Source organism: Aythya ferina (genome assembly GCF_964211825.1).
Source record: "Aythya ferina genome assembly, chromosome: 7".
Lineage (NCBI taxonomy): Eukaryota > Metazoa > Chordata > Aves > Anseriformes > Anatidae > Aythya > Aythya ferina.
In genome coordinates this window covers 24198691-24330277 of record NC_140302.1, presented here as the reverse complement: position 1 = coordinate 24330277, position 131587 = coordinate 24198691, and the positions used below count along the sequence as shown (strand labels likewise).

At 55.9% G+C, this 131587-nt stretch overlaps 10 protein-coding genes and 2 long non-coding RNA genes across 27 annotated transcripts; 10 read left to right on the top strand and 2 right to left on the bottom strand.

Moving 5' to 3' along the window:
* Nucleotides 1-10198: 10198 nt before the first annotated feature.
* Nucleotides 10199-40298, top strand: SLF2 (SMC5-SMC6 complex localization factor 2). Of its 2 annotated transcripts, none has more exons than XM_084525574.1 (20): nucleotides 10199-10404; nucleotides 15672-15715; nucleotides 16222-16925; nucleotides 17926-17983; nucleotides 18971-20118; nucleotides 22456-22538; nucleotides 23467-23577; nucleotides 23843-24010; nucleotides 25583-25685; nucleotides 27021-27096; nucleotides 28867-29008; nucleotides 29426-29534; nucleotides 30667-30843; nucleotides 31443-31540; nucleotides 32261-32348; nucleotides 32827-32946; nucleotides 33422-33499; nucleotides 35680-35766; nucleotides 37210-37278; nucleotides 38413-40298. In XM_084525574.1, exons 1-20 carry the CDS (start codon nucleotides 10355-10357, stop codon nucleotides 38446-38448), a joined length of 3549 nt encoding a protein of 1182 aa, XP_084381700.1. In that variant the 5' UTR covers nucleotides 10199-10354; the 3' UTR covers nucleotides 38449-40298. The 2 variants fall into 2 exon arrangements, with proteins under 2 accessions (XP_084381700.1, XP_084381699.1); XM_084525573.1 differs by lacking the exon at nucleotides 10199-10404 and adding an exon at nucleotides 12041-12200.
* A 2049-nt stretch (nucleotides 40299-42347) lies between these two features.
* On the top strand, nucleotides 42348-45544 carry LOC311439644. The gene is made up of 3 exons (XR_014694878.1): nucleotides 42348-42777; nucleotides 43021-43178; nucleotides 45322-45544. It is a non-coding gene; the product is annotated as an uncharacterized lncRNA (long non-coding RNA).
* Nucleotides 45545-48937: 3393 nt separating this feature from the next.
* SEMA4G (semaphorin 4G) lies at nucleotides 48938-60813 on the top strand. Of its 8 annotated transcripts, none has more exons than XR_014694873.1 (17): nucleotides 53105-53516; nucleotides 54917-55121; nucleotides 55297-55445; nucleotides 55573-55635; nucleotides 55720-55818; nucleotides 56446-56539; nucleotides 56654-56767; nucleotides 56919-57085; nucleotides 57221-57390; nucleotides 57466-57610; nucleotides 57709-57931; nucleotides 58010-58125; nucleotides 58212-58363; nucleotides 58449-58510; nucleotides 58609-59958; nucleotides 60061-60142; nucleotides 60226-60813. XR_014694873.1 is itself a non-coding variant. In XM_084525568.1 (15 exons), the coding sequence occupies exons 2-15, from the start codon at nucleotides 55001-55003 to the stop codon at nucleotides 59490-59492; spliced, it is 2559 nt and encodes an 852-aa protein (XP_084381694.1). In that variant the 5' UTR covers nucleotides 48938-49141; nucleotides 54917-55000; the 3' UTR covers nucleotides 59493-60813. The 8 variants fall into 8 exon arrangements, 3 of the variants coding, with proteins under 3 accessions (XP_084381694.1, XP_084381695.1, XP_084381693.1); XR_014694875.1 differs by having other exon boundaries at nucleotides 60043-60142; XR_014694874.1 differs by having other exon boundaries at nucleotides 60061-60813.
* Nucleotides 49765-53326, top strand: LOC311439643 (uncharacterized protein). The gene is made up of 2 exons (XM_084525572.1): nucleotides 49765-52050; nucleotides 52170-53326. The coding sequence occupies exons 1-2, from the start codon at nucleotides 51837-51839 to the stop codon at nucleotides 52946-52948; spliced, it is 993 nt and encodes a 330-aa protein (XP_084381698.1). The 5' UTR covers nucleotides 49765-51836; the 3' UTR covers nucleotides 52949-53326.
* Nucleotides 59743-62264, bottom strand: MRPL43 (mitochondrial ribosomal protein L43). Its single transcript, XM_084525571.1, has 3 exons — nucleotides 62132-62264; nucleotides 61912-62018; nucleotides 59743-61090 (listed from the first exon to the last, which is right to left on the bottom strand). Exons 1-3 carry the CDS (start codon nucleotides 62260-62262, stop codon nucleotides 60873-60875), a joined length of 456 nt encoding a protein of 151 aa, XP_084381697.1. The 5' UTR covers nucleotides 62263-62264; the 3' UTR covers nucleotides 59743-60872.
* Nucleotides 62261-65617, top strand: TWNK (twinkle mtDNA helicase; the record flags this gene model as incomplete). Its single annotated transcript, XM_084525570.1, has 5 exons — nucleotides 62261-63632; nucleotides 63861-64101; nucleotides 64309-64416; nucleotides 64558-64699; nucleotides 64820-65617. The coding sequence occupies 5 exons, from the start codon at nucleotides 62261-62263 to the stop codon at nucleotides 65078-65080; spliced, it is 2124 nt and encodes a 707-aa protein (XP_084381696.1). The 3' UTR covers nucleotides 65081-65617.
* Nucleotides 65618-66098: 481 nt separating this feature from the next.
* Nucleotides 66099-71461, top strand: LZTS2 (leucine zipper tumor suppressor 2). Of its 2 annotated transcripts, XM_084525907.1 has the most exons (6): nucleotides 66099-66117; nucleotides 66542-66592; nucleotides 67549-68025; nucleotides 68408-68977; nucleotides 69396-69665; nucleotides 69774-71461. In XM_084525907.1, exons 3-6 carry the CDS (start codon nucleotides 67588-67590, stop codon nucleotides 70443-70445), a joined length of 1950 nt encoding a protein of 649 aa, XP_084382033.1. In that variant the 5' UTR covers nucleotides 66099-66117; nucleotides 66542-66592; nucleotides 67549-67587; the 3' UTR covers nucleotides 70446-71461. The 2 variants fall into 2 exon arrangements, with proteins under 2 accessions (XP_084382033.1, XP_084382034.1); XM_084525908.1 differs by lacking the exons at nucleotides 66099-66117; nucleotides 66542-66592 and adding an exon at nucleotides 66852-66926.
* Nucleotides 70952-77871, bottom strand: PDZD7 (PDZ domain containing 7). The gene is made up of 17 exons (XM_084525906.1): nucleotides 77842-77871; nucleotides 76946-77319; nucleotides 76717-76857; nucleotides 76344-76518; nucleotides 75894-76070; nucleotides 75609-75756; nucleotides 75342-75402; nucleotides 74462-74890; nucleotides 74165-74368; nucleotides 73976-74017; nucleotides 73583-73740; nucleotides 73398-73489; nucleotides 73211-73302; nucleotides 73056-73127; nucleotides 72340-72807; nucleotides 71963-72063; nucleotides 70952-71837 (listed from the first exon to the last, which is right to left on the bottom strand). Exons 2-17 carry the CDS (start codon nucleotides 77130-77132, stop codon nucleotides 71688-71690), a joined length of 2697 nt encoding a protein of 898 aa, XP_084382032.1. The 5' UTR covers nucleotides 77133-77319; nucleotides 77842-77871; the 3' UTR covers nucleotides 70952-71687.
* An 854-nt stretch (nucleotides 77872-78725) lies between these two features.
* SFXN3 (sideroflexin 3) lies at nucleotides 78726-82120 on the top strand. Its single transcript, XM_084525700.1, has 11 exons — nucleotides 78726-78861; nucleotides 79059-79225; nucleotides 79308-79478; nucleotides 79589-79687; nucleotides 79771-79846; nucleotides 80032-80117; nucleotides 80260-80387; nucleotides 80468-80517; nucleotides 80633-80682; nucleotides 81001-81048; nucleotides 81188-82120. The coding sequence occupies exons 2-11, from the start codon at nucleotides 79062-79064 to the stop codon at nucleotides 81282-81284; spliced, it is 969 nt and encodes a 322-aa protein (XP_084381826.1). The 5' UTR covers nucleotides 78726-78861; nucleotides 79059-79061; the 3' UTR covers nucleotides 81285-82120.
* Nucleotides 82121-85231: 3111 nt separating this feature from the next.
* Nucleotides 85232-90903, top strand: KAZALD1 (Kazal type serine peptidase inhibitor domain 1). Of its 6 annotated transcripts, XR_014694871.1 has the most exons (7): nucleotides 85232-85273; nucleotides 85737-85893; nucleotides 87571-88171; nucleotides 88957-89117; nucleotides 89802-89949; nucleotides 90078-90602; nucleotides 90730-90903. XR_014694871.1 is itself a non-coding variant. In XM_084525565.1 (6 exons), the coding sequence occupies exons 3-6, from the start codon at nucleotides 87670-87672 to the stop codon at nucleotides 90161-90163; spliced, it is 897 nt and encodes a 298-aa protein (XP_084381691.1). In that variant the 5' UTR covers nucleotides 85232-85273; nucleotides 85737-85893; nucleotides 87571-87669; the 3' UTR covers nucleotides 90164-90903. The 6 variants fall into 6 exon arrangements, 4 of the variants coding, with proteins under 4 accessions (XP_084381691.1, XP_084381690.1, XP_084381689.1 ...); XM_084525565.1 differs by having other exon boundaries at nucleotides 90078-90903; XR_014694872.1 differs by lacking the exon at nucleotides 85232-85273 and having other exon boundaries at nucleotides 85732-85893.
* Nucleotides 90904-103322: 12419 nt separating this feature from the next.
* LOC311440031 lies at nucleotides 103323-106533 on the top strand. The gene is made up of 3 exons (XR_014695172.1): nucleotides 103323-103444; nucleotides 103537-103642; nucleotides 106177-106533. It is a non-coding gene; the product is annotated as an uncharacterized lncRNA (long non-coding RNA).
* A 6381-nt stretch (nucleotides 106534-112914) lies between these two features.
* TLX1 (T cell leukemia homeobox 1) lies at nucleotides 112915-120139 on the top strand. Of its 2 annotated transcripts, none has more exons than XM_084526328.1 (3): nucleotides 112915-113452; nucleotides 115062-115263; nucleotides 118685-120139. In XM_084526328.1, the coding sequence occupies exons 1-3, from the start codon at nucleotides 112984-112986 to the stop codon at nucleotides 118905-118907; spliced, it is 894 nt and encodes a 297-aa protein (XP_084382454.1). In that variant the 5' UTR covers nucleotides 112915-112983; the 3' UTR covers nucleotides 118908-120139. The 2 variants fall into 2 exon arrangements, with proteins under 2 accessions (XP_084382454.1, XP_084382453.1); XM_084526327.1 differs by having other exon boundaries at nucleotides 115026-115263.
* The last annotated feature ends 11448 nt before the right edge of the window (nucleotides 120140-131587 follow it).

Below are 131587 nucleotides of genomic sequence, written 5' to 3'. Positions count from 1 at the left end.
TGCGGGGACTGCATCATGCAGGTGCTGCGAGGTGCAGGGCTGCAAATCCCCAGGCTGGGAATCGGCGCGGCGTCGCTCCCGGAAATCCAGCCGGGGTCCACCCACTGTTTGGAGAGGAAAGCGAGCTGAATCACCCGCGTGGGGAAGGAAAACGCTGCGAGCGTGGGCCTCCAGAGCTCCCCGGGCAGGTCTGCTGCAGGAGGGGGCACGGGGGGAGCAGCCCATGGGGTGGCAACCCTTGGGATGGGCTGTGGTCTGCTGGGGTCTTCTGATGTCCCTCAGCCCCGTGGGATGTCTCAGGTACCCCGTGGGGCAACAAGCAGCAAGTGAGGAGAAATTTATGTGTTAAAGAAAGATGTGCAACCCTCCAGCCACATCAGACTCTCATTTCAGAGGTCTCCTTACAGCCAACCCTGTGTTCTGTGCCCAGGGGCTGCAGTAGGGACAGGCATTAGCAGCCCAAGGGCATTAGGGATGGGGTCTGGGCTCTTTAGGATCTGGCAGTGATGGGAAGGGCACGTTGCAGGCACCCGCTGCCAGCTGATAAAGGACACTGCAGGCAGCCCCCCTGCACCACCCTGCTGCTTCCCTCCCCGTGCCGTGCCCTGGGCCCTTCAGAAACCTTCAGAAACCCTCCAGGAGCAGCAGGGTAGGACAGAAGGGAGGACACGGGGGCCGTGGAGCAGTGGTGGCTCTGTGGGGACACGAGAAGCGTGGCTGGGAGCAGGCACTAGAGGGCTGCATGCTCCTGCTGTTGCTGTCAGACTCCAGCCACGCAGCTGGGGATGCTGATGGGTCTGCCAGGGGCTGGGTTACCTGGAGAGAGCTGAGAACTTTGCAGAATTAGCATTTACCCTCTGTGTGACCAATATATATATTTTTTTCTTATCACTTTAATTATGTTTTGCCCAAGCTCTGCTGCTGCCTGAGCAAATTTGCACAGCAGAAAGAGGCAAACTGGGGCTGTGCCCTGTTCCCTGAGCCCTCGGGAGCTGCAGTGGCACAGCACTTGCCCCAGGAAGGCTGCCTCCTGCTGAGAAATGGGCATCCCTTTCACTGTAGGACCAGCTGTGATTCTCCTTCCACCCCTCACAGGGCTTTTAAGCCTGAGCACGCTGAGACACATCTCCAGATCCCATATATGAGCCCGTATTAGCAAGCTTGAGCTTGATTCATCCTGAGCGTGTTTTCGGGGCAGCCCAGTGCCCCACCAGGCGCTGTCCCAGGCCGTGGAAGTTTGGCATTTCCATTTTCCTTCCCGTACCTCGAGGTGTGTGAGGTGTTTGCTTTCAGCAGGTTCGCTCTGAGTCATCTCCCTGCCCTGCCCTGCTGACAGCAGGGGATGGAAACGCTCCCCTCGGAGCCTGCCCCTGCCCTCAGCGCTGGGACAAGCACCTGGTGTGCACTGGGTGTGGGGAAAACTGCGTGAACTCGTTAGGATAAGAGAGCCCGTGCAGATATTGCTTGGCGTGCTGATAAAGCAAAGGCAAGGGAAGGAAAAGGCAGCTTTGGAGGCTGTGCTCCCGCAGCAGGAGGGGCCCTTCAGCTTTACTGCTCCGTCAGCACCGGCTCGTGGAGGAGTTCAAAAGGAACCCGAAATCTGATTTGCTTTATATCATATCAGGCGGGATAATCATATTTATTTCCCTCGGAAAACCGAAGCTTTCAATTTCAGCCCAGATTAAGAAGTTGTCCTCTGATCTACATTGCAGGAGACTGTAATTGGGAACAGGAGGTCAGGAGCTTCCCAGGCTGCTTCTTGTACGCCGAACCCTCAGGATTAGCATCACGGCGTCTCGTTGCATGGAAATAAATCCTAAGAGCTGCTACCTTTGCAAAGACACTCTGCAGTTGAACTGCTTTCTCTTAGCAGTGTTAAACTCCCCTCCCTTTTCTGGCGAGGAAACCCGATCAATACCTGGTTGTGTTGGGTCACTGCAGGTAAATTTGGGACAAGAAAATGAAAATCAATTTGTGCCTTTTGAAAGCTTCCTCTTTGGGATCCCTGCTCCTGCCTTTGAGCACATCTACAAATGGCTGTTGGCCTGCACCAGCAAGGCGAGGATCTTCCTGTGGTAAAAGGATTTTGCAGAGGCACTTTGCGAGACCGTGGTGGTCCCAAAGGGTGAACGTTGATGCATTGGCAAGGTGTCACTGAGCAGGAAAGGAGAGGCAAAGTTATTCCTTTTCTGCCCAAAATGACCTGGTATTGATGGGCGTGATGGTCTAAGTGGGACCCCCAGAAGTGGGAAGTGCTGAGGGGGCCTCATCTGGTCCGTGGGTCGTGTCAGGCTGCAGAAAAACTGCAGAAAGCTGCTGCAGTGCAGGATAACAGCGTGTAGGGCCCCCGTGTGGGGCTGGCAGCCAGCTGTCCGAGCTCTGTGCTGTGCAGCGTGCACGCAGATGCAAAATAAACCCCTATTTCTCGTCCTGGAGTTCACTTCCACAGGCAGAGACCCTTGGATTGCACGGGCTGACCTCCCAGCTCTCACAGGCCGTGCATTTTCTTCATGTTTCTCTTGAAATTAACCATGATTTATGCTCGAGAACATATTTTCAACAAGACAGATCCGAAGACATCAGAAAATGAGCAACATTTTTCCAGATAGTTTGTTTTATCAGTTAACCACTGGCACTGCTTTTTTCCCCTTGTTTTTTTTTTTTTTTTTTTTTTTTTTTTTTTGTTTGTTTGTTTGTTTGTTTGTTTTTGTTTTTTTTTTTGTTTGTTTGTTTCTTATTTGTCTGGCTGAAATCCTAAACATTAGTTCCTGTTATGGATATCAGGAGGAATTAAAATGCCCTCTGGTATAGTACAAGTTTTCTTTTCAGAATGTGGGGTACAGTAATTAATTATTTCAGATTTTTTTTTTTTTTTCTCCTGAAAAAGTTGGGATTTGGTGCTTTTTGCTGCTGGGAAAAAAAGCCATTCCTGCAGATTTCAGCCCTGTTCCAGCAGCATTTTTTGCCTTCCCTCTCCAGCTCATGTTCCTGCAGCCCTGTAGCGCGGCAGGTCAGGGACCTGACCCTTTGTTTTTTGCAGCCTCTGGGTTACTTCCAGCTTGCAGTCTGCTTGCTGTAGGGCTGTGTGGTTTGGTGCAGATCCTAGCACGGCTAGGACTGGGTGGGATGTCACAGCAGTGCCACCTGTGCCATCACGCTGCCACCGAAGCCTCAGGCCAAGAGAAAAGCAAAAGGCCACTGCTTGCCCAGTGCCTAGCACAGCCAGCCTTGCCTACAGTGCTAACTGGCACAGAATGTTACTGAAACTGAAGCAATCAAGCTTTGAGTGTCTGAGAGCAAGCAGTACCTTGAGTGGCAAGAAAATGGCTTTGTTTCCTTGCCTCTCAAGGGCCACAGCTGCTCACCGAGGACAGAAGTATGGGCAGAAGTGCCAGCACGCACTGCGAGTGTGCGCCCTGTTCTGTCCTGGGGCTGGCTGCAGGGAGAGGGAGCACAGACAGATAAATATTGCTGCTGGCACCAGCCCACCTGAAGGTGAGGTGAACTTAGACTCAGCCGAATTAAAGCACGCGTGAGCCGGAGCTATTGGCAGGGAAACGCAGGGAGATCTTTGGTTCTGCACTCGCCCTCGCTTCAGTTCAAGCAGCCTGGGTTAGCAAAGTGTCAGCAGCGAGCTGTGTGAGCCCACTTCGATGGAATTGGGTGAGGGTGCAGCTGGTGCTGGGCCAGGAGAGGCGAGGCAGCGGCAGAGGGCAGTGACCTGTCTGCTAGGGCTGCGCTGGAAGGGGTGCGGGTGGCACCATGGAGCTGATTGCAGCCTTATCTTTATGAGCTGCTCCTCGCTGTGAGAAGGAATTAAAGAGAAGTCGTTTGGCCCAGCTGAGCCGAGTGTGAGAATAATATGAAAGAACCATTTCTTACCCTTTGTGGGCCATTTAATGGGGCTGAATGCCATGCGTTGTATGACTCAATCCCAATATTTTCTGTTTTAACACGGGAAATGCTTTCCAGGTGAGTTCACGCAGTGTCATTCCTCACATAATAAAAAAACTTATTCAAAGCTGTTATGTGAAAATAAAACTTTTGAGTAAAATCCTCTATGACTTAATTCTCTTGTTACAGAAGAGCTACGTTAATAATTAAACAAGATAATTGTAAACCGGGGCTATCACCCGATGCCTCGCTGAGTTCCAAACAGTTTCATGACCGAAGACGCTCTGATAACCAAACTCAACTAGGCTGCTGGGAATACCAACCTTGTACCTAGAGTCGGAGCTTCTAAGGATTAAAATGTCAACGCAGGGTTATAGAGGGTCACACACGCCCTTCCCAAGGTTTATTTTGTGTTACAGCAGCTCGCCTCAGCTCAGGGTTTGCTGTGTGGATCAGAACAGGCTGTTTGTGTAATAGCAGAGACAACAGCTCGTCAAGTGGCAGATAAGCTACCAAGGAAAAGCAGCTGTGGGTGCCCCAGGAGAGCTGTCTGGTGCTGCTGTGAAGCTGGAAAGAGGCAGGTTTGGTTGGAAGTAGGAGGCTGTAGTGGAGGGGGCATTCTCAGAGACAAAAACACAAAATAGAGCATGGGGGGGACCCCAATTATCTCTCCGAATTGAGCTGGGAATACTGGAAGTGGGAATTTTTTAGTAAAAAAGCAAGTGAGAATTATCCAAGAGGTGTTTTACCTGCCTGAGGCAGTGCACCTGAAGGTCCTTGTGGAGAAGTGGCTTGAGGCATGGGCACTGACAGCTCTCCCAAGCACAGGTCAGAGGGCTGGGAGACACGCTTGCAGCCAGCTGTAGTGCTGTGCTGCATTTAGCTGCCTGATTGCCAAGAGGTCTTCATATTTACACACATTGGCCTTCATTTTTACATGTAACTTCCACTGAATGAGACTCCAGCTAGCAGGTGTACCTCAAACCACTTTCAAAGTTCAGAAATCAACACAATGTAACCCTACAGAAAACAACTTTGCAAGGTGTATTTGCCTTTTTGAGATGTGTCTGTGTACCTTCAGGGGCAGCCTGCAAGACTGAAACAGATTTTGAAGCAATTTTTGCCTGAACTGCACCAGTTCCTGGCCACCTGTACCCATGCTGTGCCCGCTTGTGCTCAGGTAAGCTATTACAGGCTTGTTACCAGAAGGAAAAGATTTATTAGTACAAGTTTTACAGGAGCCTGTCCGATGTCCAAGGGCATTCAATGTTTTCACAATGAGCTTATATAATGAAATGAGGGGCGTGCTTACTGCATTTGCAGGGAATGTTTGTGAAATTGTTGTGAGCTTGAGAGGGACGATAAGCACTGGAGAACATACTTAGCATTACAAGTTATCTTGACAAATAGGAGAAACAGTCTTGGGAAAAACTGCAATCCTTCGTACAGCTCCTTCTGGTAAGTTGAAGCCATCAGCTGCGTGACGGTGAGAAGGAGATCGATCTCTCACCACCAGCTCTGCAAGAAATAGTCTGCAGGTTGCAGTAAACCACAGGTGTAGTGAGGGAGAAAAGTCCTAGATGTATGAGCAGGAATTTATCCTCTGGGTATGCTTCTGCTCCATGCAGTGCCAGTCGTGCCACAGGGGGAATGCTGCTTTTTTGTGCTTTTTTCTTCAGGAAAGCTGGGAACCCCTTGGAGGGAGTTCAGAGGAGTGCTTGGTAGTAATACCAGACTTTTCTTAGGTAGAAAGTGTTCCAGGCAACCCTGTGTGCTGCCCAGTTTTGTGCATTTCTGGCAGGGATTTGGCTTTAGATCCGAGGAAAGCCCGTGACTCATCACAGCTTTCTGTGATACGGGCCAGCAGAGAGGGGAAACTTGGAGTGCTGGACTGGGGGAGTGCAGGGAGACATAACACAAGGAAGGTGAGTGTGCTGCACTTGCTGCCCTGTGCCTGTAAGAAATTCGTATAACAATATAACCTTAATCTTTAGGAAGGGTATGATGAGATGTTGGCTGTCAAATCCTTGCTGCTGCTGCTTTTGGGTTCCTCTTGAGCAGCCTAAGCCTGGCTTTTGATCAGATTTGAACCAGTTTTTGGACAGGTCTAATATTTCCTGCAGTGATTTTTTTTTTTTTTTTTTAATCCTACTAAGAATCTTGCTGCTTTCTCCATCAGTCTCAGACAAGCTTGCCCATTTTTTTTGTCTCACTTTCAGTATCCTCGGGGCCACAGCTGTCTGTCCCCCCGGGACAGCAAGAAGAGCACAGGCACATACAGGATGACACAACCTTGTTACTGTCCTGCTGTTATCAGAGCAAAGCTCTATCGATGATTTGTTCATGCTGTGGCCTTATCAGAGCACAGGCTTCACGCTGTAAACACCTCCCCTATCGAGGTTTCACCTTGTTTCAGTTATGTTCTTGGCTGCTCTTCTAGCCCTTGCTCCATTAATGGTTTCTGCTGGTATTCCCCTGCATAACACCTCCAGCGTTTTTTGCTCTGCATTGCTATCTGAACACCAGCCTTCCTGGAACAGGCAGATGGATGAGGTGTATCGTGATCCATAGCTTTTTGTACGTGTGAGGGGACTCAGGGCCTCTGTGGGAGGAAGCAGCCCCTTCACAGACTGTTCCACAAACCTTGTTGACACGTTGGTATCAGTGACAAAGCTGAGAGTCTCCAGATTAATACAAAAGCAAGCCGTAAGTACAAGCAGAATTTTGGCTTTGCCTGCTTACTGAATCATTCTACCAGAACAAGCATGTTTGTTTTCTGAAAGCCAGCTGGTATTCCAGGTGTATTTCTGTATATCAGCCTGCCGTTTCTCAATTCAGACATGGGGAGCTCATGAAAATAGCAGTGAGGCGGGCTGAGGGGTTTTACTGTCTGGTTGCACGTCTTGTTTCTGAAATGTCATTCATTTTAACTAGACATCAAATGCCCTGTCTCAACTTCTGATGAAGGCTGTGATTCTTATTCTCCTTTCCGAGCAAGCACTTTCTAATTATTATTATTATTATTATTATTTATTTTTTTTCAGAGGATGAGCAGCCCCAACTTCATCAGATCTCTCATGGCAAAAGACAAATAACACTAGAAGCTGATGCAGGGCTCTTCCTCAACCTTTACAAAACACTTCTAAGAGGTTAGGGGCAGCATAATGTGTGAGTCGAAGAAAGGAATGAGACCTGGCAACTCTGATTAACAAACTGAATCATCTGACTAATTTCTCTTGCATGTTATGCTGAAAGCACTGTGGAAAAAAAACCACTAAGCTGCTGAAGGAGACCCCCCTTCTCCTTGACTGCTAGCAGTGCATTGCCACTCATCACTATTTCTGGCATCATTTGAACTTTGTGTCAAGAATGATTAATTTTTTCACAGAAAACATCAGCAGCAGGTAGGATGTTTACCAAGAACATAGCACGGCTTTTCTTTGAGAACCTCCGTGGAAAGGTGTCTGCAAGGACAGGAACTGTCTTTGGCAAATGTTAACATGATAGATGTCTGCTGAAGAAGCTGCGGGTGAAATTGCTTTCCATTTTTACTTTAATTTGCTTAAGCTGTGAACCAGGCTATTTCTAGTGCTCATGACAAGGGAATTTAGTGTAGGTAGTTATATGGCTCTGGCCTATGAAGTGCAAGTCCTGACACTGATAACTGTCCTGGCAAAGGACGCTGGTAATTAGAATTTAGGGTATTGGAGAAGCAAAATAGGTGAAACTTTAACTTTTCCCTGGGTGAAATAGGCTGTAAAAGGCGAGTCAATACTTAACAATGTGAAGATAGTTTAATCAGTGGGGAATTTTCCTATTATTGCAGCTGAAACTGTGGTACCATAAATGTTCTCTCCAGATGTTCGCTATAATTAAAATGCAGTCTTCTGGCCAGAGAGCTCCATGTCAGGGTAAGCGTCTGTTTGGTAAAGCAGGTGTAAGCTGCTTCCTGGAATTAGATTCTGAGACTTTGTGGGAAGGGGAGAGATCCTCCAGAAAGATGGAAGAAAAGGAAACTGGGAATGCCAGTCTGAACACGAGGCGAATCTTCTAAACACTTCCTGCCTCTCTATCCATTCCTTGCCATATACACATTCAAATCTGTCACCTCTTTTTTGTTACTTCCCAGTTTTCCTCATGTGTGCCACGTGATATATAAATGGATGCTGAGATGGAGCTGAACATTGACCCAGAAGCCACTGGTAATTTGGTACGACCCACTATATCTGAGAGAACCCCTGTGGTCAGCTTTCCTCTGGATAAAAATGAGTGACTGCATGTGTGAACCATTAAAAAAAAATATAATTTACTGTCTGAGTAGTTACTTATTATTAATTTATTACAGCAGCTTAATAAAAGGTATGCTAACAGATATTGATCGATCTGCTTCTCCATAGGCTTGATTGTAAATTGCCTTTTCCCTGATACACAGCACTTAAACTCTAAGGGGGAAGGCTTCTGAAGATGCCTGCCTTTGCCATTACCCATCACTCTGTGTAATTGCTCAGGGAAGTCTTTTGCAGCCTCACTGCTCGTGTTCTTTGCTGCTGCCTGCCTCTGTTCTGGTACATAATGTTCTAGGAGAATTTCATGGTCCTCTGCTGCTTCAGGAAAACTTCTCACTCCGATTCCCTTGAGGTAGCACACGGTGATTATAAATGAGTTACCCTTTGCTGTGCCTTTGGTGAGGTCAGGTGTGCTAAAGCAAGGTAGGAATGAACAGACACGTTAATGGGACAGAAGGTCCCTGGAATGTCAGACAGCGTGATCAGGATAAATGTCACCTGTTCCCGTGGAGCTTTGAAACAGTAATGTTGTAAAGGAGGTGCAGACTCAAGGAGGCCATCCACGTGCAATGACACAAATCCTGACACAAGCTGCTCGAAGAGGAAGTTGGAGTTAATGGTTGAACACGTTATAGCCTCTTGTGAACCCGACACAGGAAGAACCTGCAATTGTTGGGAGGGCTGGTGGTTGTGTTGTCCAATAAAAGTTGTCCAATAAAAGGTTTGGGTTTGTTACCTGCTGTGCAATAAGCCAGCCCATGCACTACATCAAGATATTGTTTATTTCAGATCCGCTCAAGTCTGGGTACCAGGTGGTTTCCCACTAAGCTGCCACGCCTAAAGATTTTCAACACCCAACTTTATACAATCTCTTAGCAGCACATTTGCATGTTAGCACAACCTCCTAACTTCTAATTGGTTATATTTTAACATCCTGCTGACATGACAAGATTGCTTTGTGCATCCTCGGAGGGGATGGGTCTCTTGTTGGGCTGGGATCTCTCAACCTAGGGGCATGATTTTTAATATTATAATGAGGATAGTTTGTGGGTAGTTCATATTATAACACTTATCATTGGTTTTCAGCCAATTTTTTGGAACAATTTAATTATTAACAAACTCAAGGGCATGCGTGTTGCATTTTCCCTTACAAAATGGTCCTCTTGATGAAATAGTTTCTTAGTTATTCATCCTTCAAGGCCTGGGTCATCTGTGCCCTTGCCTTGAAGTACATATTTTACATCTTTTCACATGAAGCCAAGTTAACAAAACAAAATTAACCAGCTACTGGCATCTGCTGGAGTGCACATCTGAAGGAGGTCTCTCCTGCTCCTCCAGCAGGTGTTTCATCACAGAAAGCCACAGTGGATCTGCAAGGAGAAAGGAAAAATGTTCTTTTTCTACAAAATAACTATGAGGCATAAACTATCTCTGTGGCTTCTGAAATCAAAACGCAGGCTGAAACTCTTCAGGAAATGGAGAATTTTTACAGGATGGTTTCAGCTACTTCAGAAAGTAGCTGAACTTCAGAAATATTTGGTGTTCCTTGTGTTAAAGTGCTATAAGTTTGCAGTGATTGATGACTTTCTAGAAGGTTTGACACAGGAGAAATATACTGATATATTTAAATGAACATTAAACAATTATTAAGTTCAGCTATGCTTTCTGGAGTCTAAATGTAATTATTGTTCACGGACTAGAAATGCTGCTTTGATTATTTCCTCTTTTTTATCTCTTAGACAAAAGCAGATGTGCCCTTTTGGGTTCAGGGCTTTTAACTCTATTTAGAGAGTCTGCATCAAAATATTATAATAAAGATCACATGGGTGAGTGATACGTTTCAGATGTTGATGGCCCGGGGCCAGCTCACAGATGATCGTGGTTGTGTAGTCACTCCATGGGCAACCCATTTCCCTGCTGGGGACGCAGCATTCTGCGATACTTCCTGGTTTTGCTTAAGAAAAGGCATGAGTCATGCTGGAAGGCAATTAAAAAATAGATGAAACGAAACTGATAGCAAAGGCTGACTTACGCAATGCTCTGGTTCCAAATCTTGTAAAAGTTGGCCAACTTTTTCACATTTGTCGCTTTTCAAAGTTTCTGCTGATCTATGTTTGTGGGTATTCAAACTGCGTTATGGGAAGAACTAATAGAAATGAGCATCAGTAGAAGGAATGGACAGGAGGCAAATGAATTTCCAACTTATTTGGAGCAAGGCTATGAGGTAAGTTTCTAACTTTTGCTTAGTTTGGCAAAGGGAACTGGAAGTGGTGAGGTGCTCACAAGCTGTCAGGGAAGGTAAATTTAAAAAGTAGTTTATTATGATTACTTTCTTGTACCTATACTTCTGTGCATAAGAAGTGCTGTTGCCTATTTATTTGAAGTTAAGGCCTGCTGAAGGGCATGTATTATCTTAAACAGTGTGTATGTGTGTGCAAGTTTCCCACTGGGGGGATGTCGAACTGAAACCACTACAGCTGTTGCACCTTTATTCTTATTTCCCCTACTGTCTTCAGTGCCATCATATCCTGCCTTCCGCAGTTACTGCATTTCAGGTAGTTGCCCTAAACAAGTTAATATAAGAGATGTTATTATTTAATGCTGTTCCTTGTGTCTTTGTTTTGGGTGGCTGATGAGAAACAGCTTCACCTTGACATCACTAGTGCTGGAAGCGGTCTTTCTGTAGAAGCTGTTGAAACAGTGTCTCTGTTTCTTGTAAACTCATAAATACATTCCACGTCTGACTTTTTGGTTGTCTTTTGTGACTGTCTCCAGGTCATTAACAAATTGCAAGGTTAAAGTATTAAACTGAAAGCTAAAGAAAACGTTTAATTTGTGCTTCCTCATTGTGACATGAAAAAATATTTCTGGAATTCTTTGTCGGTAGCACTGGGCATGAAATTTTGCTTTGGCACTTCATTAGACAGTAATTCAAATATGTACAGTAGCATTTTCAAGAAACTATGTGACTGCAAACCCAATTGTTCTCCATTTGTTGTTAGAGCGTGTGCAGGGCAGGCAAAGCAAGGAGACAGCAGCGTTCATTATGCAATGGCAGGAAGCTTTTGTTTTACTCTTCTGAGGTTAGGTTGAAGACGTGATGGATGAGATGACTGAAAGCTCTTGGAAAACGGAGGGGCAATGAGTGATGGGGTGGGATGAAAGGAGCTGGAGCACTCAGCGCGCAGCAGACACTCAGGCACTTGAGATGCTCCCGCAGCTGTTTCCTATTTCCACTTGTTTTGACTTGGGCACCCCGTTTTGCTGCTGTGCCTTGTGTTTTGCAGACCTTCCTGAAGGGTGCAGAGACATTTCCCTTCAAGTGGAGCTAGCCAGAGGCTGTGGTCACCTCCACTGTGGGACAAAGCACTACAAATCCCGACCACTTTCACCTAAAACTACCCCAAACCAGCCTTCAGGGCACCGGGACAGGCACAGCCCTGTTTATTACCCGTTATTTCTGCAGAGCAAGGGCGGGAGCTAGGGGGTATCTGTGTGGTGCTTGCTTTAACCGTTACAGCTACTGCTGTGGGCACGTTTTGGAACTACAGCTAATTTTCACGGACTAATTACGAGGCTAATTTAATGGCTGCGTGCGGAGCTGAGCGTGGGCGGCCCCTCACAGCCGCCCCCCCCTCCTCCCCTCCTGGCCCTGAGGCGGGAACGCCTCGCGCCGGGTGCTGCGCGCCCTCCAATGAGCGAGCGGGGAGCCGTACATAGTCCCGCCCCGGAGGCAGAGAACCAATGAGAGCCGCGATCCCTTCACACACTCAGCCAATCAGCGACCGAGTTTACACCCTCTCCGTGAGGGCCGCCTGAGGCGCGGGGCCTGTGAGGGCGGCGGCGGCGGCGGCCCCGCGGCTGCACTGGGCCGGGCCGGGCCGGGCCGGGCCGGGCCCACCCCGCCATGACCCGGCCGCTGGGCCTGGCGCCGCCATCACCGAGCCCGCCCGCCGCCAACAGGGCCCGGCGCCATTTTAGGCTGGCGGCGGCGGGCAGGGAGGCGGCCCGGGACTGCAGGTAGGGCCGGGGGTGAGGGGGGGCAGCAGCGAGGCCTGGTGGGGCCGCAGGGGGAGGGGGGGCTGGGGGGGGGCTGCTGAGGGCTGAGGGCTGAGGCAGGGGGTGTTGGGGCAGGCTGTGGGTGTCAGGGCGCTGGGGCAGCCCCCTAGGGCAGTGGGTGTGGTGTTGTGCTCAGGGAGTGTTTGGGTGATGCTCAAGGTATGGGTTTTGGATGGGTTTGTGTGCAGGAATTGGGCTGGGTGGGTCTTGTGGGCTCCTTCCAAATTTTGGGGTGTTGTGTGAGGCGGTTTTGCTGTGAGGGGGAGTGAGCGCTTGAGCAGGTTGCTCCCTGGGGTCTTCCTCCTTTGGGGACGTCAGGTGTGAGCAGGGTGTTGGGCTCGGTGACCTCCTTTGCTCCCTCCCAGCCTCAGCCATGCTGCAGGCAGGTGGCCTGACACTGTGAGCAAAGACTTCTTGTTGTGTTCTCACTGGCATCTTCAGCTCATTGTTCAAAATACACGCGTGCTCCCACACGTACCTGTTCCTGTACCCATCCTACTTCTCACTGTGCGTTGGCAAGCCTGGCTATAGCGGTTTGGCTGTAAAGAAAGAACTTCAGTTGTCACTGGTACAGTTCTCCTGCCCGTTCTGCTTGTGAAATGTCCCTTTGGAGAGGTACCGTTAATGGCAACGTAGCTTGAGAATGCTACAGAATTCCAGAGAACGCGGTGGTGAGCAGGGAGAGTTCTGAGACATGATGAACCTGCCCATCTACTAGAAATCCTCATTCTGTCATAGACCTGGTAAGGTTTTTCCACAGGCTGCTGAATTAAATACATTTTGCTCCTTTCCTATAAGGCAAGTCATAATTTTCTTATGCCATTAGCAGCAGTTTATCGTGTTTCTACTGAGCCTCTTTTTTTGGCAGCCTTGACCTCTGGAGGAAGTAAAAGTTCTGTTGTTGTCTGTGCTGGTATTTGCCTGTGAAAGTGAAATTACTGCATGAGTTGTGGTTTTGCTGCTCATGAATATTTCAAAATGGTTTTGCTCTGAGGAAAAAAAAAAAAATTGCAGTCTGTTATATTTCAGTTGTCCTAACAAAGAAAGTAACTGAAAGAAAAACTGGGAGGTTTTGTGTGTAACTCTCCTGTTCGTTTTTTTTCATTGTGTCACCTCTAGTACTTCTCAAGATGCTTCATTAAAAAAAATTACTAGAGCTCCTATTAAAACGATAGCGGAAATCCTCCCGTTATGGTCCTGCTCGTGTAGGAAGTCACGTGCTCTTTTCATGTTTTATAGTATGAAAAGCAGGTTGGAAGGCCCGATGCTTTCTCATGATCCTCCCTGTGCAGCAGCACGTGCTCGCTTGCCCTCCCAGCCCTGTGGTGTTTTAAGTTCCCAGTGTGCTTCCTTGTCTGCGGTGCCGCAGAGGGGCACTTGAGGAAATTATTGTTCCGGTTTAGCTGGGCAGTTCCCATCCCTTGTGCTTTGAAAATGCCGAATGACAAATGCAAAGTAGAAAATGTTGAGAGCTGAACGCTTAAAAAAGGGTGGTCTAAGACAAATCACTCTACTCCAGTCAAACTTTTAATGCCTCCCTCCTTTTGTCTATTCAACCTTGCCTCTGTTTTCAGCGATGTTATACAAAGCTCAGTGTAACTGGTATAAATACGGTCATTGTTACGAAGTTCCTTTGTTTTCAGTGAGGGAAAGCTGAAAGGACGCAGCTGAGATAGGGACTGCAGCTGGGAAAAGGAGGGAGAGGATACAGGAGGGCTTGGGCTTGGTTTTGGGTTGTTTTCTGATGCGGGGAAGGAATCTGGGCTGTATCTGAAGGTTTCCTTTGAACAAGTGAGCAGCAGGTTCTTCTGGCTCCAACTTCAGAAACAGTTACCGAGCCTGTGGAAGCACAGAAGCGTAGGGATGCCTGGAAACGTGAGTCTGGAATAAATGTTTTCATCCTCTGTAGTCGCTGTTACACGGGCAGCAGGATGGCTTTGAGTGTTTAGGAAGGCACAGCAAGCTTATAAAACATAGAAGAACATCCTAAACAGACAGGTATTTTTCATGTTTTCTTGTACCAGTGCCTCTTGTTTGGAATTCAGAGAAACTTCCAAAGCAGACATACGTGTAGCCTTAAATCGTGACTAAGTTTCCATGCTATGTGGAAGAAGGAAGAGATAGCCAGTTTGTAGTTTTTGCGTGCAGGCCAGTATTTTAATACTCAAACTGCACGTTACTCAGATAAGCTGGTCACATTTAGAAGTGAACATTCTCTCATGGGAAATGCCTGCTTGCTTTCAAGTCCCACATATTTTTGCAAGGAAAAAATACCTCTGATACAAAGCTGTTACTTACCTTGTTGTGCATATGTGGAAATACGATGGCTGTAGGTGGCTGTTTCTGTTGGAAGCCAGAGGATGCCCTTAATGCGTGCTGGATGCGAGGAATTTGCAGCCCAGCCTGGCACCAGATGGGTGACAAAAGCACCAAGCATGGTGCCTTTTGGACAAGAAAGAAAGTTATGGAGCTCGTTTAATTTAACAACTTGCAGATAGGACTGTGCAGTTCTTGATTGCAATTAATAATGCATTGACGGGGTTTGCTGTTGAGCAGGCCATCCATCTAATGCTCTAACATCCTCTCCTCAGTCATCTGTAGCTTTATGCTGCTTGTAAAGTTGCTTTTCATGCCAGAGGCTGTCTCAGGCTGAAATTTGAGTACAATTTTTATGAAAATCCTGTAGCTTTATGCTGCTTCTTAGAATTTTTGTATGCAATGGAGTGAGAGCTTGATCTTAAATGGGTGATTTTGCTGTGTAAACTGTGCCATGTTATTTCATGGAAACTACTTCTGCTTGATTCTCGTAAGGCTGTTGAGGAAAAAGTCTCTCAGTTGATAATCCTGCTTTCTGTAGGCTTACTAGAAATCAGTAGCGTAGGTGGTTACAGACAGTTTACACTACACATGCATGTTGTCTGGTACATAAAAGGTTGTGGTTGTGTTAAGGGGTCTGAGACTGGATTCAGAAGCTATGGAGAGCTGATCGCTAGGTTGCGGGTACTGAAAGAGGAGAATCCTGTTCTGTCCACCTTCCTGCTCACCTGTCATTGTGTTGGCTCTGGCCTCTTCCTGAACAAATTTAATGCCTTGATCTAACAGAAGGTGATGTTTCTAGGGGATACCAAGTTGAATAGCTCTTAGTTTAAGCTGGTGGGTAGGTGAGACTTACAGGGTTGGTGAAAGAAGTGGTGTCTGAGAGGGCGCTGGCAAGTTGGCTTTGGTAGCCGAGCAGAATAAAGGCTTGAAGGCAACGATGGTGATGCTTGCTGTGATCTGTCAGAAAGCTAAACTCCAGATTGAAATAACAGCTGCTGGCTTTAAAAAAAGTAAAAGATCTATAAATAAATCACAGCGTTCTAATTTTATTGCTATTTACTGTGTGGGCATTTAGATATTGTTCTTAAAAAGTAATATTTGTTTTCTTTTCAGAAACCAGTCTATTAAAGAATTCTTCAAACCAGTTTTAAAACAAGGTAATTATAATATCTCCTATTTAAAAAAAAAAAAAAAAAAAAAAAGTGTGCAGAAGTATAGTCTACTCTTATTCCAAACTGGAGCAGTGATATAATGGCTATAGTTTACCATGCATGTCAAAATGAGCATGTTTCATTTTTTCTAACATAATTGAAAAACTAAATATTTAAATGAGTACGTCTAAATAGTGGTGTAATTATTGGTTAGTTATTCTCTCATGCTTCAGCTAAATTGTTTATAGCAACTGCAGCCATGGCATAAATCATGCAGCTCTTATTTGATATGAAATAAATTGCGTGGTGCTAGCAAATACTAAATGATTAAGTAAATTAATTTTGGATTGTGTGTGACCGAGGTAAAATACCAAGCGATATAATCAAAAAGATTTTTTTCTCCAATATTGTGGTTGTGGATGATTTGTATTAAGGTTGGATCAGGTGATCTTAGAGGTCTTTTCCAACCTAAATGATTCTATGATACGATGATGTTTTCTTTACTCTTTTAGACCTTGGCCATAAGGACAGAAGTGTGTTGTGCTCCTCAGACACGACATATCTAAAAGATGCAGGAAATGGACTGCCGGTTTTAAGTGCTGAACGTTTTGAGAAGAAAGTATCTTCTGCAAAGAAGGTTAAACGAAAAAAGATGCCAGACCAAACACCAAACACGAGTCCTGTGTTAGATGCCTTTCGGAGAGGAATTAAGGAGAAAAGAGGCAACGTGGACATGCTGGAGAACAACGGAGCGTGCAAGTCACTGGGTTCTGTATGCCCAAGAGTTGTGGTTCGAAAACTCCTTGTTAACTCAGGTTCTCCCAAATGTCTCTTGGCCAAAAACGATAAAGCTATCAAGACAGACCAGGGAAAAAATGAGAAGTATCTGGGTGTAACAAGAACACCATTGTCTTGTGGAAATAGTTGGGAACAGAAAACTGATTTTATGGATCTAGAAGAGACCAGTTCAGACTCTGACAAATGGATTTCGTTGCCACAAGCTGATGCTCAGAAAGCCTGTGCTCGAAATAACGACAACACGTCGTTGTGTCAAAACTCGGGGCTTCCCACGAACTTGCCATGCACATCACCCGACTCCACATTGAGGTTAGCACTGGAAACTCTGCACAGAGAAAGAAAGCGTAAGAAACGTAGAGTCAAACAATCTAAGGCGCCGCCTGTAATGCCCATCTCAGGAACAAGTGTGTCACATCAGGTGTGTTTAAAAACATTGTTAAGGCTTGACAGCAGTGACCATTGTGCATGCCTTCTTTGTCTGTTTTTTTTAATGTAGAGTGAAATTCTGAGTGCTGCCTCTTTGAGTTGTAACAAAATCCATGCTCTTTTGCTGTTCTTTAAAAGTCTGCTTGTGCTTGGGTAAGCTGTTTCATAACTATTTTTCAAGAAATGAGAAATTCGCTGGCTGAAGAGCAGGGGAGATGGGCTGGTTTAGATGCGAGCATGAAGATGCAATGCAATTTAAACGGTAATTATTTTGTAGAAAAAATGTCTTACTAAAAATGATCTTTCCTTTTTCACTACAGTGTAGTGTAGGGAACAGATGGGCAAATATCTACTAGTTAGAAGTTGCAGTGAGTAGCTGTTCAGATTTATGCACTTAAGCCACAGTACTTGGGTAGAGGTGGGAGTGATCCTGTTAAGTATGTGATATTTCATTACATGTTTAATTATTTTTTTCTTTTACCAACCAAGATAGCCCTTTAGAGGGTAGGTAATTACTTGAAAGGATGATCATTGTGTGCCTCCATAATATGTTATGAATTAATAATAATAAAAAAAATATTATTAAGCTTGTTTTCTTTTTCTCATTAGCACTCCTCCTGTATTTGCTTGTCAGTGCTTACTATCGCTTTGTTATTAAAGTTCCTAATGGATTGTTTTGGGGAAGGCTAGCTAGCCTGTTACCAAATAGCCCAGGGAGGCAAGTGGCTAATGGCACTCATTATTACTGAAAGCGGGGAGACTTAAAAAGAGAGGCCAATCTGAAGAAAAAGCCTAAAATTAGGGTTTGGGGGAAGAGTCCTTCTGTCAAGATCTTTGCAGCTGTGTTTTGTCTGGAAATGAAGTATATTATCATATTTCTGAGGGTGTGTGGAACTGAGGCTGTGCTGGACTTGATGCTTGGCTCAGGACATCAACAGCCTATTTTTAAAAGTATGCAATTAACTTTTTATCTTCTCTGTTTTTGTTTTTAGGAAAATGGACATCAGTTAAGAAAAATAACATGTTCTGGTTCAGGGGAGGCTGCCTCAGGTAGTGCTGATAATATTGAATTATAATTGAGCAATCAAGTCCATCACTTAATGTCTTTTTAAAGTGCTTTTTAAAGTTATGTTTATTTTACATGTATGTAATTAAAACACGTTCTTCAGCTTCTGATAGGTATTCTGACAGTTAAGTGCAAGGAATATGAAGGTGAAGGTTACTTCATAAAGAGGATTATTTTGGTAGTGTGATTCAGGTGACTAGGACAGTCCTTGTACAATTTCATAGGCTTGAACAGTAGTGACAGTGGTTAGAAGTGGTTTGTAACTAGATAAGGGAAGCAGATTTAAGATACTTTTCAGCAGTGTTGTGAGTTTGCTATAAGGAGTAAATCTACTTAAATTTCCCTGTCAAAAATTATTACTGCTATATAGTCAAGGTTATTTCTAATACGTGGCAAGCTTGACGAGTAATTTGGGACTTGGGATCAGTTAGTGAAAAACAGATTGTTAATCACTTAATTAAAAGTGATCTTTTTTGTCTTAATCCCTGTTTTTTTATTGTATATCTTGCATTTTGGAAAGTTTATCTTCACTGTGGTGGCTAACAACATTTGAATTTCAGATTAAATAACAGCAACAAAAAAACCCCACAACATTATTCTTATTGAACAGAACAGTAAAATTTAAGCAGTATTGTTGCTTTTTTGCCGTTTTTTAACCATATAATTTTCTCTATGGTAAATAGAACTACTGTAGTGTTCTGCTGTAGGTGCTGAGCTGCTTTTAAAATAAAAGGACTTAATTTCATTTTCAAGTTAATAAAGATGACAATCTAAGAGTACAGTGTAGAGTAAATCTCAACTGCAGTCTTCAGTGTTCAAGCAGAATTGAAATGTTTTTCCTGGTCAGTAATTTTGGACATAGCACAGTTTAAAAAAAAATGTAAGTTACTTGTTTTTAAAGGGTAGGCTGTTACAATTGTGACTTTGTTTTTTAAAATGGTTGTTTACTTTTTCTTAAACATTTTTCATAGATGACCCAGCCCAACCAAAGCAGTTTCAAACACGTGATATTCTCAGTGAATTTGGAGATGATACCTCATCCAAGAAAGCTGCTAGTACGTGGGAAAGCCAGTCTGTTCCATCAGCCTGCCTTCAATCTAAGCCGTCTTCTGGGCCATCCAAACAAGTAGGCTGTCCTGGGAAAAGAAAACACACTGTGATGAGTGTGGATGCAAACGGTTCTGAAGTAACAGGTTTGAGCGACCCTGCTTTCAGTTGGTCACCTCAAAAAAGCAAAAATAGAAAGTCTGCTTTTGTTAAAAACATTGGCTTAAAGTCTCTTTCTAGTGGTGTTCTGCAGCTAACGGAGGTTGCTGCTCTACCTGGACCTCATTCTGCTTATTCAGAGGAATACCCAGAGGGTGTCTCAAGGAATGAAAATGAGAAAAACAATTGCTCCTCTGTAGATTTGTCATCATATTCTGCACAGAGTCCTAATGAAAATAACCAAGTTCCTCTTGTGGATACCAAAGAGAATCAATTGCAGGTGGCCAACTCTCACTTTTTCTTGGAAAAGTCCCTTCCTTCTCAGGAGAAAAGTACTGTGTTGCCTTCCCTACACCACATAGCACAAAGAGAAGCTGTATTCACAAAAGCCGTGAAGCCTCAATGCCACACAGCTGGCTTATCTCGGGTGTTAGACGCTAAGATGGAGCAAGATGGGAAAAGACCAAAAAGACTCAATAGAGCTGATGATGTAGAACCCAGCAACGTTTTTTCAAAACCAGAAGAAAATAGTTCAGGAAATGCTTCTGATTTTTGTTTGGTGGAAGATTCAGGGAAACTTTCAGGCTCAGTGGAGACTGATGAAGGATTTCCCCGTTTGTTGCCTTTTCAAGAAGAGTCCGAGGACAGCAACCATGCGTCTTCACAACTCTCACAAGAGTTGAAAGTTGAAAGCACCTGTTCAGAGATGTTCAAGTTGAATGGAAAATCAAAAATCAGCCTTGATAGTGAAGATGAGAGTTTGGGATGTGCTCTAGATGATGATGATGAAGAACCATTCATGACACTGCAAGAAATTTTGTCTGCAACTCCCAGGCCACAGACAGAAGCCTCGGAAGGAGACTGTTCAGACAGTTTTTCTCAGGACACCGTGGCTCCGTTACTGAAACTTCATGTAAGTGGCTAAAACAAAGAACCATTGTATCAGGTTACGTTGCCCGTTTCGGTACGACTCGTTTCGGTACTACTCTTTTCCTTTAACTGAGTTTTCATGCATTAAGAATATTTGCCTGTGAAACTGGTGGCTGAGCTTACTTGAGGGTCGTATGCTGCTCGGTGGAATGTCATCAGTCAAAGGGTGCTTTTTATTCTTCTTGCCGTTGGCATGGCTGAAAGATGGTTCCTGCAGCTGGATTGCGTGAGCTGGATTGCCATCAGCGTTTTTTCAGGAGTTCTGGCTTTGCATTTTTCCCCTAAAGAAAAAGGGGAGAGGTTACACTTAGAAGATGTGTGGGGTCTAATGTTCTCATTTTTCTGATGGGGCAAGGTACTTATGAGTTGAAGTTAAGGAGAGGAAATTGATCTGTCCATTGAGAGATCTGTGCTAGACTGCAACAATATATCCTTGTCACAGTTTGTGATCTGTCAGGAATCTGTAAGTTCTTGGTCTGTGTGAGGTATTTTCCTTGAGGTTGAATTTCATGGAAATTGGAAGTACTTTTAGAAAGGATTTCAGAAAGCTGAATGACTTCTGCTCATAGGGGATGGATGAAGAAGTATTTAACTACCAGTTTACAGGATATTATGGTGATGAATTGATTTATTTTTAAAAGTTAACCTATTCAGTCAATTACAGCATGTCGAAAGTTGTTGGTTTTGCAGGTTTATTGTAAAAGAATAGTTTAGTTAAGAAAGTCCTATGCTAGGACTTAGCGTAGCGTTCCTTACAAAGCAGATACGGGTTGGAAATGGCTGTATTTAAGTGGATCTGGTGGGGATGGAGTTAATTTTTTGCAGAGCAGCCTGTGTTCTGGTGCTTTGTGCTTTGAATTTGTGGCTAAAACAGTGTTGATAAGACACTAAGTTTTGGCTACTGCTAAACAGTGCTTGCACAGCTGACTGAGGGGATATTTCCAGTGCTGCATCGTGTCATGTTCAGCAATAAACCAAAAGGTGGCGGGGAGCTTCTGGCAGGTAGCCACGAATCCACTGCTTGGAGATGAGCCGGGTATCAGTCTGCTTGGGGGAGGTGGTGAGCGAGTCCCATTTGCGTCAATTTTGTTTTCTTTCCTCTCTTTTCACTTACTAAACTGTCGTTATCCAGCTCCATGATTTTCTTGCTTTTGGTCTGTCTTTTTTCTCTCTGGTACCACTGGGAGGGAGGAATGAGCAGGCTGTGTGGTGCTGAGCTGCTGGCTGGGATCAGCCCACCAGTTTCCTGCAACAGCAAACAAACCTGTTGTTAGCAGAATGCCCGTATAAATACAGCTCCTTGTCCCCTTCTCCCATTTATAAATCTCTGAAACGGTTTATTTTGCTGACTGAATTTCTATTAAAAAGTATTTCCATAGGCAAGTGTTGAATAGCCAACACTGTTTTTATCTGCCTTTTTATTTTATCTGCCCTTAGCATTAATTATGCAAGCACGTTATAGATCAGGCTTTTGTGGTTACATACATATCCAGTCTTAACCAACAGGGCTGTGTAATTAATGGCTAAGAATGATAAACAGATGCAGTCTAGATCAAAGTTTTGTGGAACATGTATGACCACAGCGTTTGGCTTATCCTGTTTGTACTAATTCATGACCAACAGGCACAAAACAATTGAACTGTCCCAAAAATTCCATGAGCGTGGTTTTTGCATGTACTAGGGTTCTTATCCCTCTTTTGTAAGAGGGGGCATATGTAAAACTGGATGCAATTTTTAACACGCCCCGACCAAACAACTAAGGAATAAACAGATATAAAATAAGGTAAGAGGGCTTCAACCTACCCACAAAATTTTCCCACAAAGATATTCTGATTGTTACATTTGAAAGATATCTCTAGGCAAGGGTGAGAGTGACAGAGTTGTGCTGAATCATTTTAGGAGTTTGTCTCATGCACAAGAAAGGGGATTCCCAGCGTCTCGGTGGATAGTGATAAAGCTGTGAAGCACCAGGCTTCTCGTGCTAACGCTGTTCATGAAGGTTAGCTGGAGGTTGGCCCCAGGGAGAGAAGAAGACTTGCTTTGCTGTTCAGATCCATTGTGAAGCATAATTATTTCTAAATTAATCACAGAGAGAGATTTAGCAATTAATGGAAAACTATCGAGGAATTGAGAAACCCCGTTAGTTGTCCAGCTTTATAGGGTCTCCTTTGATTTTAATTTTTTAATTATTATTTTTTTACCTTCAGCTAAAATATCTTAAAATATGAAGAGAGTCATATTTTCACCATATTTGTTGCCTAATAGTGAATCAATTGATAGTTTGTGGTATTTCATAAATATCTTGTTACTTCATTCACAGCTTTCTAAGACTCCTGTTGTTAGCCAGGTGTCATATGTGAACAGCTTGGAACATCTCTTGAAGGAGAAAGAAGAATCTAAAAGGTTTGTTTCTTAAAGCTGCCTTAAAAATTTGGTACAAAGTTGTGGATGCTTAGATCTACCTTGTCTCCCCAGAGTGATGGGGTTTGGGTAGCAGCACGCTAAGCTTTGCCTGCTGGTACCACTAACATATGTCTGATAGAACCTACCAGCATGGCTTAACGCTGAAAGCTGAGTGACAGGCTCCTTGCAAGCAGTAATAAGTGGTTTGTGATTAATCTGTCTACCCCACAAGAGCTGGACTAAATTTACTAATGCTGTTGTTGCAGGTCACTGAGCCAGCTAACAGCTGCTAGTCAGGCATGAAATAAGAGTATTTCTGTAGACTGATTATGCTAGTTCCTTCAAAATCATTCGTAGCTCAGTTTTGGTTTCCAAAGTTGTGTAGACTGACAGTATCCAAGTAGTTACACAATTCAGAACTAATACATGCTCTTGGAAGAGATCTTTCAGGTAAAAAGGAATGTGGTATGTGTACTAATGGCAATCAGCAGTGAGTATATTCTTTTTTTTTGTGAAGAATCTGACCCTAGTTAACAGTGAACTGACTAGCAACATAGTGGCTGCTTCTATAACTGACACTATTTAACGAATAATATGCTAGTGTTAAGCTATAAAAAGTAAAAATCTAGGAGATACAAAGTTTTGTGCAGTTGCAAAAAAAAAAAAAATGTCAGCAGCTGGTTTGAGTGTCTTTGTCTCTCACAAACTACTGACTGAGTGCAGTTGGAAATTCATTAGGTGTTGGGAAACATGAACTTTGTATCTTGGACCAGCAATATGCTTGTTCTGTTACACAGATACAATGTCTTGCATGCTTTTGCCCTGCTTAGTGGGCTACTGGCCCCTGGGTTTGGGAGCTTGGTTCTTGTTTCCTTCTGTTGTAGATACTACGTGGTGATGATACGTTTTGCTATTACTGTTATTTCAGATTAGATGAACTAGAAAAATTGTTACAAGAAAACATACAAGAAAAGGAAACTGATTCTTCAGATAGAGAAGATGAGAATGTCACAGATGAAGACCTCTCAGAAGAACACAGGTCCAAAACCAATTAAACCCAGTTCTTCACTTTGTTTTCCTTGCCTTTTTTTCCTAATCTCTCTCTCATTCCATCAGTTGCTGCTAGTGTGTCTAGTGTGAAACGATTTATCTTTTAGGGTTGTGTGGATTTTCTTGGATGTTACTGTATTATAATCTAACTCTACCTTCATATGCAGTTGATGTGTTTGTCATCTGAAAATGACCATCTCAAACAGCACATGGCCTCTTCTTGAAATTCATAAAAGTATTTTTTAATTTTGTAGGGCGTTTATAAAGAGATTTTCATTAACAGCTCGTGCCATACCTGACTACCACCCCGGAGAAGACATATTTGATTTAACAGTCTCTGGGAAAATCTTCAATCAACATGACCTTGATTTGAGGAATTTTTATTTAATCCCTCAAAATCCTATAGAAAAACTCCTCCTTAGGTAAGAATATCCTCTTCGCTCTGTTGTGTTTACTTGTAGGATTTTCATAAGTGCTAGAAGTTTTTAAGATCAAATAGTATCTTTGCATACAAATGAACTCATTCTTACGAAGTAGGCAAGACTGACTCTGTAATTCTGCTTTCCAGATAAGCTTTATAGAACAGTAAATAGTTACTTGAACCTTCTTTCTTTACTCCTCAAACTTCTGAAAAAACATCTTAATTGAGGCATCAGGAGAAGGGGGGGAAAAAGTGTCCTGACCTCTTTCATATTTATGCTGCGTTGGGCTATCGCTGATAATCTGACAGATTTGTGGAAGATGAGTGCAGAACTGAAATATTATGGTGAACAAAAGCTTAAATATCCCAGATAGATGGTCACAAAGGTCCTCTTTCTAATGTTATGTTATGTCTGCTGAAAACCTTCTGTGTTGAATGACCCTGGGACTTAAGATTCCACATAATCGGGATTGCAGGAAGTTACAGTTTACGGCATCTGTTAGATTCAGTCGGCGAGCTAAGTCTTTATATACGCACACACAACTGTTATGTAACTGATGGAGATTTGTGGTCCATTTTATGAGGCTGTCAGACTACAGATAGGTGGACGATTTCTTTTCTAATCCACAAGTGCAAATCCTAAAAGTAATTCCGCTGATTTCAGTTGGTATTTTACTCTGAACTTGAATCAGTGAAACTGAGGGAGCTGTAAACATTTGTATATGCTGTTGTGGCTGTAAGGAGAAACCATCCTCCTCCTTGTCTCCTGAGGAAGTTGGGTTTGTGATAAGGAGGCCTGAAGCCAGAGGAGTTTATTAATATGTGAAGGTCACAGGGATGTAAGCTCTAAGAAATATCTTGTAAATCAGTGACTGGAAGAATGAGAATTAAATGAATTGTCCCTTGCAAAATGCAGTTATGATTTAATTGCTTTGGTGTTCTGAAACCATCCAGCTGGCACGTATTGGCTGCCCAGCTGACACATGGATGTCTTCCTAGCTGCTTTGTTGGTCAGGCGGGTAGATGGATGGGATATGGAGAAGTGAGGAGGCAGGCCTCACAACAGAACTACTTGCTCTAGTAGATACTGGGAACAGAGGAGCCTAAACAGGGGTACATGGTAAATTGGGTATCTAATTCAGCTGCTTATGGCACACACTACTTGCTAAGGAAGATTTCAACTAAAAGAACTTACTACTAAATCATACAGAGTTCTGCACCTCACAAATTTGCCTAGCAAGATGAGACCATTTGATTTTATTTGCTTCATTTTGCCTCTAGATTATTTGAAAGATTCTTCAAAAAATGAGATTTCAAGAAATTTGAAATGTTTTTTCTCTTTTCCTGTAAAAGAATTTGTAAAGGTCATTGTCAGTAAAAATAAATAAATAAATAAAAATTTGGTCTCTCATTCGCTAATCTGACAGAGCCCATCTGTGTAGACAGGAATAATGATTCATAATACAATAGTGTAAATCCATGTTTGTTTGAAGCCATTTTAATTGTGAAACTGTTGATTCAACCAATAATGGATTTTTCTCCTTTTTTCTCCCACTCCATCTTTGTCTTACAGTTCCGATGTAACACAGCAGCTTTTTCTAGCTCTTCATGGTTTTCTAAGTTCTGCTTACAGCTGTAGCTTGTGTCCTGCACCAATTCTGAAGTGGCTTTTCCAGGTAAGACCACACTGTTCTGCAGTTACACTGTGTCAGGTAGAACATTCTTCCTGGAAGCCAGCTGTTGCGGAAGTAATCAACACAAGTTTGTGAATCTGTTGCATTTTTTGAGCAATTTTTTGATCAAAAAACCTTCCTTTTTGGGTTCTGGTTTGTTCTCCAGACTACCTTGACTGTCACTAGGGATAAAAGGCTTTTTCCATGCTTTTCTCCACACTTAGAGTGGCTGTAAAGCTTCCTGTCCATCTTTATATGTGGTATTTCATCTGAAAAGGGCTCAGCGCATGCTAGGTGAGAGGATATTCTGGGATGTTCATAATGTGGGCCACATCAGAAGCAAATATTTATCTATTTCCTTCCCCACGCACAAAAAAAGTACACGCTGTAGTATGTACCTTTATAAATCTAAATATGTGCATTATCAGAATTTTTATTCTGAAAAAGTCGATGTGCATTATGGCTCAGGAAAAAAAAAGTGGAGATGCTGTCAAAGGAAATGTTGTGGCTGTCTTCTTTCTAGATGCCTGTGCCAGTACCCAAGTCCCCAGGGAATGTGCATTGTTCTGTTACTCACAAAATGCCCATTTGCTATCTTCACTCCCTTATTACTTAACGCTTTTAACTGTGCCTGAAATGAAGTATAAAGCTGGACTGCCTGCAAAATTGCAGCCTGGATCTGTTGACTCCCTTTCTGCTTTTGCCAAAAGGAAAATGTTTTTGTTTTCCATCTCTTTCTCTCCCGCTAGGAAAGTACTGCCTTCCTCTCTTACATGAGCTCTGGCGTTCTTCTGATAAGGTGGAAGGGTGAGCCAGTTCAGTTTGCCCACAGAGCACAAAAACATCCAGCACTTGGGGGAGAAGAAGAGGAGGTTTTGCTGGCCTGGTGAAATGTTAGGGAGCATGATGTGTATTTCATCATATTCTTGTAGTTAATAATTGATTGTTTTGGTGTAGTCTTGCCCGTGTTCTACTTACCTGCAACTGAAAAAGGTTGAGTTCAACTCTCAGTTGCCCTCACTTCTGATTAAGGAGTTCAGTTTGATCACAGATACAAACGGGTTCCAAAAGGACAGCTAATAAGTCATTCCCCTAATCCTCACTACTTTCTTAAGAACAGACTTTCAACATGGGGTGCAGTTTTTCTGATACTGTGAGTAATTACTTAAAGCATTCACAGAATGTGTGTACTGATTGAAATCATGTCTGTTCTGTGATATATTATGCATTAGAGAGTTTATTTTTTTTTAATTTTAATGAAGAGTTTATTTTTTCAAAGAAAAATGTTATTTGGCAACTTGATGTTTGACTCATGGCTTTTTTTTTTTCCCTCCACAGATGATGTCTGTTCATCCTGGCTATTGTGTTTCCTTGCAGATTTTAAACAGTTTGATGGAAATAACGGTAAAAAATGGTGAGTATTTGAGGGATGGAAGACTGACCATCTAAACAAAGGTATTTCCCTTCCGTGAAGTATAGGACGGTGTTGGAAAGGAAGGAAAAAGCACAGAATCTTGTGATTCTGGCATGAATTTAAGTTCTTCTAGCCTTTGTGCATTATGTAAGTAACAGGAGTTGGTCTTCACTGAGTTTGTGCAAGCTGTTCCACAGGGAGTGGTCCTGGCATATATTTGCAAATGTGTGCATCCAGTACAGAACCTTTTAAACACGCTTCTGTTCTTTCACAAATAGAACTGATCTAAGGAGGAGCCCAGTCTACTCAAGTTTACTCTCCTTCCCATCTTTCTCTTCGGAAGATGCAGACATTCATTTCATAAACTAAGAACTACAAGGTGGTTTTCACATAGTCATACTCAGTACGTAGCACTGCGTGTGGTTTACTTTCCAAATAAATGGTGAAAGTGAGAGGAGCTGTACACTTACATGTAAACATTTACAAGGGTCTGGTTCAGCCTACACTGTTGCTTGTTTCCTGTGCATTTTGCCTTCCTTTATCTGTACTCTGAACTTCTTCAGTACCAGCTGCTTTGTATGTTCTCAGTGTCTTCATTCAGATCCATCAGTCACTCTTTAAATTAACAGTTAACATCATTAAAGTAATAAAGATCATTTGACATTCTCGGGCAGTTCTATTGAAATTGTTCAACATATTTTGAGTCTTGTTTGAAACAGGACTGTGAGCTGATATGAGAGGAAATATAGCCTCCTTTATTTTTTGCTTTGTTGACATTAAGCTTGTTTCAGAATGAACAATTCAAGCTGATCAGTGAGCATTCAAAGAATTAAGACTAGGAGAGATCTTAGCCCATCTCTGACTTATGCAGGATCCTTAAGCAGGATCAAATAGGCTACAGTTGCTCCTGAAAAGTTTGTCTAACTACAAAATTGCAAACTGTGGAGTCTCCAAACTGTTCTGAGATGTTCTGTTCTGGTGCTTAACTAAGGACGCTTTATTTAAAAAAAAAAAAAAAAAGGGGAAAAAAAGAAACATCAATAAAACAAAACACCAAAAGAAAATGAGGAACACTTGAATTGAACATTGAGATCTGAACTTGCAGTATCTTGAGTGATACTGTTTTATTATATTTGCCTTTCTTGTTCTTAAAGAATTAACCCTAAGAGACCCAATTCAAAATTCTAGTGACTTCTGTCATTGTTTGGAAAACACTGCATCGAGTTTGATGTCACCTTGCTAGTTAGTATCCTATACAGAATCCTGTGTACAGTTTGCAGCTGTTCAGATGTGAGTCGTGATACAGATCAGCTTTTTGCAATGAGCATTTTTGCTTACCTCAATCAGTGAATTCCTTGTATTTTGTACTTCTGTTCTGGAAACCTTCCCTGTCTTGAAAGTGGAGATAAGATTTTAGTCCCATTATAACACCCTCTTACCTCTACCTACACAGAACAGTAATTTATCTGTTCTCTTAAAAGTAAAATCTTGCCTTCTTGCTTATTCTACTGTATGTGGTGAGAGACAGCTGTGAGAGAAAATGGGTGGAATCTTAAAGTAATTTACCTGTTACATAGGCAAGATGTTTCTTAAGTGTAAAATACTGTGTAAGACTACCCCTCACGCTATGGTTCTGAAAATAACAGCAATTTTTCTGAGATGAGAGCTGGTAGAACTGATGCAAACAGCTGAATGTATTTGCTTCCCTGAAAAGGAACTAATGTTAAGAACTAAATTTAAACTAATCCATTCCGTATCTTTTACTCGTAGCTTCCATCAGCGATAAACAGTCTAAACCCTGGATACCTTCACTAGCTGATGTGTCAACTGTTTTTGTCAATATGGGTGTTACATTTGCATCTCTCTTTCCATTGGAGCATCTGCAGCCCAACTTTAATGAGCGTGATATTTTGTAAGTGTTTTCATTTTGACACCTATTGCTTAGATCCTGTGAAAGCAGGTCTTGTATTCAGAATGTAGAATCAGAAGGTTTTTCTTTATTTTCCCCTATTCCGTCTCCTTACATTCTAAACTTAGGTATTCATAGAGTAAATAAGCCAGAGTTCAAAACAGTTTCTGCCAGGTTCAGCAAATCAGAGTATTGTTCTTGGTCCTACAACTGTCTAAGGGGTATTAACATGAATTGTTGCCGAAACAGCTGGGCAGAATTGTAAGTAATTGGTTATAAGTTTAAGACGTGCTCTGTAGCTGGGGATAGTTCTGATTTGAAGGTGTTTAAACCATGCTGTTTTTTCCTTTGGTTTGATGCAAATAAGCCTTTGTGGGCTTTTAAACTGTTGATTGCTCAGATTAGCATCTCTTTCATTAGGAGTCAGATGCAAGGAACAGTGAGCAAACAGCAACCAAGAGAATCTCTCTCCTCTGCCAGTCCAGCCTTCACCAGTCTACCAGAAAACAATCTAATGAATGTAATCAAGGTGAGAAAACTCCAGTTCCTATGCAAGGGTTTTTGTTTAATTTTTTTTTGAGGGGGAAAAAAAGGAACCTTAATCTAGCCCTGGGCTTGTTTTTTGAGTAGGTGTTTTGCTGGGGTTTCAGCTCCACATTCAGCAGAGATTGCTGCAGGCTTGTTGCAAGCTTTGGTTTCCTTTCTCCCTGACTTCCACTGGCTTCTCTCAATTCCTGGTGCCTCCCTTTTCCAGTGTGGCTCTCTGTCAGGTTTCTTTGCTCCCTCATATAAAAGAAAAGTGTCAGGGTGTTCCAGTGGGACGGGGAGCTGGTATTGGCTGTTCTGTTTTATGCTGCCTCTGTGTTAGTGCAGCTCACAGAGGCACGTGGTCAGTCCCTGTGCAGCAGAAGGTGAATGAGGTGGGAGCTCACAGAGGGCAGGTGAAGCCGGGACTGCCTCTTTTGAGGAAGTGAGCTGTGAATCCGTGCTGTGTCCTGTGAAACCGTGGGCTGGTCACACTTCCCAGGCCTGTTCTGTGATTAAACATTTCATGAAAATCCTGCCTCTATAACTGGTTTACAAGTTCCTTGTGGAAGTATTTGAACCCTCCTGACAATGCTCTTTAGAGATTTGCAATGATCATGTAAATGATCATATACAGTCATGTAGTTCAAGAGGAAGCAAATGTAGCATCTCCTTTAGAGACAGACTTACGTGTCTTGATTCATTTCTTTCCTTCTAAATACACATCCCATACTGTAAGTAATCCATCTGATGATAATTGGGCAGGGAAAAATCTCTTGATTGTTTTCAGTGTTGCTTGTATAGCTAGAAAGTCTAACTAAACAGAAGACTGACAGAATGGGATTAATGGTGCAGTGTAGAAAGATCTTTCGTACTCTAATGTCCAGGGATTATTGTCATTGTTCAAAAGTATTTCTTTAAATGTTTATAAGATGAGCCTCCAGCAGGTGTTTTTTAATAACAATAAAAAATGCAGACAGTTACTAGGGGAGCTAGTATTGTTCTTGCAGTAAGAACAGGAAAACTTTGTTACTCAAAGTGCATTTTAAAGTGAGGGTGGAAAACTTAAGTTCTCGTCACGCTTTAATAGAAGCTAAACCAATTTCAGATTGTAATGCTTTTTATTTCTTTTAAAGTTTCTAGATTTCTGTACAACGGTAGTCGAAGGTGGATATACAGACCAAGAAATATTGCTGCTGCTTCTATTACTATTTAAAATAAGCTTGGAGAAACAGCTGAAGCAAGTTCCCTTGATAGATTTTCAGTGCCTTTTCATAAAGCTTCTGATAAGTATAAAAGACTGGGATACAAAGGTAACTTCATAATTCATTTTCTAGTGCTAGATTTATGAAACTGCAGCTTAATTTTCAAGGAATTTATTTTGAAGTTTTATTTTTTCCTTTACATAGCAGAAAACTACTGCTTGTAAATGTAATATGAACAGATTGGGAACTTTGTGTCCTTGAGATTTAGGAGGGGGCTGGGTGTACTGAGAGACTGTCTGCCTAAAAACATTATGCTTGCCTGTCCCCTTCTGCAAGGGGACTGTTGTATTGAACTAGCAGCGATTTTGTTAATTATAGATTGTTTAAAAGGGCTATTTGAAAGAATAAATGAAATGATTGCACCAAGCTGATGAAATGTCAGGAAAGGCAACCTGGTCTCAGCTACCCTACTGTAAAATAGTATTTAGGAGACATAGCCACAGCTGCAGTGCAGAAATATCTTCATGCACATCATCTTTTACTAGCTCAATTCCTTTTAATATCTATGCTGTGGATGTGTTTCTTGGTAGCAGATGTGTATTCCTGTGCAAATAAAACAAATGTCCAATGTCCCCATTGCTTAGTAAATCAGGTGATTTAAAAAACAAAACAAAACAAAAAAAAACCATGTTTTTATTCTTTTAAAGATGCCTGAGCTCTGTCTGGCAGTGAGTGAACTCTCCAGTCAGCACCATAATCTTCTGTGGCTGGTTCAGCTGGTCCCTAGCTGGATAATACGTGGACGGTAATGACGCTGTAACACTTAATTTATTACTATAAGCCCAGAGCCTGACAAATGCAATAGGTGTAACATTGCTTTTGTATTTTCTTTTGTTTTGTTTTTTTTTTTTTCTGGGGGGGAGGAGGGAGATACTTTAACAAACCACCACAAATAGTTAGGTTTTATCTTATGTTACAGATGTATGTGCATGTCATTGTGCACACATAGTTTCTTAATCACCTCTGTGGTGGGAAAGGGTTGTTCAACATTTTATTTGTAGTTTTCTGGGCTATACACTTTCTGGTACCCTATAGTAAATAAAGGCATAACTTCCAACATCCATCACCTACTCTAATCTTTGGCTGAATGATCAAAAATTAAATGTCCTTGGGGTGATTAATGTCTGATTTTATGTCAATCTGTCAAGAGTTCTGCATCTTTGAAATAAATTTAAAAATGTATCTGAGAGAGAGGAGAACGATTTTGGCCTTTGATTTCAGGCTTGGAGGCAAGCTTCTAGCAATGTTTGCTTGTCCACAAGAAAAGCTGTAATGAGACAAGGATACTTGCACCTTACTAGCCTCTTTACTGGTTTAATAGCACCTATCTTCAGTAAATCCAACTTAACAGCTGTGGGCAAGTCTTTGTCTAGGGAAGCCGTGCACAGCCTCACTATACATTGTTGAAACTGTGGATTTGAGACTTTCTCTAGGAAAGAAATAAAAAACAAACTTGTTTTTTCAGGGAAGTAAGAAGACGCCTTAGCCTGGTGATAATTGCAAAGCTTCTTAATCAGAAGCATTTAAGAATACCTGATGACAGCGACAAGCAGGTACTGCATGTTTTGTGTGTATAATTCTAAAAGTTTAGAAGACTTAGGTATTGTTTGTTTTTGTATTTTGGTCATTCTTTAACACAAAAATAGGCTTACAGTATTAAAAACAATCACTGTTTTTTATTTTAGTGTTAGAAGTATATTTGTACACGTGTGTAACCTGTAGCTTGTAAATGCAACATTGCTTAAGTGCCTAAACATTAATTTTGGTCATTGGAAAGAAGTTTATGCCTCTCTGCCTTCTTTTTATATTTATGTAGAATCACTGTGAAAACAAGGGGTTAATGAGGCAACGTACAAATGCTTTAGTTCGCAAATAGTCAAGAATTACCCAAAGCATGAAATAATCAATTCTAATTAAGAGCCCCATTTATGGAAGTTCTTGTGTTAATGGTCATGTGATATGGTTGTGGCACTGTTTCAAATTGTCCGTTGCCAGTGAACCAGTCCAATCTGTTAATGCATCTGTCTGTAGATGTCTCTTCTGCATCAGTATCTGGTGTACATGAAACCGTCTAATCTACTAGAGAAGATGAGAACTGATGAGCAGCAGAATGTCAGTGAAGACCACCTTCATATAGAACTAGAACAGGAGGTATATAGCTGATAGTATACCTTTTTGTTTGTCTTTTTATGTATCTTCTGCACTTTTGAAAACTAAACTTCTATTGTAAACAAGTTCTAGAAAAACTTGCACTCATCTGAGAATTCAATATTGGTTTGGTTATATGAGTCTACCATGAAATCTCTTAGCAAGTATTTTGATCTGGATGTAGATAATGGGAAAACAAAGTCAACTGCTGAGTTTAATTTTCAGTAATTGAAACCACAGAAAGCTTTGTGGGTCACTTGGGTAACTTAAAACAGCGTAGTACTGTTTTAAAATGATTCTAATATATGAATGTATTGTTTCATATTGTTTGTTTAGGCAAATGTGTAGACGTACCTATTCATTTATTTGGCTGTTGGAGGATGCCAGTGAAGTCATAATACTGAATCATTAAAGCAAAGATAATGCTGTAGCTAAAGATTGTGCTTTGACTGCTGAAGCTCTGTTGGTTTCTCTCCAGGTGTACTACCTAGTCTACATCCTCCTTCATCTAGTCAGCGAAGCTAGCTGCTTTGACACTGTAAATTCCAATCAGAGGGTAAGTAACTACAGTGGCTAGATCTTTAGATTTTAAATGGCTAACTATTATGCACTTCTGGTCTATTGTGGTAAGGTGATAGAAGATCACCAGAGGATAACAGCACTGGGAGAAACTTGTTCTGAGGCAAAGTAAATGCAGAAGAGCTCTTCCCTGCAGTTACTGCAGAGAAAGAAACCTCTCCTGCGTTTTTGCAGGTGGAATTATGTCAAAACACAATTCTGTTGATCAGCGGACGTCATCTTTCACAGAGTAACTGGAGATTAACTCAACACAGATCCTCAGAACTCTGGTGATCCTATGAGCAACTTAAGTAAAGCTGAAACTTTAATCTAGAAGAAAACCATTTTGAAAATATCCAGTAAAATATGCTCAAACACATTTTGTTTTTCTGTGCTGGAGCGTAGCCATCAGCAAGTGAGGGCTATGACTGTATCTATTCTGTTCTCACAGCACGAGGGAACTATGGCTATGGAGATGTGAACATCTGTTAAGTAATACCTTCTGTTTAGCCTCCTGGTAATCTTATTGAGATTCCTGTGAACGTTTGCTGTGAGTTGCTGGCTGCAAGATGTTTGTGTAAATCTTCTGTTCTATAAAACCACTCCTGGCTTTTAAGAAATGTGTTATGTGAAGCCTTGAAGAGGGAGGTAAAGCAGTAATGTTTGCTTCTGTTTCACAGAATCACAGAATGGTTTAGGCTGGAAGGGACCTCTGGAGGTTCAAACAGGGCCACTCAGGGCAGGTTTCCCAGCATCATGGCCAGACAGCTTTTTGGGTATCGATGAGGGGAACTCCACAGCCTCTCTGATCGACATGTTTGAGCACTCAGTCACCTTTGCAGTAAAGAAGTGTTTTCCTGCTGTTCAGATGAAACCTCTACATCTAGAATACTAACCAGTGTTCTCAGGCCCCTCTTCCTTCCAAGGCCTTATCCTGTGGGACTTTTCCAAGCGGATTCTTGAAGAGGCCAAAGTCTGTAACAGACCCCCACTACAATGTTGCCTTTAGGGGTCTTCTATTTAATTCTAACCCCATAAGCTGTTGGTGGGCTCCTCATCCATCCCCAGGCAGAGCTCCGTGCACTCAGGCTGCTTTCTCACATACAGGGCAACACACCCTCGTCATCTTCCCAGCCTATCCTTCCTAAAAAAGCCTGGGGCTTAGGAGTCTCGGTTGCCTACTCAATTGCAAAAAGATTATCACAGACTGCAAAGTGAAGGAAAAACGTCTTTGGTTAAAAAAAAAAAAAGAAAATAGTTATATTGCAGTGATCTCTTTGAGATGTGTCTTTTACAACTGCTTTCTGAAGATCTATGGGGAATTGGATTAAAAAACAAACCCACACACTGAATTTCTCTGAATTTCTTGAAGAAATATTCACTGACCTGGTAGCAGTCAAATGGAAAGAGGTGTGTGGCTGAGTGGCACTGTATGTAAATCTTGTGCAGGCTTGATTGGCTATAAAATCAGTATTATTTCAGTTCTAGTCATCTTCCAGTTGGATGGAGGTGAATTGCCATGGTCTTGAGACACCAGCAAATGTTTATAAGGAGAATTTCAGCATGCTCCACCTACAGAGTGGAGCTGTTTTGCAGCAGGTTAGTGGGGGATTAAGTACGAGAATTTTATCATGAGATTCACAGAATATCAAAGATCTTGGGAGCTGTTATTAGGAGATTATGAAGCTGCAAAAAAGACCATCAGAAGGTTAGAGATCAGTGCGTGTACACTGCATATGTTTTACCTGTTCAGCCAATTCCTGCAGACTGCAAAAGGAAATTACCTGAGTTATTACTGAAAAGGTTATTTTTAGCTGTTTAAGCTGCAGAACTTTTTTTCGTTGGTGAAAGACCTGAGTGGCACTGTTCTTACTACTTTGGGAACAGAAAGGACTTATAAATTAGCTAGTAGGAACTTTAAAATTTTTGATATATAGCTGTGCTCTGATTAACATTTTGGAACTTCTTTTTCTCTTGTCTCATGAGGTGCATATCAACAGCTGATACAGGATCTCCTGATATTGTTTTGTTTTTTTTTTTTTCCCCATTCCTTACTTTATATGCTTCAATCTCAAGTTTTCTCCAAAATATAATTGTTACACTGAAATAGTATTTGAAGCAACTTCTTAGTTTCAACATGGAGTATTAAAATAGCTGTTCATTTTTGTCTTTATTTAGCAACACTTACTGAAGCTCTGTGGTGCCTTAGATAAGCACATAAAATGTGATATTAGGGAAGATGCAAGGCTGTTCTATCGAACTAAGGTAAGACAAACTGGTTTTGTTGTTTTTTTGTTTGGTTTGAGTTCTGTGTTTTGTGTTTTTTGTTGTTGTTTTTTGTTTTTGTTTTGTTTTGTGCTGTTCCCTCATCCCTACCCTGACATTTCTAAGCTCTTTCCTCGTGGATTCCTTTTTCCTGGTTTCTCTGTCTGAATCACATCTGTGCTCATACATAAATACGTTTGTTTTAATGCACTGGAAACACTCCTTTTGCTAGCTACAGGACTAAGAACTCTTAAGATGCGAGCTTGTCATCTTTTAGCTAGTTATTTCAACTTTCAGACCCATGGAGTTGCTCCTTTTCTTTTTCATGGCAGTCCTTGTTAATTGACAGGAAGCAATCTTCTGCTTTTAAGCAGTCTTCTGCTTTTAAAAGCGGAGGCTACATGCAGTGTGGGACACAGTACAGAAAAACTAGCCTGACCATCTTGCACGTCTTTTATTTTCAAAATAATGACTTAGTTAAAATTAGTTGTTAAAAACATTGTGGGTTTAAGCCAACACTATATGTGATGTAGCATCAAGCCTGGATAATTGCCTTTCATTTGCTTTGTGGTACGTAGCTTGCTAATGTTAGGCCTAATTCTGGGACTTTCGTGGTCTGCCTCCTGTCATAGCAAGCCAAACGGGATCAGCTCAACTTTGAAAAGCCTTGGCTTTGCCAGCCTTAAACATTTGTGCCTGTGTATGTTCTTAACTCTCAAGAAGACTTCTTTTTTTTATTATTCAGCAAGATCAGTACAACATGGATCCTGCTATAAAGTTACAGAATCTTGGCTTGAATTTTTGAATATCAGACCCCTGTCTGTTTTGTTTCTATTGCACTTGCACTGGGAGATGAAAATCTTACTTGCTTTTTTTTTCCCTTTCACTACTTCTGCTGTTGTGATACTGCAGTAACTGCAGAAGGCACCACTGTGATGGTTTTACACAGTATATGAAGCAAATTTCAACTCTGAATACCTTGTATTTAACACCTGCTTGTGATTGGTTATGAAAAAAAAATATAAGGAATACAAATTCAGACAGTGCTGCATAGTTGGCTTTCATGATTGCCATGGCAGGCACTTTTTTCTCCTTAGAAGCAATCAGACTTGTGTAACAAAGCTAAGTTACCCAAAGGCTGAGATGGGTATTTGGAGGCCAGAGGCTTGCATGTTGATGCCAAACACTTAACATTTTAAATCGTCTTCCTGTAATGAGCTTTTGTGGAGTAGATAATTTTGGATTCAAAATCCCAGATTACAGGGATCTTGTTGGAGTTGAGGTGGTGATGTTCTGTATGCCTGTTGTGAAACTGTTTCCTCCCAGTAACCCTTGGGTGTTGGGTTTTTGTTTTGTGGGGTGGTGGTATTGTGATTTTTGGCTTTTTTTTTTTTTTTTTTTTTTTTTTTAAATATAAGTGGCTAAACTCATCTGTATTTGCAGGTAAAAGACTTGGTTGCTAGGATATATAGCAAATGGCAAGATATGATACAAACCACTCGGCTTTCTCAGGTATTGTAATGAAAACTTTTTATTTCTTTTCATATTGCAGGGTGCATTAAACTCATTCTTTACCATTTGAAAACAGCATATTGATTTTTAAAAGATTTTTTTTTCTCCTTAAATTGCTTGGCTGTTGAATACACTTAGGTGTATTAGGATAGTCTTTAGTTAAAACCCTTGTTTTGCTGGCCTTGGTAAAACCAAGACTCCATCTTTACCCTTAAAAATGCTGTTCTCATAAATGGCTTACGCAATAACCTGAAATGCTAATACTGAGTCAGGTCGCAGGGCTTGTCTCTGATTACAGTCATTAGTGGATGCTTTGGAAAGGCCTGAGTGGGGCAGGAATGCCGTGATGCACTTCCTGCTATTGTCTGGCACTCTGTCACTTGGAGGCTGCTTGAATCCAAGGCTCTATGCACATGTGTTTAACAGCTCTTGATTAACAGCCCCCCACCGCCCCCTGCCTCGAAAGTGTCTAATTTCATGCAATGATGAGGAAAACCCTCTCGTGCTCTGTGCATGTGTGCAGTAGCAAGAATTTTCACGATTAGTCCTTCATTAATACTTGCCTTGGCTGACCTTGGTGGAATAGGTGGATGACTTCTAATATCCAGAGCTCAGCTTTGTTCCTGTGTTTCTTAACGTGCTGAGGTCCTCTCTTGGAATATAAAGTTACCTTCAAAAATAAATACAAAAATTGTTCAGCTTTCCAGTAAACTACTGCATTTCTTACAGGAAGTTTACGTTACACATTTTTAAACTGAAATCAATACTAAGCTTATATGTGTAATCAAACATTTGTCTGTAAAGAATAATAATGACTCAAAGCAATTCATGAAAAAAACATCATTTGTAGTGTCTCGGGTTTCCTGTTACAGGGAGGGAAGGGAATTAGAGGGTAGACATGGTCACAGAGGTACTTAGCAGATGATGAAAGTTATTAAAGATGCTGCTCTTCCAGAGTTGTTTCTTTCAGAGGCAGTTGGGTTTGATTCACATGTGGGGAAACTGGAAAGTGTTTCCAAATTAAAATAAACAAATAAAGAAGAGAGCAGGCAACTGCTTAGCTTAAGGTCACCACGTTGGATTGTGAGTCCTTACAAATTTGAGTTGTTTTCTTTTTTTGTTTTTACTCTTTAGGGAAAACTGCATGACTTCTGGGAGCCAGATTCGTGAGAGCTTGTCTAGTTCAGGGAAATAACAGAAAAAAATGAAATCAAGGAAGATGCAGAATGAATGGAGCTTCAACTTGGTTGGAACACAAGGAATCAGTCCTCTGAATTACAACTTGGGCTTGATTCAGGCCAACATTAAAAACACAATGATTCAATATGATGATCATTGTTTTTACAAATACGGTACTTCAGAAAAAAATGAAGTGGGTAAACTGTAAAAGTAGCTATTTCTATAGCCCTGTCTGATTGTCCAGGCATATTTTATCATCTTGAAAACTGAGGGAAGTTTCTCATTTCCATTGCTAATCACAAGATGTTTTTGAAAACAGTATGCATCAGTTTTCTTGCCAGCACACACCTGTAAGCATTGCTTTAGGGTGTCTAGGAAAGAACTGTCCTGTGATGTGGAAAGTGAGTTGAGAAACAGTATTAGACCTCCCCTGTTGTGGGCAGGTGAGGAAGCTCAGTTTCACTATGAGCCAAATAACAGAGTCACCTGCATGTGTTAATCTGCAAAGCAAGAATTGGTAAGACCAGCTGGTTTCTCTAAATAACACAAATACAGCAGTCACGTGTGAACAAGTGACCATCTCCTTCGCTTGAGGGTGGAGGCAGCTGAAGAGGGGCTGTACCCAAACAACTTGTGGACACTTCTTTGCTCTGCGGTTGTCTTTTATCAAATAAGAGAATCAAATTTGTTCTTACAGTGATGCGTTCATTTTAACGTCCTCAGGCATCGATTTATGTACGCAGTGTATGTGACTGCACAGAAAGTGATTCTCTAAGACCATATTGTAAATGAAATCTTAATACTCAAGTAGTATTGTTGTTTTCCTCTTTAAGAAATATTCCTCTTTAAGAAACGAACTTATATTTGTTATCTGGCTTCAGTGCTTTATCTAAACAGAGAGAATAACTATTTCTGAAATGTCAAGTCAGTGGAAATTTGAGGAGATGAGCTTTTGGCCCATGCAAGTAGAAATAACTGTGAAAGCTGTATGAGGTCTGAATTCCTTTGTGCAAAGTCTTGCAGCGTACACAGCGTGTGTTCAGAGCTCCCCAAACTTTGTGAAATAATCAGCCCAAGAGGTAATCTCCTTTTGTGCTTTGTGTAAATGCCATCATTTAAATCTTACGCTGTTGTGTTTGGGGGGCGGGGGGATGTATGTGTATATGAACAGAAATTTAATGTATTGGGTAAAAGCACTGAGTGGGAGTCTCTTAACTGTAATTTTTAATAACTACGTGTACATTTTATAATACTGTTTCCTTTTCAATTTTTATAGATTACCCTGTCTTGTATGATAGACTTGCTATGACTTCACAAAAATGTAAAAAAAGGATCAAATTCAAACAAAAAAATTAAATTTAAGTATGTTACATGTTAAAGAACTGCTCTAGATTGGACTCAACTCAGAGGGAAGGTATTTTATTTGCAAATCATATTCAGTGTTTTGTCTTTCAAATGTTAGTGAGTTAGCCTGAGTCTGTGCAGCTGTACCCTTTACAGAATAATCAACTTACCTTAACAGCAAGAGTTAAGTGTATGACATTATTCAGGGGAGAAGAAAAATTCCCTTTTTAATCTCACCATGATTAAATTGGATGAGTCTACCTCAAAGGGTATCCTTGACAATGGAACTGTTTCAGGCTTAAAAAAAATGGTGTGGTGGTAAACAGGTATGGCAGTGCCACCCTTTGCTCTGCTCATCTTTCGTGGTGTGTCAGCCTTCCCTCTGGTAGCATTTGCTTACTAGGTTGAATATATTGTATGTGATTTTATTAACGTTTATATTTTTTTCTCACTAATGTTGTATAAAGTTTTAAAAAGTACAGAATATGTTTCCTGTATGTAACGTGTATATATTTTTCTTACCATGTAAAGTTGACTTTGCAGTCCTGTATATTTTGAAGAAGGAAAGGGTTGGGGTCTAGATTGGCACCTCTTTTGTATTGCAGTTCAGAACACATTGAAACTGCTGTGCTTCTTTTTTTCCCATACAAAGTAACCACTTTGATACATACTTCTATTTAATAGACCCATGGAAAATAAAACCAGACGTGGTTTTCTAATTAAATGTCTCTGCACAAAATGGGTATGCATCAACTGTGTTTCACAAAAAAATGGCTGCAGGTCCTATTTTGGTCTTGCTGCAGACGCTGTAGTTCAGAGGTTTGCAGCTGATGAGCTTACTATAAATGGAGAAAGTCCTGAAGTAGTTCTCAGCTCAGCCAGTTCTGTGTTTTCATGCTTAATGTCTGTGTATACAATCTGGCATTTCTCCTCTCTCCCCCCATCCCCCTTTTGTCTGGACTTGCTTCCATCTGTTTTGTAGCTGAGTAATAATCCCCCAGTTGCTGAAGTCTAGACGTTGGCTGAGTTGGAGCTCACCGGTGTCCCTACAGAGATGATCCCAAAGCATCGCTGCGGAGTCTTAAAAGGGACTGCCGAGCTGAGTACTGCTTCAGGACCAGCAGTGAAATAGCAAACCTGCTGCTGTTTTGTGTTTTGCTGACTCATTTACTGGCCCCCAGCCAGCAGCTACACGCATTGAAAAAGGCTGTTTGCACAGTAAATGTCTTAACTGCTTTGGTTGTCTTCAGATAAGCGTTTTTGCACTGAGGTTTATCTTGATATTACGTTGGTTGTATTAAGAACCATGTTATCTCATTTCACGGACAATTAGATGCACTTTATTGCAGTAATCACAGACAAAAAATTAAAGGCTGCCTATAAAATATACATTTGTGGCTTTTCTTTTTTATTTTTTTCCTTCTGACAAGCCTCTGCGTGGCTTAAAGTTTGCTTCTGAGTTGGAGAAACCGGCCAGCACGTTTCACGTTCTCACCGTTGTGTTGTGGAACTCGGTAATGGATGGGGATTTCACAAGTGATTAATGACTCGCAGGCAGGTCTGGCTGAAGGTCAGTAGCACGCGGCTGCTTCATTGATGCAGCGGCTGCAGGAATTCTCTGAAGTCCCCAAATCCGAGGACAGCTTTGGGAAAAGCAGCCGCCTGTGGAACAAGCGCGCTGCTCTTACTGGCAGAGCAGCTGGAGGGGCTGCTACCTGGTAGGATTACAGAGGTGGCGTTTTAATGTGGATTTTTTTATTTTTAATAATAAGGGATGGATGCTGTGGTGTTAGCTTCCTGAGCACAGCCAAGCTCTGTGCTTTGAGGGGCTGGCAGGGATGTACGCTGCCCTTGTTGAACACATTGGGGGTGAGGAGCTGCCCATAGAGGTCATGCTGATGGATTTAGCCCGCTCCTGGTGGTTTACATTATCTGCGTGCTCTTAATGACGTTCCTAATGACGTTCATGTTGTGATTTTTTCCCCCCCAGGCTGTGAAATATCTCGGTGTTTTGCCTTGTGGATGTTTTGCCAGCTTAACTGATGGGGGCCCCTCCTTATCTCGTGTTGAAAAGGCCTTTCAGTGCTGGGGAGCGGCGTGGGCTGCTGATGGGAAGGCTCCCAGAGAAAGTCGATTCCTCGAAGGGCTTGTCCTCACCGAGGCGCTTTTAGTTTTGTCTGCCTGCTGCTTTCAGCCAGCATTTCTTCATCCCGGCAGCAAGGAAGTTGAAAGGGAGCGCGTTATCGGGTATCGAAAGTAGCGCCGGGTGGTGAGAGAGGAAAAACATTCCCATCTTCCTGCCCTGATATTTCGGTCCGGGTGCTGAAAGCCAGGCCCCGTGCTTGCTGGGTGGAAGTGCTGCCTGCGGAGATGCGTTTCCACGTGGCTTTTAAGCAGCTTTTGGATGCCTTGTAGTTCTTTGTCTCCCCTCTCTCAGCCTGCTGAATAACATTTTGTCTCCTCCAGCAGCCCTGCCTCCCCCAGTTCCATGTGGGGCGGTAACGGGGAGGGAAATGGAACAACTGGAAGTGTTCCTTTGGCTGATATTGAGGTGTCTCAGGCTTTGCCACCAGCCCTGGAGATGTTGAAAGGCCACTGCCCTTCCCCAGGGTGGCAAGTGCTGGGAATTGGGGCTTGGCTCAAAGGCTCCAGGGCTTGGCTACCTGTCCCTGGCTCTCTTTTCTCAAAGCCTGCTTGGAGATGAAAGTCCTGGCTCTTGCAGCTCGGGCAGTAGCAGGAGGCCCATTTCTTCCGCAGGCTGCTGTTGGAATCAAAATTCGAGCTGCAAGCTGTCAGGCTCGGCGCTGGGGAGAGGAGGATGGCTAGGCAGGATGTTCTGTGCTTTATTCACCCTGCAGGCTTTCGTAGAGGCGATGGAAATCACGCAGGGCAGCTGCGGGCTCTTCAGACAGCACCAGTCAGGCTCGTAGACACTGATCTGCGTGCTGAAACCGAATCTGTGTCCCCTGGCTGCAGGTGAGACCACGTAGGAGCTGCGCTGCGTATCAGTTCCCTTCCACATTTATGGAGCACATTTATGGGGGAGCCTCCTCCCTCCCCCGTGTGCTAACCTATTTCTCCAGCATCTGTGCTCCAGCACCGTCACAGCGAAGTTCGCGCAGCGCGTTTTTCATTCCGGCTGACTTTCTCTTCTTATTAGCCCATTTTTATTTTTATTTTTTTTCCCCTTGCCCTCATTCTGTATTTTTCTTTTCCCAGCGCTACGCAGCTGCTGCTCGCCGAGGAGCTGTGTCAGCCTGGCAGGAGCAGCTGTGCTGGAGATGCCACCCGTGGTTCGGAGCCGGCGGTGAGCTCCTCGGGGATGCGGGGCCGTGCCCAGCGGGGCCGTGCCACAGGAGGACTGCGAGGAGCCCGCAGTGAGTACCTGGGGCGCGTCTCTGCTGGCTGTGGGATCTCGGAGAGTGGCCCCAGCCCTCGCTGGGGTGTATCAGCCTCTAGGCTTAGCCCTTCGGGAGGGAGCCTGCGTACGTGTGTGCTCCTAGGGTGGGGATAAAGCAAGGCGCCGTGCTCTGCGTCTGCTCAGCTCGGCCGTGGGTAATAGTGGTGCTGCTGGGAGGTGAGATGGGAGCTCTACAATCACACGGCCTAAAAAAAAGGGCAGAGAGAGGAGTTATTCAACGCCGCTCTGTAATTTGGCTTCAGACTCCGTAGTGCTTTTATTAGTGTGAAGGCTCAAAGTAAACCGAAGGAGACGGAGCTGGGGATCTTCCTGCCTCGGGATGCTGGGGATGCTGAAAGCCAAGATGTTCAAAAAGTGTTTTGTGGCAGAAAAACCCATCAGGGGCTACAAAAAAAGCAGCCATCCCTGGCTGAGAAAGCTTCAAGCTGTAGATCCCTGGAGGGAGCGGGACGGTGCCAGGAGGCATCCCCACGTGCCTGTCCTCTTCCTGCACCCCCAAGGCCCTGGGGCTCTGGTCCGATGTGCTGGGCCTTTGTTTTTTTTTTTACATTAGGGGTGAAGCGAGGGGTTTTGTGTCACCCCGTCTCAGGTCCCAAAGTGTCACGTTCCCGATTGTCTCTCTCCTGCTCCTGAGAGAAGTCGCTGTCAGAGCTGTCACACGCCAGCCCTCTGGAGGTCTTTGTGACCAGTTCTCACGTGGCTGAGGAAAACCCAGTGTCCTTTTTTTTTTTTTTTTGTTTGGGTCCTTAATGACATTGCAAGAAAGACTTGGAGAAACATCGTATGGTTCAGGATGTCCAGCAGGACGTGGTAAAGCCAAGCAGCCACCCACCAAAAGCCGCCTCCTCCCCTCCCACCCCATCCAGTAGCTGTTGGCAGCTAGTGGAGCAGGAAGAATAAGGGCAAGGCGCTGTCTTTGGGGCAGAACTCGGGGTTTTTCCCTCCGTGCTTGCTGTGTCGGATTTGCCTCTTGGGGGCAACCTCGCCCTGCTCCAGCCCGGAGCGTGGCTTTTGTGCTTGCAAAGACAAAAGGGAGCTCAGCGGGCCTGGGAGAGGAGGGCTCGCTGTCCCTCCCTGCCTTTGCGTTATCAGGCAACTTTTGGCAGTCGCTGCAGTTATTTGCTGAAAGGATTTAAGGAAGGCCGCCAAGGCTGGGCTGCTCGCTGCTTTCCAGAAACGAGCCGCTTGGCTCCTGAAGGGCCCTTCCAAATCCTTCCTGCCCCTCTGTGGCAGGAGAGGGACGGCTCCTCTGCGGCTCCCGGCTAGCGGGCAGCACGTAAATGCACACGTGTAGGATTTGCAGCCATCTCCCCGCTGTTCTTCTGCCCGGGATCCCTTGGGCAATCCCTAATCCTATCGGCGCTGCGGTGAGCACACTCACTGCTCCAGCCCCGTTGTAGGGCCGTGCTCCCCAGCAGATGTGTCATCTGTGCCCGGTCCCTAAATAACCATTTACCTTTATTTAAAGGGCGTTGAGGTGCGTGCTGGAAGAAAGGGAGCATTATTCACGCGTCGTGCTCTGGTTCCTAATGGGGCTTTTACGCCCCGATGGGACCTACAAAGCCGCTCGTTCCGCGCCCGCAGCGCCCCGATCTGCTTCTTACCCTGCGGGTCAGAAAGGACGGGAATAAACGGCGGTGACGGGCACCTCGCGTGGCAGTGTCCTTGCAGGGGAGGTGCTGGGGACATTGCGGGCAGGGCGGGCACATGAATCAGCTTCGGCTTGCGGTGCAAAATCGATGCTTTCCTGTTTCGTGCCTTCCTATTTCGTGCCTTCCCTGAAGAGAAGCCATGGCCAGGTAGGAGGGGGACCCCGCATGCTCCTCGCACAGCAGTGGGGATGGTGGCACCGGGGGCTGGAGCCCCACAGCCCCCCCCCAGCGTCCCGTTTGGGGCTGGTGGCAGCAGCCAGGGCTGCGGGGTGCCTGTGGGGACAGCGTCAGCCCTGCTGGGACAGCAGCGCTGGCTCCAGCCAGCCGGGGAGGGAACGTGGAGCTCATTAAGCCGGCCCTCCGGCGTGCGCCCTGCTGGCTTTGCCACCATCCTGCTTAACAGCTCCCTCCTCTTCTCCTCTCTGCCTTTTTGTTTTGTTTATAAAGGTAAATGAGCTGTGCGGATACGCAGGGACACGAATCAAAGGAATTCGGCTGACTCCCGCGCGCCCCGTTTGCCCCGTCACGTAACAGGAGATGCGCCCTGAGTGCTGCCCGCTCTGAAAACACCCCGGGACAAAAAACTCTTTGGGAGGCGTCTCAGTGCAACTTCCCAAAATCTGGTTACGTAAGGGGAAAAAAAAAAAAGTAACAATCCAGCTTTGGAATATATTAACTTGGTCAGACAGTCCTGGGCGGAGGTAGCAGTCAGAAACAAATCAATTAGCGAAGGCTGCGGAGAAATTTCGCTGGTTTTGAGCTGCAGAGCCAGGCTGGGGAGGTGCATGTTCCACCTCCAACATTTAACACCGGGCATTTGAAACATCACCCGTGTCTAAAGAGCCCACGAGGTGACGTGAGAGGAGCCTCGGGCCCATGCTGTGCTTTTGATGGGTTAACCCCCAACTTTAAAAATAAAAACGAAAGCAGGGGGAGGGGGAGGCTGCAGCGCTCCTCGGCTGGAAGCAAAAATCAGCACGGAATGAAAGCCGGGCTGCTTTTGGGACGCGTGCTGATGGCTGTGTTGTTAGGAGGGAGATGTTTCCATGGCAAAACCATCGCCCTCGGCACTGCTGCACGGCGCGGGGATGCGGCGGTGGCCCTGGGGAGCGTCCTGGTGCGCGCTCAGCATCTCCCCAACGCAGGGTGGGAGCTCGGGGCCGTGCCTGCTCAGCATTTATTTGCCAGCCCTCCCGACTTTAAAGGAAAACTACAAGCAAAGGCGAGACCGAAATAGCTCATTTTTGTCTCAGCAGAGAAATTCTTGCTTTGAGCATCGTTGTCACTCAGCCTAAATTGGTTTTAAATGCTTGTCGGGATGGGGCAGCGTTTTTCAGCCGCTCGTTCCCCGGCACCCCGCTGGGGCAGAGTCTGGCCGTGAAGGCCAAGGACTCAGACGTCACCGTGCTTCTTCCTGACGTCCCCTCGGCTTTATCATTGGATTTCTGAGAGAAAATCCAAAATCCTCTCTGTGCCTGGCCGGGCCATCCCTCCAGGGACACCGTTTGCCACGCGGGTCTCCCAGATCCCTCCTGCAGAGGCAGGCGTGGCGCTGCTCGGGGCTGTATTTTCAAACCCCAGCTGATAAATTTTGGAAGCTCCTCGCCTTCCCCTGCCCCCTCGCCCCTCTCAAAGTGTCAGAGACGAAGGGAAGCCCTGAGAGTGATGGACGAGCTCGGCTTCGGCTGCTGGTGGGTTATTTACTGTGCCACCTTTCCCTCGCAGTGCGGATGGGGTTAGCCGGGCTTGGAGGAGAGAAAAGTCCCGGCCCTACAAGAAACCCAGCCCTGAGCTGGCGCTGAGGCAGCAGGGGCCGTGCCGCTGCCTCCTGGCACGTCGCAGCTTTCTCAGACAAATCCCTCAGCAATTGTAATTTTCCTCGCTGGCTCCCAGCCCGCAGAAGGAAGAGGGGTTGGGAAAGTTTGCTCCAAGGGAAGAGGATCCTTGTGCCCTCTGCCCCCTGGGGCATTTACCCCAGGGCCCATACGGGGCATTTGGCAGGGATTACCCACGGTTTTCTGCAGAAAAGCCAGGCTGGGAAGTCCCGAGTGCTGCTGGAGGGATGGGGGCAAAGAGGGAGAGGAAACCCCAAAATCAAGGGGCCGGGAGGCAGCAGGCACGGGGCGTGCTGGCATGGTTGGAGCGCGGGGCTTTGCGGGTTTCATAAATCCCCGAGCGAGGAGGTTTTGTAACTCGTGGTGGCAGCCAGCCAAATCCCCGGGCTGGGGGTTGTGTCTTCTGCTCCCGCTCGGGGCGAGGGCGAGGTTTTGGGCCAAAGGAGGCGAATTTGGGGCTCCGTGCGTGCGATGGGGAGAGCCCAGCTGCAAGGCATCGGGGTGCCGGGGCTGTCTTAGAGGTACCGGTCACCTGGGGGGTGGGGATGTGGGTGGAATTTGGGGTTTGGTGGTGCTGGCTGGGCATCAGAGGGGTGAAGCGGGCTGTGGGCAGGCACGGTGGGAACCAGCCCGGTTTTGGGAACGAGAGCAAAGCCCAATTAACGAGCAGCCAGGCTGGGCAGGGCACCACGGCGGCTCCTCTGCTGCCCCACGGGGCCGGGCTGGCTTCGGCTCCCGGCTGCTGGGACCCCGCCGAGGCCCCCGGGAAGCCGTGAGAAGAAGGCAAAGGGCGCCAGCGGGGCCCTAAATTCCTTCGGAGGATCTCACGGGGGCAGCAGAGCGAGCGGAGGGCTCTGGAAATAGATCTCCTTCCAGCTGCTGATGAGTCGCGTTAATTAATTAAAGCCTCGCAAGCTCGGGCCTGTAACTACGCAGCGCGCCGGGCTCAGCTCGCGCCTTGCTCATGCACTAATTACCCCGCTGCGAGGCCGGGAGCTAGCGCAACCCCAAATTGGGCTTGTAGCCACGTGGGTGGGCAAGGAGCCCTGCTGCAGGACGAGACGGGACGGGATGGGATGAGACGGGACGGGCCAGACCTGCCTGCCCTCTCCCAGGACAGCAGGCACGCAGGCAGCCTCCCCTCTGTGCCTTTTTTTGGGGTGCCTTTTTTTTGGGGAAAGCCTCTAGTATTCACCCTGCTGAGATCCCTAAAAAGCAGGGCCCTGCTCGCTTCCCACGGGAGGTCGGGGAGAGCACAGCCCACGGATTTCTGTGGGGTGGGAGGCGAGGCGTGGAGCCGCTCGGGTTTTGCTCAGGGACGGGAGGAAATGGCAATTAGCTGCCCGAGCGTGCAGGCGGGGTGGGATGGAAGCCAACAACACAGGAGGAGGTGATTAGGGTCTCCCCTCTGCTCGTAGGGCCCCAGGAGTGCAGGCTGAGAGTTTGTGCTGGAAAAAAAAGGGCCATGGGGGCAGGCACCGTGCCCGCAGGAGGCCCCGGAGGTTTTATTTTGGCTCTGCCCCCCCCCAGATTTCCCACGTCCAGGTGGTGAGGAGCAGTTTCCATGCGGGCTGACCCTCATCCCGCAGCCATCCTCCAAAAATCGCTCTCCAGCACCTCCCACCTGGCACCCAGCCCGGCTGTGGGGCGCAGGGCTAAGGGACAGGGGGGACACACGGCCTCTTTACCCCCTTTCCTATGGGGTTGGCGTGGAGAGGAGCGGCCGCGCGGTGCCCGCTGGCAGCGTGCCGGCACCAGGTGCTGTACGGCTTGGCAAACACGGCCCAGCCACGGGAGGAGCTGCAGAAGCCACCCAGGACACCAAGGCTCCGTGTGGGGCCTCTTTGGGGTTACCCAGCCCCAAAAAGAGCTCCTGCTGGCTGACCACAGGCTGTAGGGGGACGCACGGTGGGACACGGGACACGGTGAGCGTGGCATGGCACAAGGTGGCACCGTGCCACGCACCCACACCACCAGGACACCCCAAGGGGCTCAGCACCCCTCCGGCGAACCCCCAATCCCCCAAAACCCCACCCCAAGCCCACGGTGGGGCCACCCCCATCCCCAAACCCCCCTCTCCGCCGCCCCTAAGGCCACGTCCCCCCGCTGGGCGCACGCTTTGGGAGACTTTGCCCCTCTCCGCGCCACGCCGGGCGCGCTGCCCAGATACGGCAACCTCGAGGAGGGGGGGGTGCCACGAAGCAGGGACGGTCCCGGGGCCTCTCAATTGGGGTTTTTAGAGGGGGGCAGAGCCCCGGTGTCGCTCCCAACCCCACACAAACCCGGCCCGGTACCGGCGGGGCTGCGCGCAGCCGGCAGAGGGCGGCGCGGGGCGGCTCGGCACGGCCCACGGCGGGGCTGCGCGCAGCGACCTGCGCCGGGCGGCTCGCCCCGAGCCGAAAGGAGCCGAGAGGAGCCGCGCCGAGCCGCAGGCGAGTGAAAAAGGGGCAAGGTCGGGTTGGCCCGCATGTGGGGAGCGTGTAGGGGTGAGGATTTTTTGGGGGGGTGGGGGCCCGGCCGGCAGCGGGAGGGCTGGGGGTTGCGCCCGTGGGTAGGGTGGTGAGGGAGGAGGAGGGGGCTGGGAGCTGTTTGGGGGAGGGAGGGGAGGGTTTGGGGGGATGTGGGGCGCCCCATAGAGGGGGTGGGGGTGGGGGGAGCCGGAGAAGAGCCATGGGGAGAGGGGAGAATTTGGGGGGGGTTGTGGTGCAGGTGGGGGTTCGGGGAGGCGAGGGCTGAAAGGGGGGAGGGATGCGTGGGGGTGGTGTAGGCGCTGGTGCCCGGCTTTGGGGACAGTTTGGGGGACAGTTTTGGGGGCTGGGGGACCTGGGTAGGGGCAACAAGGGGTGAGGTGACTGCAGCAGGCAGGGCTCCAGCTGGGGGGGGTTTGGTGCAGCCCCCCACGGCTGCAAGCTTGGGGTCACGGCTGTGCTGGGGGGAGCCCGGAGCTATCGGGGGCCCCAGCAGAGCCGTGCAACCTTGTGGGGGGCTGCGGGGGGCTGTGGGGGGCTGTGGGGTCGGGGCTGTGCAGGGCTGGGGGCAGGAGGGACCCGCCGTGCAGCCGGGATTGGGGTCTGGGCTCTGTCTGGCGGCACGCACACGGCCTTGACATCGCGGGGCTCGATTTGGGAAATGGGGGGGGGGACACACACACCGTGAGAGGGCTCTGGTGGTGCCAAGAAAAATCCTCCGGGGAGACAAAGAGGCTGCCCAAAATGGATGAGGAGCGCAGATTCCCCCCAGAGGCTGGGAAATTATTAATAACAGCGCTGCCGGGGTTTGTGCTACTTGTGCTGCCGCCGTGGGCTCCTGCTGCTTCTCCCCTCTCCGGCTGGGTAGGATCTGGCCGTGCTCCCCGTGCTCAGCCCCTACCTGGACCCCGTCCCCCTTTTTGGTCCCCCCTGGGACGTGGCCTTGGCCGGGCCGGAGGTGCCCGGAGGGCTGCGGGGCGGAGAGCTGCCCCCCGCTGCCGTGATCTCTATCTTGGCTTTGGGGTTTGTGTTGCAACCCGAGGGGAAAAAAAAAAAAAAAAAAAAAGCAAAGCAACAAGGAAAATGAAACCCGACAAACCCGACGCAACCCTTTCGGTTCCTGCAAGCCAGGGCTTTGTGGCGTCAGGCTTTTTCTTCCCCCCCCCCTTTTTTTTTTTTTCCCAACCAACATCCACGTGAACCTTTCCCTGCTTTCCCCGCCAGGAATGCCGGAGCCGGGAGGTTTTTTGGGCAAAAGCTGGCAGCGAATTCGGGCCGAGAGCAGCCAGGTGTGCTCGGCGGGGCTGCCCGTGGCAGCGTGCACGGCCAGCACCCGGGGGGCTGGGGATTTCCAACCCCCCCCGGGCTTGGCACGGCGTCGTGACGGGGCTTGCTGGGGAGCTGGGGGGGGTGAGAGGTTGTGGGGCTCTGCTGGGGGGTCCTAAGAGGTCCTGGTGCTTTGGGATGTTTCCTGGATGGGTTGAACCAGCTGGGGGGCAGCAGGAGGAGGGTTTTGGGGTCTTAAAGGCTGATGCTTGGAGGATGAGGCTGTCCCAAATCGTGCTGGGACTGGGAGTCTCTCCCCTCTTCCTGCTGCCGAGCCCATGCAAATCCCCGCCGGGGCTGGCTGCACGCAAACCACTCCGGGAAAGGCCGAGGGAAAAAGCTCAGGGCTCCGAGAGTGCGGGCTTTGGACCCGGAGTTAAAAAGGCCGTGGGCTCCGCTCTGACCCCGAAACTGAAGCTTCCTCGGAGGGCAACCCAAGCAAACAAGATGAGGTCGGGTTAAGCCGGGACCGACAAAAACGCTGCTGTCATCTGGTTTTGCTGGCCGTTCGGGAAGAGGAGAAGAAAAAAACAGTTTATCTTTGGGATAAATAAAACGGGAGAGGGCCGGGCTTGCGGTCAGAAGCCTTGAACTGGGGCGAGGCCGGCTTGGTCGGGCTCCAGCTGCCCCCGCAGCCTCTGATGTGCCCCAAAACCCTGCGGGCCGGGAGCCCCCTCGCCGTGCCGGGCACCTCCGTGGGAACGGCGCCGTGGGCAGCACGCGGCTCTGAAACCCGAGAAGAAAGTGGAAGGCAAAGCAGCTCTGAGCAAACCCCCGCGCAAATTCACTGCCCCGCATTGTACGAGCCCAGCCAGACGAAACAAAGCGTCCACGGGGATGAAAACGGCCCCGAATTCACCCAAAAGCCCCCAAAACCTGAGCGAGGCTACGCCGGCAGCAGCGGGCTCTGCAGCGTCCCTTTAAATTTAAGGCTGGGGCTTTGGGTTGTTTTCTTTCTTTTTTTTTTTTTTTTTTTTAATTGTTCCTGGGAGTCGAATTCTGAAACGATCCCGCTCGTTGTGCCGTGGCAGCAACGCGCCTCGGCCGCAGAGCCTTGTAAGGCTGAGCTGCAGCTCGCAGCCAGCCAGCCCCTTGCGACGAGCTGCGGCGTGTGAGCGAGGCGCCGCACGCCCCCTCGCTGGGAACCTCTGCTGTGGCGTGTAGGGCTGTCCGTCCGTCTGTCTGTCCGTCCAGCCGTGCCGTCCCGGCCTGCCACAGCGAGGAAAAAAAAAAAAAAAAGGCACAGAAAAAAAACTGTTGATTTTTGGTGGCGACGTTCCCAGCGCTGCGTCCGCCTCTTCCTCCCAGCGCTTCCCCAGCGTGGTGCGGGGCGATGCTGAGGGTGCCGGAGGTGGGATCGGGGCTGGCTTCGTTCGCCCCGCGGCTGCTTTTCCCCCTCGTTCCCTGCAGAGCATCCCTGCAGCATCCCCCGGGCCCCGTGTTGAGGCTCCACACCCCACATCCCCGTCCCGTACGGGGCAGGGCTGGCAGCAGGGGGAAGTCAGCGCCCGGCCGCGGCGTCCCGGCGGTGTCTCGGCTCCCTTCAGGTTTTGTTTCACTTCTCTGTCCCCTCGGCTCCTGCGGTGTCTCCGTGCAGATGCCGTGGGGATGTGGGGTGACGTGCTGGCTGGGGGCTCGCTGAGTTCGCTCTCCTTCCCCTCTGCAGCACCCGAATCCCTAATTTGGGGGAAGGAGCACCAGCTTGCGAGCCACCGGCACCCAAACGCATCACAGAGCCCGTTTTCCCGCAGGACTTTTGGCAAGTTGGCATTTTGCTTGCTGCTGTTGGCAAAACCCCGGCCGCTTGGGAAATTTCTGTCCTGCGGCTCCTCTCCGGCCCCGGGACGCAGCCGCTGGGGCTGGCGTTTGGGGACGGTGCCGGGAGGAGCCGGTGCTGGACCCCGCGGCTGCTTTCCAGCCTGCAAGTTGGGAAAAAGCCGAATTAAAGTTGCCTGGCAACCCTCATCCCAGCTGCCCTCGCCGGGCGCCGCGGGATCTCGCAGGATTTCGCAGCCTCTCTCCAACCGGGGACGCGCTCGCGGCTCCTCGCTTCTGCCGGGCTCCCCTCGCCCGTCCCCATTCCCGCAGCTTCAGGGCTCCGAGGCGTTTGCTGCCCTGCAGAGCGCGGATTTGGGATGTTGGGGGAGCTCCCTGCCTCGTGCCGCTCCTCGGGCAGACCCCAAAGCTCCCCACGTGCCCGTGTTGCTGCTCGATGTGGGCATTTTAAGGAGCCGAGGACCGGGCCGGCTCGTCTGGGTGTGCTGCGCAGAGCGGAGGCTGCCCCAGCCACGCTCCAGTTGTGACCCAGTAAACCCAGTCCGACCTGACCGGGGCTGGCTGCTGGTGACGCCCTGCTCTTCCTCCAGCACCGCCCGGCAGCTGGGGGCGTTTTTGGGGTCCCCCTGCCCGCGTTGTCCCCGTGCCAGGCACGGGGAGCGCAGCTGATGCCCGACATCCAGCACCGGAGCATCCCAGGGGTGCCGGGTGGTTTTCCCCTCAAATCCCAGGTTTTGGCAGAGCCGCCGCCGCCTCCTCTCTCCCTTTTGTCTCCCTCCCGTGGAGAAATCTCTCCGTGGCGTTCCTCCTTCTGCCTCTTCCCTTTTTCTGACGGGAAAGCCGCGTGCGTCCCGTGGCCCTGAGCTCTCTGCCCCTGGCACGGAGCCTGAGCTTGGGATTTGCTTTTTGGGGAGCAGCGGGGCTGGAGGAGCCTGGCGCGGTGATCCAAGAAGCACCAGGGATGCTCTCAGCTCTCCTGCTCCTTCCCCCATCCTCAGGTGTTAAAAAAAAAAACCCACACACACTAAAACAAATAAAAAAAAAGAACATCTGGAAACAGCCCTTCCCTGGGAGTAAAACATTAACCAGCCCTCGGAGCGCAGCGATTCGTTTCCTTCGGGACAAAGTTAAGAGCAGAGCGGGGCCGAAGGAGCCTTTGCACATGGGCGCAGCCGCTGGGCTGGAACAGCCGCGTGCGCCCCGGCCCTGCCTCGAGCCCTGGCGGCGCTGGCGCGGGGTAAAGTCCACGGGCGCTGCGTGAGCGGGGGCAGGACGCCGGGGAGGGGGCACCCAGCAAAGGTCAGGGCTCGTTTGGGGGCAGGAGACGTGGTCTGGTCTGTATGGCCGTGCTGCTTTTGGTCGCGGTGTTGGGCTGAAGCCCCCCTGCCAGCTCTGGGGTGACACCGAGGGGTCGGAGCCACCCCCAGCAGGATTTGGGACCGGGACCGTGCTCCTCCTGGGCCCTTCTGGTTCCTGCCTTGTTTTGCTTTGCCCTCCCCTCTGTCTGAAGCCCGGCCGGCGAGGTATTTGCTTTAGGGAAACCGTCTGCAGCCGAGCGTGTTTGAACAGCTTTGCTAGAGGGCCAGGTATTTTTGGTGTGTGTAGAAGGAAACCCTAAGCAAACAGATTAGTGCCGGCTGCTTTGCGGGGAGGTCTCCCCATCGGAGACACCCCACGGGCTCTGTCCTCCTCGGCACCCCCGAGGCCCCCAGGCAGCTGTGGGGTGCCGGGGGTCCCTTTTAGGAAACGGGGTGCCCCTTTCTCCGGGCTCGCTTGCCGGCCAAGAGGACGGAGGTGCTGCACCTTGATGGCTGTTTTTTGGGATCCCCAGCCCCGTGCTCCCTCCCCACGTCTCCCCGTCCTCCTGCCCGGCCCCACTCCAGCCCGCTTGCAGTTTTGTTTCCCCGGGGCCGTGCCGCCCGCCTCGCTATCTCCCCGCTCTGGTTTCACACCTCCTGCCCGGGGCCGGCTGAGGTGGGGTTTGGGGGGAGCGGCAGCCTTTTTGGCCGGGTTTTTTTTTTTTTTTTGCTTTTTGCTTCCTGGCTGGGAGCGGAGGCAGATGCTGAGCTTCAAGGCAGCTTTTGATGAAAGGGAAGCTGAAATGTAGTGGAAAAACACTGGGGGGGAAAACAACCTCCTCGTTTGGAAAGACCTGGTGGAGGAGCCAAATGGCTCCGGATCACTTCTCCCCTGCCCTGCGCTGCACGTGCCTGGAGCATCCTTCCCCGGCCCTTTGTCCTGAGCAGTTTCAGGCCAAATTTCCGTGTTTTTGGGGTTTGCTTTCCTTCCTGCCAGCTCCTCTCTCCTGCGGGGACCCCGGGGCTCATTGATCTGGGGAAGGGGCAGAGCCCTTTGGCATTTGGGGCGCACCAGCTGCCTGGGGACAGCTCGGGGACGGTCCCCACGTGGTGGCTGCCGGCCAGGTGCTGCTGGGGGCTTTTGGGGCACTTCTGCTCCTGCACCTGCTGCGGAGAGACGTGCGGTCTCGTGACGCGCTTGCCTCCCCGACCACGGGACCGTGGCATCCTCCGCCACTCCCCTTCACTGCGCCTTCACCCCCCGTGCACGCCTCTGGGGCTGAGAGTCCCCAAATCCCCCATGGCTGGCAGCACCCCTGACCCCCTCTCTGCGTTTCAGGAGGGTCCCGGGGAGCCCGTCCCCAGCAGTGGCTCTGCCGGGCCCCCCCAGCCCGGGGGCCAGCCTCGCTGGGGGCCGGGGAAGATGCTCGGGGGCACGCTGAGGGTCCTGGCTGCCCTCCTGGTGGCCGCGGTCATGGGCTACCCGTCCCGGCGCTCCGCCACCGACCTGGATGCCACCCCCAGGACGACGGTCACCTTTGAGGGTAAGGGGGGCGCAGTTTGGGTGCCGGGAGGGAAAACGGGAAGGAAGCTCAGCCCGCTTTCGAGTGCTTTGCGGCGAGAAACCGCTTCGAGACTTTCCCCCGTGAAGCCGGATCCCAAAATCCGGGGTGGTGGCCGTGTGCCCCCCGCCCCCAGCGCCCCCATTTTCTCTTGCAGAGCTCTCCGGGGTGCGGCGGTTCAGCGGGCACAGCCTGAACTACACCACGCTGCTGCTGGAGGACGAGCGGGGCATCCTCTACGTGGGGGCCCGCGGGGCCATCTTCGCCCTCAACGCCAGCAACGTGGCCGACGGCTCGCACCGCACGGTGAGCACGGCCCCGTGGCCCCGTCCCCTCGTCCCCGAGCGGCCTCCAAACGGGGAGAGAGGCTTTTTGGAGCCTCCCCCGTGCCACAGGGTGGGTTGTGAGGTGGTGTCTGCTTTTCCCCGTGCAGATCCATTGGGAAGCGTCCCCGGAGAAGCAGCTGGACTGCCTGCAGAAGGGCAGAAACAACAAGGTAGGGCCAGCACCGGGCGGCGAGGGGGGACACGGTGGCGGTGTCACCGGCTGGTGACCGGGGTCCTCGTCCTCCTCTCCACAGACCGAGTGCTTCAACCACGTGCGGTTCCTGCAGAGGCTCAACAGCACGCACCTCTACACCTGCGGCACCTACGCCTTCCACCCGCTCTGCGCTGCCATCGTGAGTCCTCCCGACCCCGTTCCCGGCCCTTTTTGGGGCGCAGGGACCCCGTGTCCGGGCGCGTGGCTTTGGGGTGGCAGCGCCGCGGCGTGGTCAATGTCACGCAGACGCCGCCAGTCCCCACGCCGGCGCTGGGGCTGGACTCTGATCCCGCAGTGGGGTGGTGCTGGGGACGTGTGGGGACACGGAGGGGGGACAAAAGGGTGGGATGTGCTGGTGTTTGGGGTCTCAGAGCCGCGCTGCGCGTCCCTGGGGGTGTCCCTCCCGCAGCCCGGGGGGGACGGAGGGGCCACGGTGCACGTCCCCACGTCCCCAGCTGCCCGTGGCACTGCGAGGCTGTTCCCACGGCCCTGCTGCCCGTCTGGTTTGTCCCCAGCCGCTGACGGAGCCGCCACGCCGCTTGGCCCCGTCATTATTGGAAGCGCTTTGAACTGCAAAACCCCAAAGAAAATAACTCCTGCGGTGACACAGCGACGTCGCCGCGGCCCCGGGGGGACCCAGCCCGGCTGGGCAGCGGCCACTTGGCCAGGCTGAGGCTTGCTGGGGTGCAGAAACCCCACAGGCGCTCGTGTGGGGTTTTTTTTTGGGGGGAGGCTCGTCCCGCTGACGCTGCCCCCGGTCCCGCAGGACGCCGACAGGTTCACGCTGCCCGCCCGCTTGGAGGAAGGCAAGGAGAAGTGCCCCTACGACCCCTCCCGCGGCTACACCGGCCTCATCGTGGGTAAGCGGCCCCGTAGCCACACGGGACACTCCTCCACGTGGACGTGGGGGGGTTTTTGGGGCTGTCCCCGCTGCGCGGTGGTGGCCGTGCTGACGGGTGCCCGCCCCAACGCAGATGGTGGCTTGTACACGGCCACGCGCTACGAATTTCGGAGCCTTCCCGACATCCGCAGGAACCTGCACCAGCGGCCGCTGAAGATGGAGGAGTCCCCGCTGCACTGGCTGAACGGTAGGGCTGTCCCCATCCCCGTCCCTGTCCCTGTCCCCTCGGACTGGTGGCACTGGTGCTTGCCCCGAGCGCTTTGCTGCAAGGGGAAACCGAGGCAGGGAGGGACCCTGGAGAGCCCCCGGGTGCCACCTTCCCACCCTGCGTCCCCCAGACGCTGACTTTGTGGCCTCCGTGCTGGTCCGGGAGAGCAAGGACAGCCCCGTGGGGGACGATGACAAAATCTACTACTTCTTCACGGAGCGGGCGGGCGAGGAGACCACCTCCTTCTTCGACAAGAGCCAGGTGGCCCGCGTGGCCCGGGTGGCCCGCGTCTGCAAGGTGAGGGTGGCCCTGGGGAGCGGGGCGCCGCTCCTCCAGCTGCAGGGCCTCCGAGTTTAACCCCCCCGGGGGGGGGAAACTGAGGCACGGGCAGGGCAGAATAACAGCCTGCAACATCCCCCGCGTGCCCTTCAGAGCGACGTGGGGGGGAAGAAGATCCTGCAGCGCAAGTGGACGTCCTTCATGAAGGCCCGCCTGGTGTGCTACATCCCCTACTACGAGGTGCTGCGCAGCGTCTGCAGCCTGGACGGGGGCGGCTGGGCCAGCACCGTCTTCTACGCCGCCTTCACCCTCTCGGCGCAGTGGTGAGCGGGGCCGGGCGGGCATGGGGGTGGATAAAAAAAAAGGAAAGCCCAGGTTGACTTGAGCTGTGCGCCCAGGAGGACGATGGAGGCGTCGGCCGTGTGCCGCTACAACATCTCCGAGGTGCAGCGCGCCTTCGAGGGCCCCTACATGGAGTACCAGGACTCCTCTCGCAAGTGGTCCCGCTACGACGGCGCCGTGCCCGAGCCCCGGCCCGGCTCTGTGAGTTCCGGGGGAGTTTTTGGTTTTTTTTTGGGGTGGTGCAAGCGGGTGAGCCACCCGCTGATGGTTCTCTGTGTCCCCCTACGTTCCCTGGGCAGTGCATCACGGACGGCTCCCGCAGGAAGGGCTTCAACTCGTCGCAGGACCTGCCCAACAGCGTGCTGGACTTCGTCAAGCTGCACCCGCTGATGTTCGAGGAGGTGCAGCCGGCGGGCGGCGAGCCGCTGCTGGTCAAGAGGAGCGTGGCCTACAGCCGCCTGGCCGTGGACCGCGTGCGGGCCCTTGACGGGCGCCCCTACGACGTGCTCTTTATGGGGACGGGTGAGTGCGGGACGCGGGATGGGTCCCCGAGGAGCAGCGGGGATGGGGTTGGTGTCCCCTGAGCGCCCGGCTCCGCAGGGGACGGCTGGCTGCACAAGGCCGTGGTGCTGGACTCCGGCGTGCACATCATCGAGGAGGTGCAGCTGTTCGGGGAGCCGCAGCCCGTGGAGACCCTGGTGGTCTCCCGCAAGCAGGTGAGGGGGTGGAAACGGGGTTGGGGGGCTTGCAGGGGTGCCCCCTGCGTGGGGCGACGCTGCGAGCTTGGCCCTTTTCACCCCAGAGGAGCCTGTACGTGGGGGCAGCCAGCGGGGTCCTGCAGGTGCCCCTGGCCTCCTGCGCCAGGTACACCTCCTGCTACGACTGCATCCTCGCCCGGGACCCCTACTGCGCCTGGGACGGCCGGGCTTGCCGTGACACGGCCAACAGGGACAGGTAGGGACAGCCCTGGGGGTGCCCATCGCCCCGATAATTTCGGGGCTGTGCAGGCTGCAGGGTGCTGACCCCCCTTGTCCCGCAGCACGGGGCTGGTGCAGGACGTGCAGGGCGGCAACGCGGGATGCCGGAGCGGCTCCGGGCGCAGTGAGTCCACGCACATAGGGGTGGGGGCTTCACGGGGTGCCGGGTGGCTCGGGGAGGGGACCTGTGACACCGTAACAACGGGGTGTGCACCCCCGTAGGCTCCCTGCCGTGGAAGAACCGGACGGTGCTGCGTGGGGACGACGTGCTGCTGCCCTGCGACCAGCGCTCCAACCTGGCGCGGGCCGTGTGGCTGCTGAACGGCAGCGAGGTGCCGGGCGCGGGGCAGGAGCGGCTGCGCGTGGGGGTGGACGGGCTGCTGGTGACCGACACGCTGCCGGAGCACGGCGGCGAGTACCGCTGCTACGGCGAGGAGCGAGGGCTGCGGACGCTGCTGGCCGCCTACAGCCTCAGCGTGCTGCCCGAGCTGCCCCGCGCCGCCGCCACCGCCGCCACCGCCGAGCCGCACGCCGCCTCCCGGCTGGCCGGCGACGCCAAGGTGGCTTACGTCTCCACCATCGTGGTGCTGGTGGTGCTGTGCGCCGTGCTGGCCATCGTCCTGCTCTACGTGTCCTGCCTGGAGAAGCGCAAGGGCAAGTACGTCCTGGGCGAGCCGCGGGCCGCCAACGCCGAGCTGCAGACGGTCTCGGCCAGCTGCCTCCGCAAGGGCCGCAAGGAGGAGGAGGAGGAGGAGGAGGAGGATGAAGAGCGGCTCGCTTACCCCGACGGCTGCCTGCGCATCATCCCCGGCGAGGCGCCCACGGCCGCCACCTCGCCGGTCAAGGAGCTGCCGGCGGTGGTGCCGCCGCCGCCGCTGCTACCGCCGCCGCCGCCGCTGCTGCTGCCCTCGGAGCTGAGCAACGGGGTGGGCGCCCTGCCCAGCGTCCTGCGCAAGATGAACGGCAACAGCTACATGCTGCTGCAGCAGGACGAGCCCCTGGCCTCGCCGCTCTGCAGCGCGTCCTTCACCGAGGAGCTCAGCAAGATCCTGGAGAAGAGGAAACACACGACGCTGGTGGAGAAGCTGGACGAGAGCTCCGTGTAGGGGCCGGGGAGGGGGGGAACTCCCCTCCGGCCCCCTTCTCCCACCCCCCCCCCCCTTGCCAGCAGTGTTATGAGACTCAGGTGGAAACTACCTCCGGGACCGCCAGCGTTGGGCCGGGCCCAGCCTCGTCGGTTCCTTCGGCTTTTCGTTCACTTTTAAAGACTTGGGATGTCCGAAAACTAGAAAAAAAAAAAACAAAAAAACGGAAAAGGAGAGGAAAAAAAAAAAAAAAAGCCCAGAGAAGAATCTATTTAAATTTGAAACCTTTATTTAAGTACAAAAAAACCACTGACGGCGGTCACAAGCTGGAGGCAGGAGCTGGCGCCTGGCTGAAGGTGGACACGGGGCCGGGAGGGGAGGGAGCCTTTCTGTCCGTCCGTCCGTCTGTCTGTCCAGGCCGGAGACCCCGTCCCAGACGTGAGGACGCCCCCTCGGGCAGCCCTGGCCCCGGGTGCCCGGCAGCCAGGTGGGTGCTGAGCGGGAATTGGGGGGCGCAGGGGGGGCTGTGGGGCCGCCAGCCCCTGCCCGCTGCCACGTCTGCTCCCCCCAGGGCTCACTCTCCTGGCAGGACGCTCAGCGAGGAAGAGGAGGAGGAGGAGGAAGAGGAGAGCTACCCCGTGCCCACCCCGAGGAGGGATCGGTAGCGCCGAGTGAGTTGTGGGATGGGTGCCGTGGGGAGGTGGCCCTACAGCTGGGGGGTTAACCCTGATGGCACTCTGCTCCCTCCCCGCAGGGCGCTGCTGGCAGCACAGAGGGGACGTGGTGGCGGGCAGCAGGACGCTGGCAGCGAGGTTGTTCTGTCCCCAAGGGTTGTCCCTGTCCTCGCCCTGCAGTGTGGGAAGGGACCAGCACCGCTCCTGTGTCCTCGCACAGCCCGGAGACGGCACATTTCAGCCCTCCCCCGCGGCACGATGGATGTTTGGGGGGTGTCGGGCACTGCCCTGTCCCCCGTGGCACAAAGATGTCCCCTCGGCGGTCCCTTGTGCACCAAGGAGGATCCCTGCACCAGGGCCTGCCTCCTGTAGGGCCAATTCATGGCACTACCAGGGGCAGCCACCAGCCTTGAATCCCCAAATCCCGCCCCAACTCTCTCCGTGTCCCAGTGACAGGGAGGAGGTGACACTGGAGGACAAACCTGGGCTGGGGAATTCCTTTTCCATACCCCCAAACGTTGCCCAGAGATCAGCCCCCTCCTGCCTCTTCCCTCTGAAGAGTTGGGGGGGGGGGGCAAAATCCACCCCGTACGCCCCTAAGGGGGCATCACCCTCCCTGCCTGCTCCCCCCTGGCACAGCCCCGGGGCAATAAACGTGATGGTCAGTCTGGAGGTGTCTCTGTGGGGACAGGGGCCGAGGATTTTGGTGTTTTTTTTTTTTTTTTTTTTATTGGGGGGGTGCCAGGCGGGGACCCCGCAGGAGGAGGGCGGGGGGCTTGTTGGTGAGGGGGTGCCACTGGCCCTGGATGCTGGGGTTGTCGGTGTGGAAGGGCTTGCGGATGCGCACCACGTCCAGGCCGGACTGGTTGGCCAGTTTGGTGGCCAGCTGGGCGATCTCCTCGCTGGTCTTGTTGGCGATCAGCTCCTCCCGCACCGTCCCGTTCACTGCGGCACAGGGGGGTGAGGCTGGGGGGTCCCCAGTGCCCCCCCCTTGTGTGTCCCCTCCTTCTGTACCCCTCTCCCTCTGGTGCCTGCCCCCATTTTCCCCTTCTCCTCCTGGTGCCCCCCCAGTGCCCCCTCCCCTCCCAGTGCCTCCCTCCCAGTTCCCCCGCCCCTCCCAGTGTCCCCCCTCCCCATACCCTTCTCCTTCCAGTGTCCCACCAGTTCCATCCCCTCCCAGTCCCCTCCCAGTTCCCCTTCTCCTCCCAGTACCCCCCCAGTTCCCTCCCCTCCCAGTCCCCCCTCTCCCCTCACCCTTCTCCTTCCAGTGCCCCCCAGTCCCTCCTCTCCCTCCCAATGCCCCCCTCCCAGTATCCCTCCTCCAGTGTCCCCTCTCCTCCCAGTTCCCCCCAGTCCCCCCCCTCCTCCCAGTTACCCCCACCAGTTCCCCCTCCCTTCCCAGTCCCCCTCCCCTCCCAGTATCCCCCCTCCCCATACCCTTCTCTTCCCAGTGGCCCCCCAGTCCCCCCTCTCCTCCCAGTGCCCCCCTCCCAGTATCCCCCCTCCAGTCTCCCTCTCCTCCCAGTTGCCCCTCTCCCTCCCAGTACCCCCCCTCCCAGTACTCCCCATCCAGTCTCCCCCTCCTCCCAGTTCCCTCCCAGTATCTCCTCTCCCCCCCAGTCCCTTCCAGTCCCCCCCTCTCCCTCCCAGTGCCCCCCTCCCCGCCCCCCCCCTCCAGCCTCCCTCTCCTCCCAGCTCCCCCCCAGTCTCCCCTCCCCTCCCAGTCCCTCCCAGTCCCTCCCAGTGCTCCCAGTCCCCCCACTCACAGTACTCTGCCCGCAGCACTGGGGCCGCCCCCCCCTCGTTCCGCACGTACAGCACCACCTCAGGGTGCCCGCGGGCGAACTCCGCCGCCCGCTCCTCCACGAACTGCCTGCGGGGCGGCCCGAAACCCCAAAAGAACAACACCCTCAGCGCTCAAACACCACCATAAACCCCAAATAAACCCCAAATAAACCCAAAACACCTCGATTATCCCCGCTCTACCTGGCCCCGCGGGCGTCGGGCGCGACGGGGCTGAAGAGGAGCTGCAGGCGCTGCAGCTGCCTCACGTAGCGCCCCAGCCCGCAGCACAGGGCGGCCCCCAAAAACCTGCTGGGAGCCCCCCGGGCCGTCATGGCGGCTCGTGCTGCCCCGGAAGAGGAGGAGGAGGAGAAACAGAGGAGGAGGAGGAGGAGGAACGAGGGAGGCGGGCCGCGAAATGGCGGCGCCCGCCGGGCTCCACGCGAGGGGCGCGGCGTGAGGGGGGGAAGCCGAGGGGGGGAGATGGCGGCGGGGCCGCTGCGCCCCTGCAGAGCCGCTGCTGGGTTCTCGGCAATTTGGAGCCGCGGGGGGGTGATGATGATGATGATGGTGGGGATGGAGAAGGCTGTGGGGAGGATGAGGCAGCGCCGCTTCAAGAGGGCCGTGCTGCCCGAGCCCGCTGCCTCTGTCCCCGCCGTGTCGGTCACCGAGATCCGCAGGTATCTCCGTGAGCAGGGGCTGCCCTTCCACGATGGCCACAGCTGCCTGCACGCCCCCAGCCTCTTCGCCCCCGGCCCCGCTGCGCCGCCCTTCACGCTCTTCATCGACAAGACGACCGGCGGCTTCCTCTGCACCGCCACGCTGGCCGAGGGCACCTGGCAGGACCTGCAGGCTGCCGTGGAGCTGCGCCACCGTGGGCTGCCTCCTCCCAGCCCTCGGGAGGATGAGGAGGAGGAGGAAGACGAAGGCAGGAGGGCGAGGGAGGCCGCCCGGCGCATCTGGGAGCGGGCGCTGCCGCTCTGGGAGCTGCTGGACGAAGAGGAGAGCCGGGCCACCAAGGCGGCGTTCGGCATCGCCCAGCTGGCCGACGCCACCCTGAAGCGTTTCGGGGTGCGCTACCTGCGCGCCGCCAGGGCGCTCGTCTTCCCTTGGTTCGCCCCCCGTGACGGCGCCCTGCGGGGGCTGAAGCTGGTGGGCGCCGCGGAGGAGACGTTCCCCCGCTTCGACGCCTACCACAACCTCTTCGGGTTGCCTTTAATCGGGCGCCGCGACACCGAGGTGGTGCTGACGGGGCGCGAGCTCGACGCCCTGGCCCTGCACCAAGCCACCGGGGTGCCCAGCCTGGCCCTGCCGCGGGGGGCTACCTGCTTGCCCCCGGCGCTGCTGCCCTACCTGGAGCAGTTCAAGCGCGTCACGCTGTGGCTGGGCGACGACCTGCGCTCCTGGGAGGCCGCCAAGCTCTTCGCCCGCAAGCTGAGCGTCAAGCGCTGCTCCCTGGTGCGCCCCGGGGACCTCCAGCCCCGGCCCTTGGAGGCGTTGAACCGGGGGCTGAACCTCACCAAGATCCTGCGCGCCGCCCTGCCCGCCGGCCACAAGTCCATCGTCTCCTTCAGGCAGCTGCGCGAGGAGGTTTTCGGGGAGCTGGCCAACAGCGAGCAGGTGGCCGGCGTCAAGTGGGCGCGCTTCCCCGAGCTCAACAAGCTCCTCAAGGGGCACCGCAAAGGCGAGCTCACCGTCTTCACAGGTGAGGGGCGCGCAGGGCGCAGCCAGCCCCCAAATCCCAGCTGGGAGATGCACAGGGCGCTGGGGTGATGTGCGAGCACCCAGGCGTGGGGTGCTGCCTGTTCCTGGTGGAAACACTGGGTTTGGGTTGCTCTTGGCTGTATCCAGGTGTTTTTTCCTTCAAATACCCTCCTGAGCGATCAGCACGGGTTGCGTCTTCTCCCCCAGCTCATTTCTCACTTTCCCCCAGGCCCGACGGGCAGCGGGAAGACGACGTTCATCAGCGAGTACGCGCTGGACCTGTGCACGCAGGGGGTGTGCACGCTGTGGGGCAGCTTCGAGATCAACAACATCCGCCTGGCCAAGATCATGCTGACCCAGTTTGCGGCGCGGCGCCTGGAGGACCAGTTGGAGCTGTACGACGAGTGGGCCGACCGCTTCGAGGAGCTGCCGCTCTACTTCATGACCTTCCACGGCCAGCAGAACATCAAGTACGGCCCCGTCCCTTTATTCTCCCCAAAATCTCGCTCTCTGTGTGCTGGCGGGGTGGGGGGACACGTGGGGCAGGGCGTGCTGTGGCTCTCAGGGCTGCGTGGCAGCGTCCCTGCTGTCACCAGCGCTGTTCTGGCTTTCTTCTGCATCTCACCGTGCCTGGCTCGGTGTCCGTGTCCCCAATAATTTTGGTGTCCCCCATGCAGGACGGTTCTCGACACCATGAAGCACGCTGTCTACATGTACGACATCACCCACGTGGTCGTGGACAACTTGCAGTTCATGATGGGGCACGAGCAGCTCTCGGCAGACAGGTAACACTTCTCTGGGATTTATAACACCAAATTGGTGTCCTGTTGTGGTCCCATCCAACGCGACAGCCCCATTTTGGGGTGGTGGCTGCCCCTGGGAGCGTGGGGCTGCCCCCGACGTGCCCTCGCTGTCCCTCCCCACAGGCTCGCAGCCCAGGATTTCATCATCGGTGCCTTCCGCAAGTTCGCCACGGACAACACGTGCCACATCACGCTGATCATCCACCCCCGCAAGGAGGACGACGAGAAGGAGCTGCAGACCGCCTCCATCTTCGGCTCCGCCAAGGTGCCTCCTCCCGGCCGCTTTGGGGCTGTCCCCACAGCTCACCGGGACGGGGTGGGGTATCGGGGGCGCCCCTTTCCCCACGCGGCACCCCCTGGAGATGTTTTTTTTTTCTCCCCGCAGGCCAGCCAGGAGGCCGACAACGTCCTCATCCTGCAGGACCGCAAGCTGACGACGGGCCCCGGGAAGCGGTACCTGCAGGTGGCCAAGAACCGCTTCGACGGGGACGTGGGCGTCTTCCCCCTGGAGTTCAGCAAGGCCTCGCTCACCTTCTCCTCCAGCAAGAGCAAGGCCAAGCTGAAGAAGGTGAAGGAGGAGAAGGCGCCTTCGGCCAAGAAGGATCCGGACGGAGGTTCCAGCACCGGAGGCTCCAGCAAGCCCTGAGCGCGGCGATTCCCTTCCCTGGCCATGGAGCACCGCGGTTTTGGGGTGCACCGGGAGTAGTAGGGCCATGTGCCCGTGTTCTGTCCTCCTGTGTGAAGCAGCCCCGTTGTCCTGCGGGGTGTGAGGGGAGCAGGAGAGAAGGCACCTGGAATTTGGGGTCTCTGGACGCGGGGCAGGTCCTTAAATAGCTGCGAAAGCGGGGCCAAATGCCCGGGGGGGTCACGGTCCAGGTTTGCCTCCTGCTGCGTGCCGCGAGGCTCCTGCAGCTCTGCGGGGTCCGGCCCCTGCTTGGGGTCACCCCAAACCCCCCGTTCTCGTGGGGCATCACCAGCATCACACCCTCAGGGAGCAGCCCCCGGGGGACCTGGGGGCGTTTTATGGCAAAATACTGTGACGTGGCCCGGCCCCGCTGCGGCGGGGAGCCCGCGGTGGGCTCCGGGTCCGACCCTTGGGGTTTTATTAAAGCAGAAACGTTGAGTGCTGTGCCTGTGCCCTGTCCTCTGCTACCTGGGACCGGGGAGGGGGGTGTCCCTATGCTGTAACCCATCCCAAATCCCCCACATCCAGGCTGTGGAGCCCCGTTTCTCCCCGCGGGTGCGGGTTGGGCATGTGCCCTGCATTTAGGGTCTGGGGTCTGCGTTCCCGTGCTATGTGAGGATGGTGCTATGGGGCCATGCTGCCCCACATACCCCATCCCCATGCGCCTCCCACACACCCAACCTCAAGGAACCGACCCCACAACGGGCAAAAGCAGCTGCACCCCATTAGGGATAGAGCCCCGGGGGGTGACCCTATCCCCCCTAAACACCCCCCTAACCCCACAAGCGACCCCAGGACCACCTCCCCCGGCGGGGGGCAGCCTCCCAACCCCTTTCCCTTTTCGGCTCCGGTGCCGGTCGCTGCCGGGCGCCCCGGCCGTAGGGCTCCCCCCTGCCGCCTCCCGCTCCGCTCCGCTGCGGGGCCGGGGGCCGGGGGCGGCGGGGGCGGGCGGGGCCTGGCGGGGCCCGGGCCGGCGGGGAGCGGCGGCGGAGCCAGGGGTGAGCGGGGCAGGGACCGGGGGAGCCCCCCGGAGGGGGACCCCAAAGCTCGGCGGTGGGCGAGGAGGGGATGGGATAAAAGGGAAGGGGTCGGGGAACGGGGCGCTGGCGGATCGAGGGGGTCCGGGAGCCGGCTGGGGCTGCAGGAGCCCCCCCGCTGCGCACCGGGTGCTCGCACCGGGATATGGGGCGCATGGGGGGCGCGGCGCCGGCCCCCTTTTTTCCCTCGTTACCCCACAGAGGGAAAGAGGGAGGGGGGAAGAAGGAGAAGATGGAGGCGCCGCCGCCCGCCCCCGGCACGGCTCCCCCCCGCCGGCCGCCTCCCCAAAGCCGGTCCCGGGGGGGGGGTTCCGGGGGTCCCGGTGCGCCCTGACCCCATCCCTTGCCCCCCTTTTCCCCCTCCTCCGGCTCTTTCCCGTTGCAGGAGCCGAGCCGGGAGCCGGGCACACCGCCCGGATGGGCCTCGGCTGGCGAGGTGAGCACCGGGGGGGTCCCCAAAACACCGGGGGGGGGCACCCCGAGGGGACCCCCGGTGCCCGGGGGCAGCGCCCCGACCCCACAGCGCGCTCCCGTTCCCATGGGGCTGGGACCCCCGCTACCTATAGGCTAAGGGGGGCACCCCCAGCCCATCCCATCCTTATTTTTTAGTTTTTGGGGTGGGGGGCGCACAGGGTGGTTCAGGGGGGGGGTCCCCCGATGGTGGGACCCGGGGGGGCGGCCCCGGGGGCGGCCCGGAGGGGACCGGGGCGGTGCCAGCCCGGCGGGCGGAGCGAGGCGGCCCGAGCGCATCATGGGGCGCCCCGGCCCAGGTGGGTGTAGGGCCGGATCTGGGGGGGGTCCCCGGTTATCCCCCCCTCCCCATTATCCCCCGTAGCCCCCCGGTAGGCCCGGAGCTCGGGGGGATCCTTTAGGGGCCGCCCGTCGGGGCGCCGGGGGGCGCGGGGTGGTGGTGGGGGTATGGGGGAGGTAATGGGGGTGTGGGGTTGTGGTTATGGGGCTGGGGGGGCTGTGGGCTGTGGGGAGGTGGGTGGGGGGTGTGGGGCACGTAGGGGTGTGGAGGGGGTGAGTGGGGCAGGGTTTGGGGGTGCTGGGGGGGTGTTGGAGCTGTAGGGTAGAGTTGTGGGGTGGGGGTGCTTTGGGGGGGATGTTTGGGGTGCTGGGTGCTATGGGGGTGTTTGGGGCAGGGAGCTGGGGCATGGCAGCGTGGCGATGCTGGGGGGCAGGGTTTGGGGCAGGGTTTGGGGCAGCAGCACAGCCCCCCCCATACCCTGTGCGCCCCCCCCCAGTTAATCCCAGCTTTATTCCGCTTCGCTCGGTGCCACCCCTCGCTCCTGCCCCCCGGCACCCCATTATCAGGGATGTTTGGGGTGGGTGCAGACGGGTTTTTCCCTCATGCCCAGTGTCCCCACACCTCCCTTCTCCTCCCCACAGGCTGCCTGCGCCCCCCAGCCCGCCGGGGGCCCCCCCGCCATGGCCATCGTGCAGACTCTGCCCGTCTCCATCGAGGCTGCCCCTGAGGGGGCCGCCCAGCTCCGCGCTGCCGCCCGCTCCCCCAAATCCTCTCGGGGCGCCATGGGCAGCGTGGGCAGCCTCATCGCCGGCCGGCCCTGCCACGACCGCTCCTGCCAGCCCCCCGCCACCAGCTCCTTCCTCCTGCATGACGGGCTGCTGCGGGCCAGCCCCCCGGACCCTTTGCTCCACGCGCTGCCCCCCAAAAAACCCTGCTCTGCCGCTCCCGGCGTCGCCCACGCCTACGCCAACGAAGGTTTCCACGGGGAGTGGTTGGAGGCAGCCTCTCCGGTCAGCCCCTGCAGCGATTCGGATGAGGCCCGGGATGAACGAGCCCCCGGTGGCAGCATTCGGGGGCCACCCCCCAAGCTTGTCCCCGTGTCCGGGAAGCTGGAGGAGGTAGGGTGGGAGAGGTGCTGGGGTCTCTGCTCGGCGCCCGGTGCTGTGCCGGGGGTGGGGGCCTCGGGGAGGTGTGTGGGTAGGGGCTGTGTGGTGACGTTGTCCCTGTCCCTGGGGGTAGAGGTGGTCTCTGCACTCCTGATGTCCCCTTCCTCGTGCCAGGGGTGGCACTGTGAATGTGGGAGCCTTCCCGACCCCATCTGGGGGCAGAGAGCGTTTGGTGCTTGTCCCCTTCAGCACGTGGAAGTTTTCGGGTTGGGGACACCTCCGAGTGTTGCATGGGGACAGGATCAGAGGGTTACCAGAGGGTTACGTGGTGTGGGGCCACCCTCTGGAGGCTGCCAGCTCCCGGAGCCGCGCTCTCCCCTCTTTCCCTCCCCAGAACGTGGAGAAGACCCTGATCCGCCCCATGGCCTTCAAACCGGTGGTACCCAAAATCAGGACTGCTCCGGGGCCGGCCAGCTTGGGGGTGCGCCCGGCGGCCCCGGCGCTTTCGGAGAGCCAGGTGAGCCTCACCCACCTGCTGGGGGCCGCCGGGGCTGAGAAACCCGGCTCGCTGAGCTGCCGCGCCAGCAGCCACTCGGGCACGCTCTCGGACTCGGGGCGCAACTCCCTGTCCAGCCTGCCCACCTACAGCACGGGCTGCAGCCAGCACGCCGAGGCGGGCGCCCTGCCGGCCACCCCACACGGCCACCCCGAGCCCCCCGGTGGCTACCGCCCGCCCGCCGGCCCCTCCAACTCGGACAGCGGCCGCTCGTCCTCCAGCAAGAGCACGGGCTCGCTGAGCGGCCGGGGGAGACCCTCCTCCGAAAGTGGCTCCTGTGGGCGCTCGCCCCTGCCCGGAGAGGAGGCCCTGCTGGTGCGGGAGCTGGAGGACAAGCTGCGGGAGAGGGAGGCCGAGCTGCAGCAGCTGCGGGATAGCCTGGACGAGAACGAGGTGGCCATCTGCCAGGTGGGTGCCCGCAGGGGCTAAACGGGCTCGGAAATTGGGTTGGGGGGCTCCTCGGTGGGTGCTGGTGGTGGTGGGGTGGGCATGGGGGTGCTGTTGGGGCAGGGCTTAGGAATGGGCTGGGAATTAGGTGGGGTGGAATTAGGAATATAATAGGAATATAATTAGGAATATAATAGGAATATAATTAGGAATATAATAGGAATTAGGTGGGGTGGGCTCCACGGGTTGAGGGAGCCCCTTGGAGACTCCGCATGCGCATTTTGGGGTCTGGCACGGGGGCGGCAGCACCACTCCGTCCCGTTCTGGGAAGCGCAAACCTCCAGGACCCCCCTCCAGCCGTGAGGACGTGGGGGTGGCGGTATTTGGGATCCCATCCTGGGGTTGCCGTGCCGCTTATCCAGCACGTTCCCGTGCCCAGGTGTACGAGGAGAAGCAGCGGCGCTGCGAGCAGGAGCTGGAGGGTTTGCGGCAGCGCTGCGCGGCCCAGGTGCGGCAGGCGGCGCAGCAGGCGCAGCGCGGGCAGCAGGTCCTGCAGCTCCAGGTGCTGCAGCTGCAGCAGGAGAAGAAGCAGCTGCAGGAGGACTTTGCCCAGCTGCTGCAGGAGCGCGAGCTGCTGGAGCGGCGCTGCGCCTCCTTCCAGAGGGAGCACACCGAGCTGGGACCCCGGCTGGAGGAGACCAAGTGGGAGGTGAGCCACGGCGCGGTGACCCCCCCTTCCCCGCGGGGCGACCGCGGTGTCCCCGTCCCCGAGAGGCCGGGATGGGGACACGGGACCTGAGTCACCGCCGCCCCGCAGGTGTGCCAGAAGTCGGGGGAGATCTCCCTGCTGAAGCAGCAGCTGAAGGAGTCGCAGGCGGAGCTGGCGCAGCGGGGCACGGAGCTGCTGGTGCTGCGGGCGCAGCTGCGGGAGGCGCGGGCCGAGCTGCAGGCGGGCGAGCAGGCGGCGCGGGGGCTGCAGGAGGCCGCCCGGCTCAAGGCGCTGGAGCTGGAGGTGTGCGCCAACGAACTGCAGCGCCGCAAGAGCGAGGCCGACCTCTTCCGTGCCAAAGCGGGACGCCTGGAGCAGGAGGTGGCGGGGCTGCGGGAAGCCGCCCGAGGACGCTGCCCCTGCCCCGAGCCCGGCGAGGGCTGCCCGGAGCCCGGCGAGGAGGCGCGGGGCACGGCGGGGCTGCGGAGGCAGCTGGAGAGGCTGCGGGCGGAGGTGGCCCTGGAGAGGCGGCGCGGGCAGGAGCAGCGGGACGCCTTCGAGCAGGAGAGGAGCACGTGGCAGGGCGAGAAGGAGCGGGTGATCCGCTACCAGAAGCAGCTGCAGTACAACTACATCCAGATGTACCGCCGCAACCGGCGCCTCGAGCAGCGCCTCCAGCACCTCCGGCTGCAGGGCGAGGACCCCCCGGCTTCCTCCGAGCCCTGCGAGCCGCCCGGGATGGACCCGGCCTTCGAGGAGATCACGGCCACCGAGATCTGAGACGCTGCCTGCGCCCCGGCCCCCTGCTCGGACAGCGGGGGGGCTCCAGCCCCTTGGATTTTGGGGGGTCCCCGCTCCGCCCCCCGCTACGCAGAGACCACCGGTGCCGGGAGGGGGCAGAGGGGACCTTGGGAGCTGCCCCCTCCCTGGTGTTGAGGCATTGGGGTGAGGTTGTGGTGGCCCCCCCGCTGTGGCAGGGGGGTGCCCCAGAGCTGTGGGGTCTTGGGGTGCTGCGTCATGGCCCCGGGGCCTCTTGGGGCTGGTTTCCTGCTGATCCTCTTAGCGCCCGGGGATTAGCAGCGCTGCCTTCAGCCGGGGTCACCTTGGGCACGGGGAGGGTGGCTCGTCCCCTCCCTCCCGTCCCTCCCAGCACTGTCACCCAGCCGCTGTCCCCTGGGGGAGCGCTGCCCTGTCCCTGCCTTCCTTCCACCCGCCCCCCCCTGCGTGTTTGTCAGGGGATTGGTTTCTGTGCCATTTTAAAGAACTCTATTTTTATAGGACCTACCAAAAAAAACAAACAAAACACAAACCAGCGCCCGCTCCGTGCTCACGCCCTGCCTGGCTGCGGACCCCTCACCCCCGCCACTGGGCGCGTCGCCCTCAGTGCCTTCCCCGTGCCCTTGCCCCCAGCATCCCTGTGTGTCTCCCCCCCCAAAAAAAAACACCCAAAAGCCCAGCCCGTGCCCCTGTGATGCCCGGCCTGCTCGGCCCGGGGGAGAGGGGCTCGGTGCGGGGCAGCCAGCGCCGGCCACCAGTGGGGGACACCTCGGGGACACCGGGGTTTTGGGGGTCAGGCTCTGTGCCCGCGGGGTCAAACCAAAGGAAAAGCCTGGCCGTGCCCAGCTCTGGCTTGCTCGCCCCCGAGCTGTTTTGGGGGGAGTGTGGGGGGGGAGAGAGTTGGAATTGTATTTTTGTACTTTTATTTCCGTTGTGTCCCATTTCCAGAGCCCGGCTCGCCCTTGTACCACCTGGAAACGCCGATTAAAAGCAAGCCCCCGGCTGTGTTTTTTTTTTCAGGGCAGCGTCCGTGTGGCCGGAGCCACTTGTTTTGGGGTCAGGTCCGCTTGTTTTCCCCCCTCCCCACTTTTTTCATGCCCCCACCTCGGTCCCTCTCCGGGCACCTCTTCGGTCCCCCTGTCCCTGCTGGCTGAGGCCGGCCACAGCTCGGTGCAGGAACGAGCCGGCTCCGTGGGGTCCCGGGAAGGCTTTTTGGGTCCGGGGAGGGTTGAAATATTTTCGGTATCACTCCGGGGGGGGGCCGGGCACCCTCACCACCAGCTCCATGGGCTCCTTGGCTTTGTTGCGGTAGGCCTGGCGGATGATGTCCACGGCCCGCTGGTGCGTCACGTTCTGCAGGCTCTCCCCGTCCACCGACACCAGCTCGTGGCCCGCCTGGCCCCAAGGGGATGGGGGTGGTGGGGGGAAGGCAGCGGGGTGAAACGCAGCCCCAGGAGGGGCTGGGGGGCAAGGGGAAGGGGCCCTGTCCCACCCTGTCCCCAAAAAGGCAGGCAGGGTACCTTGAGGACGCCGCTGAGGAAGGCGGCTCCCCCGGGGAAGATCTTCTCGATCTTCACCACCGGCTGCGCCCGCGACTCGATGCCTCCCGAGATGCTGATCCCTAAAAGGGAGCCCCGATGCCTTTGGGTGCGGGTAGATGGGGTGTTGTGCCCCCCCCCCAAACCCCCATGGGGCTGTATGGCCTCTCTCCGTCCCCTACACGAGGGTATGGGGCTGGAGGAACGCGGACTGGCACGGCTCAGGGCTTCTCCCATATCCCTGCCCCCATAAAGAGCCCAAGGGGATCCCACCCACCCCAAAGGTTCAGATGGGGGGGTCCCCATCCCACCCCAACCCTGCGTCACCCCCCAAAACCCTCCCAGCAAGACCCACGCACCCAGCGAGTGCTTCAGCTTGGAGAGGGTGACGGTCAGCAGCCGCTCTTCCTCCTCCTCCTCCTCCTCCTCCTTGGGGCCATTGGCGGCCGGCGCAGCCCCCACCTCCCCTCCTGGCCCCCCAAAAAGGGGCGCGAGGGGGGCCCGCGCCCTCCGGGGCTTCCCCAGCCCCTCGCCCACCCCGGGGGGCTCCGTGCGCCGGGTGGGCTGGGGGCTGCGCCTGCGCCCCTCCCGGGGGGGCTCGGCCAGCAGCCAGCTTTTGGGGGGGGGCCCCGGTCCTGGGGTGGCCGGGGGGCCGCTGGCGCTGTTGTAGGAGTCCACTGGCACGTCGGGGAGCGGGGTGTAGGGGCGGGGGTGAAGCCGGTGAGGGCTGGGGGGTGCCCGTGGCCGGGCTGGGCTCGGTGGCAGCCCCCCGACATCCTCCGGGTCCGGGGTCCCCGCTGGCTTCAGGAGGAATCCGCCGCGGTAGTCTGCAAAGAGAGGGGTCGGGGGGGCAAAGAGAGGGGTCAGCGGGGGCACGAGGTGTCCACGGCCCCCTTGGCACCACAGTTCCCAGGTCATCCTCCTCCAGGAACCTCCCCAGAGCCCTCTCTCTCCATAGGGACCCCATAACACCCAGCACCCGGTGCCCCTCTCGGAGCCGAGCTCCCCGTTTCGCACCCCCCCCCGAGCTGTCCCCAAAATCCCTGCCCCTTCCTGGCACCCCGCTGGCACCCACCAGGCACTGGCGTGATGAGGTGTCTCTTGGGGGGGATGTCATGGTGGGCCGGGCGGAGGGCAGGCGACCGCACTGCGGGGGGGGGAGAGCAGCGGGGGTCACCCCTGTGCCCCCTCCCCAAACCCTCCCCACGGTTTTTTGGGGCCGGGCTCTACCCGAGCGGCTCTTGAGGGCGTCGAAGGCTTCCAGCTCCAGGGGCATCACCATGCTGTCGAAGCGACCCAGGTCCGTGGGGGCCACCACGCTCCTGCAGGGGGGGGGGGACACAAAACGGGGCCGGGCTGCGGGTGCTGACCGGGACACGAGGTTTTGGGGCCGCCCCGGGGTGCCCCCAGCCCCCACCTCACGTCCCGAAGCAGCAGCACCTTCTCGGGCCGGTCCAGGATGGCGAGCAGCGGCCTCACCAGATCCTCCACGCCGCCCTCGTGCAGGTACTGAGGACACAGAGCGGGGATCAGCAGCAGGTCCCCAAACCCTATAACCCCGATGGGGTCGCGGAGCTGCCCGGTGTCCCCGCGGTGCCGTACCCGGGTGCAGTGGCGGAGCACGGCCGTCACCTCGTCGGGGCTGAGCAGCCTCGCCGCCGTGTCCTGGATGAGCGGGAGCCGTGCCTCGGGGTCGCTGCCGTTGGGTTGTGGGGCCGTGGGGCCAGCCAGGGCCAGGATGCTGGCACGGCGGCTTTTCTCTGCGGGGAGGCAGAGCACGGGGTGGCCAGCGGGGTAGGGACACCCCGTGCCCACCGCCAGCCCCAAATCCACGCACCCCCACCGGTGCCACTGGTCTTAACCCGTGCCAAAATCACACAGGCATGCAAACACACGCAGCCCCGCATTTGGAGACCCCCTCCCCGGTGCCACACCGTGCGGGGACAGGCGCATGCAGGAGCTGCCCCGCAGCCCCCCCGGGGACACCCCCATTACCCCGCTTCAGGCTCCGGATGACAAACTTCTGCACAGCGCCTACTGCAAGGGAGACGGAGAGGGGTGAGCACGCAGGGGGAGGGCGAAAATGTGCACACGGGGACCCCCCCTCTCCACGCTCCCCCTCTTTGCGGTTCCCCATAAGGGGGGAGCTGTGCCAGGCCGGTTCCCCGTCCCCCCTCCCGGTACCTCTGTCCCCATCGGGGCGCCCCGGGGACTTGGCGCGCGCCCGGCGCTCGGAGCCGGGGGGGTCCTGGCTCGGGGGGGCCCAGCTCTGGCTGGTGGCACGGCCGCCCTTGAAGAAGAGGTTGACGAGGGTCTTGGAGCGGTGCAACCCGGGGGGGGCCCCCCGCGCCCCCTGTCCCTCCGGCTTCTCCTTCTTCCGCTTCTCCTCTGCGGGCAGAGAGGGGCGAATCGAGGGGGTCGGGGGGGGACACCGAGTGGAGGAGAGCCCCGTGGGGGGGGGTGCAGCACCCCGGTGCCTACCGGCCACGGTGAGGTCGCTTTGGGAGCGCGTGATGGGCTGCCGAGGCCGGCTGAGGGCCAGCAGCAGCGCCGTTTTGGGCGAGTGGCCGAAGGTGCGGCGCGGGTGGGTGCCGGGGGGCTCGCGGGCGCCCTGGCCCCGGATGGCCGTGTCCCGCAGCAGCTCGGGGGGCCGCATGGTGCGCCGCGTCTCCGCCAGCCCCTCGGTGGCCGGCTCGGTCTGCATGGCCCTCTCGGCACGCTCCCGGCTCCAGCCCCTCCGTGGCCCGTCCTCGGTGGAGATGGCCACGTCCACGGTGCGGGCGGGTGGCCCTGGGGTCGCCGTCCCCAGCCCGTTCACCGCCGCCGGTGGTGGGGGTCCCGAGGAGTAGGAGGAGATGGAGGAGCTGGTCTCTGATGTCTGTGATAGCTGCTGCAGCTGCCCGTTGGTCACTGCAAAAGGGACACACCGTGGGGACACACCGTGGGGATGTGGGGACTTTGGATCTAGCCTGAGGACGGGGGATGTGGGGGCTATAGGGCCGTGGCACGGGGAATATAGGGCCGTGGGTACTGCAGGGCCATAGCAAAGGGATGGAGATGTGTGGGGCCGTGGGATCACAGGGAGCATGGGGCTGTAGGCCACGGCATGGGGATCTTTGTGTCCCCTCCATGGATGGGGACACGGCGGACCCTGCAAGGCCGTGGGCACTTTGGTGATGCCGATCATGGCCTGGGGAGCTTTATGCCCCCTCCCAGGACAGAGGGCACGCGGGGACCCCATGGCACACGGACCTTCTCCCTCCCAATTGGGCATTGGGGCCCCTGTGCCCTCCAGATACCCCTTCCAGGGGGGTCCCAGCCCCTCCACGTGCCCCCGGTACCCGGCTGGCCGTGTCCTTACAGCGGCTGAGCCAGCAGTACTCGGCCACCAGCTCCTTGTAGGCAGGGAACCGCCCGGTCTCCTAGGCGCAGAGGGAGAAGATGCGGGGGTCAGCGCGTGCCGGCCGAACCCGATCCGGGTGCCAGCCATGAATAATGCATCCCCCTCCCACCTGCCTGAAACCCAACCAGCCCGCGGCCGTGCCGAGCCTCCCCCCGGCACCGGGATCAGCTGGGGCAGAGCCAGCGTGGGGGCACGCGGACCCCCCGGGGGGTTGGGTGCGGGTACCTTGATGGTCAGCATGATGTGGGTCTGCCCCTTGAGCACCTCCACCGCCTTGCTATGGCTTATGTCTTCGAACTTGACTCCGTTGGCTGCAAGGACTTGGTCGCCCACCCGAATGCCGTTCTGCTCCGCCAGCCCCCCGGGGTCCACCCTACGGGCAGCAGAGTTGGGGGCAGGATGGGGACGGAGCCCCACGCCTCCCCCCGGGCGGCTCCGTGCCCCGGCACCCAAGGGTGCTGAGCCCCAGCGTGTCCCCCTCGTGCCCTCCGGGGGCCGGCCGGGCCGTACTTGGAGACGTAGATGCCGAGGCCGAACTCGCGGCCGCCGCGGATGTTGAAGCCCAGGCAGTAGTCGTCGGAGGTGGTGTAGAGGTGGACGATGCGCCGCAGGCCGTCCTCGGAGCCGCTCTCCGACGGCGTCGAGCCGCTCTTCTCCACCACCAGCCGCCTGTTCACCACGTCCACCCTGGGGCACGGTGTTGGTGGGGGGGCTCAGGGGTCCAGCTCGTGTCCCCCAGTGTCTCCCAGTGGAGGACGGTGATTGGGGTGGTGAGGATGGGGCTCGCACCCACCCTTCCTGCTCCAGACCTTCCCATCCCCTCCTGCACCCTCCCACCTTTTCAGGGACCTCCAGCGCAGCCCACCCCGAACCTCCCCCCACCTCTGCGTCCTCCCTGCCCCACAGCATCCCCCCCAGAGCCCTCCACGGGGGTTTTTGGGGTGCGGGTGCCCCGCTCACCAGGCCGTTTTCTCCTTGGAGAACTTGATGCCCGGCACGCGGCCCATGCGCCGCACCACCATGCGCAGGCGGTTGTTGCCGGTGAGGACCTTGACGGCGCTGCTCATGGTGATGTTCTCCAGGCTGACGCTGTTCACCTCCGTGATCTTGTCGCCCACGCACAGCCCAGCCTGCTCTGCGAGGGGCGAGCGGCTCGGACGGGCACCCAAAATTGTGCCGTTCCCCTTGCCGGGTGCCCCGTCCCCAAGCGGGACCGGCTCAGCCCAACCCAGAGCGTGCAGGAGGTGCCACCACCGCTGTGGCACCACGTCCCTGGTGGCTCTCCGGAGCGTTTTGGTGGCCCGTGCCCCATCCCCAGCGGTGTCCCACTTACCGGCAGCGCTGCCCTCCTCCACCTTGCTCACGAAGATGCCCAGCCCGTGCTCGGAGCCACCACGGACGCTGAAGCCCAGCTTGCCATCCGCGCTCTTCTCCACCGTGATGGCGTTGATAACGTCACTCTCATTGCTGCTGGCTGCGGGGACAGCCGTGTCACCAGGGGATGGCACCCAAACGCCCCTTCCCTTGGGCCGGGGGAGGGTCCGGGGGGGGTCCCCACGCACCTTCGATGGGCGAGTTGATGAGGATGACGCGCCCCATGGGGGAGGTGGCGCGGGCACCCCGCACGGTCCCGTTGAGCAGGCGGCTCTGCTTGCTCAGCAGGCAGCGGGGTGCCAGGCTGGCCTCGCTGCTCGAGCTCCGTGACCTCCCGGGCACCGTCATCTCCGCGTCCTCCCAGCCCTGGGCCATGGCGGTGGCCGAGCAGCCGGGCTGGGACTCGCCGGGTGCTCACGGGGCCGGGGCTGCCCGCCGGCGGGGGGGAGCCGTGGCACCCTCCAGCAGCACATGCCCGGGCTGGGGCGAGCTCCTCAGCAGCGCAGCGCCGGGGCCGGCTGGGGGCTGGCTGCAGGAGGGGTCCCGGGCACGGTGGCACGACCTGCGGGGACAAGAAGCAGCGTGGGGGGGCCCCCTTTAGTCCTGTGTCCCTGTGTCCCCCCCTCCCTCCCCACGCACCCCGTCCCTTTGCGCCCCGGCTGTGGGGCTCCCGGGTGGCACCGTGGGGACCTGGCGGCCGGGCAGGATCCGGCCCCGTGGGGATTTGCACCGGGATGGGGCAGCCCCCACCCTCCCCGTGCCCTTCCACGCCCCCCCCCCCCACGCTCGCCCCGTTCCCGCGGGGGGGATTTTCCCAGCGTGGGCGTACCGCCCCCCGCTCGCCCCCGCCTGACCCCCATAAATAAGTGATGTCGCCGTGCCTGCGGCGACAGCGAGGGGGACACGGCGGTGTCCCCGCCACCCGGCAGCACCCCCCCACGGCCCCATTCCCCCCCCCCCAATATCCCCAAGCCCCCCTCTCCGGCAGCCCCCAGCGGGACAAGCCCCCAGCCCCCCCGACGGGGCGCACGGCTCCGGGGGCCCCCTGCAGCCTCCGGGCTGCCCCCCCCCGTGCCCTCCTCACCTGTCCCCATGGTGCCACCTGCGAAAGAGACACCGGCAGCAAGGGGGGGATGGAGAGGACGAGGGGGGGGGACACAGCGCCGCCTCCCCCCGCCGCTACCCGCGGGGATTGGCCGTCCCGTGGCTGTGCCAGCCTGGGGAGCTGTCGCTCAAGCGGCCGGGGCTGGCCTTGAACGAGGGGGGGGAGCCCCGTGTGCCCCCCCCCAACCCCAGGACACCGTGGGGGGGGCGCAGGGGACGAGGCTCCCCGCGGGGGGGCTGCGCGGGGCTTTGCGCACAGGGGGAGCGAGGCGCGGGGTGGGTCCTCGGGTGGTTTTTTGCGCGTGGGGGGGTGCGTGTGGCCCCCCCCGCGATGCCAGCCGCTGCCCCCCCTTCCCCACGGCATATTTCACCCCCCCAAACCCCCCCCCTCCGCGACCCACGGCGGCGCCGGCGCCGCGAACCCGACACCGCGGCGGTTTCAGGTGATGCGCGGCGGCGCAGAGCGGCCGGGGGGGGGTTTAAAGGAGGGGTGGCAGCCCCCGCAGCGCCGCGAACACGCGTGTGCCCCCCCCCACACACAGCACAGCCGATGGGACACGCGTGGACGCGTGCGCATCCGTGTCCCGAGCCCGCTTTGCGCAGCGCTCGTCCCCTGGTGCCACCCCGTGGCGCGCGTAAAACACGCGCGGGCGCACACGGACACGCGTGGAAATGACACAAACACCCACGGCGGGGGGGGGGGGGAGGAACGGGCGTACATAAACACGCCAGGACGCCCCCCCCACGATAAAAACACGCGTGGGGATCGCTCGGTGCCGAGCCGTGCCGCGCAGCACGTAGGGGCCGCCCGGCGCAGATGGCCCGGGCCTGGCTTAGCGCCCCCCCCTCCGGTGGCCCCCCCCCGGTCCCCGGTGCCCCCCCCCGTGTCGGGGCGGCCCCGTGACGGTCCCGGACGTCAGCGGGGCGGGGCGGCGGCGGCGCCGAGCGGAGCGAAGCGAAGCGGAGCGGTGCGGAGCGGAGCGGGCGCTGCACCGGAGCCGTGAGTGCGGTGCGGGTCGGGGGGGTCCCCACAAAGGGGATGGGGATTGGGGCTCAGTGCCCACCCCAGAACAGGGAGGGGGGGTGCTGGGGCATGCGGGAGGGGGAGATTTTCCGGGGGGGGTGCGTGGGGTGGGTGTCACCGTGTCACCATGTCGCCCCGTGTCGCCGTGTCGTGGGTCCCCCCTCCCCACCCAGAGGATGCCCCCCCCGCTGCCCTCCTCCATCGATATCCGGGAGCCCCGCTGGGACCAGAGCACGTTCCAGGGCCGTGCCAAGCACTTCTTCACCGTCACCGACCCCCGCAACCTGCTGCTCTCGGGGGCGCAGCTGGAGGAGGCTCGCCGCCTGGTGCACGACTACCGGTAGGGTACGGGCTGGGTGCGACCCCCCTGCACCCATAGGGTGAGCTTTGGGGGTGCCAGCAGCTCCGTGCCCCCCTCGCAGGGCCGGCACCGTGCCCCCGGGGCTGACCGAGGAGCAGCTGTGGCGGGCCAAGTACATCTACGACTCGGCCTTCCACCCCGACACGGGCGAGAAGATGCTGCTCATCGGGCGCATGGCGGCCCAGGTGCCCATGAACATGACCATCACTGGCTGCATGCTGACCTTCTACAGGTAGCAGAGCCCCCCTGACCCCCTCCCTGGGCACCCACGGGTGCTCGCCCTCAACCCCCAGCCCCTTGGGGTCCGTCCCCCTGCTGCGGGGTGATGCTGGTGCCCGGCAGGACCACGCCGGCCGTGGTTTTCTGGCAGTGGGTGAACCAATCCTTCAACGCCATCGTCAACTACACCAACCGCAGCGGGGACGCCCCCATCACCCCCAGGTGAGCGGCCCCTCCGCCACGGGGACCCGGTGCGTCACAGGGGGGTGGCCCTGGCTCATCGGTGTCACCTCCCGCCCTTGCAGCCAGCTGGGGACAGCCTACGTGAGTGCCACCACCGGGGCGGTGGTCACGGCGTTGGGGCTCAAGGCTCTCACCAAGGTAAGGGGACCCTCGGTGACCCCGCTACCCCCCGGGGACCCCGTTGTCTCCCCGCTGCGCCCTGCAGCTTTCGGCAGCAGGGAGTAGCAGGCAGGGGGGGGGAGTTTTCCTTGGTGGCCGACCTGGGGACAGCTGGCTCTGTCCCCAAAACCTCTCCGTGACCCGCTCCTTGCTGTCCCCCCCAGCACCTGCCAGCCATCATCGGGCGCTACGTGCCTTTCGCGGCCGTGGCCGCTGCCAACTGCATCAACATCCCGCTGATGAGGCAGAGGTGGGTGCCTGAGCGGGGGGGGGGACACCCGGGCTGTCCCGCTGAGCCCCCCCAAAACATCACACAGCCCACGGATGGGGAACACGGAGGGGCACCAGCCTGCCCCCGAGCCGTCCCCGTCTCAGCCCCGCTGTCCCCGCAGGGAGCTGAAGCTGGGCATCCCCGTCACGGACGAGAACGGGAACCGCCTGGGCGAGTCGGTGGCGGCGGCGCAGAAGGCCATCCTCCAGGTGGTGGTGTCCCGCATCGGCATGGCAGCCCCGGCCATGGGTGAGTGGCCAGCCCCCACCCTACACTCGGGTGCCCTTCGTGGGGTCCCGCGGAGCTCATTTCCTTCTCCTCTGCCCCAGCTATCCCCCCCGTGATCATGAACGCCCTGGAGAAGAGAGCCTTCCTGAAGGTACTGCTGGCTGCTAGGAGGGCAGGGTGGGCTTGGGGGCACCCTGCTGGCACCCAGCGGGGAAATGGGCGCCCTCCTGCCTGCTGACACCAAATCTCCCCCCGTCCCCCGGCAGCGGTACCCGTACCTCAACGCCCCCCTGCAGGTCGGCCTGGTGGGACTCTGGTAAGTGACCCCCTGGGGCCACACGGGGACACCCTGCTGCTGCTGCTGCTGCTCCCCAGGCAGATAGGATGGGGGGCAGGAAACGTGTCAAGAGCTTTTCTTGCTCTTGGGAGGACATCTGAAGCCTCCAGCGGGTTCCTCAGCATCCCCGTGTGCCCCGTGTCAGGAAAAGCAGGGTCTGGGGTTTGGAGAGGCCCCAAAGCCCTGGCGCTGCCCGGCACGGTGCTGGGCTGCCTCCTGCCTGCCCCAGGGACCGGCTGCGGGTGGGAGCAGGCTGCTCAGCCCTGCTTCTCCTCTCCTTTTGTCCTCCCCGTGCAGCTTGGTGTTCGCCACCCCGCTGTGCTGCGCGCTGTTCCCACAGAAGAGGTAAGGCCGGGCACCGCGCCCCACGGGCGGGCTCCTCGTGCCCTCTGACCCCCCCAGAGGTGCTTTCACTCGCCTGAGCGGGCAGAGGCTTGGAGACGCGCGTCCCCCTTTCCATCCCCTGCACCCCGTGTCCCCGCAGCTCCATGCAGGTGAGCCGCCTGGAGCCCCAACTCCAAGCTGGGATCCGGGAGAGGGACCCGCAGCTGCAGACCGTCTACTTCAACAAGGGGCTGTGAGCCGTGAGCAGGGCTCCCCGTGGGGCTGCTGCGTCGCTGAGCTTTACCCTCGGAGCCCCCCGGGGACCCCACTGCTGCCCCTTGGCTGTCCCCTGTCCTCCTGTCCCCGTGCTCGCCCCCCCAGGGCGTAGCTGAGCCCCCGAACAAACCCGGAGGGGCTCCCACCCCGGCACCTCCCCGGCGCTGTCCCCCCCGAGCTGGTTTGCTCCTAGCCCTGCTGTGGGGCTGTCCCCAAGGCCAGCAGCCACAGCGTCACTGTCCCCAGTGCCAGGAGGAGGGGAATAATTCCCTGGTGACGTGTGGCTGGCAGGCAGAGGTGCCAGGGGCTGGGGGAGAGGCTGCAGCGGCGCTGGGCGCTGGCACGGCGCGGGGCACGGCACGGTCACGTTGTCCTTCCCAAGGACAGGGCCAGGGGGGCCCCGTGTGCCACTGCGGGCACCCACGGAGCAGAAATGTCCCCGTTCCCTGCGTGTCACCGTGTGGAAGCCCCATCCTGCGTGGGGGGAGGCAAATGTCCCCGTCCCTGTCCCCATCCGTGGTGCCAGCGCCAAGAAAGCTTGTGCGCACCGGGGCGGGGGCACCCCCAGGGGTGCTGCGGGGAGGGAAGCTGGCACACAGCACGGGTTCATCTCGGCAGAGCCCTCGTTTTATTCTCTTTGTAATGCCCTCTGTGCTCCCCCAAGGGGTTACCCTACATCCTCCTTCCCAGCGGACCTTCTCCAGTGGCTTTAAGCACCCCACGGTTTCCTCCGGTTGTTTTTTACATACAGACCCTGTTCCTACACCCACCAAATAATAAAGGCAGGCTGTTTATACAAAACCAAAAGCAAAAAGAAGCGTGGCGCCGAATCCTCCCTGGTCGAAAGGGGCCGGGGGCTGCCCTCTTCCCCCCGGGGGCTGTCTGCAAAGAGGGGCGAGGATGGGAACAGGGTGCCCCGGGGCCGGCCGCGCTCCCATTTCGTGCTGTGCCAGCCGTGCCGGGTGCTCCAGCGGGTGCTGGAGCCTGCTGCCCAGCTGTCAGGGCGGCTTTTTTTAGCACAAGCAGCTTAGCACCTCGCCCAGGGCTCTGCGAGCCCGTGCCTGGGATGCTGCACGCTTGGAGAGGCCACCACGTTGTGCCCAAACCCACGGGGCTGGATGGCCCAAACCCATCACCACGGTGCCAGCACCCACCCGGGACGGGGGGCAGGAGCGGGGTGGGCACGGGGCGGCTCCAGCCCCCCTCCTCCTGGCAGCCCCAGCATATTGCAAATATCTCCCCCGAGCCAGCCATCGGCGGCTTATAAATAATGCAGCCCCTCGCCGCGCAATAAGGGCTTGTCAATTGCTATTCTGCTCTCATAAATTAAAGATGAAAAGGTACAAGGCTCTTGCCAGAAAAATGAAGACAAATTTTTAATAGCTTGCCAAGACGCGGGGAAGATGGAGCGCTCGGGAAAAATGAATTACGTTTTTATTATGTGTTTTATTGTGCTGTAATTGAACGGGATTAGCTGAGAACACAATATATTTCCAGGGCGGTGCGAGGAAAACAAAAATAATGATGACACCTCTCCCCCCACACCTGTGCGGGGACAGCTCTGGCGTCCAGGGGCTCAGATAGGGCTGGGGGGGCACTTATGGGGCCAGGCTCATCCCAGTTCCCCCCCCCAGGCTGTGGGGCAGGGTGGCACAGAGCCCTGCGCAGGGCGCCGGGCGTCTCACATCCGTCCCCACGTCCCCACCGCTGCCACCCCGGGGGGACACTGGGGGCACTTTCCGAGCTGTCCAACCCCAAAAGTGGCAGGGCAGGCCCTGAGAAGGTGACAGCCACATGTCCCTGGGACTCTGGGGGTGTTGGGGTGGGGGGGGGGACATCGATTGGTCCCTGGCATTTTTAATGAGCCGCCCGACCACAGGCTTTAACCTTGCCCATAATGAGGGCGAGCAGCAGCAATCCCTCCTGCCCCAGCCGGCTCCCCCAGCCTTAATGAGCTAATCAATACTTGTTCTCAGCTTAATTTCCAGCTAATTGCTCTTTAATGACGCCTGGAAATGGGCAGCCTGCTCGTGGGCCTCCCCCTTCCTTGCTCAGGGTCCCCAGGGTGGGGGTATCGGGGTCCCGGCCGGGTGCGGGTCACCTTCGTCCCAGCCCCGCTGGCGCTGGGGGTCCCGGCACACGGAGCCACCTGGGCGACCCCTTAGCGTGTCCCATGGGTTTGGGGGTCCCCAAGGCACTTGGGGGAGGGCAGGGGGACAAGGGGGGACAGGGCACGCTGTCACAGTGAGGGTCACACAACCTGGGCAGGTCCCCAAACCCCTACAGGGTCCCCAAACCCCTCTTGGAGAGGGGCGCGAAGTTGCCGTGGGGTCCCCAGGGTGGTTTTGGGGAAGGGGTGCTTGGGGTGGGGGGGGACCTGCAGGGACAGGGCTCGGGTGTAGGGACAGGGTGGCGTGGCAAGGGGATGGGGACGAGGCCAGCAGCGCCCTGGAGGTGGCAGCAGAGACCCCAGAGCCTGTCCCCTGCCACCCCCAGGGCAGTGTCACCCCCCCCAGGACCCGCAGGGGGGGCATTTAGGGGCTGAGCGCAGGGTTACATCTCTGGGCCACCAAACCCCAAATGGGGACCCCCAATCTCAGCTGTAGGGTGTAGGGAATGGGGCACCCCATAGCCATTTAGGGGCAGGGTTCCCAGTTCGGGTGCCCATGCTGCAGCCAGAAATGGCCTCAGCGCCTGGGGGGGGAACACACAGAGGTGACAGGGAGGCCATCAACACCACGCTTTGGGGGCAGAACTGTGCTGATGCCACTTGTATGGGAGTGGGGTGGCGAGGAATGGCCCCCCCCTATCCAAAATACCCGGCCATGGGGCTGCAACCCCAAAAAATCCCAGAGCCTGGCCCCATTCCTGGGGGGCAGGAGTGCAGGGGGGACCTTGGCACGTGGGGGCTGCCCCAGCCCCAAGGTGTGGGGCCCCACGGGGATGCCATACAGAAAGGGGAAGTCCCCACAGCCCCCCAGAAGGAGCTGGGTGCCCCCAAAAACCCCCACGGAGGTGATGGAGACTGCCGGGTGCCCGGGGACCGGAGTGTCCCTCGCCACCTGGCCACCGTTCCCGGTCCCCCCCCCCGTGAAGCCCCCGTCCCTCCCGCGCACAGCTGCAAACGCTTCCCCAAGAATTTGCTGACGGGCTCGTTCCGGGGAGGAATTTGCTCCGGAGAAGCCCCAGGAAACCTGAGCCCGGCTGATTTATGGCACGGGACCCGCCTGGCACACGGGGCAGGGGGACCTGCCCGCGCCTCGTCCCCGTTGGGGACCCACAGGACGCGGTCGGGACCCTTCGGGAGCCCTGCGTGGCTCTGGGGTGGATTCAAGCTGCTCCGAAGGGCAGGAGACAAAAAGGGGCAGGGGTGGGTTTGAGCTGAAAAAAGGGAGATTTGGGGGGTTACCAGCCAGACCCTCACGGCTCCGGGTGCAATCCCTGCCCCGTGGCCAGCGGACACGTGCTGCTGCTCCCGCCCCGGAGCCTCCCTGCCAAAACTGCCACAACCCTGACTCATTTGGCCCACGGCTTCGTTTCCAGGGTGGGATTTTCGTCAGCCTTTGGCCCCCCCTTTGGGATCGCCTGGGCCAGCAGCCCAGCGCCGGGGCAGGACCGGGGCACCCCGGGACAGGCAGCGAGCAGGATGGGGCCACGTCCCCGCGGCACAGCCAGGAGGGGTGCCACGTTCAGGGGGACGTCTGCAGATATTTGGGGCAATCACTAGGGGAAATATTGGGGCCGGGAGCCCTGGGGTGCGCTGTGCCGGGGGCACACTGATTGGAGCGGGGTGTGATGGGGTACAGCTCCTCCTGCAGCACAGGTTAGCTCTTCCACCCCTAATTCAGGGCTGCTGCTATTTATTAGCGCGTTCAACAGCCTCGTTAAGCAGGAGGTTTAATTATCCGCCGGGCTGTAGCTCCATCTTGATTTTAGGGCCGAGCCCAACAGTTTTTAGGGGCAGCGCTTGGCACAGGGGTGCCTGAGGATGCGGGTGATGCTTCCCCCAAGGGCTGTGGCTCTGGGGGTGCCTAAAAGGGTCCCTCAGCTCTCCCCTGCTCCCCAAGTGGTCTCAGGGACCCCCGAAATCCCCAGCAGCTGGGGTTGCCAAAAAAACCTGCAGCAGGGCTGGGCCGGGCCAGAGGAGCTGGGGGGGGGGGGCTCGGCCCTGAGCCACGGGGCTGGGGGCCGCTAAGGGGGAGCAGAGAGGGGCTGAAGGCAGAGCCAGCAGGAACCCCCCGATCCATGACAGGCTGCTGGAGGGGGATTTTGGCCAGCAAGAGTGGGTTTTTGGGGCTGCAGCCCCGTGGATTTTCCGTCGTTAGCCACGGCCGGGTTCGCAACGTGCCGGAGCCCGGAATGGATTTGCAGCGGGGGTTTTGGAAAGCAAAAGCAGATTTTTTTTTTTTTTTTTTTTTTTTTTTGCAGCTCAGTGAAGGAAACCAGATCCTGCGAGGGCTCCCGGGACGGCTTTGCCTCGGCTGAGATTCGCCGTGGAAGCAAATCCCACAAATTCCTCGCTTGGAAAAGGGGAGGGGGCTGCGGCCCCCCCCCAGCACGCTGGCGGAGCAGGGCGCGAGCGCGCAGCGGGTTTGTGCTCAGCCCCGTGTCCCCCTGCTCGGGAAGGGGCTGGGGTGTCCCCCCCCCCAAATTCAGAGCAGGGGAAACTGAGGCAGAGGGGGCCCTGCAGCCCTGTGGGGGGGTTGGCAGTGCACCGCTGGGGCTCGGGGAGGGGGCCCAACCAAGGCAATGCCACCACTCGTGTCCCCTCTGTGCCCGCTCCCCGGGTGGGTGGGGGGTGTCACGGGCATCCCGCGGGAATCACCCCCCTGTTTAATCACAGCAGCTGCCCAAATTCCATCCTGTGGGGTGCTCCTGCTCCCCACCCCGGCTGTGCCAATCCTATTTCGCCCACATCTCCCCACGGATCCCCAAAAAGCCCCCCCTGGGGACGGCATCCCACAGCAGGGGGGTCTTGGCTGTGGCACCGGGGGGTGACCCCGGTAACTGGGGGTCCTGCCGCAGCCCGGTGGGTCCCGGCAGGGAAGGGGTGGCCGCCAGCTCGGGGCCTGTCCGGGGTTGGGACGGGGCCCGTCGGGGGGCGTGGGGACTGGCGTGGCGCTGACATCACGGCCGGTGGCAGCGGGGCTGTCGGGGCTGGGCGCACCGAGCCATTGCGCACCGGAGCCTCCGGTAAGTGGCGGCTTGGGGTCGGGAAAGGGGGGGGTCCCGGGGGGATTTGGGGAGCAGGGGGGGGTGGCTTTGTATGCTGGCTGCTTCCTCCCCTTTTCCTGGCCCCAGCTGCTGTGGCTGCTCGGGGTTGGGGCTTTTCGCTGTGCAGGAGGAGGGTTGGGGGCTCCGGTGGATGTTTTGGGGAGTGCTGTGGGATGAGGTTTGTTGTCCCTTTTGTAATCCAGGGGGGGTTTAATGGGGACAAACAGGGAGCTGGGGAGGGGGCTGCAGCCCTTGTTTGGGGGAAGACATGCAGGGATAGCTCGCAGTAGATGTGGGAAGCCTGGGGGCCCCCTGCTTGGGGACAGGGACCCCACGGTGCCGGTGCAGGCTGCCCACTTGTGCACCGAGTTCCCCCGTGCTCAGCCAGCAGTGTGACAGCAGGGAGGGGGTTCACAGAGCTTTTTGGGGGGGCTGAGCCCCTGCTCGGGTGAGATACGGGGTGGGAGGTGAGGGCAGAGAGGGGTCATGGCAAGGAGAGGGGGGGAAAAAAAGCCAGGAGCGAGCGGGAGCATCCTCCTGGCTGGGCTCCTCTCGGCTGGCTGCCTCCAGCACGGAAAGAGCCCCTTGTCTGCTGGATCAGCCTCTCCACTGTGCTCCTCCGGGCGGTGACGGAGGGGAAAAAAGCCTCGTGACTCCTGCGGAGAGGTGGGGAAAGGAAAGGGGCGCCCGGCTCCACAGCAGCTTCCCGAGAGGAGCCGGGCACGAGGCCGGCGGGGCGGCGTGGAGCAGCCTCTCGGGTGCCTGGGCCACAGTGGGGTCGGAGCAGGCTGGGCTCTGCCTGCCAGGGGAATGGGGTGAAGCTGGGTCTGGGGTCAGCAGCCCCATTTGGGGAGAAGGAAGGGGCTGTGTGATGTCACGTTTTGGGGTGGTGTCATGTTTTGGGGTGGTGTCACGTTTTGGGGTGGCTTAGGAGCCTGGTAGGAGGTGGGGAGCTGCAGGGTGGCAAGAGCCCCCCCTGCATGTCCTGCTGTGCTGCCCAGGGGGCTGGGGTGCCCTCTCCATGCCCCTAAAACACGTTCTCCCTCCTGGCAGGCCACGATGGCAGCTCAGCTCTAACCCGGGAGGCCGGAGCGGTGCTGGAGGTCCCCGTCCAAGTGATGGTGGCACCGTGCTCGGGGAGCCGCCGCGAGGATGCCTGAGGCCAAGCCCCTGAGCTCCTCCTGCCTGGTGCTCTCCTTGCTCTCCGCGCACTGGGCTTGGCTCCAGCTGGGCCAGGCTTTCCCCAGCACCTCCGAATACCTGCAGCGGGGCTGGCAGCGGCTGCTGGAGGAAGGGGAAAGCTGCTCCCAGTGCCGGCCGGACGAGTGCCCGGAGCCGCGCGGGTGCCTGGCCGGCACGGTGCGGGATGCCTGCGACTGCTGCTGGGAGTGCGCCAACCTGGAGGGGCAAATCTGCGACCTGGACAACACCAACCACTTCTACGGCAAGTGCGGGGAGCACCTGGAGTGCCGGCTGGACGCCGGCGACCTGCGGCACGGCGAGGTGCCCGAGCCCCAGTGCGCCTGCCTCTCGCACCGAGCCCTCTGCGGCTCCGACGGCAGGACCTACCCGCAGCTCTGCCGCTTCCTCGAGGCCGCCCGTGCCCGCCCCGATGCCAACCTCACCGTGGCCCACGAGGGTCCCTGCGAGGCAGGTAGCGCCCCGGGGGGAGCGGTGGGAAGAGGGGGCTGGGTGAAATCTTCCACCCGGGGGCCCTTCTGCTGCGGGCACGGCGCGCGGAGAGCTCCGGGAGAGGCTTTGCCAAGTCCGTGCGGGATTTACGGGAGGCTGAGCGCTGCTGAGGCTGCTGGGGGAGATCCAGGGCGTCGTTAGCGAGCTCTTGGCTGCGGCTGGAGGGCGGCTGGTGCCAAGAAACTCCCCAGAAACGCGGCTCCTTCGCCCTGGCCGCCGCTTGCGTGCGGAAAGCTGGCCCGGGTCGGTTTGCTGTGCGATTTCCATCTACGAACTGAAAGCCAGGAAACCCAGAGTGTGGCTAAGGGGTGGGGGGCAACCCGTGGGCAACCCCGCGGCACTGGTTGCCGCAGCCCAAGGGGGTGTCAGGGTTGGTTTTATTTTCTCTAGCTCGTCTTGTCCCTGAGTTTTTCCTCCAGGAGCACGCTCTTGGGCACCTGTAAGAGCCAGGCCGCTTCTGGGACAGGTGGGGGGATCGTGGCCAGGACAGGGGACCTGAAGGGGACAGGGGACGTGAAGGCTGTGTCCTGGGGGGCTCCGAGGTGCAGGAGGGGCTGCAGCAACCGTGGGTTTGTGGGGAGCTGGGGGTGGCCCCCAGCCCTGGCCGGGAGGAAGGGCAGCACCCTGGGGGCACAGCGATGCTCTGCGAGGGTGGGCTTGGAGAGGGGTCACGGGGAGGGTCCCGGCATCGCTCCCCCGAGCCAAATTCTCCCGGCTCGGCTCTCCTGGCCCCTCTGTGTCCCCCAGAGCCCCAGATCACCTCCCCTCCCTACGACGCCTGGAACGTCACCGGCCAGGACGTCGTCTTCGGCTGCGAGGTCTTCGCCTACCCCATGGCGTCCATCGAGTGGAGGAAGGACGGCACCGAGATGCTGCTGCCGGGGGACGACCCCCACATCTCCGTCCAGGTGGGCGCCCTCCCTCCCCTCCCCTCTCCTCTCCTCCAAACACCTCTGGTAGCTTCTGAGCTCCTCCTGCTCCTCGTGGAGCAGCACAAAGGGAGCTCCCTTTGGCTCGCCCTGCCTGCTGCCTTCGTGCCGTGTCCCCTGGATGAGGGGACCAGCCCCTGGACACCCTGCCAGCTTCCTGACCCCAAATATAGCACGGAGCAAGCCCCGTGGCACCCAGCCAGGCTGTACCCTGCCATTATAGGGCGTGGGCAGCAGCACGGGGCCGTGCAACCCAGCTGGGCACCGGTGAGGGGGAAATCGTGGTGGGGAGCACCCAGCGCTGCTGTAGGGTGACGTGCCGGTCCCCTGCACCTTTCTGACCCCACTGCCCTGCTGTAGGGTCTGTCTGAGAACCCTGCCCGGCCAAGGGAGCCTCAGCTCTCCACCCTCAGCCACTACATGGCCAGAGCAGCCTGCAAACAGCTGCAGCCCAGCTGGGGCCGGAGAAGGTTGTTTGGTGCTGGGGACAAACAAAAAAAAAAATAGCCCCGCTGGCGCCAGGGAGCTCGGGGCCCCTCTGAGCCACCCCTGTGGGGTTTGCAGAGCTGCCTCTCCCATCCAGGGGGCTGTGCCCACCCCCAAAACCATAATTAACGGGGGGGGGAAAAAGGCTTTCCCTGGCATCCACCCCCCTCCTTGCAGTTCAGGGGCGGTCCCCAGAGGTACGAGGTGACGGGCTGGCTGCAGATCCAGGGCGTGCGGGTGACCGACGAGGGCACCTACCGCTGCTTCGCCAGGAACAAGGTCGGGGAGGTGGTGGCCTTCGCCAGCCTGACCGTCTTCACGCCGGGTGAGCGCCCGTCCCCTGTCCCCAGGAGGTCCCGTGGGGTGTGGGAGGGGACATTTGGGATATTGGGCACAGCCACGGCGTGGTTTGGAGGGGGGCGATGTCACCCTGTCCCTGTGCTGCTGTTCCAGACCAGCTCAACCTGACGGGCTCGTCCCTGCCCAAGCCCCGCGTGGTGCCCGAGGACTACGGGGACAGCGAGGAGGACTACTACTAGCCCGGCTCTCTGCTGGGCTCGCCCCACGGGGTGCCACCTCGTCCCACGGGGCCCGTCCCTGGGGAGCAAACACCCCCAAACCCGTCTGCATCCCCTGGGTAGGGACAGCCAGGCTTCGCCCCAGGAGCTCGCTGCAGGAACGCCCTCCCTTTCCCGTTTCGTTTTTAAGCAGAAAAGTAGTGATTTGAGGAAACCAGACACTTGTGGTTTTCACCACTATCTTCCCCTCCCTGGACAATGCCGGCCTGAACGTCGACGTGGCCAGAAACACTTTTTGGCCTTTTTTTTGACTGACTTTGTCCCTTCCAAGCAGCTCTGCGTCGGGACGTTTCGGCGAGCGCTGGTGCGCACGTGCCCGGATCAAAGCTGACCCAGGGCAGCGAGCGTCCCGCACCCCCAGGGCTCATCCCAGGGGGGTCCCCTTTGTGCTGGGGATCCTGCTGGCTCTCTGCACCCCCAGCTCCTCGCCTCCCATCCCTGCCACCACCTGGCCCCGGCCCCTTCCCTCCTCCCAGCTGCGGGGAGGTCCGGAGCCGAGGCCAGGAGCCAGCGCCTCGAGGAAGGAGCTGGCGGGTCCCCAGGCAGGATGCGCCCAGCCTTGGCTGCTCCGGGGTCGTCCCCTGCTCTCCTTCCACTTTTCTTCTTTTTCTTTCCCTTTCCTCTTTCTCTCGAGAGCTGGCTCGGACGCTGCAATTACAGCATCAAAACCTGAACAAGCAAATAAAAGGGATTTGTCTGGAGTTGGCAGCAGCCCCAAATTCCTGCAGCCGGTGAGGCTGGGCCAGCCCCGTGCCGCAGCCAGCAGCGCTGCTGCGCCTCCCCGGCCCCTCTGGCGGCAGCTCCTGTCCCTATCCCTGTCCCCACCATGTCCCCACACCTTTGTGGTAACCCTGGGGCCCTTTTTGTGATGGGGAGCCCCATAAAACTGGGAGACAGGACATGCTCCTTGCCCCTGGGCTGCTTTTGCTCCCCAGGCAGCGTGATTTTTCCATCCTTGCTCTTTACTTTTGCCTTTTTTAGGTGCAAAACCTGCTTTTTTTTGGAGAAACTGGGCCACTTCCATCACTCCTCACCCCCCTCCCCTTCCCCGTTTGTGTAAGTGTTTGGTGGAACGGGGCCATGCTGGGGCTGCGGCTGCCGCGGGGAAACCCGAGAGCATCCCATGGCTCCCAGCCGCTCGCTGGGCTCCCCGCCTGGCCCCGGGCTGGCCCCCAGCCAGGCTCCCGTGCCAATCCTACCCCGGCCAGCTCTGCCCGGGGCCACACGGGCCTGGGACACACCGGGCTGGCCGGGGGCTGGATGGGCTGGATCCCTTCCAGGGATCAGGATGGAGCTGGGGCTCCATTCCCTGCAAGGCGAGGGGGTTGGGGTCCCCCGTGCCCACTCCCAGCCCCTTAAAAAATTCAAGGAGCCAATATCGCTGCCTGGCTGGAATCGGTCACTGCCACCGAGCCTAATTGAGGTTATTTGTTGCCTCGGGAAGCATTCGGTCAGCTCTGACACGGGCTGTGTGAGTGCCTCCCCCAGGGTCTGCGTGGGGACGGTGCTCGGCTCCGGGCACCTGGGGACCTGCATGGGGACAGGGCTGGCTGCCCTGCTTTTTGGGGTGGTTTATCTCTGCTACTGGCTTGTCCCAGAGCTGATGTGGGGACACATCCAGATCCCCAGAAGGTGGTGGAGGTGCTCGGTGGCTGTCCCTGGATGCCACCAGGGTGTTCCTTGGATGGCACCGGGGTGTCCCCCTCCCCAGCGCACGGCCTGACCCCAAAGCCCTCGCCAAAAACTCACATCCCCGAGCCACCCGGAGCTGGTGCCTGCTCCTGGTCGCCTCCGTGTCGCCAAACAGTGCCACCTCCTGGCAAAGCCACCGCCGCGCCACCCCGCTCCCCTGGTGCTCCGGCCCCACTTGGGAACGGGGAAACTGAGGCACGGAGCCACCGAGCCCTGAGGAGCTCAGCAGGGGCTGCCACCTGCACCCCGACCCCTGTCCCCAGCCTGTCCCCGTCCCCGGGGACCCCAGCTTCCCTCGTGCCCTCTGCGTGGCACCTCTCCAGGCTGGCTGGGGGAGAGAGAGAGAGAGAAAGGAGCGGGACCCGCAGCACTTATGGCGTCTGATAAATAAAATGGAAATAAATCCTCCTGCGTTTGCAGCAAAGAGGTCTCCGCGGGGGGTTGCTTTCAATAATTCAAATGCCGCCGCAGAGCGGAGCCCACGCCGATGGGTTTTAATAAACAGCGCCGTAATGTGACATGCAATTTATTATTAAGCTTAAAACAGGAAGCCAGGAGTTTAATAAAAGCGCCGGGTCCCCGGTTCAGGCACGGCGAGCAGGGGGTGCTGGATTGGGGAGGGGGGGGACGACACAGCGGGGCTGGCCCTGGGGGCTCCGAAATGGGGTCGTGGTGACCCTGGGCAGGGGTAAGGCACAAAATGCTGCCTGTTCCTAATGCAGCTCCACCTGGGCAGCCCTGCACCACTCCATCGGGGTGGTTTAAAGGCAGGCAGAGGGGCTGCGAGCCTGCTGGGGCCGTGGGGCTGTGCGGAATGGGGGCTACGGGGCGCATCGGAGGATTGGTGCCTGCTCCTGTGGCGGCCAGAAGAGGTGGTGCAGAGGCTGCCTGTGCTCTTCCCCCGTAGAAATGGGGTTTGGAGAGGCTGATCCCTGCGTGCCAGCTCATTTACTGCTGCGTTACACAGCAGCAAGCCCCCTGAAGGCTGTGGGGTTTGTCCCAGCGCAGAGCCGTGGAGCGGGGCACCTGCGGCTCCCCGAGCCCAGCGAGCAGCCCTTATCTCAGGGGGGGTTTCCAGCCAGATAAATCCCAGCAGAAAGCCTCCTTCCCCGGGCTTATCTGAAGGGCTGGCAGGGCTGTGAGTGGGGCAGCACCTGGGTGAGCTGGACCTTGGTGCAGGGCAGGGCCGTGGTGTCCCACCGTCCCCTCCAGGTGACCGTCCGCGTGCCACCAGCCCGAGGATGGGGGGGGCTCCTCCTTTCGGGGTTATCTCGGCAGCGAGGAGGTGCTCAGCAGGGACCTGCCTTATCGGGGAGCTGGTTGCTGTCTCTCCTCGCGGGCTTTTTCTGCCCCGGGGCTGCTCTCTGTCACTTCTCTGCTCCGTAACAGCCGGAGGCAGGAGGAAATGGGAGCCTCCGTGCCTGGTCCCTGCCGGAGAGCGCGCGGCTTCGGAAGTGGTGGGGAGGGGGGGGATCTGGCTTGCAATTACCGTGCCTCTGGCTTGGCAGGCCTCAAAGTGTGAGTGATGGGGCTCCTGCAGAGCAGCCCCCCAGCCCACGCAGGCTGGAGAAGTGCTCGCACCCCTCAGCAGCCTCCCGGGCTGCGGCATCCACCTCCTGCCTGGGCTTGGCTGGTTTGGGGGTGTGGGATGCCAGAGGGGGCACGGCACAGCCCCGTGGGGAGCTGCAACGCCTGGGTACTGGAGAACACCCCAAAAAAATTCACATCCCCTGACCTGGGGTGTCCTGGGAGCGCAGGGGATGGATTGGAGCCCTGTGTCCATATACAACATGCAGCTGATGGGTTTTGCAGGACGGGAGCAGCAGCTCACAAGCATTTTGGGAAGGAGGACGGGCAGCTCCGTGCTTGCTGCTGGAGGATGGAGGAGCTGGGATCAAACACTACAGATCCCAGCCCAGCAGGGCTCATTTCAAACGTGGGAAGAGGACCCAAAGCGCCAAGCACATTAGGCCGGTGTCCCCCAGCCTCAAGAGGCACCCCAAGCTCCATCTCTCTCCCACCACCACCTTGCCCTGGCGGTGGGGACGGAAGGGTTAAAGCCCGAGGTCCCGGCAAAGCAAATGCTCACCGAAACAGCCAGCAGCTGCCCGGGGCTCCCCTCTGCCCCCTGCCCTTATCCATCTCCCTTATCCCCGGGCAGGAGCGGGGCGCTTCCCCTCTGCCTCCTGACGAGGAGCAGAGCTGGCGGAAGCCGGGCTGGGGTCCCCATCCCTGGGCAGAGGGGGGGGATGCTCGGGGTATGGGGTGGGGGCTTGGGGGGGGGTCAGGCAGGGGCGTTTTGCCCCTCCTCGGAGCATCTCCGGCAGCACGGAGCTGGAGCGGCGGCAGGCAGGCTGGGACGGGCTGTTTAATTAAATGTGAAGGGCTCCCGAGCTCCAGCCCTCGCTGCAGCCTGAGCGACTTCGGGAAAGAGGCCTTTTATTAAAAGAGAGAGAGGCTCGGGCTCTGCCAGGCAGCCATCAAACGGCACATTTAATTGTCTCGCCTCGTTTAGCCGCTGTGTGGGGAAGGGGACGCGCTCCAAGCCCTCCCCAAAGGTCCCCGGGGTGGCGAAGGGGTTTGGGCACGGGTTCAGCTGCGGGTACCAAAGCGGGGCTGGGTCCTGGGGACGTGATGGGATCCCCCAGGGGACAGCCACAGCCTTTCCCCCGGCTGGGCCGGAGCAGCCAGGGCCAGGGCTCCCCGTTTGGGGAGGAAAACGAAGATCTGGAGGGGGAGGAAATGCGGGCTTTTATCAAAACCTCCGACTTCAAAGTTGTCCAGCTGAAGTGCTCCCCTCTGGCTTAATTTGAAGTGATGTTTCCTTCAGCGGCTGCGGCTAAATGGCATCAAACGAGGCTGAAACGGCCGGAAAGCCTGGGAAGGAGGCACAATGTTTGGGAACGGCAGGGCTCGGGCCTTCCCAAAGCCTTTCCCCAGAGGTGAAAACCTTCTGGGGAGGGGGAAGCCTTTTGATCTCTCCCCTTAGGTGATTTTGGGGGCTTTGTGCTGGCCCCGAGGCTCCTGGCCAGGATGGGAGGTGATGGGTTTTGGTCCAGCCCTGCGCACGGAGGAGGGGTGCTGAGAGCCGGGTGCTGTCCCGCTGCTGGGGCTGCTCACAAACAGCTCCCCAAATCCTCCTGCCACCCAAAAGGGGTTTGGGATTGCTCTCAAAAACGCGGTTCCAGTGACTCGAAATGGCTTTTCTTGCACCAAATGTCAGGGGGGAGATGCTCAAATGCATTCTTGTCCTTTCAGCCATGGGACCTCCGTGGAGCAGCAGGCTTCTGCCCACGTGCCCAATTTTTCGTGCTCAACCTCAGCCCTCGATGCTTGGTAAAATCAAGCACCAACACCACATCAATGCACCAAGCTCCAACCTCCCACCCTTTAGAGGCAAGAAGGGGGGAAAAAAACCCACCCTCTCCCATAAGAGAGGGCTGAGTGGAGCTGCAATTCCCCTGCTCCCAGCCCAACAGCTCCGCTCCGGCGCTGGCAGGGCTGCGGCTGTTTCCACTCGCCCCCTCCTCTGCCTCCCCCAGCCCCGCTCCCAGCTGCTGCGGGGTGCTGAGTTCACGGGAGCCGTACCTGTGCTTTGTCTTCATCTGTCACCCCTCCTGACAGTCAGATCCATCTTAAACTGGGAGCGCGAGGGGAAGAGAGGGAAGCAATAATTAACCTCTGCGCGGGCCGCTCCCGAAATGCTGCGGTCTGCTGATGCGCGAGGAGACGGCCCTGACACTTTTATTGCTGCTCCAGCGCCGGGCAGCGCGTGGAGGAGGCGATGTGGCCGGGCTGGGACACCTGAGGCTGTCACTGAGCTGGAGGAGCCGCTGGCACACGGCTTATTTGGGGGCTATACGGGGTGCCCGGGGTGGGGTCTCATGGCACAGCTCTCGTAGAGGAGGATTTGGGGGCGCGGGTCGGCGCCCTGTGTGGTGTGGCACCCACCTCGTCCTGGATGGGGAAGTTTCTTCAGCAGTGCCATGAGCTGGGGAGAGGGGCTGGGGGCTCCCAGGCTGGCCCGAGGTGCCGTGCCCAAACTCCACCAAAACGCCAGACAACGATCATTTTCCCAAACCCTGTGAGCCCAACACCAGCACGGACTGATCCCCTCAGCTCAGGTACTCAGGTACGGTGCTGGTTCATTTTTTTTTTTGCAGAGGAATCAGGGACAAAACCTGCAGGGACTGGTTTCTGGGCAGTTTGCTCAGTTCTGGTGAGGAGCGTGAGCTGTAGGATCGCCGGGGCCGTCCATCAGAGCAGTGGCTGTGCTTTCCTACATACTGATGCCCAGCCAGCAGGTGCTGCAACTTTCCAGCTCAGCCTTTTTTTGGGGTGCTTTACAAGAGGGGCAGGGGGGAATAACGCCCCCAAACACCTGACGTGCCCACGAGTGCTGCCAGCTCCCTCGCTCCCTCGCGGCGGCGGGGCTCGCTCCCTGCACAGATGGGGGTTTAATCAGCCCCGCTCTAAGCACATGGGTGTTCGGCGCTAATTGAGTTTCCCTCCGTTCATTAGGCTGGTTATTCATCACTCGGGAATGACGAAAGGCTGCGAGTCTGCCGGGTGCTGGGAGCGGCGGTGCCGCTCGAGGCCGGCGTGCAGCCGAGCATCCTTCCCTCGCCGTGGGATTATTTGGGGTGGGGACAGTCCCTCGGCCCTATAGTGGCACCTATGGGGTCTGGAGGCCAAGCGGCCTTAGGATTGTCCACCAAGTGGCTGAGAAAGCAGCCGGCCCACGAGGTAACACACAGACCCTGCTGTGGTTATCACCCTGGCCCTAAAGTTGCATTTGGTGGCGTGGTTTGTGGTGGATGAGAGCCACCAGGCTGCCCCCGGGGGCTGGCAGGTAGCTGCCAATTAGTGGTTGGAGTTATTGGGTAATTCTCATTATCACGAGGTGCCTGGGGACCGCTGGGTCATTGCCACGGGGGCTTGGAGCAGGGATCTAATGGGGTTCTGCAGGGAACCGAGTGATCTCCATGTCCCGAAGACCTTGCCTGGAGTCAGCTCTCTCCTATGGCATCCTCCGACCCCCCCCAGCACCTCGCAGCCCCCCGAGCCCCTCTCGCCCCCTCCCCAGCACCCTCCTCCCCGTGCCCGGCCGCGTGGAGCAGCGCCAGCGCCGGCACCCCTCTACCTTCCGAGAGGGGCTGGTGCTCGGGTTTGATGGGAGCAATCCATCTCCATCACTGTAATGACCGTTCCCATTAATCGGCCATAAACTAATAAAGTAAGCACTTTCCCCTCCATCCCCGCCACCCCCCCTAAACTTCATTAAGTCTTTAGTACATTAATATGTCTTACTTAGTGTCTGCTTTGGCCTCTGTTGTTTTTTTCTTTTTTTTTTCTATTTTTTTCCTTTTTTTTGCTGCGGGTAGCAGGGGTTTACCTGATGATGCTATTCCCCACAGCCCCCAGGATGCTTTGACAGCCCGGGTCATCCCCACGGTGGCCAGAGCCTCGCGCCCACGCGTGCTGGCGAGCAGAGAAGAAAGGGAAAGGGACAGGGAAAGGGGGGGGGACACGGGACGCACGACGGAGGGAGGCGCGAATCAAAAGATCCCGGACACCTCCAAATTAAATTTGTGATGCCTGGCATCAGATGGGCCCGCAGCCAGAGATTAATTCGACTGATCAAGTTATAAAGAGCGCTGCGGCGGGTAATCAATCTTGGAGCTGTCAGGCGGATAGGCAGCGGTATTAACCTGGCAGGACTCGCACACACACACACACACACACGCGTGCACACGCAGAAGCCTTTTTAATTCCTCTCCCACTGGCTGTTATTTCCCAGGCCGGGTTATTTCGGAAGGGCTGGGGGGAGCTCTCAAGTCCTGCAGCCCAAGCGGCCGTAGCCCCGTCCAGGCAGAGCATCCTTCTCCCCCTCGTGTGCTCGCCACCCCAAAATGTGAAGGGACAGTGCTTGGACATGGAGCTGGGAGTCTTTAGGGTCGGTTTTCCAAGGGACAACACTGGATTTTCTGCTGGATGCTATGAAAACTCAGACTGGGCTTCCTCCTCTTCCCATAATGGTGGTTTTCTGTGTTTTTTTTTTGAAGAGGATTCTGCACAGCCCCTGCTGGGTGAAGGCCAGGAGGTCTTCCTCAGCAATGGGGTGCACACGAAGCCACCCAGACATAATGAGAGCCGGGCAGCTCCTTGCTCTGAGCAGCCCCCAGGTCCCAGAGCAGGGCTCAGCCTGCGTGGGCTGGAGACCCCCGTGCTGGGGGTGCTGGCAGAGACCCCTCCTGGGTCAGCCTCAGGTGGAAGGGGAAATCCTACGGGCTCAGCTTTTGGAGCCCAAACACCCTCAGATCGACCCTGCAGAGAGGAGGAAACTCATGGGCAAGAGCAAACTCATGGCACTTTGGAAAAGTGACCAAAGAGCAGAATTTTGGGGGTCACCCTTGTGACCAGGGCAGGCTGGATTTTTGTGGTGGCCCCGGTGACCCCTCCAGTGCCAAAGCTGCGAGCCGTCAGCGTGACACGGGGCTCAGGCTGCTGGGAACGCCGTGGCCTTTTCTGGATGCTCAAGTGGCTCCTTCCAGGCTGGAACAAACCCCGTGGGCGGCGGTGGGATGCGCTGAGAAACGCGTTGGGGTGGGAGCTGGCCTCTCGCTGAGAGGAGACGCTTTCTGAGCCATGTCCCCTGGTCAAACATCCCCAAATCCTTTCGCTCCCACGGTTTCCCCGAACGTCCCCTTTAGGGTCTGTCCATCAGCCCGTGCAGCCAGCACGGCCACAGCTGGCAGCCAGCAGCCCACTCTGAGCCTGTGTACAAGGAATGGGGGGGGGGGCACCTGCTTTTGGGGTGCTGGGGTTGGGTCCCCAAAGGGGATGGAGGTTGGAGAAGGATTTGGGGTGATGCGCTCAGTGCCAGCACCCGGTCTCTGCGTCCCCGATCCAAAGGGATGTGGGGCTCCTGGTGGCAGCTGGCACGTGCCCTGGGGGTGTCCCCAACCTTTTTGTGTCCCCCACTGCAGGGGTGCTGTGGCCACCCACCCCCTGTGCCGGGCAGGGTCCTCTCGGAGCACATAGGCTGCTGGGGGGCACCAGCACCCCGTGCCCCCTTTCTTACAGCCCCCAGCCCTGCCTGATGCCGCAGCCCCTTCCTAAAAGCCCCCCAACAAACACCTGTATCCTCGGCTGGCTGCGCCCACCCCGCCAGCTCGCGGGGCTCCGGGGCTGCCTCCCGCTGCCAAGCCGCTCCCGCTCAGCTCGTGCTGGCGGATTTCGGAGCCGTTCGGTGCCAAAGCCTCCTCCAATTAATCTTCCCCCTTCCCCGGCTCCCTCCCCTCCTCGCTGGGCCGCATCCTGGGGAGGATCCATCGATCTCGGCAGTGTCCAAACGCAGCAGCTGGAGCTGGGTGTTTGCCGGCACCTTCTCCAGGTTGCTGGGCACCGGCGCGGATGCTGTCTTCATATTTGATGGGATTATTAGCATGGGGGGAGGAGGAGGGGGGAGAAAGCGAGCACTAATTGATCTGGTAATAAAGTTAATAGAAGCTCTTATGAGCTTGCCCATTAAGAATAATTAAGGAAGGGCGAGGGAGGGGAGGAGAGTGAAGGGAAGCCCCCCAGGGCTGGGGCGCGCCGGCTGCATGGGGTCCCTTTGCCCCCAGCCCCACTCCTGTCCCCGCTCCCGAGGTCCCACAGGTCCTCAGGATCCTGTTCCAGAGACCTCCCAGGACAAGGGAACAGCAGGTTTCATGGGCTGCTCAGGGATGTTGGGGCTCAGGGACAACCTGGGGACAGCGGGGAGCTGGAGCCAGCCTGGCTGAGCCGCGGCACGGGGCCGAGGCGAGGTAAACAGGGCTGGTGAAAGAAGAAAAGAGCAGCCCGGCGGGGTCAGGGGTTAACACGGATGGGGCTGGGACTACACAGGGCTGGGAAAACAGGTGGAGTTCTGGTGGCTGATGGCCGGAGGCACTGGGGACCTGCGGGGACCATGCTGAGCCCTGCCCGGTGCTCCCAGGATGGTGCCGGTGCCCTGGAGAGGACCAGACCGTGCACAACCCGGGCACTTGTGGGGTTCCCCCTGCTTTGCCCTCTGTGGCTGGCAGAGGGACCCACACGGAGGTCGGTGACATCTTAAAAGCTGCTGCAACACGAGCTGGTGGCTTGGGAACACCCATATGCTCCTCCAGACCCCGGGGAGGGCGGCCGGGACTGGCAGGCTCCAAATATTGATCATGGCTGGGATGCTCACCGAGCCTCCTCCACTCTGAGCCCTGGCCAGATGTCCTTGCTTTATCCCCACGGGTGGGAACTGGCATGGGTAAAGCAGCGGGTGCTCACCCCAAATCCCCCCCCCATGATCCAGGGGTGGCCACAGCAGGCTGGGGACATCACCCGTGGCACCGCGGGGCCGTGGAGCGAAGGGTGCCCCCTTCTCCCCAGCTAAGTAATGGGGCTTGGGATGCTGCGTGGTAATCCTGAGCAATGATTTACATTTAATTAGGCAAATGAATATGAAAATAGACTCTGCCCAAGAGCCTACTAATAACTTGGTGTGTTAATGGCTTGGGCTAATATAACTCCGATCTGGCAGATCGCGGTGCGGCGGGGAGCGAGCGCCCGGCCAGGCTGTGGGCAGCGGGCAGGCACAGCCTCCCCCTTCAGTTCAACACATCCTGGCCCTAAATGTGGTGTTGTGTTGGTTAGCCACCTCTGGGCCTGAAAAACAGTCTTGGGGCCACCATGGGAGAAGAAGAATTTGGGTATAAGTGCAGCAGAGAGGGCAAAAGGCAAAAAATCTGTCGCTTCGAGGAGCCTGCTCCCTCTTTGGCCCTACAGCAGATGTAGGATCCCTGTAAGGCTGCGGGGCATCAGGGGTAAATCAGTTGGTACCTTTTGGGGCATTGAGGGATCCTGCCCTGGAAAAGCAGGGCTCCCAGCCTGGCTTGGAAACACGAACATCACAGGGCTGTGCCCCGGACTGGGCGAAAGAGGGCACTTAGAGCCAGCTGTTACCAAGGAACTAAAGTATCTCACAGTTTGTTAATTAATCAATGTTAATGAATTGTTAATTAATTAATGTTAACCGAGCCAACATGTTGTATTTTTCACATCTAGAACAGCCTCTGCACCCCGGGCTGGGCTGGTTTGCTGCTGGGCACTGGCACAGAGCTGCGGGACGGATGCCACCGCTTTGCCCGGGATCACACGCGCAGGGGGATTTCAGACCGTGCCGTATTTTCACCTGCATTTGTTTTCCTAACCTTCCTGAACCCCATTAAACCTGTGCGAGGCTGAAAGTGGTGCAGGTCCACCCGAAGTCCCTTACAGAGGCCAGGGTCCCCCCATCGGTGTGCTCTGCGCTGTTCCTGCTGCCCCCCAGCACCTGTAATTTGGGGCCGGGGCTCCCATCCAGGGCAGCAGCGGTGCATTCATCGCTGCAGCCCGGCGGGGCCAGGCCGATAGATCTTCCTAGCACGTAAAATAACTCATGTTAATCATCCCCAGCAATTTATCCTCTTCTCTGTCTCGTACATGAATTATTCAGGGTGGTGCTGGAGGAGGCCAGGGCAGGGAAAACCACCAGAAAGTCCCATGGCTGACACTGGCGGCCCCGCTGCCCCTACTGGGAGGGCAGTGGGGTGCTGTGGGGCTGCCCTAACCCTTGGGGACCCCAAACACAGACACCCCATGTCCCCCTCCTGCCCCGTGTTTTTGAGCTGGCATAGGGCTGCGGGGGGCTGCTCCCATCTCCCCCCAAAGTCCTAGGCGCATCCACGCTGCAGGAGGTTTGTGGACAGGGCATTTTGCTGGAAATTAATTGTGTGGTTGACAGCCCAGCGTTGAAGTGCCCGAACATCTCTACCTGGGCTGCTCGGGACAGGCTCCCCTCTCATCCGTCTTCGCGCTGGCTGCAGGGCCGTGTCCGTCATTGGCGCCGCGTTTGTTTTGCTGCGGGTATTTTCCTTCAGCCCCAATTACGCTCGGGCTTACACCAAAACAAACAAGCCCTGGGACTCGGAGGTACCTGCCTGGCTCAGACAGGCTGGTGCCGCGGCCGGCCCCGGGGCTGATAAAGGACCCGCGGTGTCGCTGCCACGGAGCCTGGGCTTGCACAGCGTGACACGCTTTCTCCCGACAATTAATCACTGGGGAGCGGGCAGCATCAATTAATGGGTAATTGGCCTCGTTTTGGGGCAGGTTTTCCGGGCAGGGCTCCTCTTGGCCCCCTCTGATTGCTGGGCATCCCCATGGTGATGTTCGGCATGGTTCTGGGGAGCCGAGAGCCCCAAAAACAGTGGGATGGGAGAGAAACCTGATGCTACGGGGTCCGGGAGAGATCCTGCCAGAAATACCCATCTGACACGCTCCTTGAGATAAAGCAGGGGAGCCGGCTTTACTTTAGCTTATCGGACACATTTCCTCCAGAGAGATCTCCATCAGCTCGGGGAGGAAACTACTGGATTTCTGTCTTTCGGTGGCTTTTTTTCCTTTTGAAATTTTTTCAAGAGGAACAAAGGTCTCAGACACCGTTGAGGGAAAAAAAAATAATAATGTTTTGCTTGGTCCGTATTTTGTTAGCGAGGAAAGGTTTGAAATGGAAAGATTTTGTCTCTGTTTTCTTCCAGGACCAAAAATAGAACATTTGGGTATTTTTTTTTTTTTTCCATAGCCGAGTAGAAGTCAAAAAATACTGCCTGGAGAATGAGGTGGAAGAGAAATTTTTAAGTTGAGAAAGAGCAAACGACACGCTTGGAAAGCTGCATTTTTCATAATTGTCCAATGGAGACAAAGTGAAGCGCGGGCACGGCGTGGGAATTTTCCCTTCTACTTCAAAGCTGATTTAATGAAATCCCATTTTTCAGTGAAAGACGCAGCTCATGGCAAAGTGTTTCCAGCACCCCCCCCCCCCCCATCTCCCCAGGAACCCACTCTCTGCTCCCTTTTGCCAACTGGGGAGGTGTGAAAAGAGAAGGAGCTGCTCTGGGGACACTGGGATGGGGGTTTCCAGCCATCAGGGGGCATTTCCCCATGGCCACAGGACTCGGGACAGGGGCAGGAGCAGAGGTTCCCACAGGCAGCGGTGACCCTAAATGCCCCAGCAGCTCTGGGTGCGTGGCCAGGGTGGGCAGCGTGGTGGGGAGCTGGTTGGGGTGGTGATGGATGGGCGAGGTGCTCGGGGCTCATTAATTTCCCAGCAGGGATCAGCCTGTCACATCCCATAACGTGATCAGAGCGGGAGCGTCTCGGGGACATGGCGAGCACTAGAGAGGGAGGCAGAGCACAAAACCCTTCCCCTGATAATAAAAATTGCAATAACAAACAAATCTCCCAAACCCACCCAAACAGAGCTTCGGGCAGCTGTGGGGATTTAATCCGGGTAGATGCTGAACACCTGGGGCACAGCTCTGCCCTGGCCATATAGTCCTCAGCAGGGGGATGGCTCTCTTTTAGCTGATTTCTCCAAGGTGTTTAGGGTAACAGGGGCTTTGTGGGGGATGTCAGCATTCAGTGCTGTCTTTATTTGAAGCCCTGCTGACCTTGGGGTGCAAGTCTCTTGGGGGAACCCCTGCTCTCCAGCATGAGGTCTGGTCGGGGAGGTTGGATGTGGAGCATGAGGACAGGGCACAGCACAGGTTGTGCTCACCCTCCCTTCCTCCTGACCTTGGCTGCAGCAGGATTTGGCCTTGCCTGGATCACTGGAGCCACAAAGAGGATGTTGTGCTGGGACTGAGGAGGATCTGCATCGTGCTGCTGGGCTGGGAGGCGATGGACAATGTGCAGGTGATGTTTGGCTTTCTGCCACGCTAAGACAATGCTGGGGCTCCAAGGCAATGGGAGAGCATGGAAACAAGTGTTTTTTTTTTTTTTTATTTTATTTATTTTTGTGTATTTTTTTAAAGCTCTTGTGGTGACAAATGTGAGCAGTATGGCTCTGAGGATGGATGTGGGGGGGACATCACGCAGCCCCTCTGGTGGGTGTTTTTCCTACCGTAGCATCGTTCTGCAGCACCAGGGGGCTGCAGGACAAGCTGTCCCAGCTGAGATACCCAGGCAAAGGGCACGTTTCCCTGCTGGAGCTGTAAGAAAGCCCCTTTGTGTCTTCTGCTGACCCTCAGAGCTACCCCTGCTCCTGCAGCTTTCACACTTCAGGTTTTGTGACCAGCCCCATGGTGTTTTGGGGAGGCTCTCACAGGTGCAGCCCCAGCTGATGGATGGTCCTGGGGGGTGATGGCACGAGGGTGCTGCGGTGTCTGGGGATGCTGCTGCTCCACAGGGCAGCAAAGGGCTCGGTGCAGCCAGCTCTGGAGGCACCAGCAAGCAGGACTTGCCAAGCCAGACATGACGTTGGGAATTTAATTTCCCCCTACCATTTGCAGTAGTTTCTCTCCAAGCAGTCGTCCCTAGTTTTGCTGCTTGATCAGCCACCCCCTGCCCAGCCTGCCTGGCTGTGCTGCAGCAGTCCCCTGGAGCACACGATGCTCTTCTCCATCCTTCTGCCTGGTGCAGGAGCCGGAGGAAAAGCCTCGTGGCCAGGGAGCAGGTCAGCAGCTCACTTTGTGTCTGTTATCCAAGGCACTGAAAGGGCCGCAGATGAACTAAGTGAGGGGCTAAGTAAATAAAGGATTGACCTTCCACCCTGGGGGCCAGAGGGCAGCTACAAACTAGTGTTAATGCGAAATGGAGAAGCAAACTTTGCAGGCTCTGGAGGAATTTGCCCTGGAAGCATCAAAGAAGGCAAGGGATTTGTGTCATGCTGCTTGCACCAGCACGGGACGGTGGCCCTGCCACCCAGACAACCGGGTTTTGGAAAGGATGCTGTGCTGAGGGGCTGGAGCAGGTCTGTGGGAAGTGAGCAGAGGGGAAATCACTGACCTGGGGGCCTGGGGCTGCCTCTTGCTTTCAGCCTGGTGCCCCAGGGGTGGCTCAGCACGAGCCAGCTGCCATTTCTCAGCATCTTGTAAAGTCACCTTGGGGCTGCTGTGTGCCAGGCAAGAGGAAGGGGATGATGCTTGTGTGCCAACCCTGGGGGTGCTCGAGCCAGCAGGGCTGGGGCTGTGCAGCACAGCATCTTGGAGGGACTCTGAAAAAGAGGCCAGGTCTGAAAATCTCAGGCTGGGCAGCCAAAAAGCCCCATTACTTTTGGCCACAAGTGTCCCTGTGGCCGACAGTCATATGATTGAGGCAGAGGACCACAAGGGATGGACGGGTCAATAGGAGGTGGCAGATGGACACGGTCACCGGAGAGAGGGAGAGATGGGTGGGTAAAGGTCATAGCTGGGGTTCAGCAGAGGGAAGGTCTGGTGGGGGTGTTTTGTTCTGCCTGGGGGGGAGCTGGACCAAAGGGTGTTTTCTGCTGCTGTTCCTCTTGGAACCCCTTTGCTTTCCAGGTAGATGCATTTTAGCATCTCCCCCAGCCTCACACTGGGGGTTTCTGTCCCACACGTGTGCTGTCCTGTGTGCCAAAAGTGGCACAGCTCCTCCTCCTGTGCGACTGATGCTGTGGTACTGCACAAACCTTCCCCACGGTGCCAAAAGTCCCCCGAAGCCCCCTGTTATGAACTTCCGCAGCTCATTGAGCTGTTATTAATAGGGGGGCTGTCGAGTGTCACCGCACAGGCGTAAAATACATTAACATTATCGCGTAATCTTATTTAGCAAACGCTTGTGCTGCTTTGCCCTTGGTAATTGCATTTGGGAGATGCAATATTTATGAAAGGGGAGAAGGAAACGTCTTGGCTCATCTCCTCTGAGCAGTAAAAGTCCTGGGGAAAATAAAATAAAGTAAAAAACACGGAGGGGGGGTATGGGAGGAGCCTAGGAAGAGGGGAGTGAGAGCTGCTGCTTTGCCCACAGTGGGACTGAGCTTTGCTGCTGAGCTGTTCCTGGAAGTGAGAGGGACTAGGAACACAGATCTGAGTTTTGCGAGGGGTTTTTCTGCTGCTCCTGGCTGAGTCGGACCCCAGCACTGCCCTGGCATCGCTGCGAGCTCACTTGCTGCCTGAAGTTAGCTCTTACCTCTAATTGCACCTGCAAGGCGCTCTGCTGAGGCTGCTCTCGGAGCTCAGCGCTGTGCTAAGCACGGTGATGGATTTCCTGGGCTGAAATCCACCTCCCCAGCCCTATAGGATCCTGCAGGTCCACAGCAGGGTCTGTTTCTCAGGGCTGTACCTGAGCCGAGCCACAGCAGTGATACGAAGAGAGATGACTTGGGGGGGTTATTTCAGTGCCTGGGACCGCTCCATCCCTTCGGTGCCTTCAAGTATTTATCCCCAGAAATTAAATCTCACTTCTCCACCCCTGTCCCTGTGTGCCAGGTCCCCAGCGGTGACCCGCCCGGGCAGCCCCGATGTCCCCCAAACTCCAAGTCCTCCAAGAACCAGAGGGGAGCAACGATAAGAAACAGCGACTTTTGGCCCCAAAGCCGGCCCTGCGCTGCGCCCCCGGCCGTGTGCGCGCACCCTGGGCGGCTCCTTGGCGCTCTGTCGCGATCCCAGTCGCCTGGCGGCGAGCCGCGGGGCCGCGACGCTGGGAAGCATAGCTCACTTCGGGGAGAAAAAGCGGTGAAGGCGACGGTCAGCAACGCAATTGAGCAGTTGAATTTATTAGGGTGGGGAATGCCGACTGCAGAAATGCTCGATCGCCTTCAAACCCCGGCTTTTTTGCTGGGCGGTCCGGGGAGCCCTCAGTGTTTCCTGAATATTTATTCAGAAAAAGATCTCCCTATTTTTCTGTTTATTTCGATATCGATTTATTTATCTAAATTCTTATTTATTTATATTTTTGCCGCAGTTAATCCCAAACACCCCCCCCCCCCCCTGCATCTGCGCTGCAAACGACGCGCAGCGAGTGCCGAGGCAGAGCCCGGCTTTCTTTTTGCCAGTACGGGAAGAAAGAAGGCGGGCAGCCCTCCGCCCCCCGGTTTTGGGGACCGAGGGGACCCCCGGGCAGGACGAGGACTTGTCCCCGCAGCCGGTGGCGAGGTGGCCCGGCCTCGCTGCGCCCACCTGTACGGCAGCTGTGCCTCCCGCTGGGGGGGGGCTGCCCGGCCCTCCTCTCCTCTCCGAGGGCTAATGCAAACAGCAGCAAATTAGATTTAAGTTTACCCATCGGCTCCTCCATAATTTGTATTTTTTTTCCTTTATTTTTTATTTTTTTGGCGTGCTAATTAACCTCAGGGAGGGGAAAGGGAAAGAAAGAAAGAACCAAACTGCTGGGCTTTAGCGAGGAGAGGTGTGTTGTTTTTTTTTTTTTTTTTTTTTTTTTTTTTGGAGGTTTTACGGCTAAGCCCCGACCGATGTTTGCAATAATTAAGCCCATTATTAGTGGATCTTCTCGTTCATTAGTGAAAGCTACTTTGGTAGCGGGGACGGCAGGGCGTGCCGCCGCCCCGCCTGCGGAGCTGCCTGCGCCCCTGCCCCCGGGGGCTGCTTTTAAAAGCTGGGAGGGGGGGGAAAAAGACAAAAATCTGTTGGCAAAACAGGACTTTGTCTGCTCGGGAAAAGGCCCGGGGGCTGGAGCAGGCAGCAGACAAAAGCAGCCGCCGCTCCCCCGGCAAGCAAACAAACAAGGCAGCTGCCGGCAGCCCCGGCGGGCGAGGGGGAGCCGCAGGATCGGGGCCCGGCGGAGGGCCGATAGCACGACAGCCTCCCTTTCTGTCGCGACAGGCCTGGCTGTCGCAGGGCCCGGCGTTTCGCGGAGCGGGGGGCGCGGGTCCCCCCAACCCACGCGTGTTCCTTTACCCCATTGCCCAGCGCGGAGCCGCAATTAGCTGGTGGGGGGATGCGGTGTAATTAAGCCGGGAGTTAATAACGGGGCAGAGCCCCCGGTGTCCCTCGGTGCCCCCGGGGGGGTGGTGGCGACCAGCCGCCGTTCATTAGCGGGGCTGGTGGCCAAGGGGAAGGGGGCTAATGGGATTACACGCGGTGCTGCGCGGGGGGGGGGGTGGAGAGACAGAGGGGCTGGGGCTGCAGGACCAATAACTTCTCGGCAGATGCTCCCCCTGCGAGAGGGGGTGTTGCATATTCATGGGGTGAATATTTTTTCAGCCCCCCCTTTCGTCCCTTCCCACGGGGACCCCGTCCGGGGGGCTCTGTCCTGTTGCGCGGAGCTGTCCCCGCGCAGGGATGGGGACGGGGGGGGGGTCACGGCACCGAGCAGCTCCCCCCCCCCGGCCCCGCCGCCTTAACCCGCAGCCGTTTTGGGGTCGTTTGTAACCATAAAGCGGGAGAAATATGGTTGCGGGTGAAGTTTGCGCGGTGCCGCGTCTCCGGGCACTTTATACTCATTAAGTGCAGCGGCGCTAAGTCATTACCGTAATAAGGAGCTATCCTGGATGGGGGGTGGGGGGGGCCACGCTTCCAAAAGCCATAAATTACAACTGTCAGCGCGCCCGTTCGAGGGATCACCGGAGCTGGGAGTAATTATTTACAGCGTGCTTTATCGAGCAATTAAAAATTCCCCAAATGGTGTTAATTGCTGCTGGTGCCCTGCCCGCGGACGGCGGCGAGGCGGAGAAACGCCGCTGCTGGCCCCGACGGGGGGGGTGGGTACGTGGGGGGGGTGTTTTTCGATGGGAAAATGCGGGAAACGAGATTTAGAGCCCCAAAACCCGCACGGCTTCGGCTGCTGCGGCTCTGGGGGCAGAGGGCCCGCCGCTCGGCATCGGCACCGGCCGCTGTCGCGACACGCCGGGAGTGTCGCGACGGGGAGCGTCCCCGCACGGGTCTGGGTTTCTCCCTCGGAATCGGTTTCGCAGGGGATGGGGAGGGAGGGAAAGAACTTCAGAAAGTGGCGGAGAGCCCCCAGCAGAAGGGAATAAATGGAAATAAAAAGAAACGAGGAAGGGAAGGAGCCGGGCAGCGCCCTGCTGGCACCGCGGGGGGTGGAGGGGCTTTTCGCCTTCCTTTTAGGAAATGGGGAGGGTTTTGCAAGTTTGCCTCAAAGCTCTGCCCCAAACGCAGGCTTTGGAGTAAGCAGCATGTTTTTTGCTGGGCCCCTGCCAAGGTGTCAGGCTTGCCACTTTTGTCCCTGCTCCCCGCAGGAGGGTTTTGGGGACAGCCCCCCCATGGCCAGCAGCTGCCCGGGGTGGGGGCAGCTCCGCACCGCGGTGCTCAGCCCGCTGGGGGCTCTTCTCCGAGGAGATGGGTGGCTGAAAGCCCTCGGAATTCAGCAAAGTGGGAGAAAATGGGAGAAAATGGGAGCAGAGGGTGGAGGTCAGGCCCCGGCTGGGCTGTCCCCCTCCCCGCTGCAGGAGGCAGATGCACCGGATCAATGAGAAAACCTGAGAAAGGGTCCCAAGCCTTTGTGGGGAGGGGAGAGGGGGGGCTCATGCGGCACGGGAAGGGCTCTCATCTCCGCTGCCATCTCCTAGCACGGACAAACCCAGTCCTGAACCCCAAACTGGGGCAGGATTGAACCATTGCTTTAGAAACGAGCACGTCCCACTGGGGTTCACCTTCCCCACTGGGGACAGGTGAATGGCGAGAGAAGTTTCGAGGCTGTCAGGACTGTGGCAGTGTCCCTGGGTGCTGGGAGGGGGGTGAGATGTTCTGGAGAAGCAGGGAGGGAGGGCACGAGGCTCCTCCACGCACTGATTTTGCAAGAATTTAGTGCCTGAGTCAGCGTGAGCTTTGGAGGCTTTCTCTGCCTCCGAAGAGGGCTGATCCAGCTTGTTGCTGCTGCCTGCAGAAAATGATTCCTCTGGCCAGAAGAGACCCCCCCCCACCCCCGCCCTACTTAGATCTTTGGGCAAACATCTGAGAATGCCTTTCTCCTGGGCCCTGCTTGGAGAGTGATCTCTGAATTATTTTCTGACACCCAGAGGCAGACAAAGCCAGCCCTCGGCAGGTGGGGATCTGCCTCCGAGCACCAGCCAGGCGGTCCTGGGGGTGCCTCTGCCACCAGGCCAGCCGTTTGTGGGCTCACTGGATGCACCTCAAAGCGGGTGCTGATCCTCCTAAACTCTCCTGTGGGGATGTGAAGATGAAAGCACCGAGACCGGCCCTGACTTGTCCGGCTGTGGGAACTCGCAGCGCTGTGTGCGAGCCCCCCTCGGCCCCCGAATTTGTGACTTGGCTGTGGAAAAGCTGGCAGCTTTCATAGGACAGGGTTTTTTTTTTCTCAGCAGTGCTGCTGGAGCCCCTGCCGTGGTCAGCCCGTGGGGAAACTGAGGCCAGGAGCAATTTTAGCTGGAGCACCTGAACCGGGTGTTGCCCCGGGGCTGAGATGAGCAGTGCCCAAACTTCCAAATGCCAGGAGCCGTGTGGCTTTGCCAGGGCTGCAGGGGAGATCTGTGGCTTGTGCAGGAATTAAATCCTGGGGCCATGCATCATCCTATAACCCACTGATAACTCCCATCAACTTCCAGGGGTCTCAGCTCCCGTCTGGGATCCAGCTCTGTCTCCCTGACTCATTGTCCTCACCAGATGCTCGGCAGAGCAAACCCTGCCTTACCCTGGTCTCTCTCCTGGCTTTATCACCCCAAAGCCCCAACTTCGGGCCCAGCAGCTGGGGGTTGTGGCACTCAGCAGCCAGCCTGGCTCACTGGTGCTGACCTTGTGATTTCTCGGGGCCAGTCCCCAGGGCACCCAGCATCTGCTCAGGCTGGGGGATCGTGCAGGGACGCCCAGAGGCTTTGTCCAGCATCGACTGGGGCTTTCGGGACGCACCAGCAGCATGTGAGGGCTGTGTTATTTGCTGGAGAGAGAGCACCCCCCAGGACCTGCCAGCAAAGCTGGGTCCCCCTGGGTGTCAGGGTTCACCAGCAGGGACCCCGTGTCCCTATTGGGGCTGGCACAGCATGCTCTGACTTGCTTGGGGCTGCCCCACGTTCCTTGCACAGGAAAGGGCTGGAGAAGAGGCCCAGGCTGGTCTCTGCAGAAGGACAAATGCAGCTGTGGCCTGGGGGGGGACAAAAGAAAGCCCCTGCCTGGGGGCAGCCCCCAGGACCTCGCTCCCTCCCTCCCTCCCTCCCCTCCCAGCTCCTCCTAACCACAAGGACTTTGGTTGATGGAGCTGGCGCCAGCGAGTTCCCTGAAGAGTTCAGAAGTCAAGAACTGAGGCAGGTATGGGGAGGGGGGAAACCTGACCCCAGCAGGAGGGGGGGGACTGGCTGGCCAAGCACCGGGCACCGGGCTGGGCATGGGGCTGAGGGTAGGCGTGAGCTGCTGCTGCCCCTGTGGTGTCCCTGTGGTGTCCCTGCTGTAGGGTCACGGTGATGGGAGGGTCCCCAGTGGGGGTCTGGGGGTGTCAGAGCAGGGCTGTGTGTCTGAGAGCGGGGTGTCTGGGGGAATGGGTGTGCAAAGACGCAGGTGTGCATGCGAGATATTGTGTAGGTATGGGGTTGTGGGGCAGCATGGGTGCTGGTGAGTGTGCAAGGGGGTTGTGAGCACCTTGGGGAGATGGAGCGGGGGTGTTTGTGAGGATGCACATGGGAAGACACCCGTACTAGTGAGCGAGGAGGTGAGTGGGAGAGCACAGCAGAATATCTTAGAGTCTGTGTGCCGTTGTGTTCGTACCATGTGGGACGTGTCCACCCACTCCCCGTGGGCACTAAGCCCCCGGTGCACTGAAGACACAGAGAGTTGGGATCAGCTGTACGGAGTGGGCGCACGGAGAACAGAGTCAAAACAAGTTTTGCAGCAAAATCCCAGCAGCAGCTTTCACTTTTTAATCTTAATTAATTTTATTTATTTATTTTTTCCTTAAACAAAACTGCTCATCTCCCTGCGGGCAGGCCACAGCTGGGAGCAGCGGGTGCCTGTTCAGCCCTCATCCCACAGGGAGCAGCGGGACCAACCTGCACCCCGGGGTGATGAGCCCCCACAACAACCCCACGGCAGTTCTCTGGGTGGGAATTTTGCCCGTGTCCCCTTCCATGGAGCAACTCCCTCCAGGCCTGGGCACCCATGGGTGCCCTCCAGCCCAGCCCCACGCCTCCACTCAGGGGTCTGGAGCTGGGGGCACCCCCCCTCCTTCTCCCCAGCCTTTTGAGAGGCGCAGCCTGTTGAACTTGACAAAACCCATCTGGGGAAGCGGGGCACGGCGGGGGCGAGCCGAGGCCCTGCACTGAAGCTGTTGCTCACTTCCCCTTGGCTGGGCCCATCCACCACCAGCTCGGGGACCAAATGCCCCCCTCCTGCCCCTGGAGCGGGTCCCATGGGTGCCAGCAGCTTGGGGACAGCAGGGACACAGGCTGCTCGCCTCTCCCTTGCCCACCCCAAAATCTCAGCCCTGCCCTGCGCGCACCCGGCGCAGCCGCTCTGCCTTCCTAAAGCCGAGCCAGGCGGTGGATTTTTTTTTATTTTATTTTATTTATTTATTTTTTAAAATTTATTATTATTTTCCGAGGCGGGGGGAGGCCGGGGAAGAAGCAACTCCTTTTCTCGTGCGCTCCTCTCCGCTGTCATTCACTCGGCTCCTTTCAGCATCCAGCCAATGGAGAGTGAGGGCCTGGGAGCAGCAGGCCTGGGGTAGCGTGATTGATGGGCAAACAGGACGGCGGGGCGCTCGCACTCGCACTCCGCAGCGCTCCGCTCCGCACCGCGGGGCTCCGGCTCAGCACCGCCGCCGACGGCCGAAGGGACCCGGGCCGGCCGGGCGCGCCGTCGGGTGGCCGCGTCCCCACGGGTGCCCGGGGTGGCCCCGGCTCGGGGTGGTGGCGGTGGTCTTGGGGTGGCGAGGGGGCAGCGCTGTGGCCGGGGGGAGCTTGTAGGGCCGGGGGGATTTGGGGGTTGGGGGCGTTGTGGGGTTGGGGACCCCGCTGAGCTCGCCGCGATCGTGGCTCGGGGCTGAGCGAGCCGGCCGGGAGCGGCGTGGGGGTGCGCAGCACGCGTGTCCCGACCTCGCATGGCTCTGTCGCGCGTGGTTCTGTCGCGAGGGGTGGCTCTGTCGCGGTGTCCCGGGGCGCGCGGCTGCGGCGCGATGGGCTTGAGAGCCTAAGGGCGTGAGCGCGCCTCGGTCACGCGTGGCTCCGCCGCGTGTCGGTGCCGTGGGTGCGGAGCCGAGCCCGGTGCTGAGCCCACGGCGGCCGTGGCCGGGCGGTGCGGGGCCGGGCTGCCGTGGGGGGGCTGTGCGCGGCCCCGCAAGCGGGACGGGAGCGCGGCCGGGCTGCGGGGGCCGGCATGGAGCACTTAGGGGCTCACCACCTGCACCAAGGGCAAGCCGAGCCCATCAGCTTCGGCATCGACCAGATCCTCAACACGTCGGAGCCGGGCAGCTGCATGGTTTCGCACCCGCGGCTGCAGGACTCGGCGGATTACGGCCTGGGCTGCATCGTGGGCAGCGCCTACAACACGGTCACCGGCGGCTACGGGACCGGCGGCGGCTCGGCCGGCGCCTACACCGGCACCTCGTGCAGCATGGGGGCCCTGCCCGGCTCCTATAACGTGAACATGGCGGTGAGCATGAACGGCAACACCTTGAGCTCGGCCGGGGGGGTGATCCGCGTCCCGGCCCACCGGCCCGTTACCGGCGGCGTGCACCAGCCCCTCTCCGCCGCCGTGCCGCCGGTGAACGGCGTCAACAGCCTCACCGGGCTCACCTTCCCCTGGATGGAGAGCAACAGGCGGTACACAAAAGACAGGTTCACAGGTGAGTCGGGACGCCGGGAACCCCCTCTCCTCCCTGCTCCCGTTCCCCCAAATCGCCGGTGCCCGCCGGGGAAAATCGGAGCCGGCCCCGGGCGGGGAGCGCGCCCCGCACCGCCATGGGACGGCGGGTCCCGGAGCAGGCCAGGAGCGAGAAAGGGTGGAAAATCGGGCGCGTTGGGGCACCCCTAAATACCTTATTGTTACTATTACTATAATAATAATTATTATTTTTTGCAATTTCCCGGGAAAGGCGGAAAACTCCTCAAACCCCGGGTACGGCCACCCTCTCCCCGCGTCCCCGCCACCCGGGCGCAGCAAGTTTCCCCTAAAAAAAAACACTGGAGCTGCGGAGGAGGCACGGCACGGCCCGGCACGGCACGGGAGGAGCCCAGCGGCCCCGGCCTTGGCCCTCCCGGGAGGCAGCCCCGTGTCGGTCTGTCCCGTGTGTCCCCTTGTCCCGCTGCGGCTCTGCCTTGTCCCCAACCACAGCGGATTTTTGGCAACCCCAAACCGAGCCGGGCTCGGCTCGGAGCCGCTTTCCGAAGCCGCCGCCGCCGCCTTTTCCAGGTGGACCCGCGCTCGGCTTTCGGTGCTAACAAAGCCAAAGCTCCCATAACGAAAATGGAGAGAAAAAAAAAGAAAAAAAAAAAAAAAGCAAAACAACGAAATCGTAACGGGGAAAGCGCGTTCCCTGCTCCCGCCGCGCCCGGCCCGGCTCCTTTATCTCGGGACCGACCCGGGCCTCGTTTTTGCAAGTTCCCGTTTCATTTCGATCCGTTCCGACTTGGCTCCGCCGGGGACGGACAGACGGACATTGTCCCCGGGAGCCGCCGGGTTTATTTTCCTACAGCCCTTCCCGGCCCGGCAGCGCTCGCAACCACCGCGGGTTTTATCGAATTATAATTATTATACTTTTTATTTTATTTTATTTTATTTTTCTTGGGGTAAAAAGAAAAGCAAACCAAAACGAAACGCGAGTCCCGGTTCCAGCCCGGGAAGTTATTTCCCGGCTACGAAACGATCGGGCCGAGGGCGGCGGCGGTGACCGCCGCGCCGAAACGAATTTCCCCCGGTTCCCGTTCACACGGGGCGCGGAACCAGGGGGCCGGGAGGCACCGGGCCGGACCCCGCTTCGCCGTGCCCCCCTCCTCGTCAAGCCCCCCCCGCTCTGCCGCTCTTGGTCCCCGCTTTTTCGTTTCTTTCCTAAAGCGCCCCCCCCTCCCTTTCCTTTTTTTTGCTTGGGGTTTTTCGGATTTCTCCACGCTTTAGGGCTGCGGGTTTGTCCCGTCCCCCCCTCCTCAAGCCCCGACCCTTTTTCCTGGGACAAAGCCGAGCAAGGAGCCGCCTCCCCCGCCGTGCCCGGTGGGTGCCCGCAGCCCACCTCCGGGCTCTCCAGCCCCGGGGAAGGCCCGGGATGGCGGCACGGGCGGTGCTCGGTACCGGGACCGCGACCCGTGCAGCAGGGGGGGGTCCCAAAACCCCCCCAGCCCAGCGCCCGGGAGCCGGATCCCCTCTGCTGATGTGTCGCTGCTTGCTTCTTTACCTCTCATCCCCTCCTCCCGTGTCCCCCCCAGTGGCCCTCTCACCCTTCACTGTAACACGCCGTATAGGTCACCCCTACCAGAACCGCACGCCCCCCAAGAAGAAGAAGCCGCGCACGTCCTTCACCCGCCTGCAGATCTGCGAGCTGGAGAAGCGCTTCCACCGCCAGAAGTACCTGGCCTCGGCCGAGCGCGCTGCCCTGGCCAAGGCCCTGAAGATGACGGACGCCCAGGTGAAGACCTGGTTCCAGAACCGGCGCACCAAGTGGAGGTGAGGGGCCGGGGGCCTGGCCGTGCCCTGCGGAGTCCTCGTGCGCGTACGGGTGTGGAAATCCCCCTGTGCACGCACCGTGTGTGTGCGCGCAGTGCCCGTGGGTACGGATGCGTGCTTGGGGTGCAGGTTTTGTGAGAGTGTTTGTGTGTAGGCCGTGCGTCCGTGGGTGTGCACACGTGCAGGGTGTGCGTGTGCTTCTGTGTGACTGTGCATGTGGGTGCGTGTGCGAGCCGGGTGTGTGCACGCTGAACGTGGTGTGCATTCGGAGTGTGTGTGCTCAGGGTGTGCGTGCAAGTGTGTGTGTGTATGGCAGTGTGTGCATGCACATGGGAGATATTACGGGCAGCAGGCACACCGTGAGTGTGCACTGGGTGCGTGCACGGCGGGGGGGACGTGCAGTGTCCCCCAGGGTGCTGTGTGTGGGACCCCAGCCTGGTGGGGAGCCCTCGGGGGGCTGTTGGGGAGCGGTGGCTGCAGCTTTACGGCAGGTATGTGGCCGCACTGAGACCCTTTAGGACCCTCCTGTGTTGGATGGGACTGGGGCAGAGCTGGCCTGAGCTGGATCCTGCACCTCAGCTTACCAGGATATTGTATAAAAGCTGTGTAAAGCTCAGATTTTGATCCTTGTGGAGCTTTCTGCACCTCTTTGTGAAAGTGCTTTTTTTTCCTCCTGGACGTGGCAGTAAACACGGGCAGGAGAGGAGGAGGAGGCCGGGCTCTGGCGGAGGCTCCCAGCCTCTGTCCCGCGTTGCAGCTCCCCTGGGGTGTCCCCGGAGAGGCACCCGGAGCACCCCTTGTCCTGTCCCAGGTGGGGACAGGCAGGCTGCAAGGCTGGGGAGGAGCAGCAGCTCCCCGGCAGGTCGTGGGGTGCTGTTGTGCTGGGTGCTGGGGTGCAAGCAGGCGGTGGTGGAGGCACCTTTTGCTTTTCCCCCGTGTGAGCTGCTGGGATGAGGTGCACACAGCCAAAGCAGGGGGATCCAGGTGGGGAAAGGGGGCCCAGCAGCGTGGCCGTGCCCCCCCATTTCTCAGCCGGATGCTCTGTGCACAAAGAGTTGAATCCCTCAGAGGGAAATCCAAGCCGAGCTTGGGTATTTTGCAAGTTCAGGCTTCAATCCTGGCCGTCCCTACAATTTCTCCAATGTGGGGGGGAAACGGGTTTCCCCATGGGCTGTGTGGGGCAGCGATAGCCCAGGGTTGGATGAGGAACGGAGGCCGAGGAAGCTGAAACCCAGGGTGTGGGTGAGCCCCCCTGCAGCGGGTCCTTCCCTAAAGTGCCCAGGGAGCCGTGGAGCTCCCCGAGAGCCAGGAAGTCTCGGGCTGGAGGGATTTCTGTGAGCCAGGAGCAAAGTCCTGGAGGAGGAGGAACAATCCTGCCGCGGCCTGCACAGCAGGGTCAGCCGTGTCTTCTAACCTGGTTTCCTAAGGAAGTGAGGCAAATGCGGCTTGGCTGCCTCTCCTTCTGTCTGTCAATACTCCTTGCGTCTGTTGGCTAAGTTCAGCCCCCTTTGGCAGAGGAGCAGAGGATACAAACCTATTCATGTGCCTGACACACACACACACAAAAAAAATAATAGCTGGGTGAAGAGAAATAAACGACTGGTTCTGTCTAAGGGAAAGTCTGCAGCCTGACCTCAGCCGTAGTAGGAGACATGGGAGAATCCCCGCTGGCCCAGAGGGACAGAGGTGTGGAAGCTCTGCTCCTTTGTGCCTGTGGACATCGGGTGTTGCAGCAGAGGATGTGGGTGCATGGCCTTCAGCACACCCCGTGCAGCCCCACGGGGCTGGGTGAGCTCTGGGTGCTGGCAGGAGCGAGCAGGGGGTGCAGGCAGCCAGGGATATTTAAGAAAGGAGAGTTGCTTTAAGCCTTTTGAAGGATTGAAGTGCTAAAAAAAATGTGAGCTGAGGGGAAGCTGGGGGGAGAGTCGTGCTTCTGCATGGAGCCCCTTTGCCGGGTGCATCCATGGGATTGGGGTGGCTGTGTGATCCCCTCCCCAGGTTTGGGGGCTCATTTGAGAGGCATCGAGGTTTAATTCCTCCCTCTGACCGAGCAGATTCGAACTGCAAACCCCAGCCTGAGGCAAAACCCATGAGCACCCCGGCCAGGTGCTGCAGCCCCCTGGACGTGGGGCTCTCCCCCTCGCTCCTCCCGGGAGCATCTCTTCATTGTGCGGGGAGCCATGAAATATTCATGGCGGCAGGGACCGAGCCGCTGCTGCGAGCCCCCTCTCCCCGGGATGTCTGACACGGTGAGATGCTGACACCGTGATGAGAGCAGGGACCGAGCCCCGAGCTGCCTGCTCCCAGCGCACGCCTGGTGTCTGCAGCCCTGGCCCCACGCAGCCCTCGCCGGGACCCCAGCCCCGCTCCCACGTTGCACAGAGCTGCCGCTGAAAATCCCTATGGAGAAAGAAGACGAGATGTCTCTTGTCCCCCACGGGCTGCTAAATTAAAAAACTGTCTTTTCCCTCATCATTGATCTGCTGGAACTGCCAGGGGAGCGTGGGCTGGGGGTGCTCCTAGTGCCAGGGATGCTCCCGGTCAGAGCCGAGGTGACCACGGGCTGCAGCCTCCGGGCCGACCCGCCGTCGAGGAGAGGGGAGGTGGGATTTTCGTTGTGGATTTAAGCACATTCAGGCCATTCCTCTCCCATCCCCTCCTCCCAGGCAATCCGGGGCTTGGACCCTGGCGGAGGTGGCTGGGACCTCCGCCGGCCCCTAATCCCCCCCCGGCGGGTTGGGCTCTGCCTCTGTCATTCCAGACAGACGCGTGTCCAACCTGTTCTTAAAAATTTCCTCCTCCGCCCTGCCCAGACAGCGTATTCTGGCCCTTTGATTGTTCTCGCCGCTGAAAACGCGTTTCCTAAGTGTTTATCCTGCATTTTACCACTCGTACCGTGTGTGAGTTTTGCCCTGCCCGCCACGGGTGTCTTGTTGCCTTCATCTCCTGCCAGCTGGCCGGGGTCCAGCAGAGGAGAGGGCTGCTTGGGGCATGGGGAGGGGGCTGGCACGGCCCCAGGGTGATGCTACTTGCCTCTGGCCACCTGGCACTGCCACTTGGCCACCTTTTGCCCGAGCCCATCCCCATGGCCCCACTCCCTGCCCCGTGGTTCTCTCCAGGGCATCCTGCCCAGCTGCTGCCTTGCAGGGAATCGCAACCTTTGCAGCGCCATCTTGACCCTTTTTGGCTGTTTGGGGCAGAAAAAGGAGGGGAGCAGGGGCTGTGACCCTGGGCTTGGTGCCTTTGCCTGCTGAGATGGGAGCAATTTTCCTTGGGGCCACCAAGACGGCCTCAACCCCTAGTGCATGGGGGACACCAGCAGTACACACAGGGGCCATGGGACCAGTTTGTGGCCGTGTCCCCAGCCCTGACCCAATTTTTTCCCTCCCCCTGGCCCCCCTGATGGCTGCCTCTCTCCTAGGAGGCAGACGGCGGAGGAGCGGGAGGCCGAGCGGCAGCAAGCAAACCGCATCCTCATGCAGCTGCAGCAGGAGGCCTTCCAAAAAACCATCAACCAGCCCATCCAAGCCGACCCCATCTGCGTCCACAACTCCTCTCTCTTCGCCCTGCAGAACCTCCAGCCCTGGTCCGACGACTCCACCAAGATCACCAGCGTCACCACCGTCGCCTCCGCCTGCGAGTAAAGGCTCGGCACCTTCGGCGTCCCCCTTTTGTCGCCGCCGCCTCCGGCCGCACGTGCGTCCCACGGAGCAAACGGCGAGGACTGACGGGAGGGGAAAACCACCCCAAAAACTCTCCCCGCCCGTGGGGCTGCCGGAGCAGCGGTGTCGTCTCGCCTCCCCCCAACCCTTTTGTTCTTCCCAAAGTCTCCGGTGCCGACCACGAACTTCCTGACGCGCCGCCAGACAAAAGCCGAGCCCTGACAGACGCGGCCGCGGGCGAGCGCCCAGCTGGGGGAAACTTCCTCTGGGTTCTGCAGGGCTTGGGGCACCCCTATAGGTCCCTATGTATATATATAAATCCCATATATATATACACACAGACACCCTTCGGACTGATCGAGACAAAAGGACGAGGCTCCCTGGGAAGCGTGTTCCTGCAGCCAGGCGTTGTGCCGGGCCGTTCGCGCTGGAGACGTTTGGGGATGCAACAAATGGAGGAAACAACCCGGCTTTTTGATTTTATTTTTATTATTTTATTTTATTTTTCTCCTCCCGGCAGCAATTTCTGCTGGCGACAGATGCGAACCCTTCGGATCTCACCTAGCCGTGTCTCCTCCCCTTTTTCATTAATTTTTTCGTGCGAGGGGGGAATAAGCCAAGGAACTGACAGACTCCTGAGGACGGTAAATGTGATAGCTCAATCGCAGGAAGAGCCCAAACTGTCCCCCGGCTGCCACGGACTCGGCGCCGATCAGCCTGCGTTTTAATAACGAGAAGACCTCGGTGGCAGTTGGCAGGGGTAACGCGGTTTCTTTCGATGGGTTTATTTCCATATCATTTGCAAAATGCTGTCCGGTGTTTCGTTTTCCCTGTTTTCCTTGATGAGGCAGTTCGCGAGGGCAAAAATCGATTCGATTTCACTCCCAACTTCGTTGTTTCTTTAACTGAGGGAATGAAACACAATTAAACAAAGCACTTCCTATAGCAAAGGCCAGGAATATATAGATATATATATATACAGTATATATTTTTTGGTTACTTATAATCTAAAACAGCACTGCCAATTTAAACAGCTAGCACAAACAAGCGATCAGAAATCCTATTTTCAGCGAGATTTTAAAAGGCATTCGTTTGTTTGTTCGTTTGTTTTTAAGTTATGCACTTCTACGGTGTTTTACGTGTATTCATTTTATAAAGTGCTTGTGTAATTTATGTGGAAACGAAAAGGAAAATAAAAAAAAAAATAATCTCCAGGGTACTGAATAAATCATTTCATGCCTTGCTCTTCCCTGCCTATTAGCTCCCCGAGAGGAGACAGCAGATCGGAGCGAGCGCTGCAGCCTCCTCTATTTGTTTAGGATGAAAATAGCATTAGCATTTCCTTCTGACTTTGCTCAAGTCCCCTCGGCTCGGGAAGCTCTGGAGATAACAGGGTGTATTTTAATCCCTCGTCCTGGAGCCGTTTTCAGGCTCCAAGCAGCACCTGGTTTGATCCCATCCCAGGGTGTGCCTCCTGCACGCGTGGGGAAATTCCCTGAGCGGGACCCACGGCGCTCGCCTCGGTGTTGGTGTCCAGGATTTTGTGCCGAAGTGGGGCTGAGGATAAAGGAATCTCCAACATTTTAGACACAGCCTGGCAGGGGATTATTTTGGGGACTATTTTTTTTGTCTGTGCTCAGCTTTATTCTGGGGCACCGTCCCTAGCCAGGCAGAAGAAAACCCCACCGGGGGAAAAATTCTCCCTGGTTTCCTCAGGGGATGCTCCCAGACTCATGGCCAGGGACGTGGCCTTGCCTTCAGCCTGGCATTTCCTTCAGTGCTGGGAACTGCCGGGCAGAGGATGTGCAAGGAGGGGGCTGCAAACTCGGTCAGCCCCCAGCTCTTGCACTTGGTCTTGTGGGGTGCACAATAAAACAGCCCCAGCTGCTGCAGGACCCAAACTCAGTCCTCGGAGAAAGCTCCTCTGGAGATTGTTAGGTGAGTGTAGGTATAAGCTATTTATTATAATTATTATTATTATTTCAAAATCAATTATTGTGGAGTTGGGCTCCAAATTTATGGTGCTTCAGGATTTTCCTACCCATCCTTCAGTCCAACACGCAAGTGAACGCAGAGAAACATCTGCAGAGGTGGAGAGACAAGAAGCCAAAAAATGGAAAAACAAACAAAAAAAAAAAACAGGAGAAAACATGGGAAAATAAGTAAAATACACAGAGCACAAATTTCTGGGTATATCTTTACAAAGATACCTGCTTACAAAAAAAAAAAAAAAAAAAAAAAGATAAATAACATAGCTTGTATTTTTTTTTTCCAAGATAACTTTGACAGAGGTCTTTTGTTTGAATTCTGTTTCGTACCACAGACAGATTTTTAAGAGCTGATTAAGCTACTTATTTAATATGTGCCCAACTTTGGCTGCAAAGAGAATGCTGTGCTTAGTGCTTAATCCTTGCGGAGGCATCGCCGTGTGCAGGGCTGGGATGGCTCACAGCGTGTGGCTCTGCTCGCTTTCCTTTCCAAGGTTTTTGTGCAGGAAAAAAAAAAAAAACACCAACCACAAAATAAATAAAGAAGGGATCATGGTGCTCACCGCTGATATTAAAAGTGTTTTCTATTTTATTATTATGACACATCAATATCTTACAATTTAATTCCGAGACAACCATTTTATAATATCCACATTATTCATTTCATATTCCAAAATGTTTCCCGGCGAAGTCGAACGTATGATAATGCACACCCGAGGGCATGTGTTTAAATACAATCTTTAGCTACACCTTGTTCTAAAAACTGTTGACTTCCTCCTTTTCTTATCAATCTTTCCTGTTTAAAAAAAAAAAGACCAAAAAAGAAAAAAAGAAATCTCGATATGCAACGACAATATAGGTAGTGTTGGAACCAGAAAAATTCTCGTCCGGTCTTTCTTGTTCTTGGAACAATTGCTGCTGGAAGGGGTTTCTGTTCAAATATTTCTCCTGGATTCGTTTTTAGAATTGGTTTAGTCGCAGGAGGGTTTTTTTTTTTGCTATCTGCATACATGCTTCCAGTTATTAACATGATGAACTGTACCCAGACAATGAAAGTTGCCTGAAATATGATGGAATTAAATCAATAAGCAATGACACGAAACGGTGACATATAATTATACGTTTTGTAGACTGACATCACCTCAGACATATCCTGGGGCCATCCATACCACACTGAAGGCTGATTTCACTTCTCGTATTGTGCCTGGTTGGGAACAGGACCACAAATGCACTGCGAAGCATTGAAAGGCATTTCCCACTTCCGCGTATCTCAAAACGTAGCAAAGCCCAAACGTGAAACCAGAGGTGGTGCAAGAGGTTTTTCCAGCGTTCGCCTGCCCGTCTCGAGGAGGTGCAAAGCCAGGTAGGGACAACTTTTGTTGGAGGGGAAAGCTGGGGTGCAACACGGAGCACCCAGAGACATCGCCGGGTGGCCGTGGGTGACCGAGAGCAATGGGTTGTGTTGGCTCAGCTGCGGAGGTGCTGAGCTTCAAAGGCAAAATTTGGGGATGAGGGGGGATGCTAGCCGTGCAGGAGCAAGAGGAATACCGAACATCTGTGCGGAGCTGGAGGAGACGAAGCCCAGCTGGACGTGCTGTGGTTGTCTGGGCTTGGTCCCAGCTCTGTGGGCATGAGGGAGGAGAGGTCTGGCCCCCATCGAACCAATTAGCTAAGCAGGCGAGTCATCCAAACGAGGATCAGCTGTCTCATATCTGCCAGGAACTGGCCATGGGTGAGGGCTAGGGGGGGCTTTGTCCGGGGCTGTGCCCCCAGGCACGCGGCGGTGAGTGCGCTTCTGTGCTAGCACCAACATGGGCACAGCACAAGGGGGTGTGCAGCCTCCCTTGGGCTCCCCTGTCCTGTCTGTGGGTTTTTCTTGGTCTGATGCTGTCTGGCAATGACTATGAGGGTCACCTGTACCTGGCAGCTGTGGCAGGAAGAGCAGGCAAGTGTGCATAATCTCTGATATAACTTGCTGTGATTAATAGTAAAGAGAAACTCTGCTCCTGCCATGCATGAGATCATTTTCCCGATCTCATTGGGACTGTGAATAGGTATTTTTGTAACACCCCTCATCAGCAACCAGATCTTGCTGCTGCTTCTGCTATCAATTCGGATGTGCTCGTAATTAACTTGTGCCCCGTGGGGCTTAAAATCAGTGCTTGGAGCTCAGTGGGACGGCTATGGGAGCTCACGGTAGGGTGCATGGTCCCATAGGGAAATCAAGTTCACTGGCAAAACCCAGAACTGTTTTGTGGAACGTTGTTTGGGTTACATGAAAAAGCCAATCCTGTCTGGTGCACTGGGACAGCTGGAACTCCTTAAATTAATCTTTTTTGTTTTCTGCCAGAAAAATGCCAGTGGAGTGACGCCGATTTCTTTGTGCGACGACGAGCTTCCACCAGCACCCGTTTGAGAAAACTCTTGTGAAGTAAGACTTGAGATTATCGGAATATCCTGGTTTGAGATTTTATAAATGAAAGGGTCTTGATTTGGGGATGAAAGCTAGATTTTTTGAAAACATTTTTTAGTGGATAGTAAGCAAAGAAAAAAGTACATAAAGCAGCAGATTATCACAAGTTTCTGCTGGAGTCGGATCTTCCAGATTGTCTCCGTTTCTGCAGAACTTTTATTTGTTAAACTAGCTGGGACTTTGGTTTTATTATAATTATTGTTACTTCTGCTATTATTGTTTGTTATTTTTGGCCTTAGTTACGTTAGGAAACTTTTAGTTTGATATAACAGTGCTCACCCAAGATTAGGACGTAGTTTCTTTGCCCCTGTTCATGTCTATTGCTCAGAAACATTTTCTTACATTGGTAATTTTAAAATCAGCCTATACGTAAATTTAAGTCCAACTCTAAACTATATTCAAAGAGATTTTTTTTTTCCCAAAGGCACAAAAAAAAAATCTACATTTTCCCAGTCTGAAAACTGATTTCTGGCTGTGGCAAGTGGAGGAAGGTGGGGGGCACCAGCCGAATTTCTATCCAAACCCGCGGGCCCTTGGCTCGGTGGGGCTTCATGCCGAGAGGAAGAGATCTGTCTGTCAGGGCTGGGAGTTTGTGCTTTTGGAGTAAAAACAAACTGCTGAGAGTGAGATGGGGTGTTTCTGAGCTAGATTTTTGAGCAGGAAGAAGAGAGGCTTGAGAAAACTGATTTTCTCCTTTTCTCCAAAGAATGTGAACGCGCTCGTCATGGGGAAGCTGCGGTTAGCTGTCTGTCTCTTAGACAGCAGTAGCCTAAAAATAACAAACTAGTGATTACAAAAAATCAATCAATATCTACTTTTTTTTAAACTTCAGTTGGAAAGCAGCACAAGGGGCGGGATAGGGGAAAACACGGAGAGCAGCTCCATTTCCCAGGGACTTTCACTGCCAGCAAGAGGCAGCGGCGTTGCTGGGAGGCCGATATTTGCTGACCCCGGCCTGATGCTGATGTGCGGCCCTAGGGCTGCCCTGACTCTTCCTCTTCAGGATTTCAGGTAAAGGATCCTTGCTTTGTGATGCTGATGGTCAGTGGGTGCAAGGCCAGGGCTGGGCACTCAGGTCTGCTGGATGTGAATCGTGCTCAGGGTCGCTGTCAGTGAGTGATCTCCTGTGCTCCGAGCTGTGGTCAGGCCTCTGTGGTGTCAGGCACGGCATCCCCGACCCGGGGATGTGAGCCCACCCAGGTGAGGGGGCTCCCCACTGCCTCCCATCCTCCTGGAGATGCCTGCAGAGCCCCGGTTTGCCCTTCAGGATGAAGCGAAAGCAAACGTTGAGACCTTATCGTCTGTCTTGGTGGGTCTGAACCAAGCTGTGGCTGAGAACCCCTATCCTGAAACAGGAGGTGATGTGCAGGGCACGATGTGCTCCCTGGGACATGTCTGTGGGCCCATGGCTGTCCCCACCCAGCCCAAACCCCTGGGCACCACAGGACACACGTCCCCCAGAGCGGAGTTGTGCTGTGCGCCGTGCCAAGCTCTGGTATTTATGCCACGAGCACAGCAGGAGAAAGCCAGAGAGGCAGAGCCACACCTGCAACCTCATCCACAGGAAAGTGAATCCTGAGAGCTTGCATGGCTGCAGACACTGCCAAAAATTAGGGTGCTGTGCTGCTGAACATCTGCACCAGGTAGTCAGCTCCTCTCCCCTCGCCAGCAGCACCACAGGAGGTAGGTCTTGGCTCCAGCCCTCGCTCCCCTTCTCAGAAAAATCCCTAAAAGTACCCAAATGGTGGGATGGCAGGGATGGGGGCTATCACCTGGCAGTGCTGCAGGTGCTGCCTTGCACGGCTCTGAGCCCAGCATCCTTCCTCCCTTGTGCCCCAATATTCAATCCCAGCGAGCCCCTCACCATTCCCCTTTATTTTAAGGACCCCAAACAGCAGCCAAACGCGGGGGCCGGGCTCCCTCTAGGGGCTGCAGGGAGCTCGGCTGCTGCTTGGGGGGGGTGCACTGCACCCAGCAGCTCCTTCCTTCCAGGAGTGAGAAATAGAAACCCGAGAGATAAATAAAAATAATTTAAAAAGGAGCTCGTCCCTTCCTTGTTTATTTTTTTTTTTTTATTCTTATTCGCGGCGCAGGAAGTCAATAAGGCTGGAGGAAATCACCTGGGTTTTATTATCACCTATTTATATGTTTAGTGCTGTTAAAATAGGAGCCTGGGCTTTGAGCTGCAGGGAATCAAAGCATTTCATGGTGCAGACGCGAGCCCCCTCTCTCCTCCCTCCCCAAAGGTGATTCGGACCGGTTTAAACAAATGCGCCTTCGTCTCTTAAAATAATTATGTGATTTAGAGGTGGTTTTCCCTGGCTCGTATCAAATGACTTTAATGGGGTCTGCTTGTGTGCGAGTATCTGTTTAACCAGTTATTGCTTTTTAAAGCTGCATTTATTCCCCAGAATTCGCCAGAAAAGTAATTCTCTCTGAGAAGGGATTATTTGTGCTCCGCCATCGCTTGGTATTTATTCCACGGTGCATTTAGTAGTGAAATGGTGCCCAGAGGGCAGAGGCCAAAATGTGAGCTAAAACGATGTGCTGAAATTTGGGAACAACATCCTCTGGATGCTCTACCAGCTGTGAAGTTTCTCTTCTTTGTTTCCTCTTCTCAGCCTGGTTTCCAGAAAAAGCAAGGCTTTTGAGGTGAGTCTGTGTGTCTGTCATCTTCACCTAATATTTTTTTTCATCTCCTCTGGCCCAATTTTGGCCAAATTCAGCCGTCTTGGAGGCAGCAGGTTCCTGTGATTGCACGTTGGTAGCTGGGGCTCGCAGGACCTGCAGGTAGGATTCATGCCTGCCACCACGTCCCCCATAGGTAGCCCTGCAGGCATTGCCCCACAAAGCCCCTTCCTCAATTTTGGGATGAAAAGGGCCATTTTAGGGGCCAGGTGAGCATGCAGGGGCAGTGGGAGCCAGTTGGGCCAGCTAAGGGGTGGCTTCTACAGACACTCAGGGTAATACTAGCAGCGCAGGCATGGGGAACCTGTTGCTCCATCCCAGCCCTACAAGGCTTCTGCCATGTTAATTACTGCGACTTCAGCCCCAGATTTTGTCTCACTGAACCTTTTGTCTTTTCAAGGTTAAAGAAGCAGTTTCCACTGGAAGTATTTTTTCCCATGTAGCTTAAATCTTTTCTGGAGGAAGGGACTGGATCAATTCGTGCATCCTTTGTGCCTGCAATAGCTGCAGCCCCTGCCCTGACACGGTGCTGCAGAGCTCTTACTCTCCTTTAACCTTCCATTTCTCTGCAGAACCAGAGCAAACCACAACGGATCCTTTTAAGTGCTCTCTCCTGCTTCCTGCACCACTGGGTGCTCCGGTCAGACTCTGTCCTTGCGTGGTGCTGGGTGGGTGCTTGCGTGGGTCCTGTGAATGAGGCACCAGGAAGCACACCGGTACAGACTGGTGGTTGTTGCAGAGCGTGCTGGCCTCAGTCCATCACGTCCTTTTCCTTCCCCTCCTTGTAATCACATTCTTTGGGAGCTTGTTCACTCACCTATTTCACAATTTATGATTAATTACAGGCTCTGCCTTGGACTTCTCTCTAAGGGACAGTGATGATTCACCTGGCCGTGCCCTCAGCACCCACAGACGTAAGTGCCCTTTCTGTGAAAGTGCTGAGCTGACGCCAGGATGGAAATGATTCACTTGCCCAGTCTGAGCTGAGGTGGGTGAGCCTGCCAGCCCCACATGGACACCAGCACCTGCGTACCTCAGAGCATCACAGGGAGCTGGGCATGGCATGAATCTGCCTTCCACTTTCCCCTGGAGATGGACATTTGGCCATTCCAGCATCCTGCTTGGGGGATGGCCCCGAGGACCCTCTGAAATCTCTGGAGCCCCTTTGCTCATCTCCTGGCTGGAGGAAGAAGTGGGGCTGATGGGGGAGAAGCGGCACCTGGGCTGCAGCAATGTGGGGTGGGTTAGGCAGTACCCAGGAGCATGCCCTTGTCCCCAAACCTACATGGTGGCCTGTGAGCTGCTTGCCAGGAGGGGTTGTTGATGTGATGCTGCTGCATCTTCCCGTGGGATCGGGTGGCAAGAGGCTGCTGGTAACAGCCCAGTTCACCCCATGTCCCCTGCCAGCCCCATCCTCTGCTCCTCCCCATCCTCATACTATGCCTCTCCTCTTCTGCCTCAAAAGCCCAGGGTGGGGGTGGGGGGGCTCAGTGCCATCTCTTTGTTTTGCAGACAGCAGCACACAGGGATAAGGTAACTAATTTGGGAAATGACTCTGGCCATCAATTTCCTGAATGATTTGGTGGGAAAGGCTTGGCTTTGAATGATAAGCTGAATCTCACGCACGCTCCCTGCTGTCCGCTTGGTCTTGAATTACCCTTTTATTTTACTTCCTCCTTGTTCTCATTGCCACACCACTCAAACTAAAATTATTCGCCTACAACTGCAAACGTGGGGATATATCACCCGGAGTGCTGTAGGGCTGTCGCCATATATAATGCTCTGAGCTCAATATTTATAGAGCTACATACAGCACAAATCATATCCAGAGAGCCCGTCGAGCTGGAGAGCTAGGTATAAACTCCAGAAATATCGCAAGCCATCGCTCACAAGAGACTGCCCGGCAGAGCCGCTGGCCGTACATCACGCTGTAATGCCATCCGAGTCCACGCTCAGAGCTGGAGCGGAGCAGAGGTCACTGCCAAGCTTTCCTTCCATAAATCCTAGGCGCTGGCTCTGAGCAAGGTTAGGGGCTGAGAGAGCCCTGCTCCCCGTGCTGCTTCCTCCTGGCCCCGAATTGTCCCAGCACCGAGGGTGGGCATTTATCTTTGGGGTCTTGTCCTTTCTTCTCCCTCTGCTGTAGGAACTGGGAAACTGGTGGGGGACTGCCGGATGGACATTGTGGCTGTCTTGGCTCAAATCTGCAAGTTATGGGGAGCCAATGGCTTGTCTGAAATGGGTTTTTGATGGCTTTGGGGGGGGGGGATGTGAGCCCCTCTTCTTCTCACCCTGCTGGGTCACATTCTCCCTTATCTCCCTGCTCTGTGTAGCTGTGTGAATTTTCTCCAAATGCTTTAGCCAAATCCCTAGGTTTATGGGCATCCAGTAGCCTGCAAAGGCATGGCCATGCATCCCAAGGAAGGCCATGTCCCTTTGCAACTACTTTTTCTCCTCCTTCCCCTCTCTCAAATTTTCTCTTTGGCCTGGTAGAGCTGGGCACAGCTCCTGACCAAGGCAGATCCTGGTGATTCCCCAAGGGGTTTGTTGGCTTTTCTGCTGCTGGAAACCATCAGTGAACATCCCAGCCTGTGTCCCCACTGTGAGCCCAGGGCTCTCTCCAGGAGGAATTTCCCTCCAGCAGCCCTCTCCTCAAGGCCGTGCTGCTGCAGAGGGAGAAGATCCAGGCTGAGCTGGTGATGAGAACAGATGCAGGACGTGGTAAAACCTCCCCAGAACAGGGAGACAGTGACGTGGTGGAAACAAGTGCTCAAATTTTGCCTAAGCCATGGCCAGCCCAACAGCCACTTGCATTTTTAAGCCCATCATGATGGACTCGAGCTAACCGGTCTGTGGCTCCCTCCTCTCCCCCAGCAGTGTGGCAGGCAGACTCTGACATTAAGCAAAATAAAATCCAACCCTTAGCATTAAGTAAAACTCCCAGCGTGATGGGTTTGTGGCTTGCAGCAACAACTCAGCAGGGGCGTGTTAAAGCCGGTCTCCAGCGAGTGGAAGAATGAAGCTCTGCAAAACCCTGACGAGGCAAAGCTCCTAAAATAACAATTGAATTAAACTTAATTCATTTTCACTTAATACCCTAATAGTGCCTTTAGCAAATGAGGCTATTATTATTTTGAGGAGGAAAATGGGGAGGTGCAGTCTGGATGCAGCTCACATCTCCTTAGTGAAAGAAAGAAAACTTTGGTGGAAAAAAAAAAAAAAAAAAAAAGAAAAAGAAAAAGAAAAAGGGAAGAAATGCAGACAATTCGGAGTTGCCCTTTGGGATGAAGCACCCCCAAACCCAGCCTTACTCATGTTCAAAATGTGCCCTAGACCTCAAAGTGTGCAAAACTGGCTCATTTTCTGCCAGACCCTGGGGAATTTGCTGAGTTTGGGTCACATCCAGCACCCACGGCTGGCTGGGAGGTTCTTGCTTTCCTCATCATGAAGCTTTTTGTGCGTCTCTGAGCTGTGTGAGCCCCAAACCTTTCTCTCCCTCATGGAGGCTGGCCTGCAGGGCTCTCAGTGCCGTGCTCAGCCCTCTTTCTGCATGTGAGGTGCTGGTGTGAGACCTTCCCCGGGGAAAACCGAGTGAGCCCCATGCCACCAGGCCCTGACACTGGGCACGTGAGCACCGAGCACCTGGGCCAGGTCCCTGTTTCCAGCCATGCCCCCACTCTTTTTCCACTGGTGGGGGCACAAAACCCATACGATTAAATGATGCACGCAGCAAAGGGGCTCGAGGAACCATCCCAATTTTGTCCCCCAAACTTCCCAGGCCTCCCTGAAATGGCCTTGCAGGCACCGAACTACACTTCCCAGTAGGCCACAGAGCAAGGGCCGCGCTCCCACCATGAGCAGGAGGAGAAGGAGCCCTGTGGCTCGCTTGTGCTCAAGGGGGGCTCAGGGGGAACCAAGGGGTCTCCAAGCAGCCGGGGGGGCTCAGGGCCTGAGGTGGTGGCAGGGGGGAGCAGCATCGCCGTGTGAGCGGCAGCAGGCGTCAGGGCAAAGTGAATTTCCTCTCTTAACGCAGCTCTGCAATCTTCCTCTAGAAAATAGCCCAGACAGGCTTTGCAAGGTCGGCCTCGCCCGCTGTCTTGCTCGGAGGCAGGCTCTACTCCAGCTAATCCTCTCCTGACAGACTTTTTTTGTCTCCTGTTCTTAGAAACCTTTCTCCACCTGCCCTGGTTAGGGCAGGCAGCTTCTTAGCTTTAAGGAAAAGGAGAAAGGAGATTTGTATTAAGACGGTTTTTCAAAACTTTCTGCTCTTCCTCTCAACTGGAACCGGCTGATTTTAGGGTTAATCCACCAAAACCAAACAGGAAGATCCCTGGGGCAGCAAGCATCCATCCTTCCCCGTCACAGCCCCTCTGCTGCTTCTCTCTCGCTGCCAAACAGGCAGAAGTGATGTGCAGAGCCTGTACCTGCAGCAGCAGTGAAAGGCAGCCGAGAAGCAGCTCCTGCCTTTCCTAATAACTTCCCTGGGACATCTTCCTGCAGCCCAAGGAGCCAGCACCCACCCGCCCAGCACCACTCCACACTGCTCTGCTGCCACCACCCCACTCCTCTTCTCCCTGGCAGACTTCACGGCTGTTCCAACTAAAATCCAGCTCTGCTCTTGAAAGCGAGGACTAATGGGAAAACAGTTAGCAGACCTGTGGAGTACTCCATCTAAATCAGACCGTCAGATATATATATATATTTAATTAATTGCAGATGGGGAAGGATGGCAGGTATAGGGGGTGAGCTCCACCACCTCCTGGGCTGCTGTCTGCTACTCGCTTTTTGGGTCTCTGTCTAAGAAATAGACATTTTGAGCATTGTTGCTCTGAAGGGAGACTCCTGCCTTGGGTGCCAGCCAAGGCTTGAGGAAACAAGGACCTGGGTATCCCTTAGTGCTGACTAACCTTGACATGAAATGGATCATCGAAATAAAATGTTCACGGATCTAACAGGGTGAATTCCCTCCCCCCTTGGCCATGGTTTCTGCACACTGGGATGGGCAGGGCTTGAGGAATGAAGGCAGAAGCTGTTTTGTAACCTTGCTCGTGGGTGTTGCAGCTGATTTCTCCTGCAGGGCAAAGAAAAAGAGAAGGAAGTGAGAGAAATGAAAGCTATTAGTATCAAACAATTAAGGGCTACGGTTGAATTAGGTGAAGAACAAATGGGATTAATTGGGGAAAGCATTAGTGGATCATAAAATAATATGTTTTTAAGAAATGAGAAATAGAAACTGATTACAGGGTGCGTGACACTGGCATTATACTGCTGCTTGTGCTGGTGGGCTTAGAAGTAGCTTGGTTGCTTTATTTAGGTTTATTGTGCTGGATGAGGGGGGTAGGGGAGCAGCCAGAGGTTTGGTTATACCACCAAGTCATAGCGTAATTCAGGTCGGAGTGACTTCAGGATGCCCCTTCAGGATCAGCCCTCCCTCTGAGCAGGGATCACGGGTGCTGGGTCAGGTCGCTCAGTTCAGTCAACCTTTGAGCATCCCCAGGGATGGAGACCTCGAAGTC

What these genes read in the sequence shown, in the direction of transcription:
- TLX1 (XM_084526327.1), top strand. Translation starts at nt 112,984, where the DNA reads ATGGAGCACTTAGGGGCTCACCACCTGCACCAAGGGCAAGCCGAGCCC. An exon ending in CACAAAAGACAGGTTCACAG is followed by an intron (nt 113,453 to 115,025) that starts GTGAGTCGGGAC and finishes TGTCCCCCCCAG; the next exon opens with TGGCCCTCTCACCCTTCACT. An exon ending in AACCGGCGCACCAAGTGGAG is followed by an intron (nt 115,264 to 118,684) that starts GTGAGGGGCCGG and finishes CCTCTCTCCTAG; the next exon opens with GAGGCAGACGGCGGAGGAGC.
- LZTS2 (XM_084525907.1), top strand. Translation starts at nt 67,588, where the DNA reads ATGGCCATCGTGCAGACTCTGCCCGTCTCCATCGAGGCTGCCCCTGAG. An exon ending in TGTCCGGGAAGCTGGAGGAG is followed by an intron (nt 68,026 to 68,407) that starts GTAGGGTGGGAG and finishes TTCCCTCCCCAG; the next exon opens with AACGTGGAGAAGACCCTGAT. An exon ending in ACGAGGTGGCCATCTGCCAG is followed by an intron (nt 68,978 to 69,395) that starts GTGGGTGCCCGC and finishes TCCCGTGCCCAG; the next exon opens with GTGTACGAGGAGAAGCAGCG.
- SEMA4G (XM_084525567.1), top strand. Translation starts at nt 53,241, where the DNA reads ATGCTCTCAGCTCTCCTGCTCCTTCCCCCATCCTCAGGTGTTAAAAAA. An exon ending in CCCGCTGCACTGGCTGAACG is followed by an intron (nt 56,768 to 56,918) that starts GTAGGGCTGTCC and finishes TGCGTCCCCCAG; the next exon opens with ACGCTGACTTTGTGGCCTCC. An exon ending in TTCACCCTCTCGGCGCAGTG is followed by an intron (nt 57,391 to 57,465) that starts GTGAGCGGGGCC and finishes CTGTGCGCCCAG; the next exon opens with GAGGACGATGGAGGCGTCGG.
- SLF2 (XM_084525573.1), top strand. Translation starts at nt 12,088, where the DNA reads ATGACCCGGCCGCTGGGCCTGGCGCCGCCATCACCGAGCCCGCCCGCC. An exon ending in GAGAAAGAAGAATCTAAAAG is followed by an intron (nt 22,539 to 23,466) that starts GTTTGTTTCTTA and finishes CTGTTATTTCAG; the next exon opens with ATTAGATGAACTAGAAAAAT. An exon ending in TAAAAGACTGGGATACAAAG is followed by an intron (nt 30,844 to 31,442) that starts GTAACTTCATAA and finishes ATTCTTTTAAAG; the next exon opens with ATGCCTGAGCTCTGTCTGGC.
- SFXN3 (XM_084525700.1), top strand. Translation starts at nt 79,062, where the DNA reads ATGCCCCCCCCGCTGCCCTCCTCCATCGATATCCGGGAGCCCCGCTGG. An exon ending in GACGCCCCCATCACCCCCAG is followed by an intron (nt 79,688 to 79,770) that starts GTGAGCGGCCCC and finishes CCGCCCTTGCAG; the next exon opens with CCAGCTGGGGACAGCCTACG. An exon ending in GGCTCAAGGCTCTCACCAAG is followed by an intron (nt 79,847 to 80,031) that starts GTAAGGGGACCC and finishes TGTCCCCCCCAG; the next exon opens with CACCTGCCAGCCATCATCGG.
- MRPL43 (XM_084525571.1), bottom strand. Translation starts at nt 62,262, where the DNA reads ATGACGGCCCGGGGGGCTCCCAGCAGGTTTTTGGGGGCCGCCCTGTGC. An exon ending in CCCGACGCCCGCGGGGCCAG is followed by an intron (nt 62,019 to 62,131) that starts GTAGAGCGGGGA and finishes GCCGCCCCGCAG; the next exon opens with GCAGTTCGTGGAGGAGCGGG. An exon ending in AGTGCTGCGGGCAGAGTACT is followed by an intron (nt 61,091 to 61,911) that starts GTGAGTGGGGGG and finishes CCTGTGCCGCAG; the next exon opens with TGAACGGGACGGTGCGGGAG.
- KAZALD1 (XM_084525565.1), top strand. Translation starts at nt 87,670, where the DNA reads ATGCCTGAGGCCAAGCCCCTGAGCTCCTCCTGCCTGGTGCTCTCCTTG. An exon ending in CGAGGGTCCCTGCGAGGCAG is followed by an intron (nt 88,172 to 88,956) that starts GTAGCGCCCCGG and finishes TGTGTCCCCCAG; the next exon opens with AGCCCCAGATCACCTCCCCT. An exon ending in ACCCCCACATCTCCGTCCAG is followed by an intron (nt 89,118 to 89,801) that starts GTGGGCGCCCTC and finishes CCCTCCTTGCAG; the next exon opens with TTCAGGGGCGGTCCCCAGAG.
- PDZD7 (XM_084525906.1), bottom strand. Translation starts at nt 77,132, where the DNA reads ATGGCCCAGGGCTGGGAGGACGCGGAGATGACGGTGCCCGGGAGGTCA. An exon ending in TCCAAGGAGAAAACGGCCTG is followed by an intron (nt 76,071 to 76,343) that starts GTGAGCGGGGCA and finishes ACCGTGCCCCAG; the next exon opens with GGTGGACGTGGTGAACAGGC. An exon ending in CTGCTGCTTCGGGACGTGAG is followed by an intron (nt 73,303 to 73,397) that starts GTGGGGGCTGGG and finishes CCCCCCCTGCAG; the next exon opens with GAGCGTGGTGGCCCCCACGG.
- LOC311439643 (XM_084525572.1), top strand. Translation starts at nt 51,837, where the DNA reads ATGCTGAGGGTGCCGGAGGTGGGATCGGGGCTGGCTTCGTTCGCCCCG. An exon ending in GGTGTCTCGGCTCCCTTCAG is followed by an intron (nt 52,051 to 52,169) that starts GTTTTGTTTCAC and finishes TCCCCTCTGCAG; the next exon opens with CACCCGAATCCCTAATTTGG.